This window comes from Manis javanica, chromosome 11 (genome assembly GCF_040802235.1).
Source record: "Manis javanica isolate MJ-LG chromosome 11, MJ_LKY, whole genome shotgun sequence".
NCBI lineage: Eukaryota > Metazoa > Chordata > Mammalia > Pholidota > Manidae > Manis > Manis javanica.
In genome coordinates, this window is record NC_133166.1 from 26,041,668 (window position 1) to 26,185,846 (window position 144,179).

General features: G+C 36.8%; 11 protein-coding genes across 11 annotated transcripts; all 11 read left to right on the forward strand.

Moving 5' to 3' along the window:
- Positions 1-2,133: 2,133 nt before the first annotated feature.
- On the forward strand, positions 2,134-10,042 carry LOC140844221 (olfactory receptor 56B2-like). Its single transcript, XM_073215698.1, has 2 exons — positions 2,134-2,412; positions 7,783-10,042. The coding sequence occupies exon 2, from the start codon at positions 7,789-7,791 to the stop codon at positions 8,746-8,748; it is 960 nt and encodes a 319-aa protein (XP_073071799.1). The 5' UTR covers positions 2,134-2,412; positions 7,783-7,788; the 3' UTR covers positions 8,749-10,042.
- A 1,746-nt stretch (positions 10,043-11,788) lies between these two features.
- LOC140844222 (olfactory receptor 56B2-like) lies at positions 11,789-19,719 on the forward strand. The gene is made up of 2 exons (XM_073215699.1): positions 11,789-12,090; positions 17,460-19,719. The coding sequence occupies exon 2, from the start codon at positions 17,466-17,468 to the stop codon at positions 18,423-18,425; it is 960 nt and encodes a 319-aa protein (XP_073071800.1). The 5' UTR covers positions 11,789-12,090; positions 17,460-17,465; the 3' UTR covers positions 18,426-19,719.
- A 1,746-nt stretch (positions 19,720-21,465) lies between these two features.
- Positions 21,466-29,396, forward strand: LOC140844223 (olfactory receptor 56B2-like). Its single transcript, XM_073215701.1, has 2 exons — positions 21,466-21,767; positions 27,137-29,396. The coding sequence occupies exon 2, from the start codon at positions 27,143-27,145 to the stop codon at positions 28,100-28,102; it is 960 nt and encodes a 319-aa protein (XP_073071802.1). The 5' UTR covers positions 21,466-21,767; positions 27,137-27,142; the 3' UTR covers positions 28,103-29,396.
- A 1,746-nt stretch (positions 29,397-31,142) lies between these two features.
- On the forward strand, positions 31,143-39,073 carry LOC140844224 (olfactory receptor 56B2-like). The gene is made up of 2 exons (XM_073215702.1): positions 31,143-31,444; positions 36,814-39,073. The coding sequence occupies exon 2, from the start codon at positions 36,820-36,822 to the stop codon at positions 37,777-37,779; it is 960 nt and encodes a 319-aa protein (XP_073071803.1). The 5' UTR covers positions 31,143-31,444; positions 36,814-36,819; the 3' UTR covers positions 37,780-39,073.
- Positions 39,074-40,819: 1,746 nt separating this feature from the next.
- On the forward strand, positions 40,820-48,750 carry LOC140844225 (olfactory receptor 56B2-like). Its single transcript, XM_073215703.1, has 2 exons — positions 40,820-41,121; positions 46,491-48,750. The coding sequence occupies exon 2, from the start codon at positions 46,497-46,499 to the stop codon at positions 47,454-47,456; it is 960 nt and encodes a 319-aa protein (XP_073071804.1). The 5' UTR covers positions 40,820-41,121; positions 46,491-46,496; the 3' UTR covers positions 47,457-48,750.
- A 1,746-nt stretch (positions 48,751-50,496) lies between these two features.
- On the forward strand, positions 50,497-58,429 carry LOC140844226 (olfactory receptor 56B2-like). The gene is made up of 2 exons (XM_073215704.1): positions 50,497-50,798; positions 56,170-58,429. The coding sequence occupies exon 2, from the start codon at positions 56,176-56,178 to the stop codon at positions 57,133-57,135; it is 960 nt and encodes a 319-aa protein (XP_073071805.1). The 5' UTR covers positions 50,497-50,798; positions 56,170-56,175; the 3' UTR covers positions 57,136-58,429.
- Positions 58,430-60,175: 1,746 nt separating this feature from the next.
- On the forward strand, positions 60,176-68,108 carry LOC140844227 (olfactory receptor 56B2-like). The gene is made up of 2 exons (XM_073215705.1): positions 60,176-60,477; positions 65,849-68,108. Exon 2 carries the CDS (start codon positions 65,855-65,857, stop codon positions 66,812-66,814), a length of 960 nt encoding a protein of 319 aa, XP_073071806.1. The 5' UTR covers positions 60,176-60,477; positions 65,849-65,854; the 3' UTR covers positions 66,815-68,108.
- Positions 68,109-69,854: 1,746 nt separating this feature from the next.
- Positions 69,855-77,787, forward strand: LOC118968832 (olfactory receptor 56B2-like). The gene is made up of 2 exons (XM_073215706.1): positions 69,855-70,156; positions 75,528-77,787. Exon 2 carries the CDS (start codon positions 75,534-75,536, stop codon positions 76,491-76,493), a length of 960 nt encoding a protein of 319 aa, XP_073071807.1. The 5' UTR covers positions 69,855-70,156; positions 75,528-75,533; the 3' UTR covers positions 76,494-77,787.
- Positions 77,788-79,533: 1,746 nt separating this feature from the next.
- On the forward strand, positions 79,534-86,170 carry LOC140844228 (olfactory receptor 56B2-like). Its single transcript, XM_073215708.1, has 2 exons — positions 79,534-79,835; positions 85,205-86,170. Exon 2 carries the CDS (start codon positions 85,211-85,213, stop codon positions 86,168-86,170), a length of 960 nt encoding a protein of 319 aa, XP_073071809.1. The 5' UTR covers positions 79,534-79,835; positions 85,205-85,210.
- Positions 86,171-100,062: 13,892 nt separating this feature from the next.
- Positions 100,063-101,024, forward strand: LOC108407095 (olfactory receptor 56B2-like). The gene is given in 3 exon segments (XM_037000963.2): positions 100,063-100,395; positions 100,397-100,774; positions 100,776-101,024. Coding segments are annotated over 3 exon segments (960 nt in total).
- Positions 101,025-141,444: 40,420 nt separating this feature from the next.
- On the forward strand, positions 141,445-142,407 carry LOC108386244 (olfactory receptor 56B2-like). Its single transcript, XM_017644018.3, has one exon. It carries the CDS (start codon positions 141,445-141,447, stop codon positions 142,405-142,407), a length of 963 nt encoding a protein of 320 aa, XP_017499507.2.
- The last annotated feature ends 1,772 nt before the right edge of the window (positions 142,408-144,179 follow it).

The following is a 144,179-nucleotide window of genomic DNA, read 5'->3' on the forward strand; positions in this document are numbered from 1 at the left end:
ATTAATAAAAACATTATAAAATAAAAAAGTGCATCAAATATTCTCTACATATGTATTTGTTGCATCATATCCTGTAATATAAAAACACATATACTTTCAAAAACAGGACAATTCCTTTAAAAGTTATGATATTAAGGATAGTAAACTACATAATAATCCTTTTAGTGAATATTATATAATGTCACCTAAAAATGGGAATATTTATGTTCTAATGTATTTTCCAAACTGTTTCCTAAGTGTCCTTCAAATGTTTATTAAGAAATGTATCAGAAGTAACCTCTAACAATGGAAATTAAGGGTTCTGTTTATCTACTTTCAAACTCATTTTTATTGTCATAACAATTTAAAATATACAGGCATGACTCTTAATATTTTATTTAAGTAATTTGTAATTAGAATCACTGTGCTTTTTTATTATTGCAATCACTACCATCATCATATTATGTCAAAATTTGAGTGTCTGAATATTCTTAATGTGTGCATAATAAGACTACACTTTTCATGAATTTCTATAATTTCAGAATATTGATAATCAGTCTTACTTGGAAGAAAAAAAATAAACCGATTGAAGAACATATGAATGTGTGAGAGTGACTGAAATTCCATGAGACATTTTGAGGGCTCTCAACTTGTCGCAAGGCTCTTGTAGAGAAACAAAACTCTTCAATAAACATTAAAATAGCTAACATTAGTTAAAATTAGCTTGTGTGATTCCAACCCTCCCCATATGTACTTTTCCACACACAAATACACACAAATGTCAATATATGCTCATGAAATGCTATTATTTATTTATCATCTGACAAGGGGGTAACACTGTAAAGCTAGGAGGCATCAGAATCATGGCAGCCTGAGTAATTCATTCTTTTCTCTTTCCTTTGATTTAAAACTAATTGAATATCTATAACCAAACCTAGATGCTTCAGCATTATACACATTCATACCCACCTGTGCATCAGAGTACAGGCAGATAGGACATTGGTGGGGGCTATAGATTCAAGGGATTCAGGGAGCCTGACATACCCACTCACTATGCTGGGAAAAAAGGAACTTGGAAGTACAAACTGGGTGGGTACAGATAGGAGAAAGAAAATTTGTGGTGACTCAGACTGATACTAGAATCCAGCCTGCCACTGGAGTCACACAAGGAGGAATTTGGAGGCAGAAGAGAGGAAGCAATTCGCCAAGGTGACAACAGTGTAATTTGCTACATTTTGGCAGATTCAGAGGACTCCCTGACCCAGTGCAACTGTCCAACAGCTCCTGGGTTTCTGAGGGAGGATCTCCATGACTAGAGGAGGGGAGAGAAAGGGACGGAGACAGATGAGAACGTCATTCCTGCTGTTCCCTTTGGGATTTCAGCAGGATGCCTGATCATGGATCTTGATTTGAGAAACCCACTTAAGGTTGCCTCTACCAGTCCATGGGAGCTGAGCCCACGCCTCCCCCACTCTGTTGTCAGTTCCTTATACACACACAAGCGCATCCAAGAGAGCCGATTCCAGCAGGAGAATCTTTACTGCCACAAATGTCATCTATAGTGCCTCCTCTGGAATACAAAAGAAAGCTCTCTTACTGCCAGACTTAAAATTGTATCACCAAAATAAACACAAATCCTTAACAAGGGGGGTGTCTGTTACTTCAAATGCAAAAGGAGATGTGTATATGCTGGAAATTTGGAATCACAAAAAGAAAATGATTATCCTTCAGCAACTGATCTTAAAGGTACAGGATATTGTTATCTAACAATGAGTTTAAAATAGCAGTTAATGAAGAAATAAAATGGATACAAGAAAACGTAGAGAGGCAATTCAATGGACAGAGGAACAAATTTAATGAACATCAAGTTTTTCACCAAAGAAAATGGAGTTATGAAAAGGACGCAAATAGAAATTCTGAACATAGAGAATATAAACGATAATAATAAGAATGCAATAAAGAGCATCAGTAAATAAGCAGACCTGAAGAAGTGAGAGTAAGTAACTGGAGGATACAAGTGTACAGATGACTCAGAAAAGAGGGAGAAATAAATTTTGAAAAAGTGAAGAAAACCTACCAGAGTTACTGGATTTGACTAGTAAAATAAATATAATAAAGTTGGTGTACCAGAAGGACATGTGAAGCATAAAAAGAGAAGAATGTTTATTTAAAGAAATATTAGTGAACTTTCCAAAGCTGTGGAAGGAATTAAATTTAGAAATCCATGAAGCTAACAAAACATTGCATTGTATCAATGTAAGAAGACCTCCAAGACACACTGTAATCAGACAGTTCCACTTCTGGTTATATGCAAAGGAAATGAAAACAGGATCTAAAAGAGATACAAACACCCCGATATTTACTGCAGCATTATTCACTATAGCCAATATATGGAAACAATCTAAGTGCCAATCAACAGATGAATGGAAAAAGGTATGATATATTTATATATATATGATATATACTTTTTCTGCCAGCAGCCATGAAGCAGAGTCATCCTGTTAGTTGCAGTAATATGACAAGAACTTGAGCACTATCTTACCTCAGATGAGTCAGAGAGAGAAAGACAATTACTGTGTGATACTAATTATCTGTGGAACCTAACAATGCCAGACTCAAGGAAAAAAAAAACAGAAATATCACGGTTACAGAATATGTGGGTTGGGGGAAGGCACAGACATGAAGATTACAAACTTGGCAACGAGTAGTACATGAGCTGTAGAGAGCTAACGCACAGTCTATGTATAGTCAACAATATTGGGTTATCAAGATGAAATTTGCTAAGAGACTATATCATGACTAGTTCATCCAGAAAAACAAAGGAAATTATTTAATATGATAGAGGTGCTTATTATTACTTCAGTGACCATTTACAATATATGAATGCATCAAATTATTATACTGTATACCTTAATTTAGACAATGTTACATGTCAAGATTTTTCAATGAAAATATAAAGATTTTATTTTATTTAAAAAAATGTAAAGCTTGAACTCCTTTCCTCCTAGGAATTGGGTTAGCTGATTCCCATACTAGCACCTGTTTCTTTAATGTTGAGTAATATACCCTTGAGATATACAACACACTGTTTTCTTTAAAGATTCAGTTCAATAGTACAGATATCAAGGGATTTTGAGATTTAAGGTTGTGTGTGTACATATATGGGAGAATCACAATGTTTTTGACCAAAACCCTGAGTACCTGGACCAGATTGGACTCAGCTCCCTGTTTTGCTATCCAGAAACTAAGGTAGTAAAAGACAAACAAACGGGGGACTGTCTCAGGATTGTTAGTGCTGTCAGCACTAACATAAACTGGAGAGAGACTCTGTATAGGAATTGATTATGATATTCTCAGAGACACAGATTTGATTCCATCCACCCAGTAAAAGGCATAAGTGTGATAAAAGATTGGCTTTTATTGAAAATGTTTATTTCCCCAATTCTCAGATTACAATTCAGTGCCACCTGCCATCATGAAATCTATGTTGTTTACCTATCAGAGAGGAACCTTTGGTTCTGCTGTAGCGGAGCCGGGCTATGACTCACCCTCAGGACCAGAAGTGGAGTAGCTAGAGGACAGTTCTCATTCCTGGTTCAGACACTCCTGCTTCCTACCTTCCCTCCCAGTGACCTCACGTATGAGCCCAATGCAATGGCTTCATTTAGAGAGATCTATTTGTGACTGTGTTCCTTCCATTTTAGATAGCAAAGTCTACTTGGAGGATCCCTGAGTCATACTAAGAGAAGTCCACCATGGGATGTAAACTTCAGGCTCGTCTAGAGAGGAAACACACTTATCTTTGGGCTCTGGGAGTGAGAATAGACATCAAAGCATATGTATTTTGTACTTACTAAGTGGTGATATACATGCTTCAATGTTCCTATTTCAACATACATGCCGCACCAACAGCATAATACAAGTGCATTTCCCTTGTATAAATTAAGTTCTGATGAACCAAAATTATTTTAAATTTCTTTTAGAAACAGTCTAATATAATACGTGGTTCATACTATATTATGTGGTATAAGCATGGCTCTTTAACTGAGAGTTTGGCAAATGTATTGAAGATGGACCTAAACTTCACTTGTAACAATAAAACCAGCTTTAGTATTAACATTACAAGTACCACATAGAAATTCGAGGGATAAAGTAAGATAGATATCTCATAGGAAAAATATTCTTAAAAATAGAGCACAAGGAATCTCAGAGATATATTTCCTATTCTCTATGTATGAGAATCTATGATTTCTGTAATTTTTCTACCTTCTTCTGTTGCATGGACACATAGAGTGAACAGCTGACGGCTCCAAAGCACTGAGAAGCAATGGGGAATGATTCTTTTTCAATATCTTTGACAATCTGTGTACACTAGTCAAATATATTTCGAAAATACTTTCCAATGTTTATCTTATGTTCAGGGTAATCCATTATGTTTCAGTAAATCTGTATCTCTCTCTCTAGATTACATGTGAGTTATTACATATTTTTCTTAATGATTATTTTCAAAAGAAATGGGAAAATATAACATATACAAACATCAAAGATAAACTTACTCACAAACAGAAAGAAACTTGAATACAATTATTTTATGTACGGAAACAGATTCTAGTATTGTACGCTCTTAGTACCCATGTGTCTATAGTGCCCATTGAAACGCTTTAGGTACTCCTGCAATTACTGATGCAAATTTACACCAGTATTGCTAAACAGGAAACTGAGGATTAGCTAAAGAGTTTTGATTAATTTAAATGATTTCCTCCTTTTTTGCCATGGACAGAATTTAAATGATAATTTTAGGGCTTTTCTTACATTGCTTATGGAAAATCGTATCAAACCTGGACAAACAATTTGGTACAATCAGCATTTATTGCCCTGTGTCAAGAATGTCATCTGTTGTTTCTCAGTAGAGCTCCTGATCCAACATCTGGGTTAGCTTTTATTTTGTCAGACATTAATACTGTCTAAACAGTTTTGGTGTACGTGTTTGGTTTGTTAGTATGGTTTGGCCAATCTAAAAATTTTTTGTGCATACCTGTGTATAGTTTGCTTTGCATTTATTCCAGTATTCAAAATACATGTTTTACTAATATACATATATATTTTATAGCATAATATTCATATAAATCTATGTGAAATATAATCCTATGTAGTATATTTTAAATACTTGAACTTCATTGTACATTCTACAATACTTGATTTGTTTGCTGCCTTGTATTCTATTTTCTTGGGATTTCTTTTGTTTCATTTATTTTATTAAGGGAAAATATTTTTTAGAGATTTAGGTTCTTTGTTGATTTATGATATGCACATTGTGGTTCTATTTAATTTGGTATCCCCTTTATGTTTTCCAAGAGATAATAATTAGATTACAGAATAATAACTCTTAAAGACTATTGTGAAATTTGATTCATTTATACATTAATCTGCTTAATCACTCAAAAACATCTATTGACATCTGTAATGTTCATGAGGCCTTTGTAGACATGCAACTACAAATATAAACACAAAATATCCAAATATAAGGGTGTGGTAAAATTGTGATAGATACAAGAATATTAACAGGATTTTATACTACCATGGTGTTAAAGTTTTAAAAAAGAGACTCATACATCAACGAATATATTCCTTTCTTAAAAGCCTGCCTCCTTCCCAACGACATCATATTAAGATTTGAAGGGTGGCTCTCTATGCTCTCAGAGGGAGTTGAGTCTTCTAGAAGAAGGTGATGATTGAAGCCGAATTTGGCAGTGGGGGGACACAAAATAGAACAGTGATTGCTGAATCACAAGGCAAAAAATACCAGTGTGGTGTGAGTGGGACTCAGCAAACCATAACAGGAGAGAACGCTGATCTGGCAGAATCCCAATCATGCCACATGTCTGAAAGCATTTGTCTCTTCCCCTTTTAAGAGTTTCTGTATTTCCTTCAAAATTTTGCTTAGTTGCCATTTCTATCTGTTCCTCTAAGAGACTTAATAGTTTCTGATGACGCCAGAGGGGTCTTTGAAGAGTGCTCTTATTAACTAGTTTGCCTTGTGTTGCTTTACAATTTCAAGTGTCTAATCTCTTATTCTTCATTACAAGTAAAGATACAACAGGGCTGTAGGTAGAAAAATGGAATAAGGAGCAACATGATCTCTGATTCATCCAGTTTCCTAAACATTAACTACCCTCTTATGATGACTGGAAGTTTGTTCTTGGAAGACACATTCATATGTAGTATAGATGCAAACGTGTCAAGCATGATGAAGAACAATGAGGAATCATAAAAAATGAGAAACTTGAAAGCAATATTCACATTTGAGTGTGAGAGGCACAGAGCCCTACTACTCAACTCCAAGAACACTGGCACCCATCACGTATTCCTCCAGGATGTGGATTGGTGGATTCTTTCTGGAAAGATTGGCATCCCAGTAAGGATGCAAACAATGAAGGCAGTAGGTCCCTACACATCACTCAGAGTGAATGCTTCTGATTGGTGAGACTCACTCACCGCTGGAATTTCAAATCAGCTTTTAAAGACTTTCTCTTAAGAAAGAAATAAAAGTCAAAGGTAGCAAGACATTTGAGAAATGGATTAAAATTAAGGAAAATGAGAAAGAAAGCTATAAAAATAAATAACTGAAGTTAACATGTTATGCAAACAATACACGGAACAGCATAGTTTGTATAAATATATATTATTTTGATTCTACCTTCCTTCATTGTGTTATAAGTATAATGGAAAAACATTACTTGGGTTAGGATGAGTGTATCTATAAATTGTACATTCACACAAGTGTTCTCTAGATACTATAATTTCGGGCCAAAACATTTTTTAATATTACGTATCTTTACATTAAGTCTTTAATATTTCAAGTACTGAAAGGAAACAAATAATAAATAGCACACATTTGGTAGAAACAAAACATGAAAATTTGTTTCAGTTTTCACATTCAAAAATGAATAAATAATTGAACCATGAAATCTGTTTAGACAGTCATTTGATTTTAGTACGTTAATTTGAAAACATTTATCTCAAATTCATTTCTTTAAAGTCCACTTTATTATACTCGCATTATGCAATGTGAGTATCCACATGGCTCCAAGAAGAAAAGGTACATCCGAATAGGGGAAAGTTACTCAAACCAGAACCAATTGGATTTAAGGAATACTGAGATTCCCAAAACATACTTCTCTTTCTTATAGAGTTACTTGGCTTCCTATATCTTATTCATAATTCTGAATACTGGTTTCTTCACTAAAAACTGGCTGCACTAACTTACCACATACATTTTAATTAAAATTAAATAATGTTTATGATTATTTAAAAATTCTCATGTGTTTAACAGAAATAGGTTTCTTTTGTTTTTCTATAATCTAATCTGTTATATATATTTCTCCACAAATAAAATCTCTAGTCTCATTTTACGCAGTAACTCTACAATTAATTAGAAAAAGAGAGGCCACTCAGGGATATCAGATTGTTTACTCTTGTCCATATTCCATGACTCATGTAGGAAGATAAAGACCAAAGTCCTGATAACTCTAATCCTATATTCATCAAGTGTGAGAGGATGGAAATAATGTGATATGCTTTATGAAGTTTTTCTAATGATTAACTGAGACAAAGCATAGAAAGTGCTTCCACAGGTCGTGTTTCACTAGAAATGTGCAATAACTGTCGGTGGCAGACTGAGAAAAAAGATGAAGAATATCCTACATGAGGACATGAACCTTGCTGACTCCTTTTCAACTTTTACAATAGGGTAATTTCAGAGAGATTATTATTAAAAATAACCATAAATGATTTTTTTCTTAGTGAAAGATGTTCCACGATCCCAGACATTCCAACGGATCTAACGTCCAGGTCTCCGAGTTCCTCCTGATGGGGTTCCCAGGCATTCATGAGTGGCAGCACTGGCTCTCCCTGCCCCTGGCTCTGCTCTACCTCTTAGCTCTTGCTGCCAACATCCTAGTCCTCCACACCATCAAACAAGAGGCAGCACTGCACCAGCCTATGTACTATTTCCTGGGGGTCCTGGCTGTGGTAGACATGGGCCTGGCCACCAACATCACACCCAAGATTCTGGCCATCCTATGGTTCAATGCTAAAGTCATCAGCCTCCCAGAGTGCTTTGCTCAGATGTATGTCATACATTGTTTTATGTGCATGGAGTCAGGCATCTTCGTCTGCATGGCTATAGACAGATATGTAGCCATTTGTCAACCACTACGCTATCCGTCAGTAATTACTGAATCTTTTGTGGTCAAAGCAACTGTGTTCATGGCACTCAGAAATACCCTAACTACCATCCCAGTGCCCGTGTTGGCTGCTCAGAGACACTACTGCTCACAGAACCAAATTGAGCACTGTCTGTGCTCTACTTTTGCAGTCACTAGCCTATCCTGTGATGACAGGACAATCAACAAGCTCTACCAGGTAATTCTGGTCTGGACCCTCCTGGGAAGTGACCTGGGTGGGATTATTTTATCCTATGTTTCGATACTCCAGTCTGTGCTGAAGCTGAACTCAGCAGAAGCTGCATCCAAGGCCCTAAGTACCTGCACTTCCCACCTCATCCTAATCCTATTGTTCTACACAGTCGTTGTTGTTATTTCCATCACCCATTTTGTACCAAAAACTGTTCTTCTTATCACAGTTCTACTCAATGTATTAGAAAACATCATCCCTCCTGCCCTCAACCCCATGGTGTATGCACTCAAAAACAAGGAGCTCAGACAGAGCTTACATAAGGTTCTCAAGCTAAACAGCAAAGGCAACTAACACGGACAAGGGGCTCACTTTTGTAACTTTCAACATATTTATTCATCATATTTCCAATCATGACTACTGTCAGAAGAACTAAAGAAAATGACACTGTGGCAGCTTTTCAGTTAGTAAATAAAGAATCTGTTATGAAAACGAAAATCCAAGAGAAAGTGGTGAAATTAAAAGTTGTTATCTTGCTTGTCAAGAAAGATCCTCATAAAAAAACAACACACAATGGTGTGTGTTGTCTCAAGATACCCAAAGACAGGCCGAATGTGGAAAACACTCTGACAGTTAACACAAAAACCTGAACACAGTAACCATATAACCCAGCAATTCAATGTCTAATCACAGCCCCTGATAATTAAAAATAGATGTTACAACTAAACCTTGTATATGAATGTTTGTAGTAGTATTCTTAGTCAAAAAAATGGGAAAAAAACCTCTCAAATGTCCATCAGCTGCTGAATATGTAAACAGATTGAGGCATATGCACAAAAGGGATTATTATGCATCCATTAAAAGGGATTAGATACTGATCTATGCTGTGACATGTATAAACTTGCAAAAAAATCTACTGAGTGTAAAAAGCCAGAATAAAAGCTTACCTGTTCTCTGATTTCACTCAAATGTAATATCCAGAATAAGTAAGTCTACTGGATCAGAAAGCAAATTAGTTGTTGTCAGGAGCAAGAAAGGACAGGTGTTTTTGGAGTAACTAATTAATGTTTATGGAGTTTCTTTGAGGAACGGAGTTTTCTGGAATTACCTAATGCTGTTGGTTGCACAGCATTTAAATGTACTACAAGTCACTCAACTGTATATTTTTAAATGACTTAAATGGGTAATTATATGGTATGAATTTCATGTTAATAAAAACACTATAAAATAAAAAGGTGCATGAATGTTCTCTACGTATGTATTTGTTGCATCATATCTTATAATATAAAAACACATATATATTCAAAAACAGGACAATTCCTAAAAAAGTTGTGTAATTGCGTATTGTATACTTTGAATCATAATATTAAGGATAGTAAACTACATAATAATCCTTTTTGTGAACATTATATAATATCGCCTGAAAACGGAAAAATTCACGTTCTAATCTATTTTCCTAACTTTGTTTCCAAAGGGTCCTGCGAATGTTTATTAAGAAATGTATCAGAAGTAACATTTAATAATGGAAATTAAGAGTTCTCTTTTACTTACAAACTCATTTTTATTGTTTTAGTAATTAAAAACATACAGGCATGACTCCTAAACTTTAATTAAAGTAATTTATTATTAGAATCAGTTGTGCTTTCTTATTATTGCAATCACTACCATCATCATATTATGTCAAAATTTGGGTATCTGAATATTCTGAATGTATGCACAATAAGACCACACTTTTCATGAATTTCCATAATTTCAAAATATTTAAAATCAATCTTACTTAGAAGAAAAAATAAATAAACCAACTGAAGAACATATGAATGTGTGAGAGTGACTGAATCTCCATGAGACATTGTGAGCGCTTTCAACTTGTGTCTCAAGAGAAACAAAACTCTTCAATAAATATTAAAATAGCTAACATTAGTTAAAATTAGCTTGTGTCATTCCAACCCTCCCCATATGTACTTTTCCACACACAAATACACACAAATGTCAATATATGCTCATGAAATTCTATTATTTATTTATCATCTGACAGGGGGGTAACACTGTAAAGCTAGGTGGCATCAGAATCAAGGCAGCCTGAGTAATTACTTTTTTCTCTTTCCTTTGATTTACAACTAATTGAATATCTATAACCAAACTTGGATGCTTCAGCATTATACACCTTCACACCTGGGAGGTTTCTACCTGCCCATGTATCAGAGTACAGGCAGATAGGACATTGGCGGGGGCTATAGATTCAAGGGATTCAGGGAGCCTGACATACGCACTCACTATGCTGGGAAAAAAGGAACTTGGAAGTACAAACTGGGTGGATACCCAGGGGAGAAAGAAAAATTGTGGTGATTCAGACTAATACTAGAATCCAGCCTGCCACTGGAGGTGGACAAAGAGGTATTTGGAGGCAGAGGAGAGGAAGCAATTCGCCAAGGTGAGCTTCATCCCCAGGGCAGCACTGTAAATTGCTAGATTTTGGCAGATTCAGAGGCCTCCCCGACGCTCCCGACGCTCCCAACGCAATGTAACTGCCCAACAGCTCCTGGGTTTCTGAGGGAGGATCTCCATGACTAGAGGAGGGGAGAGAAAGGGAAGGAGGCAGAAGAGAACGTCATTCCTGCTGTTCCCCCGTTAGGATTTCAGCAGGATGCCTGATCATGGACCTTGATTTGAGAAACCCACTTAAGGTTGCCTCTACCAGGCCATGGGTGCTGAGCCCACGCCTCCCCCACTCTGTTGTCAGTTCCTTGTGCACACACCCAACTGCATCCAGGAGAGCCAGTTCCAGCACGAGAACCTTTACTGCCACAAACTCCATCTACAGTGCCACCTTCTGGAATACAAAAGAAAGCTCTCTTACTGCCAGACTTAAAAATGTATCACCAAAATAAACACAAATCCTTAACTAAGGAGGGTGTTTGCTACTTCAAATGCAAAAGGAGATGTGTATATATTGGAAATTTGGTATCACAAAAAGAAAATGATTATCCTCCAGCAACTGATCTCAAAGGTACAGGATATTGTTATCTAACAATGAGTTTAAAATAGCTGTTAATGAAGAAATAAAAAGGAGGTACAAGAAAACTTAGAGAGGCAATTCAATGGACACGGGAACAAATTTAATGAACATCAGGTTTTTCACCAAAGAAAATGGAGTTATGAAAAGGACGCAAATAGAAATTCTGAACATAGAGAATATAAACGATAATAATAATAATGCAATAAAGAGCATCAGTAAATAAGCAGACCTGAAGAAGTGAGAGTAAGTAACTGGAGGATACAAGTGTACAGATGACTCAGAAAAGAGGGAGAAATAAATTTTGAAAAAGTGAAGAAAACCTACCAGAGTTACTGGATTTGATTAGTAAAATAAATATAATAAAGTTGGTGTACCAGAAGGACATGTGAAGCATAAAAAGAGAAGAATGTTTATTTAAAGAAATATTAGTGAACTTTCCAAAGCTGTGGAAGGAATTAAATTTAGAAATCCATGAAGCTAACAAAACATTGCATTGTATCAATGTAAGAAGACCTCCAAGACACACTGTAATCAGACAGTTCCACTTCTGGTTATATGCAAAGGAAATGAAAACAGGATCTAAAAGAGATACAAACACCCCGATATTTACTGCAGCATTATTCACTATAGCCAATATATGGAAACAATCTAAGTGCCAATCAACAGATGAATGGAAAAAGGTATGATATATTTATATATATATGATATATACTTTTTCTGCCAGCAGCCATGAAGCAGAGTCATCCTGTTAGTTGCAGTAATATGACAAGAACTTGAGCACTATCTTACCTCAGATGAGTCAGAGAGAGAAAGACAATTACTGTGTGATACTAATTATCTGTGGAACCTAACAATGCCAGACTCAAGGAAAAAAAAACAGAAATATCACGGTTACAGAATATGTGGGTTGGGGGAAGGCACAGACATGAAGATTACAAACTTGGCAACGAGTAGTACATGAGCTGTAGAGAGCTAACGCACAGTCTATGTATAGTCAACAATATTGGGTTATCAAGATGAAATTTGCTAAGAGACTATATCATGACTAGTTCATCCAGAAAAACAAAGGAAATTATTTAATATGATAGAGGTGCTTATTATTACTTCAGTGACCATTTACAATATATGAATGCATCAAATTATTATACTGTATACCTTAATTTAGACAATGTTACATGTCAAGATTTTTCAATGAAAATATAAAGATTTTATTTTATTTAAAAAAATGTAAAGCTTGAACTCCTTTCCTCCTAGGAATTGGGTTAGCTGATTCCCATACTAGCACCTGTTTCTTTAATGTTGAGTAATATACCCTTGAGATATACAACACACTGTTTTCTTTAAAGATTCAGTTCAATAGTACAGATATCAAGGGATTTTGAGATTTAAGGTTGTGTGTGTACATATATGGGAGAATCACAATGTTTTTGACCAAAACCCTGAGTACCTGGACCAGATTGGACTCAGCTCCCTGTTTTGCTATCCAGAAACTAAGGTAGTAAAAGACAAACAAACGGGGGACTGTCTCAGGATTGTTAGTGCTGTCAGCACTAACATAAACTGGAGAGAGACTCTGTATAGGAATTGATTATGATATTCTCAGAGACACAGATTTGATTCCACCCACCCAGTAAAAGGCATAAGTGTGATAAAAGATTGGCTTTTATTGAAAATGTTTATTTCCCCAATTCTCAGATTACAATTCAGTGCCACCTGCCATCATGAAATCTATGTTGTTTACCTATCAGAGAGGAACCTTTGGTTCTGCTGTAGCGGAGCCGGGCTATGACTCACCCTCAGGACCAGAAGTGGAGTAGCTAGAGGACAGTTCTCATTCCTGGTTCAGACACTCCTGCTTCCTACCTTCCCTCCCAGTGACCTCACGTATGAGCCCAATGCAATGGCTTCATTTAGAGAGATCTATTTGTGACTGTGTTCCTTCCATTTTAGATAGCAAAGTCTACTTGGAGGATCCCTGAGTCATACTAAGAGAAGTCCACCATGGGATGTAAACTTCAGGCTCGTCTAGAGAGGAAACACACTTATCTTTGGGCTCTGGGAGTGAGAATAGACATCAAAGCATATGTATTTTGTACTTACTAAGTGGTGATATACATGCTTCAATGTTCCTATTTCAACATACATGCCGCACCAACAGCATAATACAAGTGCATTTCCCTTGTATAAATTAAGTTCTGATGAACCAAAATTATTTTAAATTTCTTTTAGAAACAGTCTAATATAATACGTGGTTCATACTATATTATGTGGTATAAGCATGGCTCTTTAACTGAGAGTTTGGCAAATGTATTGAAGATGGACCTAAACTTCACTTGTAACAATAAAACCAGCTTTAGTATTAACATTACAAGTACCACATAGAAATTCGAGGGATAAAGTAAGATAGATATCTCATAGGAAAAATATTCTTAAAAATAGAGCACAAGGAATCTCAGAGATATATTTCCTATTCTCTATGTATGAGAATCTATGATTTCTGTAATTTTTCTACCTTCTTCTGTTGCATGGACACATAGAGTGAACAGCTGACGGCTCCAAAGCACTGAGAAGCAATGGGGAATGATTCTTTTTCAATATCTTTGACAATCTGTGTACACTAGTCAAATATATTTCGAAAATACTTTCCAATGTTTATCTTATGTTCAGGGTAATCCATTATGTTTCAGTAAATCTGTATCTCTCTCTCTAGATTACATGTGAGTTATTACATATTTTTCTTAATGATTATTTTCAAAAGAAATGGGAAAATATAACATATACAAACATCAAAGATAAACTTACTCACAAACAGAAAGAAACTTGAATACAATTATTTTATGTACGGAAACAGATTCTAGTATTGTACGCTCTTAGTACCCATGTGTCTATAGTGCCCATTGAAACGCTTTAGGTACTCCTGCAATTACTGATGCAAATTTACACCAGTATTGCTAAACAGGAAACTGAGGATTAGCTAAAGAGTTTTGATTAATTTAAATGATTTCCTCCTTTTTTGCCATGGACAGAATTTAAATGATAATTTTAGGGCTTTTCTTACATTGCTTATGGAAAATCGTATCAAACCTGGACAAACAATTTGGTACAATCAGCATTTATTGCCCTGTGTCAAGAATGTCATCTGTTGTTTCTCAGTAGAGCTCCTGATCCAACATCTGGGTTAGCTTTTATTTTGTCAGACATTAATACTGTCTAAACAGTTTTGGTGTACGTGTTTGGTTTGTTAGTATGGTTTGGCCAATCTAAAAATTTTTTGTGCATACCTGTGTATAGTTTGCTTTGCATTTATTCCAGTATTCAAAATACATGTTTTACTAATATACATATATATTTTATAGCATAATATTCATATAAATCTATGTGAAATATAATCCTATGTAGTATATTTTAAATACTTGAACTTCATTGTACATTCTACAATACTTGATTTGTTTGCTGCCTTGTATTCTATTTTCTTGGGATTTCTTTTGTTTCATTTATTTTATTAAGGGAAAATATTTTTTAGAGATTTAGGTTCTTTGTTGATTTATGATATGCACATTGTGGTTCTATTTAATTTGGTATCCCCTTTATGTTTTCCAAGAGATAATAATTAGATTACAGAATAATAACTCTTAAAGACTATTGTGAAATTTGATTCATTTATACATTAATCTGCTTAATCACTCAAAAACATCTATTGACATCTGTAATGTTCATGAGGCCTTTGTAGACATGCAACTACAAATATAAACACAAAATATCCAAATATAAGGGTGTGGTAAAATTGTGATAGATACAAGAATATTAACAGGATTTTATACTACCATGGTGTTAAAGTTTTAAAAAAGAGACTCATACATCAACGAATATATTCCTTTCTTAAAAGCCTGCCTCCTTCCCAACGACATCATATTAAGATTTGAAGGGTGGCTCTCTATGCTCTCAGAGGGAGTTGAGTCTTCTAGAAGAAGGTGATGATTGAAGCCGAATTTGGCAGTGGGGGGACACAAAATAGAACAGTGATTGCTGAATCACAAGGCAAAAAATACCAGTGTGGTGTGAGTGGGACTCAGCAAACCATAACAGGAGAGAACGCTGATCTGGCAGAATCCCAATCATGCCACATGTCTGAAAGCATTTGTCTCTTCCCCTTTTAAGAGTTTCTGTATTTCCTTCAAAATTTTGCTTAGTTGCCATTTCTATCTGTTCCTCTAAGAGACTTAATAGTTTCTGATGACGCCAGAGGGGTCTTTGAAGAGTGCTCTTATTAACTAGTTTGCCTTGTGTTGCTTTACAATTTCAAGTGTCTAATCTCTTATTCTTCATTACAAGTAAAGATACAACAGGGCTGTAGGTAGAAAAATGGAATAAGGAGCAACATGATCTCTGATTCATCCAGTTTCCTAAACATTAACTACCCTCTTATGATGACTGGAAGTTTGTTCTTGGAAGACACATTCATATGTAGTATAGATGCAAACGTGTCAAGCATGATGAAGAACAATGAGGAATCATAAAAAATGAGAAACTTGAAAGCAATATTCACATTTGAGTGTGAGAGGCACAGAGCCCTACTACTCAACTCCAAGAACACTGGCACCCATCACGTATTCCTCCAGGATGTGGATTGGTGGATTCTTTCTGGAAAGATTGGCATCCCAGTAAGGATGCAAACAATGAAGGCAGTAGGTCCCTACACATCACTCAGAGTGAATGCTTCTGATTGGTGAGACTCACTCACCGCTGGAATTTCAAATCAGCTTTTAAAGACTTTCTCTTAAGAAAGAAATAAAAGTCAAAGGTAGCAAGACATTTGAGAAATGGATTAAAATTAAGGAAAATGAGAAAGAAAGCTATAAAAATAAATAACTGAAGTTAACATGTTATGCAAACAATACACGGAACAGCATAGTTTGTATAAATATATATTATTTTGATTCTACCTTCCTTCATTGTGTTATAAGTATAATGGAAAAACATTACTTGGGTTAGGATGAGTGTATCTATAAATTGTACATTCACACAAGTGTTCTCTAGATACTATAATTTCGGGCCAAAACATTTTTTAATATTACGTATCTTTACATTAAGTCTTTAATATTTCAAGTACTGAAAGGAAACAAATAATAAATAGCACACATTTGGTAGAAACAAAACATGAAAATTTGTTTCAGTTTTCACATTCAAAAATGAATAAATAATTGAACCATGAAATCTGTTTAGACAGTCATTTGATTTTAGTACGTTAATTTGAAAACATTTATCTCAAATTCATTTCTTTAAAGTCCACTTTATTATACTCGCATTATGCAATGTGAGTATCCACATGGCTCCAAGAAGAAAAGGTACATCCGAATAGGGGAAAGTTACTCAAACCAGAACCAATTGGATTTAAGGAATACTGAGATTCCCAAAACATACTTCTCTTTCTTATAGAGTTACTTGGCTTCCTGTATCTTATTCATAATTCTGAATACTGGTTTCTTCACTAAAAACTGGCTGCACTAACTTACCACATACATTTTAATTAAAGTTAAATAATGTTTATGATTATTTAAAAATTCTCATGTGTTTAACAGAAATAGGTTTCTTTTGTTTTTCTATAATCTAATCTGTTATATATATTTCTCCACAAATAAAATCTCTAGTCTCATTTTACGCAGTAACTCTACAATTAATTAGAAAAAGAGAGGCCACTCAGGGATATCAGATTGTTTACTCTTGTCCATATTCCATGACTCATGTAGGAAGATAAAGACCAAAGTCCTGATAACTCTAATCCTATATTCATCAAGTGTGAGAGGATGGAAATAATGTGATATGCTTTATGAAGTTTTTCTAATGATTAACTGAGACAAAGCATAGAAAGTGCTTCCACAGGTCGTGTTTCACTAGAAATGTGCAATAACTGTCGGTGGCAGACTGAGAAAAAAGATGAAGAATATCCTACATGAGGACATGAACCTTGCTGACTCCTTTTCAACTTTTACAATAGGGTAATTTCAGAGAGATTATTATTAAAAATAACCATAAATGATTTTTTTCTTAGTGAAAGATGTTCCACGATCCCAGACATTCCAACGGATCTAACGTCCAGGTCTCCGAGTTCCTCCTGATGGGGTTCCCAGGCATTCATGAGTGGCAGCACTGGCTCTCCCTGCCCCTGGCTCTGCTCTACCTCTTAGCTCTTGCTGCCAACATCCTAGTCCTCCACACCATCAAACAAGAGGCAGCACTGCACCAGCCTATGTACTATTTCCTGGGGGTCCTGGCTGTGGTAGACATGGGCCTGGCCACCAACATCACACCCAAGATTCTGGCCATCCTATGGTTCAATGCTAAAGTCATCAGCCTCCCAGAGTGCTTTGCTCAGATGTATGTCATACATTGTTTTATGTGCATGGAGTCAGGCATCTTCGTCTGCATGGCTATAGACAGATATGTAGCCATTTGTCAACCACTACGCTATCCGTCAGTAATTACTGAATCTTTTGTGGTCAAAGCAACTGTGTTCATGGCACTCAGAAATACCCTAACTACCATCCCAGTGCCCGTGTTGGCTGCTCAGAGACACTACTGCTCACAGAACCAAATTGAGCACTGTCTGTGCTCTACTTTTGCAGTCACTAGCCTATCCTGTGATGACAGGACAATCAACAAGCTCTACCAGGTAATTCTGGTCTGGACCCTCCTGGGAAGTGACCTGGGTGGGATTATTTTATCCTATGTTTCGATACTCCAGTCTGTGCTGAAGCTGAACTCAGCAGAAGCTGCATCCAAGGCCCTAAGTACCTGCACTTCCCACCTCATCCTAATCCTATTGTTCTACACAGTCGTTGTTGTTATTTCCATCACCCATTTTGTACCAAAAACTGTTCTTCTTATCACAGTTCTACTCAATGTATTAGAAAACATCATCCCTCCTGCCCTCAACCCCATGGTGTATGCACTCAAAAACAAGGAGCTCAGACAGAGCTTACATAAGGTTCTCAAGCTAAACAGCAAAGGCAACTAACACGGACAAGGGGCTCACTTTTGTAACTTTCAACATATTTATTCATCATATTTCCAATCATGACTACTGTCAGAAGAACTAAAGAAAATGACACTGTGGCAGCTTTTCAGTTAGTAAATAAAGAATCTGTTATGAAAACGAAAATCCAAGAGAAAGTGGTGAAATTAAAAGTTGTTATCTTGCTTGTCAAGAAAGATCCTCATAAAAAAACAACACACAATGGTGTGTGTTGTCTCAAGATACCCAAAGACAGGCCGAATGTGGAAAACACTCTGACAGTTAACACAAAAACCTGAACACAGTAACCATATAACCCAGCAATTCAATGTCTAATCACAGCCCCTGATAATTAAAAATAGATGTTACAACTAAACCTTGTATATGAATGTTTGTAGTAGTATTCTTAGTCAAAAAAATGGGAAAAAAACCTCTCAAATGTCCATCAGCTGCTGAATATGTAAACAGATTGAGGCATATGCACAAAAGGGATTATTATGCATCCATTAAAAGGGATTAGATACTGATCTATGCTGTGACATGTATAAACTTGCAAAAAAATCTACTGAGTGTAAAAAGCCAGAATAAAAGCTTACCTGTTCTCTGATTTCACTCAAATGTAATATCCAGAATAAGTAAGTCTACTGGATCAGAAAGCAAATTAGTTGTTGTCAGGAGCAAGAAAGGACAGGTGTTTTTGGAGTAACTAATTAATGTTTATGGAGTTTCTTTGAGGAACGGAGTTTTCTGGAATTACCTAATGCTGTTGGTTGCACAGCATTTAAATGTACTACAAGTCACTCAACTGTATATTTTTAAATGACTTAAATGGGTAATTATATGGTATGAATTTCATGTTAATAAAAACACTATAAAATAAAAAGGTGCATGAATGTTCTCTACGTATGTATTTGTTGCATCATATCTTATAATATAAAAACACATATATATTCAAAAACAGGACAATTCCTAAAAAAGTTGTGTAATTGCGTATTGTATACTTTGAATCATAATATTAAGGATAGTAAACTACATAATAATCCTTTTTGTGAACATTATATAATATCGCCTGAAAACGGAAAAATTCACGTTCTAATCTATTTTCCTAACTTTGTTTCCAAAGGGTCCTGCGAATGTTTATTAAGAAATGTATCAGAAGTAACATTTAATAATGGAAATTAAGAGTTCTCTTTTACTTACAAACTCATTTTTATTGTTTTAGTAATTAAAAACATACAGGCATGACTCCTAAACTTTAATTAAAGTAATTTATTATTAGAATCAGTTGTGCTTTCTTATTATTGCAATCACTACCATCATCATATTATGTCAAAATTTGGGTATCTGAATATTCTGAATGTATGCACAATAAGACCACACTTTTCATGAATTTCCATAATTTCAAAATATTTAAAATCAATCTTACTTAGAAGAAAAAATAAATAAACCAACTGAAGAACATATGAATGTGTGAGAGTGACTGAATCTCCATGAGACATTGTGAGCGCTTTCAACTTGTGTCTCAAGAGAAACAAAACTCTTCAATAAATATTAAAATAGCTAACATTAGTTAAAATTAGCTTGTGTCATTCCAACCCTCCCCATATGTACTTTTCCACACACAAATACACACAAATGTCAATATATGCTCATGAAATTCTATTATTTATTTATCATCTGACAGGGGGGTAACACTGTAAAGCTAGGTGGCATCAGAATCAAGGCAGCCTGAGTAATTACTTTTTTCTCTTTCCTTTGATTTACAACTAATTGAATATCTATAACCAAACTTGGATGCTTCAGCATTATACACCTTCACACCTGGGAGGTTTCTACCTGCCCATGTATCAGAGTACAGGCAGATAGGACATTGGCGGGGGCTATAGATTCAAGGGATTCAGGGAGCCTGACATACGCACTCACTATGCTGGGAAAAAAGGAACTTGGAAGTACAAACTGGGTGGATACCCAGGGGAGAAAGAAAAATTGTGGTGATTCAGACTAATACTAGAATCCAGCCTGCCACTGGAGGTGGACAAAGAGGTATTTGGAGGCAGAGGAGAGGAAGCAATTCGCCAAGGTGAGCTTCATCCCCAGGGCAGCACTGTAAATTGCTAGATTTTGGCAGATTCAGAGGCCTCCCCGACGCTCCCGACGCTCCCAACGCAATGTAACTGCCCAACAGCTCCTGGGTTTCTGAGGGAGGATCTCCATGACTAGAGGAGGGGAGAGAAAGGGAAGGAGGCAGAAGAGAACGTCATTCCTGCTGTTCCCCCGTTAGGATTTCAGCAGGATGCCTGATCATGGACCTTGATTTGAGAAACCCACTTAAGGTTGCCTCTACCAGGCCATGGGTGCTGAGCCCACGCCTCCCCCACTCTGTTGTCAGTTCCTTGTGCACACACCCAACTGCATCCAGGAGAGCCAGTTCCAGCACGAGAACCTTTACTGCCACAAACTCCATCTACAGTGCCACCTTCTGGAATACAAAAGAAAGCTCTCTTACTGCCAGACTTAAAAATGTATCACCAAAATAAACACAAATCCTTAACTAAGGAGGGTGTTTGCTACTTCAAATGCAAAAGGAGATGTGTATATATTGGAAATTTGGTATCACAAAAAGAAAATGATTATCCTCCAGCAACTGATCTCAAAGGTACAGGATATTGTTATCTAACAATGAGTTTAAAATAGCTGTTAATGAAGAAATAAAAAGGAGGTACAAGAAAACTTAGAGAGGCAATTCAATGGACACGGGAACAAATTTAATGAACATCAGGTTTTTCACCAAAGAAAATGGAGTTATGAAAAGGACGCAAATAGAAATTCTGAACATAGAGAATATAAACGATAATAATAATAATGCAATAAAGAGCATCAGTAAATAAGCAGACCTGAAGAAGTGAGAGTAAGTAACTGGAGGATACAAGTGTACAGATGACTCAGAAAAGAGGGAGAAATAAATTTTGAAAAAGTGAAGAAAACCTACCAGAGTTACTGGATTTGATTAGTAAAATAAATATAATAAAGTTGGTGTACCAGAAGGACATGTGAAGCATAAAAAGAGAAGAATGTTTATTTAAAGAAATATTAGTGAACTTTCCAAAGCTGTGGAAGGAATTAAATTTAGAAATCCATGAAGCTAACAAAACATTGCATTGTATCAATGTAAGAAGACCTCCAAGACACACTGTAATCAGACAGTTCCACTTCTGGTTATATGCAAAGGAAATGAAAACAGGATCTAAAAGAGATACAAACACCCCGATATTTACTGCAGCATTATTCACTATAGCCAATATATGGAAACAATCTAAGTGCCAATCAACAGATGAATGGAAAAAGGTATGATATATTTATATATATATGATATATACTTTTTCTGCCAGCAGCCATGAAGCAGAGTCATCCTGTTAGTTGCAGTAATATGACAAGAACTTGAGCACTATCTTACCTCAGATGAGTCAGAGAGAGAAAGACAATTACTGTGTGATACTAATTATCTGTGGAACCTAACAATGCCAGACTCAAGGAAAAAAAAACAGAAATATCACGGTTACAGAATATGTGGGTTGGGGGAAGGCACAGACATGAAGATTACAAACTTGGCAACGAGTAGTACATGAGCTGTAGAGAGCTAACGCACAGTCTATGTATAGTCAACAATATTGGGTTATCAAGATGAAATTTGCTAAGAGACTATATCATGACTAGTTCATCCAGAAAAACAAAGGAAATTATTTAATATGATAGAGGTGCTTATTATTACTTCAGTGACCATTTACAATATATGAATGCATCAAATTATTATACTGTATACCTTAATTTAGACAATGTTACATGTCAAGATTTTTCAATGAAAATATAAAGATTTTATTTTATTTAAAAAAATGTAAAGCTTGAACTCCTTTCCTCCTAGGAATTGGGTTAGCTGATTCCCATACTAGCACCTGTTTCTTTAATGTTGAGTAATATACCCTTGAGATATACAACACACTGTTTTCTTTAAAGATTCAGTTCAATAGTACAGATATCAAGGGATTTTGAGATTTAAGGTTGTGTGTGTACATATATGGGAGAATCACAATGTTTTTGACCAAAACCCTGAGTACCTGGACCAGATTGGACTCAGCTCCCTGTTTTGCTATCCAGAAACTAAGGTAGTAAAAGACAAACAAACGGGGGACTGTCTCAGGATTGTTAGTGCTGTCAGCACTAACATAAACTGGAGAGAGACTCTGTATAGGAATTGATTATGATATTCTCAGAGACACAGATTTGATTCCACCCACCCAGTAAAAGGCATAAGTGTGATAAAAGATTGGCTTTTATTGAAAATGTTTATTTCCCCAATTCTCAGATTACAATTCAGTGCCACCTGCCATCATGAAATCTATGTTGTTTACCTATCAGAGAGGAACCTTTGGTTCTGCTGTAGCGGAGCCGGGCTATGACTCACCCTCAGGACCAGAAGTGGAGTAGCTAGAGGACAGTTCTCATTCCTGGTTCAGACACTCCTGCTTCCTACCTTCCCTCCCAGTGACCTCACGTATGAGCCCAATGCAATGGCTTCATTTAGAGAGATCTATTTGTGACTGTGTTCCTTCCATTTTAGATAGCAAAGTCTACTTGGAGGATCCCTGAGTCATACTAAGAGAAGTCCACCATGGGATGTAAACTTCAGGCTCGTCTAGAGAGGAAACACACTTATCTTTGGGCTCTGGGAGTGAGAATAGACATCAAAGCATATGTATTTTGTACTTACTAAGTGGTGATATACATGCTTCAATGTTCCTATTTCAACATACATGCCGCACCAACAGCATAATACAAGTGCATTTCCCTTGTATAAATTAAGTTCTGATGAACCAAAATTATTTTAAATTTCTTTTAGAAACAGTCTAATATAATACGTGGTTCATACTATATTATGTGGTATAAGCATGGCTCTTTAACTGAGAGTTTGGCAAATGTATTGAAGATGGACCTAAACTTCACTTGTAACAATAAAACCAGCTTTAGTATTAACATTACAAGTACCACATAGAAATTCGAGGGATAAAGTAAGATAGATATCTCATAGGAAAAATATTCTTAAAAATAGAGCACAAGGAATCTCAGAGATATATTTCCTATTCTCTATGTATGAGAATCTATGATTTCTGTAATTTTTCTACCTTCTTCTGTTGCATGGACACATAGAGTGAACAGCTGACGGCTCCAAAGCACTGAGAAGCAATGGGGAATGATTCTTTTTCAATATCTTTGACAATCTGTGTACACTAGTCAAATATATTTCGAAAATACTTTCCAATGTTTATCTTATGTTCAGGGTAATCCATTATGTTTCAGTAAATCTGTATCTCTCTCTCTAGATTACATGTGAGTTATTACATATTTTTCTTAATGATTATTTTCAAAAGAAATGGGAAAATATAACATATACAAACATCAAAGATAAACTTACTCACAAACAGAAAGAAACTTGAATACAATTATTTTATGTACGGAAACAGATTCTAGTATTGTACGCTCTTAGTACCCATGTGTCTATAGTGCCCATTGAAACGCTTTAGGTACTCCTGCAATTACTGATGCAAATTTACACCAGTATTGCTAAACAGGAAACTGAGGATTAGCTAAAGAGTTTTGATTAATTTAAATGATTTCCTCCTTTTTTGCCATGGACAGAATTTAAATGATAATTTTAGGGCTTTTCTTACATTGCTTATGGAAAATCGTATCAAACCTGGACAAACAATTTGGTACAATCAGCATTTATTGCCCTGTGTCAAGAATGTCATCTGTTGTTTCTCAGTAGAGCTCCTGATCCAACATCTGGGTTAGCTTTTATTTTGTCAGACATTAATACTGTCTAAACAGTTTTGGTGTACGTGTTTGGTTTGTTAGTATGGTTTGGCCAATCTAAAAATTTTTTGTGCATACCTGTGTATAGTTTGCTTTGCATTTATTCCAGTATTCAAAATACATGTTTTACTAATATACATATATATTTTATAGCATAATATTCATATAAATCTATGTGAAATATAATCCTATGTAGTATATTTTAAATACTTGAACTTCATTGTACATTCTACAATACTTGATTTGTTTGCTGCCTTGTATTCTATTTTCTTGGGATTTCTTTTGTTTCATTTATTTTATTAAGGGAAAATATTTTTTAGAGATTTAGGTTCTTTGTTGATTTATGATATGCACATTGTGGTTCTATTTAATTTGGTATCCCCTTTATGTTTTCCAAGAGATAATAATTAGATTACAGAATAATAACTCTTAAAGACTATTGTGAAATTTGATTCATTTATACATTAATCTGCTTAATCACTCAAAAACATCTATTGACATCTGTAATGTTCATGAGGCCTTTGTAGACATGCAACTACAAATATAAACACAAAATATCCAAATATAAGGGTGTGGTAAAATTGTGATAGATACAAGAATATTAACAGGATTTTATACTACCATGGTGTTAAAGTTTTAAAAAAGAGACTCATACATCAACGAATATATTCCTTTCTTAAAAGCCTGCCTCCTTCCCAACGACATCATATTAAGATTTGAAGGGTGGCTCTCTATGCTCTCAGAGGGAGTTGAGTCTTCTAGAAGAAGGTGATGATTGAAGCCGAATTTGGCAGTGGGGGGACACAAAATAGAACAGTGATTGCTGAATCACAAGGCAAAAAATACCAGTGTGGTGTGAGTGGGACTCAGCAAACCATAACAGGAGAGAACGCTGATCTGGCAGAATCCCAATCATGCCACATGTCTGAAAGCATTTGTCTCTTCCCCTTTTAAGAGTTTCTGTATTTCCTTCAAAATTTTGCTTAGTTGCCATTTCTATCTGTTCCTCTAAGAGACTTAATAGTTTCTGATGACGCCAGAGGGGTCTTTGAAGAGTGCTCTTATTAACTAGTTTGCCTTGTGTTGCTTTACAATTTCAAGTGTCTAATCTCTTATTCTTCATTACAAGTAAAGATACAACAGGGCTGTAGGTAGAAAAATGGAATAAGGAGCAACATGATCTCTGATTCATCCAGTTTCCTAAACATTAACTACCCTCTTATGATGACTGGAAGTTTGTTCTTGGAAGACACATTCATATGTAGTATAGATGCAAACGTGTCAAGCATGATGAAGAACAATGAGGAATCATAAAAAATGAGAAACTTGAAAGCAATATTCACATTTGAGTGTGAGAGGCACAGAGCCCTACTACTCAACTCCAAGAACACTGGCACCCATCACGTATTCCTCCAGGATGTGGATTGGTGGATTCTTTCTGGAAAGATTGGCATCCCAGTAAGGATGCAAACAATGAAGGCAGTAGGTCCCTACACATCACTCAGAGTGAATGCTTCTGATTGGTGAGACTCACTCACCGCTGGAATTTCAAATCAGCTTTTAAAGACTTTCTCTTAAGAAAGAAATAAAAGTCAAAGGTAGCAAGACATTTGAGAAATGGATTAAAATTAAGGAAAATGAGAAAGAAAGCTATAAAAATAAATAACTGAAGTTAACATGTTATGCAAACAATACACGGAACAGCATAGTTTGTATAAATATATATTATTTTGATTCTACCTTCCTTCATTGTGTTATAAGTATAATGGAAAAACATTACTTGGGTTAGGATGAGTGTATCTATAAATTGTACATTCACACAAGTGTTCTCTAGATACTATAATTTCGGGCCAAAACATTTTTTAATATTACGTATCTTTACATTAAGTCTTTAATATTTCAAGTACTGAAAGGAAACAAATAATAAATAGCACACATTTGGTAGAAACAAAACATGAAAATTTGTTTCAGTTTTCACATTCAAAAATGAATAAATAATTGAACCATGAAATCTGTTTAGACAGTCATTTGATTTTAGTACGTTAATTTGAAAACATTTATCTCAAATTCATTTCTTTAAAGTCCACTTTATTATACTCGCATTATGCAATGTGAGTATCCACATGGCTCCAAGAAGAAAAGGTACATCCGAATAGGGGAAAGTTACTCAAACCAGAACCAATTGGATTTAAGGAATACTGAGATTCCCAAAACATACTTCTCTTTCTTATAGAGTTACTTGGCTTCCTGTATCTTATTCATAATTCTGAATACTGGTTTCTTCACTAAAAACTGGCTGCACTAACTTACCACATACATTTTAATTAAAGTTAAATAATGTTTATGATTATTTAAAAATTCTCATGTGTTTAACAGAAATAGGTTTCTTTTGTTTTTCTATAATCTAATCTGTTATATATATTTCTCCACAAATAAAATCTCTAGTCTCATTTTACGCAGTAACTCTACAATTAATTAGAAAAAGAGAGGCCACTCAGGGATATCAGATTGTTTACTCTTGTCCATATTCCATGACTCATGTAGGAAGATAAAGACCAAAGTCCTGATAACTCTAATCCTATATTCATCAAGTGTGAGAGGATGGAAATAATGTGATATGCTTTATGAAGTTTTTCTAATGATTAACTGAGACAAAGCATAGAAAGTGCTTCCACAGGTCGTGTTTCACTAGAAATGTGCAATAACTGTCGGTGGCAGACTGAGAAAAAAGATGAAGAATATCCTACATGAGGACATGAACCTTGCTGACTCCTTTTCAACTTTTACAATAGGGTAATTTCAGAGAGATTATTATTAAAAATAACCATAAATGATTTTTTTCTTAGTGAAAGATGTTCCACGATCCCAGACATTCCAACGGATCTAACGTCCAGGTCTCCGAGTTCCTCCTGATGGGGTTCCCAGGCATTCATGAGTGGCAGCACTGGCTCTCCCTGCCCCTGGCTCTGCTCTACCTCTTAGCTCTTGCTGCCAACATCCTAGTCCTCCACACCATCAAACAAGAGGCAGCACTGCACCAGCCTATGTACTATTTCCTGGGGGTCCTGGCTGTGGTAGACATGGGCCTGGCCACCAACATCACACCCAAGATTCTGGCCATCCTATGGTTCAATGCTAAAGTCATCAGCCTCCCAGAGTGCTTTGCTCAGATGTATGTCATACATTGTTTTATGTGCATGGAGTCAGGCATCTTCGTCTGCATGGCTATAGACAGATATGTAGCCATTTGTCAACCACTACGCTATCCGTCAGTAATTACTGAATCTTTTGTGGTCAAAGCAACTGTGTTCATGGCACTCAGAAATACCCTAACTACCATCCCAGTGCCCGTGTTGGCTGCTCAGAGACACTACTGCTCACAGAACCAAATTGAGCACTGTCTGTGCTCTACTTTTGCAGTCACTAGCCTATCCTGTGATGACAGGACAATCAACAAGCTCTACCAGGTAATTCTGGTCTGGACCCTCCTGGGAAGTGACCTGGGTGGGATTATTTTATCCTATGTTTCGATACTCCAGTCTGTGCTGAAGCTGAACTCAGCAGAAGCTGCATCCAAGGCCCTAAGTACCTGCACTTCCCACCTCATCCTAATCCTATTGTTCTACACAGTCGTTGTTGTTATTTCCATCACCCATTTTGTACCAAAAACTGTTCTTCTTATCACAGTTCTACTCAATGTATTAGAAAACATCATCCCTCCTGCCCTCAACCCCATGGTGTATGCACTCAAAAACAAGGAGCTCAGACAGAGCTTACATAAGGTTCTCAAGCTAAACAGCAAAGGCAACTAACACGGACAAGGGGCTCACTTTTGTAACTTTCAACATATTTATTCATCATATTTCCAATCATGACTACTGTCAGAAGAACTAAAGAAAATGACACTGTGGCAGCTTTTCAGTTAGTAAATAAAGAATCTGTTATGAAAACGAAAATCCAAGAGAAAGTGGTGAAATTAAAAGTTGTTATCTTGCTTGTCAAGAAAGATCCTCATAAAAAAACAACACACAATGGTGTGTGTTGTCTCAAGATACCCAAAGACAGGCCGAATGTGGAAAACACTCTGACAGTTAACACAAAAACCTGAACACAGTAACCATATAACCCAGCAATTCAATGTCTAATCACAGCCCCTGATAATTAAAAATAGATGTTACAACTAAACCTTGTATATGAATGTTTGTAGTAGTATTCTTAGTCAAAAAAATGGGAAAAAAACCTCTCAAATGTCCATCAGCTGCTGAATATGTAAACAGATTGAGGCATATGCACAAAAGGGATTATTATGCATCCATTAAAAGGGATTAGATACTGATCTATGCTGTGACATGTATAAACTTGCAAAAAAATCTACTGAGTGTAAAAAGCCAGAATAAAAGCTTACCTGTTCTCTGATTTCACTCAAATGTAATATCCAGAATAAGTAAGTCTACTGGATCAGAAAGCAAATTAGTTGTTGTCAGGAGCAAGAAAGGACAGGTGTTTTTGGAGTAACTAATTAATGTTTATGGAGTTTCTTTGAGGAACGGAGTTTTCTGGAATTACCTAATGCTGTTGGTTGCACAGCATTTAAATGTACTACAAGTCACTCAACTGTATATTTTTAAATGACTTAAATGGGTAATTATATGGTATGAATTTCATGTTAATAAAAACACTATAAAATAAAAAGGTGCATGAATGTTCTCTACGTATGTATTTGTTGCATCATATCTTATAATATAAAAACACATATATATTCAAAAACAGGACAATTCCTAAAAAAGTTGTGTAATTGCGTATTGTATACTTTGAATCATAATATTAAGGATAGTAAACTACATAATAATCCTTTTTGTGAACATTATATAATATCGCCTGAAAACGGAAAAATTCACGTTCTAATCTATTTTCCTAACTTTGTTTCCAAAGGGTCCTGCGAATGTTTATTAAGAAATGTATCAGAAGTAACATTTAATAATGGAAATTAAGAGTTCTCTTTTACTTACAAACTCATTTTTATTGTTTTAGTAATTAAAAACATACAGGCATGACTCCTAAACTTTAATTAAAGTAATTTATTATTAGAATCAGTTGTGCTTTCTTATTATTGCAATCACTACCATCATCATATTATGTCAAAATTTGGGTATCTGAATATTCTGAATGTATGCACAATAAGACCACACTTTTCATGAATTTCCATAATTTCAAAATATTTAAAATCAATCTTACTTAGAAGAAAAAATAAATAAACCAACTGAAGAACATATGAATGTGTGAGAGTGACTGAATCTCCATGAGACATTGTGAGCGCTTTCAACTTGTGTCTCAAGAGAAACAAAACTCTTCAATAAATATTAAAATAGCTAACATTAGTTAAAATTAGCTTGTGTCATTCCAACCCTCCCCATATGTACTTTTCCACACACAAATACACACAAATGTCAATATATGCTCATGAAATTCTATTATTTATTTATCATCTGACAGGGGGGTAACACTGTAAAGCTAGGTGGCATCAGAATCAAGGCAGCCTGAGTAATTACTTTTTTCTCTTTCCTTTGATTTACAACTAATTGAATATCTATAACCAAACTTGGATGCTTCAGCATTATACACCTTCACACCTGGGAGGTTTCTACCTGCCCATGTATCAGAGTACAGGCAGATAGGACATTGGCGGGGGCTATAGATTCAAGGGATTCAGGGAGCCTGACATACGCACTCACTATGCTGGGAAAAAAGGAACTTGGAAGTACAAACTGGGTGGATACCCAGGGGAGAAAGAAAAATTGTGGTGATTCAGACTAATACTAGAATCCAGCCTGCCACTGGAGGTGGACAAAGAGGTATTTGGAGGCAGAGGAGAGGAAGCAATTCGCCAAGGTGAGCTTCATCCCCAGGGCAGCACTGTAAATTGCTAGATTTTGGCAGATTCAGAGGCCTCCCCGACGCTCCCGACGCTCCCAACGCAATGTAACTGCCCAACAGCTCCTGGGTTTCTGAGGGAGGATCTCCATGACTAGAGGAGGGGAGAGAAAGGGAAGGAGGCAGAAGAGAACGTCATTCCTGCTGTTCCCCCGTTAGGATTTCAGCAGGATGCCTGATCATGGACCTTGATTTGAGAAACCCACTTAAGGTTGCCTCTACCAGGCCATGGGTGCTGAGCCCACGCCTCCCCCACTCTGTTGTCAGTTCCTTGTGCACACACCCAACTGCATCCAGGAGAGCCAGTTCCAGCACGAGAACCTTTACTGCCACAAACTCCATCTACAGTGCCACCTTCTGGAATACAAAAGAAAGCTCTCTTACTGCCAGACTTAAAAATGTATCACCAAAATAAACACAAATCCTTAACTAAGGAGGGTGTTTGCTACTTCAAATGCAAAAGGAGATGTGTATATATTGGAAATTTGGTATCACAAAAAGAAAATGATTATCCTCCAGCAACTGATCTCAAAGGTACAGGATATTGTTATCTAACAATGAGTTTAAAATAGCTGTTAATGAAGAAATAAAAAGGAGGTACAAGAAAACTTAGAGAGGCAATTCAATGGACACGGGAACAAATTTAATGAACATCAGGTTTTTCACCAAAGAAAATGGAGTTATGAAAAGGACGCAAATAGAAATTCTGAACATAGAGAATATAAACGATAATAATAATAATGCAATAAAGAGCATCAGTAAATAAGCAGACCTGAAGAAGTGAGAGTAAGTAACTGGAGGATACAAGTGTACAGATGACTCAGAAAAGAGGGAGAAATAAATTTTGAAAAAGTGAAGAAAACCTACCAGAGTTACTGGATTTGATTAGTAAAATAAATATAATAAAGTTGGTGTACCAGAAGGACATGTGAAGCATAAAAAGAGAAGAATGTTTATTTAAAGAAATATTAGTGAACTTTCCAAAGCTGTGGAAGGAATTAAATTTAGAAATCCATGAAGCTAACAAAACATTGCATTGTATCAATGTAAGAAGACCTCCAAGACACACTGTAATCAGACAGTTCCACTTCTGGTTATATGCAAAGGAAATGAAAACAGGATCTAAAAGAGATACAAACACCCCGATATTTACTGCAGCATTATTCACTATAGCCAATATATGGAAACAATCTAAGTGCCAATCAACAGATGAATGGAAAAAGGTATGATATATTTATATATATATGATATATACTTTTTCTGCCAGCAGCCATGAAGCAGAGTCATCCTGTTAGTTGCAGTAATATGACAAGAACTTGAGCACTATCTTACCTCAGATGAGTCAGAGAGAGAAAGACAATTACTGTGTGATACTAATTATCTGTGGAACCTAACAATGCCAGACTCAAGGAAAAAAAAACAGAAATATCACGGTTACAGAATATGTGGGTTGGGGGAAGGCACAGACATGAAGATTACAAACTTGGCAACGAGTAGTACATGAGCTGTAGAGAGCTAACGCACAGTCTATGTATAGTCAACAATATTGGGTTATCAAGATGAAATTTGCTAAGAGACTATATCATGACTAGTTCATCCAGAAAAACAAAGGAAATTATTTAATATGATAGAGGTGCTTATTATTACTTCAGTGACCATTTACAATATATGAATGCATCAAATTATTATACTGTATACCTTAATTTAGACAATGTTACATGTCAAGATTTTTCAATGAAAATATAAAGATTTTATTTTATTTAAAAAAATGTAAAGCTTGAACTCCTTTCCTCCTAGGAATTGGGTTAGCTGATTCCCATACTAGCACCTGTTTCTTTAATGTTGAGTAATATACCCTTGAGATATACAACACACTGTTTTCTTTAAAGATTCAGTTCAATAGTACAGATATCAAGGGATTTTGAGATTTAAGGTTGTGTGTGTACATATATGGGAGAATCACAATGTTTTTGACCAAAACCCTGAGTACCTGGACCAGATTGGACTCAGCTCCCTGTTTTGCTATCCAGAAACTAAGGTAGTAAAAGACAAACAAACGGGGGACTGTCTCAGGATTGTTAGTGCTGTCAGCACTAACATAAACTGGAGAGAGACTCTGTATAGGAATTGATTATGATATTCTCAGAGACACAGATTTGATTCCACCCACCCAGTAAAAGGCATAAGTGTGATAAAAGATTGGCTTTTATTGAAAATGTTTATTTCCCCAATTCTCAGATTACAATTCAGTGCCACCTGCCATCATGAAATCTATGTTGTTTACCTATCAGAGAGGAACCTTTGGTTCTGCTGTAGCGGAGCCGGGCTATGACTCACCCTCAGGACCAGAAGTGGAGTAGCTAGAGGACAGTTCTCATTCCTGGTTCAGACACTCCTGCTTCCTACCTTCCCTCCCAGTGACCTCACGTATGAGCCCAATGCAATGGCTTCATTTAGAGAGATCTATTTGTGACTGTGTTCCTTCCATTTTAGATAGCAAAGTCTACTTGGAGGATCCCTGAGTCATACTAAGAGAAGTCCACCATGGGATGTAAACTTCAGGCTCGTCTAGAGAGGAAACACACTTATCTTTGGGCTCTGGGAGTGAGAATAGACATCAAAGCATATGTATTTTGTACTTACTAAGTGGTGATATACATGCTTCAATGTTCCTATTTCAACATACATGCCGCACCAACAGCATAATACAAGTGCATTTCCCTTGTATAAATTAAGTTCTGATGAACCAAAATTATTTTAAATTTCTTTTAGAAACAGTCTAATATAATACGTGGTTCATACTATATTATGTGGTATAAGCATGGCTCTTTAACTGAGAGTTTGGCAAATGTATTGAAGATGGACCTAAACTTCACTTGTAACAATAAAACCAGCTTTAGTATTAACATTACAAGTACCACATAGAAATTCGAGGGATAAAGTAAGATAGATATCTCATAGGAAAAATATTCTTAAAAATAGAGCACAAGGAATCTCAGAGATATATTTCCTATTCTCTATGTATGAGAATCTATGATTTCTGTAATTTTTCTACCTTCTTCTGTTGCATGGACACATAGAGTGAACAGCTGACGGCTCCAAAGCACTGAGAAGCAATGGGGAATGATTCTTTTTCAATATCTTTGACAATCTGTGTACACTAGTCAAATATATTTCGAAAATACTTTCCAATGTTTATCTTATGTTCAGGGTAATCCATTATGTTTCAGTAAATCTGTATCTCTCTCTCTAGATTACATGTGAGTTATTACATATTTTTCTTAATGATTATTTTCAAAAGAAATGGGAAAATATAACATATACAAACATCAAAGATAAACTTACTCACAAACAGAAAGAAACTTGAATACAATTATTTTATGTACGGAAACAGATTCTAGTATTGTACGCTCTTAGTACCCATGTGTCTATAGTGCCCATTGAAACGCTTTAGGTACTCCTGCAATTACTGATGCAAATTTACACCAGTATTGCTAAACAGGAAACTGAGGATTAGCTAAAGAGTTTTGATTAATTTAAATGATTTCCTCCTTTTTTGCCATGGACAGAATTTAAATGATAATTTTAGGGCTTTTCTTACATTGCTTATGGAAAATCGTATCAAACCTGGACAAACAATTTGGTACAATCAGCATTTATTGCCCTGTGTCAAGAATGTCATCTGTTGTTTCTCAGTAGAGCTCCTGATCCAACATCTGGGTTAGCTTTTATTTTGTCAGACATTAATACTGTCTAAACAGTTTTGGTGTACGTGTTTGGTTTGTTAGTATGGTTTGGCCAATCTAAAAATTTTTTGTGCATACCTGTGTATAGTTTGCTTTGCATTTATTCCAGTATTCAAAATACATGTTTTACTAATATACATATATATTTTATAGCATAATATTCATATAAATCTATGTGAAATATAATCCTATGTAGTATATTTTAAATACTTGAACTTCATTGTACATTCTACAATACTTGATTTGTTTGCTGCCTTGTATTCTATTTTCTTGGGATTTCTTTTGTTTCATTTATTTTATTAAGGGAAAATATTTTTTAGAGATTTAGGTTCTTTGTTGATTTATGATATGCACATTGTGGTTCTATTTAATTTGGTATCCCCTTTATGTTTTCCAAGAGATAATAATTAGATTACAGAATAATAACTCTTAAAGACTATTGTGAAATTTGATTCATTTATACATTAATCTGCTTAATCACTCAAAAACATCTATTGACATCTGTAATGTTCATGAGGCCTTTGTAGACATGCAACTACAAATATAAACACAAAATATCCAAATATAAGGGTGTGGTAAAATTGTGATAGATACAAGAATATTAACAGGATTTTATACTACCATGGTGTTAAAGTTTTAAAAAAGAGACTCATACATCAACGAATATATTCCTTTCTTAAAAGCCTGCCTCCTTCCCAACGACATCATATTAAGATTTGAAGGGTGGCTCTCTATGCTCTCAGAGGGAGTTGAGTCTTCTAGAAGAAGGTGATGATTGAAGCCGAATTTGGCAGTGGGGGGACACAAAATAGAACAGTGATTGCTGAATCACAAGGCAAAAAATACCAGTGTGGTGTGAGTGGGACTCAGCAAACCATAACAGGAGAGAACGCTGATCTGGCAGAATCCCAATCATGCCACATGTCTGAAAGCATTTGTCTCTTCCCCTTTTAAGAGTTTCTGTATTTCCTTCAAAATTTTGCTTAGTTGCCATTTCTATCTGTTCCTCTAAGAGACTTAATAGTTTCTGATGACGCCAGAGGGGTCTTTGAAGAGTGCTCTTATTAACTAGTTTGCCTTGTGTTGCTTTACAATTTCAAGTGTCTAATCTCTTATTCTTCATTACAAGTAAAGATACAACAGGGCTGTAGGTAGAAAAATGGAATAAGGAGCAACATGATCTCTGATTCATCCAGTTTCCTAAACATTAACTACCCTCTTATGATGACTGGAAGTTTGTTCTTGGAAGACACATTCATATGTAGTATAGATGCAAACGTGTCAAGCATGATGAAGAACAATGAGGAATCATAAAAAATGAGAAACTTGAAAGCAATATTCACATTTGAGTGTGAGAGGCACAGAGCCCTACTACTCAACTCCAAGAACACTGGCACCCATCACGTATTCCTCCAGGATGTGGATTGGTGGATTCTTTCTGGAAAGATTGGCATCCCAGTAAGGATGCAAACAATGAAGGCAGTAGGTCCCTACACATCACTCAGAGTGAATGCTTCTGATTGGTGAGACTCACTCACCGCTGGAATTTCAAATCAGCTTTTAAAGACTTTCTCTTAAGAAAGAAATAAAAGTCAAAGGTAGCAAGACATTTGAGAAATGGATTAAAATTAAGGAAAATGAGAAAGAAAGCTATAAAAATAAATAACTGAAGTTAACATGTTATGCAAACAATACACGGAACAGCATAGCTTGTATAAATATATATTATTTTGATTCTACCTTCCTTCATTGTGTTATAAGTATAATGGAAAAACATTACTTGGGTTAGGATGAGTGTATCTATAAATTGTACATTCACACAAGTGTTCTCTAGATACTATAATTTCGGGCCAAAACATTTTTTAATATTACGTATCTTTACATTAAGTCTTTAATATTTCAAGTACTGAAAGGAAACAAATAATAAATAGCACACATTTGGTAGAAACAAAACATGAAAATTTGTTTCAGTTTTCACATTCAAAAATGAATAAATAATTGAACCATGAAATCTGTTTAGACAGTCATTTGATTTTAGTACGTTAATTTGAAAACATTTATCTCAAATTCATTTCTTTAAAGTCCACTTTATTATACTCGCATTATGCAATGTGAGTATCCACATGGCTCCAAGAAGAAAAGGTACATCCGAATAGGGGAAAGTTACTCAAACCAGAACCAATTGGATTTAAGGAATACTGAGATTCCCAAAACATACTTCTCTTTCTTATAGAGTTACTTGGCTTCCTGTATCTTATTCATAATTCTGAATACTGGTTTCTTCACTAAAAACTGGCTGCACTAACTTACCACATACATTTTAATTAAAGTTAAATAATGTTTATGATTATTTAAAAATTCTCATGTGTTTAACAGAAATAGGTTTCTTTTGTTTTTCTATAATCTAATCTGTTATATATATTTCTCCACAAATAAAATCTCTAGTCTCATTTTACGCAGTAACTCTACAATTAATTAGAAAAAGAGAGGCCACTCAGGGATATCAGATTGTTTACTCTTGTCCATATTCCATGACTCATGTAGGAAGATAAAGACCAAAGTCCTGATAACTCTAATCCTATATTCATCAAGTGTGAGAGGATGGAAATAATGTGATATGCTTTATGAAGTTTTTCTAATGATTAACTGAGACAAAGCATAGAAAGTGCTTCCACAGGTCGTGTTTCACTAGAAATGTGCAATAACTGTCGGTGGCAGACTGAGAAAAAAGATGAAGAATATCCTACATGAGGACATGAACCTTGCTGACTCCTTTTCAACTTTTACAATAGGGTAATTTCAGAGAGATTATTATTAAAAATAACCATAAATGATTTTTTTCTTAGTGAAAGATGTTCCACGATCCCAGACATTCCAACGGATCTAACGTCCAGGTCTCCGAGTTCCTCCTGATGGGGTTCCCAGGCATTCATGAGTGGCAGCACTGGCTCTCCCTGCCCCTGGCTCTGCTCTACCTCTTAGCTCTTGCTGCCAACATCCTAGTCCTCCACACCATCAAACAAGAGGCAGCACTGCACCAGCCTATGTACTATTTCCTGGGGGTCCTGGCTGTGGTAGACATGGGCCTGGCCACCAACATCACACCCAAGATTCTGGCCATCCTATGGTTCAATGCTAAAGTCATCAGCCTCCCAGAGTGCTTTGCTCAGATGTATGTCATACATTGTTTTATGTGCATGGAGTCAGGCATCTTCGTCTGCATGGCTATAGACAGATATGTAGCCATTTGTCAACCACTACGCTATCCGTCAGTAATTACTGAATCTTTTGTGGTCAAAGCAACTGTGTTCATGGCACTCAGAAATACCCTAACTACCATCCCAGTGCCCGTGTTGGCTGCTCAGAGACACTACTGCTCACAGAACCAAATTGAGCACTGTCTGTGCTCTACTTTTGCAGTCACTAGCCTATCCTGTGATGACAGGACAATCAACAAGCTCTACCAGGTAATTCTGGTCTGGACCCTCCTGGGAAGTGACCTGGGTGGGATTATTTTATCCTATGTTTCGATACTCCAGTCTGTGCTGAAGCTGAACTCAGCAGAAGCTGCATCCAAGGCCCTAAGTACCTGCACTTCCCACCTCATCCTAATCCTATTGTTCTACACAGTCGTTGTTGTTATTTCCATCACCCATTTTGTACCAAAAACTGTTCTTCTTATCACAGTTCTACTCAATGTATTAGAAAACATCATCCCTCCTGCCCTCAACCCCATGGTGTATGCACTCAAAAACAAGGAGCTCAGACAGAGCTTACATAAGGTTCTCAAGCTAAACAGCAAAGGCAACTAACACGGACAAGGGGCTCACTTTTGTAACTTTCAACATATTTATTCATCATATTTCCAATCATGACTACTGTCAGAAGAACTAAAGAAAATGACACTGTGGCAGCTTTTCAGTTAGTAAATAAAGAATCTGTTATGAAAACGAAAATCCAAGAGAAAGTGGTGAAATTAAAAGTTGTTATCTTGCTTGTCAAGAAAGATCCTCATAAAAAAACAACACACAATGGTGTGTGTTGTCTCAAGATACCCAAAGACAGGCCGAATGTGGAAAACACTCTGACAGTTAACACAAAAACCTGAACACAGTAACCATATAACCCAGCAATTCAATGTCTAATCACAGCCCCTGATAATTAAAAATAGATGTTACAACTAAACCTTGTATATGAATGTTTGTAGTAGTATTCTTAGTCAAAAAAATGGGAAAAAAACCTCTCAAATGTCCATCAGCTGCTGAATATGTAAACAGATTGAGGCATATGCACAAAAGGGATTATTATGCATCCATTAAAAGGGATTAGATACTGATCTATGCTGTGACATGTATAAACTTGCAAAAAAATCTACTGAGTGTAAAAAGCCAGAATAAAAGCTTACCTGTTCTCTGATTTCACTCAAATGTAATATCCAGAATAAGTAAGTCTACTGGATCAGAAAGCAAATTAGTTGTTGTCAGGAGCAAGAAAGGACAGGTGTTTTTGGAGTAACTAATTAATGTTTATGGAGTTTCTTTGAGGAACGGAGTTTTCTGGAATTACCTAATGCTGTTGGTTGCACAGCATTTAAATGTACTACAAGTCACTCAACTGTATATTTTTAAATGACTTAAATGGGTAATTATATGGTATGAATTTCATGTTAATAAAAACACTATAAAATAAAAAGGTGCATGAATGTTCTCTACGTATGTATTTGTTGCATCATATCTTATAATATAAAAACACATATATATTCAAAAACAGGACAATTCCTAAAAAAGTTGTGTAATTGCGTATTGTATACTTTGAATCATAATATTAAGGATAGTAAACTACATAATAATCCTTTTTGTGAACATTATATAATATCGCCTGAAAACGGAAAAATTCACGTTCTAATCTATTTTCCTAACTTTGTTTCCAAAGGGTCCTGCGAATGTTTATTAAGAAATGTATCAGAAGTAACATTTAATAATGGAAATTAAGAGTTCTCTTTTACTTACAAACTCATTTTTATTGTTTTAGTAATTAAAAACATACAGGCATGACTCCTAAACTTTAATTAAAGTAATTTATTATTAGAATCAGTTGTGCTTTCTTATTATTGCAATCACTACCATCATCATATTATGTCAAAATTTGGGTATCTGAATATTCTGAATGTATGCACAATAAGACCACACTTTTCATGAATTTCCATAATTTCAAAATATTTAAAATCAATCTTACTTAGAAGAAAAAATAAATAAACCAACTGAAGAACATATGAATGTGTGAGAGTGACTGAATCTCCATGAGACATTGTGAGCGCTTTCAACTTGTGTCTCAAGAGAAACAAAACTCTTCAATAAATATTAAAATAGCTAACATTAGTTAAAATTAGCTTGTGTCATTCCAACCCTCCCCATATGTACTTTTCCACACACAAATACACACAAATGTCAATATATGCTCATGAAATTCTATTATTTATTTATCATCTGACAGGGGGGTAACACTGTAAAGCTAGGTGGCATCAGAATCAAGGCAGCCTGAGTAATTACTTTTTTCTCTTTCCTTTGATTTACAACTAATTGAATATCTATAACCAAACTTGGATGCTTCAGCATTATACACCTTCACACCTGGGAGGTTTCTACCTGCCCATGTATCAGAGTACAGGCAGATAGGACATTGGCGGGGGCTATAGATTCAAGGGATTCAGGGAGCCTGACATACGCACTCACTATGCTGGGAAAAAAGGAACTTGGAAGTACAAACTGGGTGGATACCCAGGGGAGAAAGAAAAATTGTGGTGATTCAGACTAATACTAGAATCCAGCCTGCCACTGGAGGTGGACAAAGAGGTATTTGGAGGCAGAGGAGAGGAAGCAATTCGCCAAGGTGAGCTTCATCCCCAGGGCAGCACTGTAAATTGCTAGATTTTGGCAGATTCAGAGGCCTCCCCGACGCTCCCGACGCTCCCAACGCAATGTAACTGCCCAACAGCTCCTGGGTTTCTGAGGGAGGATCTCCATGACTAGAGGAGGGGAGAGAAAGGGAAGGAGGCAGAAGAGAACGTCATTCCTGCTGTTCCCCCGTTAGGATTTCAGCAGGATGCCTGATCATGGACCTTGATTTGAGAAACCCACTTAAGGTTGCCTCTACCAGGCCATGGGTGCTGAGCCCACGCCTCCCCCACTCTGTTGTCAGTTCCTTGTGCACACACCCAACTGCATCCAGGAGAGCCAGTTCCAGCACGAGAACCTTTACTGCCACAAACTCCATCTACAGTGCCACCTTCTGGAATACAAAAGAAAGCTCTCTTACTGCCAGACTTAAAAATGTATCACCAAAATAAACACAAATCCTTAACTAAGGAGGGTGTTTGCTACTTCAAATGCAAAAGGAGATGTGTATATATTGGAAATTTGGTATCACAAAAAGAAAATGATTATCCTCCAGCAACTGATCTCAAAGGTACAGGATATTGTTATCTAACAATGAGTTTAAAATAGCTGTTAATGAAGAAATAAAAAGGAGGTACAAGAAAACTTAGAGAGGCAATTCAATGGACACGGGAACAAATTTAATGAACATCAGGTTTTTCACCAAAGAAAATGGAGTTATGAAAAGGACGCAAATAGAAATTCTGAACATAGAGAATATAAACGATAATAATAATAATGCAATAAAGAGCATCAGTAAATAAGCAGACCTGAAGAAGTGAGAGTAAGTAACTGGAGGATACAAGTGTACAGATGACTCAGAAAAGAGGGAGAAATAAATTTTGAAAAAGTGAAGAAAACCTACCAGAGTTACTGGATTTGATTAGTAAAATAAATATAATAAAGTTGGTGTACCAGAAGGACATGTGAAGCATAAAAAGAGAAGAATGTTTATTTAAAGAAATATTAGTGAACTTTCCAAAGCTGTGGAAGGAATTAAATTTAGAAATCCATGAAGCTAACAAAACATTGCATTGTATCAATGTAAGAAGACCTCCAAGACACACTGTAATCAGACAGTTCCACTTCTGGTTATATGCAAAGGAAATGAAAACAGGATCTAAAAGAGATACAAACACCCCGATATTTACTGCAGCATTATTCACTATAGCCAATATATGGAAACAATCTAAGTGCCAATCAACAGATGAATGGAAAAAGGTATGATATATTTATATATATATGATATATACTTTTTCTGCCAGCAGCCATGAAGCAGAGTCATCCTGTTAGTTGCAGTAATATGACAAGAACTTGAGCACTATCTTACCTCAGATGAGTCAGAGAGAGAAAGACAATTACTGTGTGATACTAATTATCTGTGGAACCTAACAATGCCAGACTCAAGGAAAAAAAAACAGAAATATCACGGTTACAGAATATGTGGGTTGGGGGAAGGCACAGACATGAAGATTACAAACTTGGCAACGAGTAGTACATGAGCTGTAGAGAGCTAACGCACAGTCTATGTATAGTCAACAATATTGGGTTATCAAGATGAAATTTGCTAAGAGACTATATCATGACTAGTTCATCCAGAAAAACAAAGGAAATTATTTAATATGATAGAGGTGCTTATTATTACTTCAGTGACCATTTACAATATATGAATGCATCAAATTATTATACTGTATACCTTAATTTAGACAATGTTACATGTCAAGATTTTTCAATGAAAATATAAAGATTTTATTTTATTTAAAAAAATGTAAAGCTTGAACTCCTTTCCTCCTAGGAATTGGGTTAGCTGATTCCCATACTAGCACCTGTTTCTTTAATGTTGAGTAATATACCCTTGAGATATACAACACACTGTTTTCTTTAAAGATTCAGTTCAATAGTACAGATATCAAGGGATTTTGAGATTTAAGGTTGTGTGTGTACATATATGGGAGAATCACAATGTTTTTGACCAAAACCCTGAGTACCTGGACCAGATTGGACTCAGCTCCCTGTTTTGCTATCCAGAAACTAAGGTAGTAAAAGACAAACAAACGGGGGACTGTCTCAGGATTGTTAGTGCTGTCAGCACTAACATAAACTGGAGAGAGACTCTGTATAGGAATTGATTATGATATTCTCAGAGACACAGATTTGATTCCACCCACCCAGTAAAAGGCATAAGTGTGATAAAAGATTGGCTTTTATTGAAAATGTTTATTTCCCCAATTCTCAGATTACAATTCAGTGCCACCTGCCATCATGAAATCTATGTTGTTTACCTATCAGAGAGGAACCTTTGGTTCTGCTGTAGCGGAGCCGGGCTATGACTCACCCTCAGGACCAGAAGTGGAGTAGCTAGAGGACAGTTCTCATTCCTGGTTCAGACACTCCTGCTTCCTACCTTCCCTCCCAGTGACCTCACGTATGAGCCCAATGCAATGGCTTCATTTAGAGAGATCTATTTGTGACTGTGTTCCTTCCATTTTAGATAGCAAAGTCTACTTGGAGGATCCCTGAGTCATACTAAGAGAAGTCCACCATGGGATGTAAACTTCAGGCTCGTCTAGAGAGGAAACACACTTATCTTTGGGCTCTGGGAGTGAGAATAGACATCAAAGCATATGTATTTTGTACTTACTAAGTGGTGATATACATGCTTCAATGTTCCTATTTCAACATACATGCCGCACCAACAGCATAATACAAGTGCATTTCCCTTGTATAAATTAAGTTCTGATGAACCAAAATTATTTTAAATTTCTTTTAGAAACAGTCTAATATAATACGTGGTTCATACTATATTATGTGGTATAAGCATGGCTCTTTAACTGAGAGTTTGGCAAATGTATTGAAGATGGACCTAAACTTCACTTGTAACAATAAAACCAGCTTTAGTATTAACATTACAAGTACCACATAGAAATTCGAGGGATAAAGTAAGATAGATATCTCATAGGAAAAATATTCTTAAAAATAGAGCACAAGGAATCTCAGAGATATATTTCCTATTCTCTATGTATGAGAATCTATGATTTCTGTAATTTTTCTACCTTCTTCTGTTGCATGGACACATAGAGTGAACAGCTGACGGCTCCAAAGCACTGAGAAGCAATGGGGAATGATTCTTTTTCAATATCTTTGACAATCTGTGTACACTAGTCAAATATATTTCGAAAATACTTTCCAATGTTTATCTTATGTTCAGGGTAATCCATTATGTTTCAGTAAATCTGTATCTCTCTCTCTAGATTACATGTGAGTTATTACATATTTTTCTTAATGATTATTTTCAAAAGAAATGGGAAAATATAACATATACAAACATCAAAGATAAACTTACTCACAAACAGAAAGAAACTTGAATACAATTATTTTATGTACGGAAACAGATTCTAGTATTGTACGCTCTTAGTACCCATGTGTCTATAGTGCCCATTGAAACGCTTTAGGTACTCCTGCAATTACTGATGCAAATTTACACCAGTATTGCTAAACAGGAAACTGAGGATTAGCTAAAGAGTTTTGATTAATTTAAATGATTTCCTCCTTTTTTGCCATGGACAGAATTTAAATGATAATTTTAGGGCTTTTCTTACATTGCTTATGGAAAATCGTATCAAACCTGGACAAACAATTTGGTACAATCAGCATTTATTGCCCTGTGTCAAGAATGTCATCTGTTGTTTCTCAGTAGAGCTCCTGATCCAACATCTGGGTTAGCTTTTATTTTGTCAGACATTAATACTGTCTAAACAGTTTTGGTGTACGTGTTTGGTTTGTTAGTATGGTTTGGCCAATCTAAAAATTTTTTGTGCATACCTGTGTATAGTTTGCTTTGCATTTATTCCAGTATTCAAAATACATGTTTTACTAATATACATATATATTTTATAGCATAATATTCATATAAATCTATGTGAAATATAATCCTATGTAGTATATTTTAAATACTTGAACTTCATTGTACATTCTACAATACTTGATTTGTTTGCTGCCTTGTATTCTATTTTCTTGGGATTTCTTTTGTTTCATTTATTTTATTAAGGGAAAATATTTTTTAGAGATTTAGGTTCTTTGTTGATTTATGATATGCACATTGTGGTTCTATTTAATTTGGTATCCCCTTTATGTTTTCCAAGAGATAATAATTAGATTACAGAATAATAACTCTTAAAGACTATTGTGAAATTTGATTCATTTATACATTAATCTGCTTAATCACTCAAAAACATCTATTGACATCTGTAATGTTCATGAGGCCTTTGTAGACATGCAACTACAAATATAAACACAAAATATCCAAATATAAGGGTGTGGTAAAATTGTGATAGATACAAGAATATTAACAGGATTTTATACTACCATGGTGTTAAAGTTTTAAAAAAGAGACTCATACATCAACGAATATATTCCTTTCTTAAAAGCCTGCCTCCTTCCCAACGACATCATATTAAGATTTGAAGGGTGGCTCTCTATGCTCTCAGAGGGAGTTGAGTCTTCTAGAAGAAGGTGATGATTGAAGCCGAATTTGGCAGTGGGGGGACACAAAATAGAACAGTGATTGCTGAATCACAAGGCAAAAAATACCAGTGTGGTGTGAGTGGGACTCAGCAAACCATAACAGGAGAGAACGCTGATCTGGCAGAATCCCAATCATGCCACATGTCTGAAAGCATTTGTCTCTTCCCCTTTTAAGAGTTTCTGTATTTCCTTCAAAATTTTGCTTAGTTGCCATTTCTATCTGTTCCTCTAAGAGACTTAATAGTTTCTGATGACGCCAGAGGGGTCTTTGAAGAGTGCTCTTATTAACTAGTTTGCCTTGTGTTGCTTTACAATTTCAAGTGTCTAATCTCTTATTCTTCATTACAAGTAAAGATACAACAGGGCTGTAGGTAGAAAAATGGAATAAGGAGCAACATGATCTCTGATTCATCCAGTTTCCTAAACATTAACTACCCTCTTATGATGACTGGAAGTTTGTTCTTGGAAGACACATTCATATGTAGTATAGATGCAAACGTGTCAAGCATGATGAAGAACAATGAGGAATCATAAAAAATGAGAAACTTGAAAGCAATATTCACATTTGAGTGTGAGAGGCACAGAGCCCTACTACTCAACTCCAAGAACACTGGCACCCATCACGTATTCCTCCAGGATGTGGATTGGTGGATTCTTTCTGGAAAGATTGGCATCCCAGTAAGGATGCAAACAATGAAGGCAGTAGGTCCCTACACATCACTCAGAGTGAATGCTTCTGATTGGTGAGACTCACTCACCGCTGGAATTTCAAATCAGCTTTTAAAGACTTTCTCTTAAGAAAGAAATAAAAGTCAAAGGTAGCAAGACATTTGAGAAATGGATTAAAATTAAGGAAAATGAGAAAGAAAGCTATAAAAATAAATAACTGAAGTTAACATGTTATGCAAACAATACACGGAACAGCATAGCTTGTATAAATATATATTATTTTGATTCTACCTTCCTTCATTGTGTTATAAGTATAATGGAAAAACATTACTTGGGTTAGGATGAGTGTATCTATAAATTGTACATTCACACAAGTGTTCTCTAGATACTATAATTTCGGGCCAAAACATTTTTTAATATTACGTATCTTTACATTAAGTCTTTAATATTTCAAGTACTGAAAGGAAACAAATAATAAATAGCACACATTTGGTAGAAACAAAACATGAAAATTTGTTTCAGTTTTCACATTCAAAAATGAATAAATAATTGAACCATGAAATCTGTTTAGACAGTCATTTGATTTTAGTACGTTAATTTGAAAACATTTATCTCAAATTCATTTCTTTAAAGTCCACTTTATTATACTCGCATTATGCAATGTGAGTATCCACATGGCTCCAAGAAGAAAAGGTACATCCGAATAGGGGAAAGTTACTCAAACCAGAACCAATTGGATTTAAGGAATACTGAGATTCCCAAAACATACTTCTCTTTCTTATAGAGTTACTTGGCTTCCTGTATCTTATTCATAATTCTGAATACTGGTTTCTTCACTAAAAACTGGCTGCACTAACTTACCACATACATTTTAATTAAAGTTAAATAATGTTTATGATTATTTAAAAATTCTCATGTGTTTAACAGAAATAGGTTTCTTTTGTTTTTCTATAATCTAATCTGTTATATATATTTCTCCACAAATAAAATCTCTAGTCTCATTTTACGCAGTAACTCTACAATTAATTAGAAAAAGAGAGGCCACTCAGGGATATCAGATTGTTTACTCTTGTCCATATTCCATGACTCATGTAGGAAGATAAAGACCAAAGTCCTGATAACTCTAATCCTATATTCATCAAGTGTGAGAGGATGGAAATAATGTGATATGCTTTATGAAGTTTTTCTAATGATTAACTGAGACAAAGCATAGAAAGTGCTTCCACAGGTCGTGTTTCACTAGAAATGTGCAATAACTGTCGGTGGCAGACTGAGAAAAAAGATGAAGAATATCCTACATGAGGACATGAACCTTGCTGACTCCTTTTCAACTTTTACAATAGGGTAATTTCAGAGAGATTATTATTAAAAATAACCATAAATGATTTTTTTCTTAGTGAAAGATGTTCCACGATCCCAGACATTCCAACGGATCTAACGTCCAGGTCTCCGAGTTCCTCCTGATGGGGTTCCCAGGCATTCATGAGTGGCAGCACTGGCTCTCCCTGCCCCTGGCTCTGCTCTACCTCTTAGCTCTTGCTGCCAACATCCTAGTCCTCCACACCATCAAACAAGAGGCAGCACTGCACCAGCCTATGTACTATTTCCTGGGGGTCCTGGCTGTGGTAGACATGGGCCTGGCCACCAACATCACACCCAAGATTCTGGCCATCCTATGGTTCAATGCTAAAGTCATCAGCCTCCCAGAGTGCTTTGCTCAGATGTATGTCATACATTGTTTTATGTGCATGGAGTCAGGCATCTTCGTCTGCATGGCTATAGACAGATATGTAGCCATTTGTCAACCACTACGCTATCCGTCAGTAATTACTGAATCTTTTGTGGTCAAAGCAACTGTGTTCATGGCACTCAGAAATACCCTAACTACCATCCCAGTGCCCGTGTTGGCTGCTCAGAGACACTACTGCTCACAGAACCAAATTGAGCACTGTCTGTGCTCTACTTTTGCAGTCACTAGCCTATCCTGTGATGACAGGACAATCAACAAGCTCTACCAGGTAATTCTGGTCTGGACCCTCCTGGGAAGTGACCTGGGTGGGATTATTTTATCCTATGTTTCGATACTCCAGTCTGTGCTGAAGCTGAACTCAGCAGAAGCTGCATCCAAGGCCCTAAGTACCTGCACTTCCCACCTCATCCTAATCCTATTGTTCTACACAGTCGTTGTTGTTATTTCCATCACCCATTTTGTACCAAAAACTGTTCTTCTTATCACAGTTCTACTCAATGTATTAGAAAACATCATCCCTCCTGCCCTCAACCCCATGGTGTATGCACTCAAAAACAAGGAGCTCAGACAGAGCTTACATAAGGTTCTCAAGCTAAACAGCAAAGGCAACTAACACGGACAAGGGGCTCACTTTTGTAACTTTCAACATATTTATTCATCATATTTCCAATCATGACTACTGTCAGAAGAACTAAAGAAAATGACACTGTGGCAGCTTTTCAGTTAGTAAATAAAGAATCTGTTATGAAAACGAAAATCCAAGAGAAAGTGGTGAAATTAAAAGTTGTTATCTTGCTTGTCAAGAAAGATCCTCATAAAAAAACAACACACAATGGTGTGTGTTGTCTCAAGATACCCAAAGACAGGCCGAATGTGGAAAACACTCTGACAGTTAACACAAAAACCTGAACACAGTAACCATATAACCCAGCAATTCAATGTCTAATCACAGCCCCTGATAATTAAAAATAGATGTTACAACTAAACCTTGTATATGAATGTTTGTAGTAGTATTCTTAGTCAAAAAAATGGGAAAAAAACCTCTCAAATGTCCATCAGCTGCTGAATATGTAAACAGATTGAGGCATATGCACAAAAGGGATTATTATGCATCCATTAAAAGGGATTAGATACTGATCTATGCTGTGACATGTATAAACTTGCAAAAAAATCTACTGAGTGTAAAAAGCCAGAATAAAAGCTTACCTGTTCTCTGATTTCACTCAAATGTAATATCCAGAATAAGTAAGTCTACTGGATCAGAAAGCAAATTAGTTGTTGTCAGGAGCAAGAAAGGACAGGTGTTTTTGGAGTAACTAATTAATGTTTATGGAGTTTCTTTGAGGAACGGAGTTTTCTGGAATTACCTAATGCTGTTGGTTGCACAGCATTTAAATGTACTACAAGTCACTCAACTGTATATTTTTAAATGACTTAAATGGGTAATTATATGGTATGAATTTCATGTTAATAAAAACACTATAAAATAAAAAGGTGCATGAATGTTCTCTACGTATGTATTTGTTGCATCATATCTTATAATATAAAAACACATATATATTCAAAAACAGGACAATTCCTAAAAAAGTTGTGTAATTGCGTATTGTATACTTTGAATCATAATATTAAGGATAGTAAACTACATAATAATCCTTTTTGTGAACATTATATAATATCGCCTGAAAACGGAAAAATTCACGTTCTAATCTATTTTCCTAACTTTGTTTCCAAAGGGTCCTGCGAATGTTTATTAAGAAATGTATCAGAAGTAACATTTAATAATGGAAATTAAGAGTTCTCTTTTACTTACAAACTCATTTTTATTGTTTTAGTAATTAAAAACATACAGGCATGACTCCTAAACTTTAATTAAAGTAATTTATTATTAGAATCAGTTGTGCTTTCTTATTATTGCAATCACTACCATCATCATATTATGTCAAAATTTGGGTATCTGAATATTCTGAATGTATGCACAATAAGACCACACTTTTCATGAATTTCCATAATTTCAAAATATTTAAAATCAATCTTACTTAGAAGAAAAAATAAATAAACCAACTGAAGAACATATGAATGTGTGAGAGTGACTGAATCTCCATGAGACATTGTGAGCGCTTTCAACTTGTGTCTCAAGAGAAACAAAACTCTTCAATAAATATTAAAATAGCTAACATTAGTTAAAATTAGCTTGTGTCATTCCAACCCTCCCCATATGTACTTTTCCACACACAAATACACACAAATGTCAATATATGCTCATGAAATTCTATTATTTATTTATCATCTGACAGGGGGGTAACACTGTAAAGCTAGGTGGCATCAGAATCAAGGCAGCCTGAGTAATTACTTTTTTCTCTTTCCTTTGATTTACAACTAATTGAATATCTATAACCAAACTTGGATGCTTCAGCATTATACACCTTCACACCTGGGAGGTTTCTACCTGCCCATGTATCAGAGTACAGGCAGATAGGACATTGGCGGGGGCTATAGATTCAAGGGATTCAGGGAGCCTGACATACGCACTCACTATGCTGGGAAAAAAGGAACTTGGAAGTACAAACTGGGTGGATACCCAGGGGAGAAAGAAAAATTGTGGTGATTCAGACTAATACTAGAATCCAGCCTGCCACTGGAGGTGGACAAAGAGGTATTTGGAGGCAGAGGAGAGGAAGCAATTCGCCAAGGTGAGCTTCATCCCCAGGGCAGCACTGTAAATTGCTAGATTTTGGCAGATTCAGAGGCCTCCCCGACGCTCCCGACGCTCCCAACGCAATGTAACTGCCCAACAGCTCCTGGGTTTCTGAGGGAGGATCTCCATGACTAGAGGAGGGGAGAGAAAGGGAAGGAGGCAGAAGAGAACGTCATTCCTGCTGTTCCCCCGTTAGGATTTCAGCAGGATGCCTGATCATGGACCTTGATTTGAGAAACCCACTTAAGGTTGCCTCTACCAGGCCATGGGTGCTGAGCCCACGCCTCCCCCACTCTGTTGTCAGTTCCTTGTGCACACACCCAACTGCATCCAGGAGAGCCAGTTCCAGCACGAGAACCTTTACTGCCACAAACTCCATCTACAGTGCCACCTTCTGGAATACAAAAGAAAGCTCTCTTACTGCCAGACTTAAAAATGTATCACCAAAATAAACACAAATCCTTAACTAAGGAGGGTGTTTGCTACTTCAAATGCAAAAGGAGATGTGTATATATTGGAAATTTGGTATCACAAAAAGAAAATGATTATCCTCCAGCAACTGATCTCAAAGGTACAGGATATTGTTATCTAACAATGAGTTTAAAATAGCTGTTAATGAAGAAATAAAAAGGAGGTACAAGAAAACTTAGAGAGGCAATTCAATGGACACGGGAACAAATTTAATGAACATCAGGTTTTTCACCAAAGAAAATGGAGTTATGAAAAGGACGCAAATAGAAATTCTGAACATAGAGAATATAAACGATAATAATAATAATGCAATAAAGAGCATCAGTAAATAAGCAGACCTGAAGAAGTGAGAGTAAGTAACTGGAGGATACAAGTGTACAGATGACTCAGAAAAGAGGGAGAAATAAATTTTGAAAAAGTGAAGAAAACCTACCAGAGTTACTGGATTTGATTAGTAAAATAAATATAATAAAGTTGGTGTACCAGAAGGACATGTGAAGCATAAAAAGAGAAGAATGTTTATTTAAAGAAATATTAGTGAACTTTCCAAAGCTGTGGAAGGAATTAAATTTAGAAATCCATGAAGCTAACAAAACATTGCATTGTATCAATGTAAGAAGACCTCCAAGACACACTGTAATCAGACAGTTCCACTTCTGGTTATATGCAAAGGAAATGAAAACAGGATCTAAAAGAGATACAAACACCCCGATATTTACTGCAGCATTATTCACTATAGCCAATATATGGAAACAATCTAAGTGCCAATCAACAGATGAATGGAAAAAGGTATGATATATTTATATATATATATGATATATACTTTTTCTGCCAGCAGCCATGAAGCAGAGTCATCCTGTTAGTTGCAGTAATATGACAAGAACTTGAGCACTATCTTACCTCAGATGAGTCAGAGAGAGAAAGACAATTACTGTGTGATACTAATTATCTGTGGAACCTAACAATGCCAGACTCAAGGAAAAAAAAACAGAAATATCACGGTTACAGAATATGTGGGTTGGGGGAAGGCACAGACATGAAGATTACAAACTTGGCAACGAGTAGTACATGAGCTGTAGAGAGCTAACGCACAGTCTATGTATAGTCAACAATATTGGGTTATCAAGATGAAATTTGCTAAGAGACTATATCATGACTAGTTCATCCAGAAAAACAAAGGAAATTATTTAATATGATAGAGGTGCTTATTATTACTTCAGTGACCATTTACAATATATGAATGCATCAAATTATTATACTGTATACCTTAATTTAGACAATGTTACATGTCAAGATTTTTCAATGAAAATATAAAGATTTTATTTTATTTAAAAAAATGTAAAGCTTGAACTCCTTTCCTCCTAGGAATTGGGTTAGCTGATTCCCATACTAGCACCTGTTTCTTTAATGTTGAGTAATATACCCTTGAGATATACAACACACTGTTTTCTTTAAAGATTCAGTTCAATAGTACAGATATCAAGGGATTTTGAGATTTAAGGTTGTGTGTGTACATATATGGGAGAATCACAATGTTTTTGACCAAAACCCTGAGTACCTGGACCAGATTGGACTCAGCTCCCTGTTTTGCTATCCAGAAACTAAGGTAGTAAAAGACAAACAAACGGGGGACTGTCTCAGGATTGTTAGTGCTGTCAGCACTAACATAAACTGGAGAGAGACTCTGTATAGGAATTGATTATGATATTCTCAGAGACACAGATTTGATTCCACCCACCCAGTAAAAGGCATAAGTGTGATAAAAGATTGGCTTTTATTGAAAATGTTTATTTCCCCAATTCTCAGATTACAATTCAGTGCCACCTGCCATCATGAAATCTATGTTGTTTACCTATCAGAGAGGAACCTTTGGTTCTGCTGTAGCGGAGCCGGGCTATGACTCACCCTCAGGACCAGAAGTGGAGTAGCTAGAGGACAGTTCTCATTCCTGGTTCAGACACTCCTGCTTCCTACCTTCCCTCCCAGTGACCTCACGTATGAGCCCAATGCAATGGCTTCATTTAGAGAGATCTATTTGTGACTGTGTTCCTTCCATTTTAGATAGCAAAGTCTACTTGGAGGATCCCTGAGTCATACTAAGAGAAGTCCACCATGGGATGTAAACTTCAGGCTCGTCTAGAGAGGAAACACACTTATCTTTGGGCTCTGGGAGTGAGAATAGACATCAAAGCATATGTATTTTGTACTTACTAAGTGGTGATATACATGCTTCAATGTTCCTATTTCAACATACATGCCGCACCAACAGCATAATACAAGTGCATTTCCCTTGTATAAATTAAGTTCTGATGAACCAAAATTATTTTAAATTTCTTTTAGAAACAGTCTAATATAATACGTGGTTCATACTATATTATGTGGTATAAGCATGGCTCTTTAACTGAGAGTTTGGCAAATGTATTGAAGATGGACCTAAACTTCACTTGTAACAATAAAACCAGCTTTAGTATTAACATTACAAGTACCACATAGAAATTCGAGGGATAAAGTAAGATAGATATCTCATAGGAAAAATATTCTTAAAAATAGAGCACAAGGAATCTCAGAGATATATTTCCTATTCTCTATGTATGAGAATCTATGATTTCTGTAATTTTTCTACCTTCTTCTGTTGCATGGACACATAGAGTGAACAGCTGACGGCTCCAAAGCACTGAGAAGCAATGGGGAATGATTCTTTTTCAATATCTTTGACAATCTGTGTACACTAGTCAAATATATTTCGAAAATACTTTCCAATGTTTATCTTATGTTCAGGGTAATCCATTATGTTTCAGTAAATCTGTATCTCTCTCTCTAGATTACATGTGAGTTATTACATATTTTTCTTAATGATTATTTTCAAAAGAAATGGGAAAATATAACATATACAAACATCAAAGATAAACTTACTCACAAACAGAAAGAAACTTGAATACAATTATTTTATGTACGGAAACAGATTCTAGTATTGTACGCTCTTAGTACCCATGTGTCTATAGTGCCCATTGAAACGCTTTAGGTACTCCTGCAATTACTGATGCAAATTTACACCAGTATTGCTAAACAGGAAACTGAGGATTAGCTAAAGAGTTTTGATTAATTTAAATGATTTCCTCCTTTTTTGCCATGGACAGAATTTAAATGATAATTTTAGGGCTTTTCTTACATTGCTTATGGAAAATCGTATCAAACCTGGACAAACAATTTGGTACAATCAGCATTTATTGCCCTGTGTCAAGAATGTCATCTGTTGTTTCTCAGTAGAGCTCCTGATCCAACATCTGGGTTAGCTTTTATTTTGTCAGACATTAATACTGTCTAAACAGTTTTGGTGTACGTGTTTGGTTTGTTAGTATGGTTTGGCCAATCTAAAAATTTTTTGTGCATACCTGTGTATAGTTTGCTTTGCATTTATTCCAGTATTCAAAATACATGTTTTACTAATATACATATATATTTTATAGCATAATATTCATATAAATCTATGTGAAATATAATCCTATGTAGTATATTTTAAATACTTGAACTTCATTGTACATTCTACAATACTTGATTTGTTTGCTGCCTTGTATTCTATTTTCTTGGGATTTCTTTTGTTTCATTTATTTTATTAAGGGAAAATATTTTTTAGAGATTTAGGTTCTTTGTTGATTTATGATATGCACATTGTGGTTCTATTTAATTTGGTATCCCCTTTATGTTTTCCAAGAGATAATAATTAGATTACAGAATAATAACTCTTAAAGACTATTGTGAAATTTGATTCATTTATACATTAATCTGCTTAATCACTCAAAAACATCTATTGACATCTGTAATGTTCATGAGGCCTTTGTAGACATGCAACTACAAATATAAACACAAAATATCCAAATATAAGGGTGTGGTAAAATTGTGATAGATACAAGAATATTAACAGGATTTTATACTACCATGGTGTTAAAGTTTTAAAAAAGAGACTCATACATCAACGAATATATTCCTTTCTTAAAAGCCTGCCTCCTTCCCAACGACATCATATTAAGATTTGAAGGGTGGCTCTCTATGCTCTCAGAGGGAGTTGAGTCTTCTAGAAGAAGGTGATGATTGAAGCCGAATTTGGCAGTGGGGGGACACAAAATAGAACAGTGATTGCTGAATCACAAGGCAAAAAATACCAGTGTGGTGTGAGTGGGACTCAGCAAACCATAACAGGAGAGAACGCTGATCTGGCAGAATCCCAATCATGCCACATGTCTGAAAGCATTTGTCTCTTCCCCTTTTAAGAGTTTCTGTATTTCCTTCAAAATTTTGCTTAGTTGCCATTTCTATCTGTTCCTCTAAGAGACTTAATAGTTTCTGATGACGCCAGAGGGGTCTTTGAAGAGTGCTCTTATTAACTAGTTTGCCTTGTGTTGCTTTACAATTTCAAGTGTCTAATCTCTTATTCTTCATTACAAGTAAAGATACAACAGGGCTGTAGGTAGAAAAATGGAATAAGGAGCAACATGATCTCTGATTCATCCAGTTTCCTAAACATTAACTACCCTCTTATGATGACTGGAAGTTTGTTCTTGGAAGACACATTCATATGTAGTATAGATGCAAACGTGTCAAGCATGATGAAGAACAATGAGGAATCATAAAAAATGAGAAACTTGAAAGCAATATTCACATTTGAGTGTGAGAGGCACAGAGCCCTACTACTCAACTCCAAGAACACTGGCACCCATCACGTATTCCTCCAGGATGTGGATTGGTGGATTCTTTCTGGAAAGATTGGCATCCCAGTAAGGATGCAAACAATGAAGGCAGTAGGTCCCTACACATCACTCAGAGTGAATGCTTCTGATTGGTGAGACTCACTCACCGCTGGAATTTCAAATCAGCTTTTAAAGACTTTCTCTTAAGAAAGAAATAAAAGTCAAAGGTAGCAAGACATTTGAGAAATGGATTAAAATTAAGGAAAATGAGAAAGAAAGCTATAAAAATAAATAACTGAAGTTAACATGTTATGCAAACAATACACGGAACAGCATAGCTTGTATAAATATATATTATTTTGATTCTACCTTCCTTCATTGTGTTATAAGTATAATGGAAAAACATTACTTGGGTTAGGATGAGTGTATCTATAAATTGTACATTCACACAAGTGTTCTCTAGATACTATAATTTCGGGCCAAAACATTTTTTAATATTACGTATCTTTACATTAAGTCTTTAATATTTCAAGTACTGAAAGGAAACAAATAATAAATAGCACACATTTGGTAGAAACAAAACATGAAAATTTGTTTCAGTTTTCACATTCAAAAATGAATAAATAATTGAACCATGAAATCTGTTTAGACAGTCATTTGATTTTAGTACGTTAATTTGAAAACATTTATCTCAAATTCATTTCTTTAAAGTCCACTTTATTATACTCGCATTATGCAATGTGAGTATCCACATGGCTCCAAGAAGAAAAGGTACATCCGAATAGGGGAAAGTTACTCAAACCAGAACCAATTGGATTTAAGGAATACTGAGATTCCCAAAACATACTTCTCTTTCTTATAGAGTTACTTGGCTTCCTGTATCTTATTCATAATTCTGAATACTGGTTTCTTCACTAAAAACTGGCTGCACTAACTTACCACATACATTTTAATTAAAGTTAAATAATGTTTATGATTATTTAAAAATTCTCATGTGTTTAACAGAAATAGGTTTCTTTTGTTTTTCTATAATCTAATCTGTTATATATATTTCTCCACAAATAAAATCTCTAGTCTCATTTTACGCAGTAACTCTACAATTAATTAGAAAAAGAGAGGCCACTCAGGGATATCAGATTGTTTACTCTTGTCCATATTCCATGACTCATGTAGGAAGATAAAGACCAAAGTCCTGATAACTCTAATCCTATATTCATCAAGTGTGAGAGGATGGAAATAATGTGATATGCTTTATGAAGTTTTTCTAATGATTAACTGAGACAAAGCATAGAAAGTGCTTCCACAGGTCGTGTTTCACTAGAAATGTGCAATAACTGTCGGTGGCAGACTGAGAAAAAAGATGAAGAATATCCTACATGAGGACATGAACCTTGCTGACTCCTTTTCAACTTTTACAATAGGGTAATTTCAGAGAGATTATTATTAAAAATAACCATAAATGATTTTTTTCTTAGTGAAAGATGTTCCACGATCCCAGACATTCCAACGGATCTAACGTCCAGGTCTCCGAGTTCCTCCTGATGGGGTTCCCAGGCATTCATGAGTGGCAGCACTGGCTCTCCCTGCCCCTGGCTCTGCTCTACCTCTTAGCTCTTGCTGCCAACATCCTAGTCCTCCACACCATCAAACAAGAGGCAGCACTGCACCAGCCTATGTACTATTTCCTGGGGGTCCTGGCTGTGGTAGACATGGGCCTGGCCACCAACATCACACCCAAGATTCTGGCCATCCTATGGTTCAATGCTAAAGTCATCAGCCTCCCAGAGTGCTTTGCTCAGATGTATGTCATACATTGTTTTATGTGCATGGAGTCAGGCATCTTCGTCTGCATGGCTATAGACAGATATGTAGCCATTTGTCAACCACTACGCTATCCGTCAGTAATTACTGAATCTTTTGTGGTCAAAGCAACTGTGTTCATGGCACTCAGAAATACCCTAACTACCATCCCAGTGCCCGTGTTGGCTGCTCAGAGACACTACTGCTCACAGAACCAAATTGAGCACTGTCTGTGCTCTACTTTTGCAGTCACTAGCCTATCCTGTGATGACAGGACAATCAACAAGCTCTACCAGGTAATTCTGGTCTGGACCCTCCTGGGAAGTGACCTGGGTGGGATTATTTTATCCTATGTTTCGATACTCCAGTCTGTGCTGAAGCTGAACTCAGCAGAAGCTGCATCCAAGGCCCTAAGTACCTGCACTTCCCACCTCATCCTAATCCTATTGTTCTACACAGTCGTTGTTGTTATTTCCATCACCCATTTTGTACCAAAAACTGTTCTTCTTATCACAGTTCTACTCAATGTATTAGAAAACATCATCCCTCCTGCCCTCAACCCCATGGTGTATGCACTCAAAAACAAGGAGCTCAGACAGAGCTTACATAAGGTTCTCAAGCTAAACAGCAAAGGCAACTAACACGGACAAGGGGCTCACTTTTGTAACTTTCAACATATTTATTCATCATATTTCCAATCATGACTACTGTCAGAAGAACTAAAGAAAATGACACTGTGGCAGCTTTTCAGTTAGTAAATAAAGAATCTGTTATGAAAACGAAAATCCAAGAGAAAGTGGTGAAATTAAAAGTTGTTATCTTGCTTGTCAAGAAAGATCCTCATAAAAAAACAACACACAATGGTGTGTGTTGTCTCAAGATACCCAAAGACAGGCCGAATGTGGAAAACACTCTGACAGTTAACACAAAAACCTGAACACAGTAACCATATAACCCAGCAATTCAATGTCTAATCACAGCCCCTGATAATTAAAAATAGATGTTACAACTAAACCTTGTATATGAATGTTTGTAGTAGTATTCTTAGTCAAAAAAATGGGAAAAAAACCTCTCAAATGTCCATCAGCTGCTGAATATGTAAACAGATTGAGGCATATGCACAAAAGGGATTATTATGCATCCATTAAAAGGGATTAGATACTGATCTATGCTGTGACATGTATAAACTTGCAAAAAAATCTACTGAGTGTAAAAAGCCAGAATAAAAGCTTACCTGTTCTCTGATTTCACTCAAATGTAATATCCAGAATAAGTAAGTCTACTGGATCAGAAAGCAAATTAGTTGTTGTCAGGAGCAAGAAAGGACAGGTGTTTTTGGAGTAACTAATTAATGTTTATGGAGTTTCTTTGAGGAACGGAGTTTTCTGGAATTACCTAATGCTGTTGGTTGCACAGCATTTAAATGTACTACAAGTCACTCAACTGTATATTTTTAAATGACTTAAATGGGTAATTATATGGTATGAATTTCATGTTAATAAAAACACTATAAAATAAAAAGGTGCATGAATGTTCTCTACGTATGTATTTGTTGCATCATATCTTATAATATAAAAACACATATATATTCAAAAACAGGACAATTCCTAAAAAAGTTGTGTAATTGCGTATTGTATACTTTGAATCATAATATTAAGGATAGTAAACTACATAATAATCCTTTTTGTGAACATTATATAATATCGCCTGAAAACGGAAAAATTCACGTTCTAATCTATTTTCCTAACTTTGTTTCCAAAGGGTCCTGCGAATGTTTATTAAGAAATGTATCAGAAGTAACATTTAATAATGGAAATTAAGAGTTCTCTTTTACTTACAAACTCATTTTTATTGTTTTAGTAATTAAAAACATACAGGCATGACTCCTAAACTTTAATTAAAGTAATTTATTATTAGAATCAGTTGTGCTTTCTTATTATTGCAATCACTACCATCATCATATTATGTCAAAATTTGGGTATCTGAATATTCTGAATGTATGCACAATAAGACCACACTTTTCATGAATTTCCATAATTTCAAAATATTTAAAATCAATCTTACTTAGAAGAAAAAATAAATAAACCAACTGAAGAACATATGAATGTGTGAGAGTGACTGAATCTCCATGAGACATTGTGAGCGCTTTCAACTTGTGTCTCAAGAGAAACAAAACTCTTCAATAAATATTAAAATAGCTAACATTAGTTAAAATTAGCTTGTGTCATTCCAACCCTCCCCATATGTACTTTTCCACACACAAATACACACAAATGTCAATATATGCTCATGAAATTCTATTATTTATTTATCATCTGACAGGGGGGTAACACTGTAAAGCTAGGTGGCATCAGAATCAAGGCAGCCTGAGTAATTACTTTTTTCTCTTTCCTTTGATTTACAACTAATTGAATATCTATAACCAAACTTGGATGCTTCAGCATTATACACCTTCACACCTGGGAGGTTTCTACCTGCCCATGTATCAGAGTACAGGCAGATAGGACATTGGCGGGGGCTATAGATTCAAGGGATTCAGGGAGCCTGACATACGCACTCACTATGCTGGGAAAAAAGGAACTTGGAAGTACAAACTGGGTGGATACCCAGGGGAGAAAGAAAAATTGTGGTGATTCAGACTAATACTAGAATCCAGCCTGCCACTGGAGGTGGACAAAGAGGTATTTGGAGGCAGAGGAGAGGAAGCAATTCGCCAAGGTGAGCTTCATCCCCAGGGCAGCACTGTAAATTGCTAGATTTTGGCAGATTCAGAGGCCTCCCCGACGCTCCCGACGCTCCCAACGCAATGTAACTGCCCAACAGCTCCTGGGTTTCTGAGGGAGGATCTCCATGACTAGAGGAGGGGAGAGAAAGGGAAGGAGGCAGAAGAGAACGTCATTCCTGCTGTTCCCCCGTTAGGATTTCAGCAGGATGCCTGATCATGGACCTTGATTTGAGAAACCCACTTAAGGTTGCCTCTACCAGGCCATGGGTGCTGAGCCCACGCCTCCCCCACTCTGTTGTCAGTTCCTTGTGCACACACCCAACTGCATCCAGGAGAGCCAGTTCCAGCACGAGAACCTTTACTGCCACAAACTCCATCTACAGTGCCACCTTCTGGAATACAAAAGAAAGCTCTCTTACTGCCAGACTTAAAAATGTATCACCAAAATAAACACAAATCCTTAACTAAGGAGGGTGTTTGCTACTTCAAATGCAAAAGGAGATGTGTATATATTGGAAATTTGGTATCACAAAAAGAAAATGATTATCCTCCAGCAACTGATCTCAAAGGTACAGGATATTGTTATCTAACAATGAGTTTAAAATAGCTGTTAATGAAGAAATAAAAAGGAGGTACAAGAAAACTTAGAGAGGCAATTCAATGGACACGGGAACAAATTTAATGAACATCAGGTTTTTCACCAAAGAAAATGGAGTTATGAAAAGGACGCAAATAGAAATTCTGAACATAGAGAATATAAACGATAATAATAATAATGCAATAAAGAGCATCAGTAAATAAGCAGACCTGAAGAAGTGAGAGTAAGTAACTGGAGGATACAAGTGTACAGATGACTCAGAAAAGAGGGAGAAATAAATTTTGAAAAAGTGAAGAAAACCTACCAGAGTTACTGGATTTGATTAGTAAAATAAATATAATAAAGTTGGTGTACCAGAAGGACATGTGAAGCATAAAAAGAGAAGAATGTTTATTTAAAGAAATATTAGTGAACTTTCCAAAGCTGTGGAAGGAATTAAATTTAGAAATCCATGAAGCTAACAAAACATTGCATTGTATCAATGTAAGAAGACCTCCAAGACACACTGTAATCAGACAGTTCCACTTCTGGTTATATGCAAAGGAAATGAAAACAGGATCTAAAAGAGATACAAACACCCCGATATTTACTGCAGCATTATTCACTATAGCCAATATATGGAAACAATCTAAGTGCCAATCAACAGATGAATGGAAAAAGGTATGATATATTTATATATATATATGATATATACTTTTTCTGCCAGCAGCCATGAAGCAGAGTCATCCTGTTAGTTGCAGTAATATGACAAGAACTTGAGCACTATCTTACCTCAGATGAGTCAGAGAGAGAAAGACAATTACTGTGTGATACTAATTATCTGTGGAACCTAACAATGCCAGACTCAAGGAAAAAAAAACAGAAATATCACGGTTACAGAATATGTGGGTTGGGGGAAGGCACAGACATGAAGATTACAAACTTGGCAACGAGTAGTACATGAGCTGTAGAGAGCTAACGCACAGTCTATGTATAGTCAACAATATTGGGTTATCAAGATGAAATTTGCTAAGAGACTATATCATGACTAGTTCATCCAGAAAAACAAAGGAAATTATTTAATATGATAGAGGTGCTTATTATTACTTCAGTGACCATTTACAATATATGAATGCATCAAATTATTATACTGTATACCTTAATTTAGACAATGTTACATGTCAAGATTTTTCAATGAAAATATAAAGATTTTATTTTATTTAAAAAAATGTAAAGCTTGAACTCCTTTCCTCCTAGGAATTGGGTTAGCTGATTCCCATACTAGCACCTGTTTCTTTAATGTTGAGTAATATACCCTTGAGATATACAACACACTGTTTTCTTTAAAGATTCAGTTCAATAGTACAGATATCAAGGGATTTTGAGATTTAAGGTTGTGTGTGTACATATATGGGAGAATCACAATGTTTTTGACCAAAACCCTGAGTACCTGGACCAGATTGGACTCAGCTCCCTGTTTTGCTATCCAGAAACTAAGGTAGTAAAAGACAAACAAACGGGGGACTGTCTCAGGATTGTTAGTGCTGTCAGCACTAACATAAACTGGAGAGAGACTCTGTATAGGAATTGATTATGATATTCTCAGAGACACAGATTTGATTCCACCCACCCAGTAAAAGGCATAAGTGTGATAAAAGATTGGCTTTTATTGAAAATGTTTATTTCCCCAATTCTCAGATTACAATTCAGTGCCACCTGCCATCATGAAATCTATGTTGTTTACCTATCAGAGAGGAACCTTTGGTTCTGCTGTAGCGGAGCCGGGCTATGACTCACCCTCAGGACCAGAAGTGGAGTAGCTAGAGGACAGTTCTCATTCCTGGTTCAGACACTCCTGCTTCCTACCTTCCCTCCCAGTGACCTCACGTATGAGCCCAATGCAATGGCTTCATTTAGAGAGATCTATTTGTGACTGTGTTCCTTCCATTTTAGATAGCAAAGTCTACTTGGAGGATCCCTGAGTCATACTAAGAGAAGTCCACCATGGGATGTAAACTTCAGGCTCGTCTAGAGAGGAAACACACTTATCTTTGGGCTCTGGGAGTGAGAATAGACATCAAAGCATATGTATTTTGTACTTACTAAGTGGTGATATACATGCTTCAATGTTCCTATTTCAACATACATGCCGCACCAACAGCATAATACAAGTGCATTTCCCTTGTATAAATTAAGTTCTGATGAACCAAAATTATTTTAAATTTCTTTTAGAAACAGTCTAATATAATACGTGGTTCATACTATATTATGTGGTATAAGCATGGCTCTTTAACTGAGAGTTTGGCAAATGTATTGAAGATGGACCTAAACTTCACTTGTAACAATAAAACCAGCTTTAGTATTAACATTACAAGTACCACATAGAAATTCGAGGGATAAAGTAAGATAGATATCTCATAGGAAAAATATTCTTAAAAATAGAGCACAAGGAATCTCAGAGATATATTTCCTATTCTCTATGTATGAGAATCTATGATTTCTGTAATTTTTCTACCTTCTTCTGTTGCATGGACACATAGAGTGAACAGCTGACGGCTCCAAAGCACTGAGAAGCAATGGGGAATGATTCTTTTTCAATATCTTTGACAATCTGTGTACACTAGTCAAATATATTTCGAAAATACTTTCCAATGTTTATCTTATGTTCAGGGTAATCCATTATGTTTCAGTAAATCTGTATCTCTCTCTCTAGATTACATGTGAGTTATTACATATTTTTCTTAATGATTATTTTCAAAAGAAATGGGAAAATATAACATATACAAACATCAAAGATAAACTTACTCACAAACAGAAAGAAACTTGAATACAATTATTTTATGTACGGAAACAGATTCTAGTATTGTACGCTCTTAGTACCCATGTGTCTATAGTGCCCATTGAAACGCTTTAGGTACTCCTGCAATTACTGATGCAAATTTACACCAGTATTGCTAAACAGGAAACTGAGGATTAGCTAAAGAGTTTTGATTAATTTAAATGATTTCCTCCTTTTTTGCCATGGACAGAATTTAAATGATAATTTTAGGGCTTTTCTTACATTGCTTATGGAAAATCGTATCAAACCTGGACAAACAATTTGGTACAATCAGCATTTATTGCCCTGTGTCAAGAATGTCATCTGTTGTTTCTCAGTAGAGCTCCTGATCCAACATCTGGGTTAGCTTTTATTTTGTCAGACATTAATACTGTCTAAACAGTTTTGGTGTACGTGTTTGGTTTGTTAGTATGGTTTGGCCAATCTAAAAATTTTTTGTGCATACCTGTGTATAGTTTGCTTTGCATTTATTCCAGTATTCAAAATACATGTTTTACTAATATACATATATATTTTATAGCATAATATTCATATAAATCTATGTGAAATATAATCCTATGTAGTATATTTTAAATACTTGAACTTCATTGTACATTCTACAATACTTGATTTGTTTGCTGCCTTGTATTCTATTTTCTTGGGATTTCTTTTGTTTCATTTATTTTATTAAGGGAAAATATTTTTTAGAGATTTAGGTTCTTTGTTGATTTATGATATGCACATTGTGGTTCTATTTAATTTGGTATCCCCTTTATGTTTTCCAAGAGATAATAATTAGATTACAGAATAATAACTCTTAAAGACTATTGTGAAATTTGATTCATTTATACATTAATCTGCTTAATCACTCAAAAACATCTATTGACATCTGTAATGTTCATGAGGCCTTTGTAGACATGCAACTACAAATATAAACACAAAATATCCAAATATAAGGGTGTGGTAAAATTGTGATAGATACAAGAATATTAACAGGATTTTATACTACCATGGTGTTAAAGTTTTAAAAAAGAGACTCATACATCAACGAATATATTCCTTTCTTAAAAGCCTGCCTCCTTCCCAACGACATCATATTAAGATTTGAAGGGTGGCTCTCTATGCTCTCAGAGGGAGTTGAGTCTTCTAGAAGAAGGTGATGATTGAAGCCGAATTTGGCAGTGGGGGGACACAAAATAGAACAGTGATTGCTGAATCACAAGGCAAAAAATACCAGTGTGGTGTGAGTGGGACTCAGCAAACCATAACAGGAGAGAACGCTGATCTGGCAGAATCCCAATCATGCCACATGTCTGAAAGCATTTGTCTCTTCCCCTTTTAAGAGTTTCTGTATTTCCTTCAAAATTTTGCTTAGTTGCCATTTCTATCTGTTCCTCTAAGAGACTTAATAGTTTCTGATGACGCCAGAGGGGTCTTTGAAGAGTGCTCTTATTAACTAGTTTGCCTTGTGTTGCTTTACAATTTCAAGTGTCTAATCTCTTATTCTTCATTACAAGTAAAGATACAACAGGGCTGTAGGTAGAAAAATGGAATAAGGAGCAACATGATCTCTGATTCATCCAGTTTCCTAAACATTAACTACCCTCTTATGATGACTGGAAGTTTGTTCTTGGAAGACACATTCATATGTAGTATAGATGCAAACGTGTCAAGCATGATGAAGAACAATGAGGAATCATAAAAAATGAGAAACTTGAAAGCAATATTCACATTTGAGTGTGAGAGGCACAGAGCCCTACTACTCAACTCCAAGAACACTGGCACCCATCACGTATTCCTCCAGGATGTGGATTGGTGGATTCTTTCTGGAAAGATTGGCATCCCAGTAAGGATGCAAACAATGAAGGCAGTAGGTCCCTACACATCACTCAGAGTGAATGCTTCTGATTGGTGAGACTCACTCACCGCTGGAATTTCAAATCAGCTTTTAAAGACTTTCTCTTAAGAAAGAAATAAAAGTCAAAGGTAGCAAGACATTTGAGAAATGGATTAAAATTAAGGAAAATGAGAAAGAAAGCTATAAAAATAAATAACTGAAGTTAACATGTTATGCAAACAATACACGGAACAGCATAGCTTGTATAAATATATATTATTTTGATTCTACCTTCCTTCATTGTGTTATAAGTATAATGGAAAAACATTACTTGGGTTAGGATGAGTGTATCTATAAATTGTACATTCACACAAGTGTTCTCTAGATACTATAATTTCGGGCCAAAACATTTTTTAATATTACGTATCTTTACATTAAGTCTTTAATATTTCAAGTACTGAAAGGAAACAAATAATAAATAGCACACATTTGGTAGAAACAAAACATGAAAATTTGTTTCAGTTTTCACATTCAAAAATGAATAAATAATTGAACCATGAAATCTGTTTAGACAGTCATTTGATTTTAGTACGTTAATTTGAAAACATTTATCTCAAATTCATTTCTTTAAAGTCCACTTTATTATACTCGCATTATGCAATGTGAGTATCCACATGGCTCCAAGAAGAAAAGGTACATCCGAATAGGGGAAAGTTACTCAAACCAGAACCAATTGGATTTAAGGAATACTGAGATTCCCAAAACATACTTCTCTTTCTTATAGAGTTACTTGGCTTCCTGTATCTTATTCATAATTCTGAATACTGGTTTCTTCACTAAAAACTGGCTGCACTAACTTACCACATACATTTTAATTAAAGTTAAATAATGTTTATGATTATTTAAAAATTCTCATGTGTTTAACAGAAATAGGTTTCTTTTGTTTTTCTATAATCTAATCTGTTATATATATTTCTCCACAAATAAAATCTCTAGTCTCATTTTACGCAGTAACTCTACAATTAATTAGAAAAAGAGAGGCCACTCAGGGATATCAGATTGTTTACTCTTGTCCATATTCCATGACTCATGTAGGAAGATAAAGACCAAAGTCCTGATAACTCTAATCCTATATTCATCAAGTGTGAGAGGATGGAAATAATGTGATATGCTTTATGAAGTTTTTCTAATGATTAACTGAGACAAAGCATAGAAAGTGCTTCCACAGGTCGTGTTTCACTAGAAATGTGCAATAACTGTCGGTGGCAGACTGAGAAAAAAGATGAAGAATATCCTACATGAGGACATGAACCTTGCTGACTCCTTTTCAACTTTTACAATAGGGTAATTTCAGAGAGATTATTATTAAAAATAACCATAAATGATTTTTTTCTTAGTGAAAGATGTTCCACGATCCCAGACATTCCAACGGATCTAACGTCCAGGTCTCCGAGTTCCTCCTGATGGGGTTCCCAGGCATTCATGAGTGGCAGCACTGGCTCTCCCTGCCCCTGGCTCTGCTCTACCTCTTAGCTCTTGCTGCCAACATCCTAGTCCTCCACACCATCAAACAAGAGGCAGCACTGCACCAGCCTATGTACTATTTCCTGGGGGTCCTGGCTGTGGTAGACATGGGCCTGGCCACCAACATCACACCCAAGATTCTGGCCATCCTATGGTTCAATGCTAAAGTCATCAGCCTCCCAGAGTGCTTTGCTCAGATGTATGTCATACATTGTTTTATGTGCATGGAGTCAGGCATCTTCGTCTGCATGGCTATAGACAGATATGTAGCCATTTGTCAACCACTACGCTATCCGTCAGTAATTACTGAATCTTTTGTGGTCAAAGCAACTGTGTTCATGGCACTCAGAAATACCCTAACTACCATCCCAGTGCCCGTGTTGGCTGCTCAGAGACACTACTGCTCACAGAACCAAATTGAGCACTGTCTGTGCTCTACTTTTGCAGTCACTAGCCTATCCTGTGATGACAGGACAATCAACAAGCTCTACCAGGTAATTCTGGTCTGGACCCTCCTGGGAAGTGACCTGGGTGGGATTATTTTATCCTATGTTTCGATACTCCAGTCTGTGCTGAAGCTGAACTCAGCAGAAGCTGCATCCAAGGCCCTAAGTACCTGCACTTCCCACCTCATCCTAATCCTATTGTTCTACACAGTCGTTGTTGTTATTTCCATCACCCATTTTGTACCAAAAACTGTTCTTCTTATCACAGTTCTACTCAATGTATTAGAAAACATCATCCCTCCTGCCCTCAACCCCATGGTGTATGCACTCAAAAACAAGGAGCTCAGACAGAGCTTACATAAGGTTCTCAAGCTAAACAGCAAAGGCAACTAACACGGACAAGGGGCTCACTTTTGTAACTTTCAACATATTTATTCATCATATTTCCAATCATGACTACTGTCAGAAGAACTAAAGAAAATGACACTGTGGCAGCTTTTCAGTTAGTAAATAAAGAATCTGTTATGAAAACGAAAATCCAAGAGAAAGTGGTGAAATTAAAAGTTGTTATCTTGCTTGTCAAGAAAGATCCTCATAAAAAAACAACACACAATGGTGTGTGTTGTCTCAAGATACCCAAAGACAGGCCGAATGTGGAAAACACTCTGACAGTTAACACAAAAACCTGAACACAGTAACCATATAACCCAGCAATTCAATGTCTAATCACAGCCCCTGATAATTAAAAATAGATGTTACAACTAAACCTTGTATATGAATGTTTGTAGTAGTATTCTTAGTCAAAAAAATGGGAAAAAAACCTCTCAAATGTCCATCAGCTGCTGAATATGTAAACAGATTGAGGCATATGCACAAAAGGGATTATTATGCATCCATTAAAAGGGATTAGATACTGATCTATGCTGTGACATGTATAAACTTGCAAAAAAATCTACTGAGTGTAAAAAGCCAGAATAAAAGCTTACCTGTTCTCTGATTTCACTCAAATGTAATATCCAGAATAAGTAAGTCTACTGGATCAGAAAGCAAATTAGTTGTTGTCAGGAGCAAGAAAGGACAGGTGTTTTTGGAGTAACTAATTAATGTTTATGGAGTTTCTTTGAGGAACGGAGTTTTCTGGAATTACCTAATGCTGTTGGTTGCACAGCATTTAAATGTACTACAAGTCACTCAACTGTATATTTTTAAATGACTTAAATGGGTAATTATATGGTATGAATTTCATGTTAATAAAAACACTATAAAATAAAAAGGTGCATGAATGTTCTCTACGTATGTATTTGTTGCATCATATCTTATAATATAAAAACACATATATATTCAAAAACAGGACAATTCCTAAAAAAGTTGTGTAATTGCGTATTGTATACTTTGAATCATAATATTAAGGATAGTAAACTACATAATAATCCTTTTTGTGAACATTATATAATATCGCCTGAAAACGGAAAAATTCACGTTCTAATCTATTTTCCTAACTTTGTTTCCAAAGGGTCCTGCGAATGTTTATTAAGAAATGTATCAGAAGTAACATTTAATAATGGAAATTAAGAGTTCTCTTTTACTTACAAACTCATTTTTATTGTTTTAGTAATTAAAAACATACAGGCATGACTCCTAAACTTTAATTAAAGTAATTTATTATTAGAATCAGTTGTGCTTTCTTATTATTGCAATCACTACCATCATCATATTATGTCAAAATTTGGGTATCTGAATATTCTGAATGTATGCACAATAAGACCACACTTTTCATGAATTTCCATAATTTCAAAATATTTAAAATCAATCTTACTTAGAAGAAAAAATAAATAAACCAACTGAAGAACATATGAATGTGTGAGAGTGACTGAATCTCCATGAGACATTGTGAGCGCTTTCAACTTGTGTCTCAAGAGAAACAAAACTCTTCAATAAATATTAAAATAGCTAACATTAGTTAAAATTAGCTTGTGTCATTCCAACCCTCCCCATATGTACTTTTCCACACACAAATACACACAAATGTCAATATATGCTCATGAAATTCTATTATTTATTTATCATCTGACAGGGGGGTAACACTGTAAAGCTAGGTGGCATCAGAATCAAGGCAGCCTGAGTAATTACTTTTTTCTCTTTCCTTTGATTTACAACTAATTGAATATCTATAACCAAACTTGGATGCTTCAGCATTATACACCTTCACACCTGGGAGGTTTCTACCTGCCCATGTATCAGAGTACAGGCAGATAGGACATTGGCGGGGGCTATAGATTCAAGGGATTCAGGGAGCCTGACATACGCACTCACTATGCTGGGAAAAAAGGAACTTGGAAGTACAAACTGGGTGGATACCCAGGGGAGAAAGAAAAATTGTGGTGATTCAGACTAATACTAGAATCCAGCCTGCCACTGGAGGTGGACAAAGAGGTATTTGGAGGCAGAGGAGAGGAAGCAATTCGCCAAGGTGAGCTTCATCCCCAGGGCAGCACTGTAAATTGCTAGATTTTGGCAGATTCAGAGGCCTCCCCGACGCTCCCGACGCTCCCAACGCAATGTAACTGCCCAACAGCTCCTGGGTTTCTGAGGGAGGATCTCCATGACTAGAGGAGGGGAGAGAAAGGGAAGGAGGCAGAAGAGAACGTCATTCCTGCTGTTCCCCCGTTAGGATTTCAGCAGGATGCCTGATCATGGACCTTGATTTGAGAAACCCACTTAAGGTTGCCTCTACCAGGCCATGGGTGCTGAGCCCACGCCTCCCCCACTCTGTTGTCAGTTCCTTGTGCACACACCCAACTGCATCCAGGAGAGCCAGTTCCAGCACGAGAACCTTTACTGCCACAAACTCCATCTACAGTGCCACCTTCTGGAATACAAAAGAAAGCTCTCTTACTGCCAGACTTAAAAATGTATCACCAAAATAAACACAAATCCTTAACTAAGGAGGGTGTTTGCTACTTCAAATGCAAAAGGAGATGTGTATATATTGGAAATTTGGTATCACAAAAAGAAAATGATTATCCTCCAGCAACTGATCTCAAAGGTACAGGATATTGTTATCTAACAATGAGTTTAAAATAGCTGTTAATGAAGAAATAAAAAGGAGGTACAAGAAAACTTAGAGAGGCAATTCAATGGACACGGGAACAAATTTAATGAACATCAGGTTTTTCACCAAAGAAAATGGAGTTATGAAAAGGACGCAAATAGAAATTCTGAACATAGAGAATATAAACGATAATAATAATAATGCAATAAAGAGCATCAGTAAATAAGCAGACCTGAAGAAGTGAGAGTAAGTAACTGGAGGATACAAGTGTACAGATGACTCAGAAAAGAGGGAGAAATAAATTTTGAAAAAGTGAAGAAAACCTACCAGAGTTACTGGATTTGATTAGTAAAATAAATATAATAAAGTTGGTGTACCAGAAGGACATGTGAAGCATAAAAAGAGAAGAATGTTTATTTAAAGAAATATTAGTGAACTTTCCAAAGCTGTGGAAGGAATTAAATTTAGAAATCCATGAAGCTAACAAAACATTGCATTGTATCAATGTAAGAAGACCTCCAAGACACACTGTAATCAGACAGTTCCACTTCTGGTTATATGCAAAGGAAATGAAAACAGGATCTAAAAGAGATACAAACACCCCGATATTTACTGCAGCATTATTCACTATAGCCAATATATGGAAACAATCTAAGTGCCAATCAACAGATGAATGGAAAAAGGTATGATATATTTATATATATATATGATATATACTTTTTCTGCCAGCAGCCATGAAGCAGAGTCATCCTGTTAGTTGCAGTAATATGACAAGAACTTGAGCACTATCTTACCTCAGATGAGTCAGAGAGAGAAAGACAATTACTGTGTGATACTAATTATCTGTGGAACCTAACAATGCCAGACTCAAGGAAAAAAAAACAGAAATATCACGGTTACAGAATATGTGGGTTGGGGGAAGGCACAGACATGAAGATTACAAACTTGGCAACGAGTAGTACATGAGCTGTAGAGAGCTAACGCACAGTCTATGTATAGTCAACAATATTGGGTTATCAAGATGAAATTTGCTAAGAGACTATATCATGACTAGTTCATCCAGAAAAACAAAGGAAATTATTTAATATGATAGAGGTGCTTATTATTACTTCAGTGACCATTTACAATATATGAATGCATCAAATTATTATACTGTATACCTTAATTTAGACAATGTTACATGTCAAGATTTTTCAATGAAAATATAAAGATTTTATTTTATTTAAAAAAATGTAAAGCTTGAACTCCTTTCCTCCTAGGAATTGGGTTAGCTGATTCCCATACTAGCACCTGTTTCTTTAATGTTGAGTAATATACCCTTGAGATATACAACACACTGTTTTCTTTAAAGATTCAGTTCAATAGTACAGATATCAAGGGATTTTGAGATTTAAGGTTGTGTGTGTACATATATGGGAGAATCACAATGTTTTTGACCAAAACCCTGAGTACCTGGACCAGATTGGACTCAGCTCCCTGTTTTGCTATCCAGAAACTAAGGTAGTAAAAGACAAACAAACGGGGGACTGTCTCAGGATTGTTAGTGCTGTCAGCACTAACATAAACTGGAGAGAGACTCTGTATAGGAATTGATTATGATATTCTCAGAGACACAGATTTGATTCCACCCACCCAGTAAAAGGCATAAGTGTGATAAAAGATTGGCTTTTATTGAAAATGTTTATTTCCCCAATTCTCAGATTACAATTCAGTGCCACCTGCCATCATGAAATCTATGTTGTTTACCTATCAGAGAGGAACCTTTGGTTCTGCTGTAGCGGAGCCGGGCTATGACTCACCCTCAGGACCAGAAGTGGAGTAGCTAGAGGACAGTTCTCATTCCTGGTTCAGACACTCCTGCTTCCTACCTTCCCTCCCAGTGACCTCACGTATGAGCCCAATGCAATGGCTTCATTTAGAGAGATCTATTTGTGACTGTGTTCCTTCCATTTTAGATAGCAAAGTCTACTTGGAGGATCCCTGAGTCATACTAAGAGAAGTCCACCATGGGATGTAAACTTCAGGCTCGTCTAGAGAGGAAACACACTTATCTTTGGGCTCTGGGAGTGAGAATAGACATCAAAGCATATGTATTTTGTACTTACTAAGTGGTGATATACATGCTTCAATGTTCCTATTTCAACATACATGCCGCACCAACAGCATAATACAAGTGCATTTCCCTTGTATAAATTAAGTTCTGATGAACCAAAATTATTTTAAATTTCTTTTAGAAACAGTCTAATATAATACGTGGTTCATACTATATTATGTGGTATAAGCATGGCTCTTTAACTGAGAGTTTGGCAAATGTATTGAAGATGGACCTAAACTTCACTTGTAACAATAAAACCAGCTTTAGTATTAACATTACAAGTACCACATAGAAATTCGAGGGATAAAGTAAGATAGATATCTCATAGGAAAAATATTCTTAAAAATAGAGCACAAGGAATCTCAGAGATATATTTCCTATTCTCTATGTATGAGAATCTATGATTTCTGTAATTTTTCTACCTTCTTCTGTTGCATGGACACATAGAGTGAACAGCTGACGGCTCCAAAGCACTGAGAAGCAATGGGGAATGATTCTTTTTCAATATCTTTGACAATCTGTGTACACTAGTCAAATATATTTCGAAAATACTTTCCAATGTTTATCTTATGTTCAGGGTAATCCATTATGTTTCAGTAAATCTGTATCTCTCTCTCTAGATTACATGTGAGTTATTACATATTTTTCTTAATGATTATTTTCAAAAGAAATGGGAAAATATAACATATACAAACATCAAAGATAAACTTACTCACAAACAGAAAGAAACTTGAATACAATTATTTTATGTACGGAAACAGATTCTAGTATTGTACGCTCTTAGTACCCATGTGTCTATAGTGCCCATTGAAACGCTTTAGGTACTCCTGCAATTACTGATGCAAATTTACACCAGTATTGCTAAACAGGAAACTGAGGATTAGCTAAAGAGTTTTGATTAATTTAAATGATTTCCTCCTTTTTTGCCATGGACAGAATTTAAATGATAATTTTAGGGCTTTTCTTACATTGCTTATGGAAAATCGTATCAAACCTGGACAAACAATTTGGTACAATCAGCATTTATTGCCCTGTGTCAAGAATGTCATCTGTTGTTTCTCAGTAGAGCTCCTGATCCAACATCTGGGTTAGCTTTTATTTTGTCAGACATTAATACTGTCTAAACAGTTTTGGTGTACGTGTTTGGTTTGTTAGTATGGTTTGGCCAATCTAAAAATTTTTTGTGCATACCTGTGTATAGTTTGCTTTGCATTTATTCCAGTATTCAAAATACATGTTTTACTAATATACATATATATTTTATAGCATAATATTCATATAAATCTATGTGAAATATAATCCTATGTAGTATATTTTAAATACTTGAACTTCATTGTACATTCTACAATACTTGATTTGTTTGCTGCCTTGTATTCTATTTTCTTGGGATTTCTTTTGTTTCATTTATTTTATTAAGGGAAAATATTTTTTAGAGATTTAGGTTCTTTGTTGATTTATGATATGCACATTGTGGTTCTATTTAATTTGGTATCCCCTTTATGTTTTCCAAGAGATAATAATTAGATTACAGAATAATAACTCTTAAAGACTATTGTGAAATTTGATTCATTTATACATTAATCTGCTTAATCACTCAAAAACATCTATTGACATCTGTAATGTTCATGAGGCCTTTGTAGACATGCAACTACAAATATAAACACAAAATATCCAAATATAAGGGTGTGGTAAAATTGTGATAGATACAAGAATATTAACAGGATTTTATACTACCATGGTGTTAAAGTTTTAAAAAAGAGACTCATACATCAACGAATATATTCCTTTCTTAAAAGCCTGCCTCCTTCCCAACGACATCATATTAAGATTTGAAGGGTGGCTCTCTATGCTCTCAGAGGGAGTTGAGTCTTCTAGAAGAAGGTGATGATTGAAGCCGAATTTGGCAGTGGGGGGACACAAAATAGAACAGTGATTGCTGAATCACAAGGCAAAAAATACCAGTGTGGTGTGAGTGGGACTCAGCAAACCATAACAGGAGAGAACGCTGATCTGGCAGAATCCCAATCATGCCACATGTCTGAAAGCATTTGTCTCTTCCCCTTTTAAGAGTTTCTGTATTTCCTTCAAAATTTTGCTTAGTTGCCATTTCTATCTGTTCCTCTAAGAGACTTAATAGTTTCTGATGACGCCAGAGGGGTCTTTGAAGAGTGCTCTTATTAACTAGTTTGCCTTGTGTTGCTTTACAATTTCAAGTGTCTAATCTCTTATTCTTCATTACAAGTAAAGATACAACAGGGCTGTAGGTAGAAAAATGGAATAAGGAGCAACATGATCTCTGATTCATCCAGTTTCCTAAACATTAACTACCCTCTTATGATGACTGGAAGTTTGTTCTTGGAAGACACATTCATATGTAGTATAGATGCAAACGTGTCAAGCATGATGAAGAACAATGAGGAATCATAAAAAATGAGAAACTTGAAAGCAATATTCACATTTGAGTGTGAGAGGCACAGAGCCCTACTACTCAACTCCAAGAACACTGGCACCCATCACGTATTCCTCCAGGATGTGGATTGGTGGATTCTTTCTGGAAAGATTGGCATCCCAGTAAGGATGCAAACAATGAAGGCAGTAGGTCCCTACACATCACTCAGAGTGAATGCTTCTGATTGGTGAGACTCACTCACCGCTGGAATTTCAAATCAGCTTTTAAAGACTTTCTCTTAAGAAAGAAATAAAAGTCAAAGGTAGCAAGACATTTGAGAAATGGATTAAAATTAAGGAAAATGAGAAAGAAAGCTATAAAAATAAATAACTGAAGTTAACATGTTATGCAAACAATACACGGAACAGCATAGTTTGTATAAATATATATTATTTTGATTCTACCTTCCTTCATTGTGTTATAAGTATAATGGAAAAACATTACTTGGGTTAGGATGAGTGTATCTATAAATTGTACATTCACACAAGTGTTCTCTAGATACTATAATTTCGGGCCAAAACATTTTTTAATATTACGTATCTTTACATTAAGTCTTTAATATTTCAAGTACTGAAAGGAAACAAATAATAAATAGCACACATTTGGTAGAAACAAAACATGAAAATTTGTTTCAGTTTTCACATTCAAAAATGAATAAATAATTGAACCATGAAATCTGTTTAGACAGTCATTTGATTTTAGTACGTTAATTTGAAAACATTTATCTCAAATTCATTTCTTTAAAGTCCACTTTATTATACTCGCATTATGCAATGTGAGTATCCACATGGCTCCAAGAAGAAAAGGTACATCCGAATAGGGGAAAGTTACTCAAACCAGAACCAATTGGATTTAAGGAATACTGAGATTCCCAAAACATACTTCTCTTTCTTATAGAGTTACTTGGCTTCCTGTATCTTATTCATAATTCTGAATACTGGTTTCTTCACTAAAAACTGGCTGCACTAACTTACCACATACATTTTAATTAAAGTTAAATAATGTTTATGATTATTTAAAAATTCTCATGTGTTTAACAGAAATAGGTTTCTTTTGTTTTTCTATAATCTAATCTGTTATATATATTTCTCCACAAATAAAATCTCTAGTCTCATTTTACGCAGTAACTCTACAATTAATTAGAAAAAGAGAGGCCACTCAGGGATATCAGATTGTTTACTCTTGTCCATATTCCATGACTCATGTAGGAAGATAAAGACCAAAGTCCTGATAACTCTAATCCTATATTCATCAAGTGTGAGAGGATGGAAATAATGTGATATGCTTTATGAAGTTTTTCTAATGATTAACTGAGACAAAGCATAGAAAGTGCTTCCACAGGTCGTGTTTCACTAGAAATGTGCAATAACTGTCGGTGGCAGACTGAGAAAAAAGATGAAGAATATCCTACATGAGGACATGAACCTTGCTGACTCCTTTTCAACTTTTACAATAGGGTAATTTCAGAGAGATTATTATTAAAAATAACCATAAATGATTTTTTTCTTAGTGAAAGATGTTCCACGATCCCAGACATTCCAACGGATCTAACGTCCAGGTCTCCGAGTTCCTCCTGATGGGGTTCCCAGGCATTCATGAGTGGCAGCACTGGCTCTCCCTGCCCCTGGCTCTGCTCTACCTCTTAGCTCTTGCTGCCAACATCCTAGTCCTCCACACCATCAAACAAGAGGCAGCACTGCACCAGCCTATGTACTATTTCCTGGGGGTCCTGGCTGTGGTAGACATGGGCCTGGCCACCAACATCACACCCAAGATTCTGGCCATCCTATGGTTCAATGCTAAAGTCATCAGCCTCCCAGAGTGCTTTGCTCAGATGTATGTCATACATTGTTTTATGTGCATGGAGTCAGGCATCTTCGTCTGCATGGCTATAGACAGATATGTAGCCATTTGTCAACCACTACGCTATCCGTCAGTAATTACTGAATCTTTTGTGGTCAAAGCAACTGTGTTCATGGCACTCAGAAATACCCTAACTACCATCCCAGTGCCCGTGTTGGCTGCTCAGAGACACTACTGCTCACAGAACCAAATTGAGCACTGTCTGTGCTCTACTTTTGCAGTCACTAGCCTATCCTGTGATGACAGGACAATCAACAAGCTCTACCAGGTAATTCTGGTCTGGACCCTCCTGGGAAGTGACCTGGGTGGGATTATTTTATCCTATGTTTCGATACTCCAGTCTGTGCTGAAGCTGAACTCAGCAGAAGCTGCATCCAAGGCCCTAAGTACCTGCACTTCCCACCTCATCCTAATCCTATTGTTCTACACAGTCGTTGTTGTTATTTCCATCACCCATTTTGTACCAAAAACTGTTCTTCTTATCACAGTTCTACTCAATGTATTAGAAAACATCATCCCTCCTGCCCTCAACCCCATGGTGTATGCACTCAAAAACAAGGAGCTCAGACAGAGCTTACATAAGGTTCTCAAGCTAAACAGCAAAGGCAACTAACACGGACAAGGGGCTCACTTTTGTAACTTTCAACATATTTATTCATCATATTTCCAATCATGACTACTGTCAGAAGAACTAAAGAAAATGACACTGTGGCAGCTTTTCAGTTAGTAAATAAAGAATCTGTTATGAAAACGAAAATCCAAGAGAAAGTGGTGAAATTAAAAGTTGTTATCTTGCTTGTCAAGAAAGATCCTCATAAAAAAACAACACACAATGGTGTGTGTTGTCTCAAGATACCCAAAGACAGGCCGAATGTGGAAAACACTCTGACAGTTAACACAAAAACCTGAACACAGTAACCATATAACCCAGCAATTCAATGTCTAATCACAGCCCCTGATAATTAAAAATAGATGTTACAACTAAACCTTGTATATGAATGTTTGTAGTAGTATTCTTAGTCAAAAAAATGGGAAAAAAACCTCTCAAATGTCCATCAGCTGCTGAATATGTAAACAGATTGAGGCATATGCACAAAAGGGATTATTATGCATCCATTAAAAGGGATTAGATACTGATCTATGCTGTGACATGTATAAACTTGCAAAAAAATCTACTGAGTGTAAAAAGCCAGAATAAAAGCTTACCTGTTCTCTGATTTCACTCAAATGTAATATCCAGAATAAGTAAGTCTACTGGATCAGAAAGCAAATTAGTTGTTGTCAGGAGCAAGAAAGGACAGGTGTTTTTGGAGTAACTAATTAATGTTTATGGAGTTTCTTTGAGGAACGGAGTTTTCTGGAATTACCTAATGCTGTTGGTTGCACAGCATTTAAATGTACTACAAGTCACTCAACTGTATATTTTTAAATGACTTAAATGGGTAATTATATGGTATGAATTTCATGTTAATAAAAACACTATAAAATAAAAAGGTGCATGAATGTTCTCTACGTATGTATTTGTTGCATCATATCTTATAATATAAAAACACATATATATTCAAAAACAGGACAATTCCTAAAAAAGTTGTGTAATTGCGTATTGTATACTTTGAATCATAATATTAAGGATAGTAAACTACATAATAATCCTTTTTGTGAACATTATATAATATCGCCTGAAAACGGAAAAATTCACGTTCTAATCTATTTTCCTAACTTTGTTTCCAAAGGGTCCTGCGAATGTTTATTAAGAAATGTATCAGAAGTAACATTTAATAATGGAAATTAAGAGTTCTCTTTTACTTACAAACTCATTTTTATTGTTTTAGTAATTAAAAACATACAGGCATGACTCCTAAACTTTAATTAAAGTAATTTATTATTAGAATCAGTTGTGCTTTCTTATTATTGCAATCACTACCATCATCATATTATGTCAAAATTTGGGTATCTGAATATTCTGAATGTATGCACAATAAGACCACACTTTTCATGAATTTCCATAATTTCAAAATATTTAAAATCAATCTTACTTAGAAGAAAAAATAAATAAACCAACTGAAGAACATATGAATGTGTGAGAGTGACTGAATCTCCATGAGACATTGTGAGCGCTTTCAACTTGTGTCTCAAGAGAAACAAAACTCTTCAATAAATATTAAAATAGCTAACATTAGTTAAAATTAGCTTGTGTCATTCCAACCCTCCCCATATGTACTTTTCCACACACAAATACACACAAATGTCAATATATGCTCATGAAATTCTATTATTTATTTATCATCTGACAGGGGGGTAACACTGTAAAGCTAGGTGGCATCAGAATCAAGGCAGCCTGAGTAATTACTTTTTTCTCTTTCCTTTGATTTACAACTAATTGAATATCTATAACCAAACTTGGATGCTTCAGCATTATACACCTTCACACCTGGGAGGTTTCTACCTGCCCATGTATCAGAGTACAGGCAGATAGGACATTGGCGGGGGCTATAGATTCAAGGGATTCAGGGAGCCTGACATACGCACTCACTATGCTGGGAAAAAAGGAACTTGGAAGTACAAACTGGGTGGATACCCAGGGGAGAAAGAAAAATTGTGGTGATTCAGACTAATACTAGAATCCAGCCTGCCACTGGAGGTGGACAAAGAGGTATTTGGAGGCAGAGGAGAGGAAGCAATTCGCCAAGGTGAGCTTCATCCCCAGGGCAGCACTGTAAATTGCTAGATTTTGGCAGATTCAGAGGCCTCCCCGACGCTCCCGACGCTCCCAACGCAATGTAACTGCCCAACAGCTCCTGGGTTTCTGAGGGAGGATCTCCATGACTAGAGGAGGGGAGAGAAAGGGAAGGAGGCAGAAGAGAACGTCATTCCTGCTGTTCCCCCGTTAGGATTTCAGCAGGATGCCTGATCATGGACCTTGATTTGAGAAACCCACTTAAGGTTGCCTCTACCAGGCCATGGGTGCTGAGCCCACGCCTCCCCCACTCTGTTGTCAGTTCCTTGTGCACACACCCAACTGCATCCAGGAGAGCCAGTTCCAGCACGAGAACCTTTACTGCCACAAACTCCATCTACAGTGCCACCTTCTGGAATACAAAAGAAAGCTCTCTTACTGCCAGACTTAAAAATGTATCACCAAAATAAACACAAATCCTTAACTAAGGAGGGTGTTTGCTACTTCAAATGCAAAAGGAGATGTGTATATATTGGAAATTTGGTATCACAAAAAGAAAATGATTATCCTCCAGCAACTGATCTCAAAGGTACAGGATATTGTTATCTAACAATGAGTTTAAAATAGCTGTTAATGAAGAAATAAAAAGGAGGTACAAGAAAACTTAGAGAGGCAATTCAATGGACACGGGAACAAATTTAATGAACATCAGGTTTTTCACCAAAGAAAATGGAGTTATGAAAAGGACGCAAATAGAAATTCTGAACATAGAGAATATAAACGATAATAATAATAATGCAATAAAGAGCATCAGTAAATAAGCAGACCTGAAGAAGTGAGAGTAAGTAACTGGAGGATACAAGTGTACAGATGACTCAGAAAAGAGGGAGAAATAAATTTTGAAAAAGTGAAGAAAACCTACCAGAGTTACTGGATTTGATTAGTAAAATAAATATAATAAAGTTGGTGTACCAGAAGGACATGTGAAGCATAAAAAGAGAAGAATGTTTATTTAAAGAAATATTAGTGAACTTTCCAAAGCTGTGGAAGGAATTAAATTTAGAAATCCATGAAGCTAACAAAACATTGCATTGTATCAATGTAAGAAGACCTCCAAGACACACTGTAATCAGACAGTTCCACTTCTGGTTATATGCAAAGGAAATGAAAACAGGATCTAAAAGAGATACAAACACCCCGATATTTACTGCAGCATTATTCACTATAGCCAATATATGGAAACAATCTAAGTGCCAATCAACAGATGAATGGAAAAAGGTATGATATATTTATATATATATGATATATACTTTTTCTGCCAGCAGCCATGAAGCAGAGTCATCCTGTTAGTTGCAGTAATATGACAAGAACTTGAGCACTATCTTACCTCAGATGAGTCAGAGAGAGAAAGACAATTACTGTGTGATACTAATTATCTGTGGAACCTAACAATGCCAGACTCAAGGAAAAAAAAACAGAAATATCACGGTTACAGAATATGTGGGTTGGGGGAAGGCACAGACATGAAGATTACAAACTTGGCAACGAGTAGTACATGAGCTGTAGAGAGCTAACGCACAGTCTATGTATAGTCAACAATATTGGGTTATCAAGATGAAATTTGCTAAGAGACTATATCATGACTAGTTCATCCAGAAAAACAAAGGAAATTATTTAATATGATAGAGGTGCTTATTATTACTTCAGTGACCATTTACAATATATGAATGCATCAAATTATTATACTGTATACCTTAATTTAGACAATGTTACATGTCAAGATTTTTCAATGAAAATATAAAGATTTTATTTTATTTAAAAAAATGTAAAGCTTGAACTCCTTTCCTCCTAGGAATTGGGTTAGCTGATTCCCATACTAGCACCTGTTTCTTTAATGTTGAGTAATATACCCTTGAGATATACAACACACTGTTTTCTTTAAAGATTCAGTTCAATAGTACAGATATCAAGGGATTTTGAGATTTAAGGTTGTGTGTGTACATATATGGGAGAATCACAATGTTTTTGACCAAAACCCGGAGTACCTGGACCAGATTGGACTCAGCTCCCTGTTTTGCTATCCAGAAACTAAGGTAGTAAAAGACAAACAAACGGGGGACTGTCTCAGGATTGTTAGTGCTGTCAGCACTAACATAAACTGGAGAGAGACTCTGTATAGGAATTGATTATGATATTCTCAGAGACACAGATTTGATTCCATCCACCCAGTAAAAGGCATAAGTGTGATAAAAGATTGGCTTTTATTGAAAATGTTTATTTCCCCAATTCTCAGATTACAATTCAGTGCCACCTGCCATCATGAAATCTATGTTGTTTACCTATCAGAGAGGAACCTTTGGTTCTGCTGTAGCGGAGCCGGGCTATGACTCACCCTCAGGACCAGAAGTGGAGTAGCTAGAGGACAGTTCTCATTCCTGGTTCAGACACTCCTGCTTCCTACCTTCCCTCCCAGTGACCTCACGTATGAGCCCAATGCAATGGCTTCATTTAGAGAGATCTATTTGTGACTGTGTTCCTTCCATTTTAGATAGCAAAGTCTACTTGGAGGATCCCTGAGTCATACTAAGAGAAGTCCACCATGGGATGTAAACTTCAGGCTCGTCTAGAGAGGAAACACACTTATCTTTGGGCTCTGGGAGTGAGAATAGACATCAAAGCATATGTATTTTGTACTTACTAAGTGGTGATATACATGCTTCAATGTTCCTATTTCAACATACATGCCGCACCAACAGCATAATACAAGTGCATTTCCCTTGTATAAATTAAGTTCTGATGAACCAAAATTATTTTAAATTTCTTTTAGAAACAGTCTAATATAATACGTGGTTCATACTATATTATGTGGTATAAGCTTGGCTCTTTAACTGAGAGTTTGGCAAATGTATTGAAGATGGACCTAAACTTCACTTGTAACAATAAAACCAGCTTTAGTATTAACATTACAAGTACCACATAGAAATTCGAGGGATAAAGTAAGATAGATATCTCATAGGAAAAATATTCTTAAAAATAGAGCACAAGGAATCTCAGAGATATATTTCCTATTCTCTATGTATGAGAATCTATGATTTCTGTAATTTTTCTACCTTCTTCTGTTGCATGGACACATAGAGTGAACAGCTGACGGCTCCAAAGCACTGAGAAGCAATGGGGAATGATTCTTTTTCAATATCTTTGACAATCTGTGTACACTAGTCAAATATATTTCGAAAATACTTTCCAATGTTTATCTTATGTTCAGGGTAATCCATTATGTTTCAGTAAATCTGTATCTCTCTCTCTAGATTACATGTGAGTTATTACATATTTTTCTTAATGATTATTTTCAAAAGAAATGGGAAAATATAACATATACAAACATCAAAGATAAACTTACTCACAAACAGAAAGAAACTTGAATACAATTATTTTATGTACGGAAACAGATTCTAGTATTGTACGCTCTTAGTACCCATGTGTCTATAGTGCCCATTGAAACGCTTTAGGTACTCCTGCAATTACTGATGCAAATTTACACCAGTATTGCTAAACAGGAAACTGAGGATTAGCTAAAGAGTTTTGATTAATTTAAATGATTTCCTCCTTTTTTGCCATGGACAGAATTTAAATGATAATTTTAGGGCTTTTCTTACATTGCTTATGGAAAATCGTATCAAACCTGGACAAACAATTTGGTACAATCAGCATTTATTGCCCTGTGTCAAGAATGTCATCTGTTGTTTCTCAGTAGAGCTCCTGATCCAACATCTGGGTTAGCTTTTATTTTGTCAGACATTAATACTGTCTAAACAGTTTTGGTGTACGTGTTTGGTTTGTTAGTATGGTTTGGCCAATCTAAAAATTTTTTGTGCATACCTGTGTATAGTTTGCTTTGCATTTATTCCAGTATTCAAAATACATGTTTTACTAATATACATATATATTTTATAGCATAATATTCATATAAATCTATGTGAAATATAATCCTATGTAGTATATTTTAAATACTTGAACTTCATTGTACATTCTACAATACTTGATTTGTTTGCTGCCTTGTATTCTATTTTCTTGGGATTTCTTTTGTTTCATTTATTTTATTAAGGGAAAATATTTTTTAGAGATTTAGGTTCTTTGTTGATTTATGATATGCACATTGTGGTTCTATTTAATTTGGTATCCCCTTTATGTTTTCCAAGAGATAATAATTAGATTACAGAATAATAACTCTTAAAGACTATTGTGAAATTTGATTCATTTATACATTAATCTGCTTAATCACTCAAAAACATCTATTGACATCTGTAATGTTCATGAGGCCTTTGTAGACATGCAACTACAAATATAAACACAAAATATCCAAATATAAGGGTGTGGTAAAATTGTGATAGATACAAGAATATTAACAGGATTTTATACTACCATGGTGTTAAAGTTTTAAAAAAGAGACTCATACATCAACGAATATATTCCTTTCTTAAAAGCCTGCCTCCTTCCCAACGACATCATATTAAGATTTGAAGGGTGGCTCTCTATGCTCTCAGAGGGAGTTGAGTCTTCTAGAAGAAGGTGATGATTGAAGCCGAATTTGGCAGTGGGGGGACACAAAATAGAACAGTGATTGCTGAATCACAAGGCAAAAAATACCAGTGTGGTGTGAGTGGGACTCAGCAAACCATAACAGGAGAGAACGCTGATCTGGCAGAATCCCAATCATGCCACATGTCTGAAAGCATTTGTCTCTTCCCCTTTTAAGAGTTTCTGTATTTCCTTCAAAATTTTGCTTAGTTGCCATTTCTATCTGTTCCTCTAAGAGACTTAATAGTTTCTGATGACGCCAGAGGGGTCTTTGAAGAGTGCTCTTATTAACTAGTTTGCCTTGTGTTGCTTTACAATTTCAAGTGTCTAATCTCTTATTCTTCATTACAAGTAAAGATACAACAGGGCTGTAGGTAGAAAAATGGAATAAGGAGCAACATGATCTCTGATTCATCCAGTTTCCTAAACATTAACTACCCTCTTATGATGACTGGAAGTTTGTTCTTGGAAGACACATTCATATGTAGTATAGATGCAAACGTGTCAAGCATGATGAAGAACAATGAGGAATCATAAAAAATGAGAAACTTGAAAGCAATATTCACATTTGAGTGTGAGAGGCACAGAGCCCTACTACTCAACTCCAAGAACACTGGCACCCATCACGTATTCCTCCAGGATGTGGATTGGTGGATTCTTTCTGGAAAGATTGGCATCCCAGTAAGGATGCAAACAATGAAGGCAGTAGGTCCCTACACATCACTCAGAGTGAATGCTTCTGATTGGTGAGACTCACTCACCGCTGGAATTTCAAATCAGCTTTTAAAGACTTTCTCTTAAGAAAGAAATAAAAGTCAAAGGTAGCAAGACATTTGAGAAATGGATTAAAATTAAGGAAAATGAGAAAGAAAGCTATAAAAATAAATAACTGAAGTTAACATGTTATGCAAACAATACACGGAACAGCATAGTTTGTATAAATATATATTATTTTGATTCTACCTTCCTTCATTGTGTTATAAGTATAATGGAAAAACATTACTTGGGTTAGGATGAGTGTATCTATAAATTGTACATTCACACAAGTGTTCTCTAGATACTATAATTTCGGGCCAAAACATTTTTTAATATTACGTATCTTTACATTAAGTCTTTAATATTTCAAGTACTGGAAGGAAACAAATAATAAATAGCACACATTTGGTAGAAACAAAACATGAAAATTTGTTTCAGTTTTCACATTCAAAAATGAATAAATAATTGAACCATGAAATCTGTTTAGACAGTCATTTGATTTTAGTACGTTAATTTGAAAACATTTATCTCAAATTCATTTCTTTAAAGTCCACTTTATTATACTCGCATTATGCAATGTGAGTATCCACATGGCTCCAAGAAGAAAAGGTACATCCGAATAGGGGAAAGTTACTCAAACCAGAACCAATTGGATTTAAGGAATACTGAGATTCCCAAAACATACTTCTCTTTCTTATAGAGTTACTTGGCTTCCTATATCTTATTCATAATTCTGAATACTGGTTTCTTCACTAAAAACTGGCTGCACTAACTTACCACATACATTTTAATTAAAGTTAAATAATGTTTATGATTATTTAAAAATTCTCATGTGTTTAACAGAAATAGGTTTCTTTTGTTTTTCTATAATCTAATCTGTTATATATATTTCTCCACAAATAAAATCTCTAGTCTCATTTTACGCAGTAACTCTACAATTAATTAGAAAAAGAGAGGCCACTCAGGGATATCAGATTGTTTACTCTTGTCCATATTCCATGACTCATGTAGGAAGATAAAGACCAAAGTCCTGATAACTCTAATCCTATATTCATCAAGTGTGAGAGGATGGAAATAATGTGATATGCTTTATGAAGTTTTTCTAATGATTAACTGAGACAAAGCATAGAAAGTGCTTCCACAGGTCGTGTTTCACTAGAAATGTGCAATAACTGTCGGTGGCAGACTGAGAAAAAAGATGAAGAATATCCTACATGAGGACATGAACCTTGCTGACTCCTTTTCAACTTTTACAATAGGGTAATTTCAGAGAGATTATTATTAAAAATAACCATAAATGATTTTTTTCTTAGTGAAAGATGTTCCACGATCCCAGACATTCCAACGGATCTAACGTCCAGGTCTCCGAGTTCCTCCTGATGGGGTTCCCAGGCATTCATGAGTGGCAGCACTGGCTCTCCCTGCCCCTGGCTCTGCTCTACCTCTTAGCTCTTGCTGCCAACATCCTAGTCCTCCACACCATCAAACAAGAGGCAGCACTGCACCAGCCTATGTACTATTTCCTGGGGGTCCTGGCTGTGGTAGACATGGGCCTGGCCACCAACATCACACCCAAGATTCTGGCCATCCTATGGTTCAATGCTAAAGTCATCAGCCTCCCAGAGTGCTTTGCTCAGATGTATGTCATACATTGTTTTATGTGCATGGAGTCAGGCATCTTCGTCTGCATGGCTATAGACAGATATGTAGCCATTTGTCAACCACTACGCTATCCGTCAGTAATTACTGAATCTTTTGTGGTCAAAGCAACTGTGTTCATGGCACTCAGAAATACCCTAACTACCATCCCAGTGCCCGTGTTGGCTGCTCAGAGACACTACTGCTCACAGAACCAAATTGAGCACTGTCTGTGCTCTACTTTTGCAGTCACTAGCCTATCCTGTGATGACAGGACAATCAACAAGCTCTACCAGGTAATTCTGGTCTGGACCCTCCTGGGAAGTGACCTGGGTGGGATTATTTTATCCTATGTTTCAATACTCCAATCTGTGCTGAAGCTGAACTCAGCAGAAGCTGCATCCAAGGCCCTAAGTACCTGCACTTCCCACCTCATCCTAATCCTATTGTTCTACACAGTCGTCGTTGTTATTTCCATCACTCATTTTGTACCAAAGACAGTTCTTCTTATCACAGTTCTACTCAATGTATTAGAAATCATCATCCCTCCTGCCCTCAACCCCATGGTGTATGCACTCAAAAACAAGGAGCTCAGACAGAGCTTATACAAGTTTCTCAGGCGAAACAGCAAAGGCAAATAATATGGAAAAGGAGTTCACATTTGTAATTTCTGATATTTATAGATTATATTTCCAATCATGACTAATGTCAGAAGTAAAGAAAATGGACATGGAGGCAGCTTTTCACCTACTATAAGGAAGCTGTCATGTAAAATTAAAAAATCAACAAAAAGTAATAAAATTAGTATTTGTTATCTTGCTTGTCCAGAAGTATGTTCACTAAAAGAGTAACCCAGTAATGCACATTGTCTCAAGGAATATGAGAAAAGAACAAATGGAACATGTATTTCATTTTCTTACCTAGTTGTCCTGGATAGAATATCCAGACTAAGTTGAAGGAGGAGTTTAGATCAGACAGCTGTCATTCTTTCCTATTTAAGTGAAGAGTTCAATCCATGTTCATTGAAGCAGTTACCAATAACATAGGACTTACTCCTCTCATTTTTATGTTTGCTTTCTCATGTACCTCATATCTTTTTTAATGGAAAAAGGACTTGAATAGACATTTCTCTCAAGAAGACGTGCAATGGCTGACAAATAAAGGAAAAGTTGCTCATCATGATAGCCATTAGAGAATTGAAATCAAAACCATAATAAGATTCCCTATATCCCCCAAATAGCTATAGTATTCTTCTAAGTAAAATAAGCAAGGGTTGGAGTTCATGCCTACATTGGAGTTCTTGTATATTGCTGGAAGGAATGGAAATTTATACAAGAAATATGGAAGACAGTTTGATAATTACTCAGAGTTGAACATAGTTACCATATGACTCAACAATTAAACTACTAATTATATATCCGAAATACCTTAAAAAGATAAAATAAGAAAAGCTTTTACACAGTTTTTCAAAGTACTGTTCTTAGTCAAAATGGACAAAACCCAAATGTCCATGAGTTGCTAAATGTATGAACACACTGAGGCATCTCCATAAAAGGGACTATTATTCCTGCATTAAAAAGGATGAAGTACTGCCACATGCTGTTACATGGAAGAACATTGTAAACATTCTGCCAAGTTAAAAAAGGACACATGCAAAGAGATATATGCTGTATGATTACATGAAATGTCCAGAAAATGAAGTCCAATGAACCAGAAAGCAAATGAGTTGTCAGAAGCTAGCTATATGGAATGACAGATTAATGTTTATACAGTTTAATTATGAGGAATGGTGATTAACTGGAATTCTATAATGCTGATGCTTGCACAGAATTTAAAGGTACTACGAAAAAGTCAATTGAAAAATTTTAAATGATTTAAACAGGTAATTATATAGTATGTGAATTTCATGTCAATAAAAATGTTACAAAGTAGAAAAACGTGCAAAAAGTGTTCTCTACATATGTATTTGTTGCATCACATCCTTTAATAAAAAGACACATATATATTCAGAGTACAAAAAGTATTCAAATTGTGTAAGTGCATATTATATACTTCTTTAAATCATAATATTATGGAATATTACTATTTGTGAATATTATATAATGTCAACTGAAAATGGAAAAATTTATGTTTCTATGTGGTATTATCTACATTCTTTAAAAAAGCATATATGGCAAGGAGGAGCTTGGGAAAAGATTGTGGAGTAGGAAGCCAAGGCAGAAACTTTGTACCACTTACACACCAGGGAAGCAATGACAGTGAAAGAGCTAACCCTGAAAATGACGAGAAGACTGCAGAAAAGACCATCTACACCTGGTGAAGAAGAGATGAGCACACAGAGAAGGGTAAAATAACAGAACTGTGATTGATCAGGACTCAAGCCTTTCCCCCATCCCAGCCCAAAAGTGGAAAGAGGAGGAACATAAGGAGAAGGGGCTAAGCACACCTGGACCTGGAGAGCTTCTCTGGTTACATGAGTCCACATTGCATTGGGTGTTGGTGATGAGCGGGTCTGGATACCAGGGAGATTTATAGCACTCTGTGAACTACAACTCTTTGTGCTTGTAGAGGAGAGGCATGCTCCACTGTTCCTGCTGAGACCTGACACAGAGGTGGCAGTTGAAATATTTACCAGCAGCAGGAAGGGTACCAGAGAAGAAGGGGTTGGAGGGAGCACTCTCTGGAGGAGAAAGGGCAGGGGGATGACATATCCTTCAGCCCAACTGATTGCACACAAGTAGGAGCCAGCCCCAAATGCTCCATCTCCCTCACTGGTGGCACAGTCATAGGCCACTTCCTTGCACACCCTCCTGCCCATCAGGCAAGCAACTTGGCCCAGCAACAGTAAGATTTTGCTGCCTGGCAGGTAGGGAAGATTCTCCAAGTTTTCCCAACCCTCTCTCATCCCAACTACAGGGGCCAGCTCCAAATGCTCCTTCTCCCTGGCTGGCAGTACTGGGTGTTGCTGCATCAACATTTCTGGCCTAAGAGCAGAGCCATTGCTGCCCAGCAGGCAGAGGGCAACCCTGTCCACAATTATCCCCACAGAAGCACTGCTGCTGGGCTCACAAAGGGAATGGAGGGAGCTGTCAGCCACTGATGACAGAGATCAGCTACTGCCCACAGGCAGGCAGAAAGTCAGTCTGCCCACAGCACACCAACAGCCACCATGGCACCACCTCAAGGAGAACCAGGTACTGGTGAGCAGAGAACCTTGAGCTTCTGGGCACCATGTGATGCCTTCTTCATAAATCCATTGCTCTTTAGACCAGGAGGCATAGCTGATCTATCTAATACAAAGGAAGAAAAACAGAAACCCAGACAAAAATGAGTAGAAAGGAATATATTCCAAACAAAAGAACAAGATAAGTCACCAGAAATAGGGTAAATGGAGATAGAGATCATGATTCTTCTTGATAAAGATTTCAAAGTAACAGTCATAAATATGATCACTGACCAGGGAAAAAGAATCGACAATCTCAGGGAGGACTTCAATTGAGAGATAGGAGATTTGAAAAAGAGCCACTCAGAACTGAAGAATGCAATAACTGGAGTGAAAAATACACCAGAGGGAATGAATAATAGATTACTGCAAGTAAAGGAGACAATCAATGAGATGGAAATTAGAGAACAGGAAAACAATGAAGCTGAGGAACAGAGAGAAAAAAGAATCTCTAAAAATGAGAGGATACTAAGAGCTATGTGACAATTCCAAATGAAACAATCTGTATAATAGGGATAGAATTCACATAATAGAGATATCAGGAGAAGAGAGAGACGAAGAAGTAGAAAGTCTCTTTGAAGAAATAATCATTGGAAACTTCCCCAATATGGGGAAAGAAATAGACATATAGGTCCTAGAAGTGCAGACAACCCCTAACAAAAGGAACCCTGGGAAGACCACACCAGGACATAGAGTAATTGAAATGGTAAAGATAAAAGAGAAAGTGAGAGTATTAAAAGCAGCAAGAGAGAGTCAGTAACTTATAAGGGAAACTCCATAGAGAAGCTCCACAAGATAACCAGCAGATTTCTCAGCAGAAATTTACAGGCCAGAAGGGAGTGGCATGAAATGTTTAATGTACTGAAACAGGAAACTTCAACCAAGAATCTTCTACCAAGGAAGGTTATCATTAAAAATTGAATGAGATTAAAAGTTTCCCAGAATAACAAAAGTTAAAAGAATTCACCACCACTAAACCATTCTTGAAGGATGTGTTAAAGGAACTCCATAGATGAAAACGTTCTTAACCCTAAATATTTTTCATTAGTGAAAATAAACCCACAGTAAAGGTAGTAGACAAATTATTTACAAAGCAAGTATGAAGTTAAAAATAAAAATCAACTATACACAAAATTGGTCAAGGGATACACAAAAAAAATGCAGATTCTAACATCTAATACATAAAGTATAAAGCAGAAGAATAAAAAGTACTTTAAGATTGTGTTCGCAATAAAGTGAACACAAACCTAATATAGACTGTTCTATATTTAGGAAACTGTCTATGAACCTATGGACACAAACCTAAGCCTAATAGATAATCACACACACACACACACAGAAATCAAATCACAACATTAAAGGAAACCTTCAAATCACAAGAGAAGAATATAAGAGAGCAAAAATGGAACAGAGAGGAACTGCAAAAACAATTTAAAATGGCAATAAGTACATACTTATCAATAACTACATTAAATGTAAATAGACTGAATGCACCTATCTAAAGACATAGGGTGGCAGAATGGATAAAGAAACAAGACCCATCTGTATGCTGCCTACAAGAGACTCATTTAAAATCTAAATACATACAGAGACTGAAAGTGAAGGGATTGAAATGAAGATATTTCATACAAATAATAGAGAGAAAAAAGCAGAAATAACAATACTTGTATCAGACAAAACAGACTTCAAAACAAAGAAAGTAACAAGAGACAAAGAAGGACATTCCATAATGATAAAGGAATCAGATCAACAAGAGGATATAGCCATTATAAATTTCTATGCACCTAACATAGGAACACCTAAATAAGTAAAACATATACTAACAGAACTAAAGGAAGAAATAGACCACAACTCAATCATATTAGGGACTTTAACATGCTACCTACATCAATGGACAGATCATCCAGACAGAAAATAAATACGGAAAGAGAGGCACTGAACAACACACAAGATTAGATGACTTAACAGATATATATAGAGCATTCCACCCAAAATGAAAGAAAATATGCCATTTGTGACAACATGGATGGATGGACCTACAGTATATTATGCTCAGTGAAATAAGCAAGGTGGAGAAAGACAAATACCATATGATTTCTTATATGTGGAATATAAAAACAAAACATGACAAATGAACAAAATAGCATTAGACTCACAGACACTGAGAAGTGACTGGTGTTTACTAAGGGGGAGGGGTTGAGTGAAGACAGGGAGGGGCATGAAATGGCACAAAAATATCAATCATAATATAAATTGGTCGCAGGGATGGAAGTACAGCATGGAGAATATAATCAGTGGTTCTGTAACATATTTCTATGTTGACAGATAGTAAGTGCACTATTTGGGGTGAGGATTTAATACTAGTGTAACTGTTGAACCATTGTGTTATATTCTTGAATCCAGTGTAATACTTTTTATCAACTGTACTTAGAAAACAACATACACTGGAAATATTTATTATGTAATGTATCATAAGTTTCATCTACATTATGGAATTTATGGGGTCTGTTTACCTACTCATTTTTATTTTCCTCATAAATAAATATATATAGACATGACTTGTATATCTAAAGTCATTTATTATTAGAATCAGTTGTGTATTATTATTATTATCATTACAGTCATCATGATTATGTCAATATTTACGCACCTAAGTATTCTTAACTTAATATGTAACTTAAAACTTCCACAGTACCATTATATTTGTCATCCACCTACTTGGAAGAAAAAATAAACCAATTGGCTAACATAGGAATATGTATGAGAGCTATGCAAACTTTCTGAAACACTGTAGGTGCTTCCAGCTTGCGTCTTCAAGAACTTTACAGGGGAAGAAATGAAACTCTTCAGTAAATATTAAAATAGCTAATATTCATTAACATTAGCTCATGTTCATTCCCACCCTCCACACACATACTTCATCATACCCAAGTATACAGGTACAGATACGTTCATAATAATTATTCACTTCTTTGTGCATAATATTATAAGTGGTAAGAATGTAAAGTTTGGGTGAAGTCAGAATCATGGCAACCTGAGTCATTACTTGTTCTTTTCCCTTTGATTTAAAACTAAATAACACTCACAACCAAACCTAAAAGCCACTGAACATTCCATCTAGACACCGGGAGGTTTCAACCATTGTAAAGTGTGAAGATAAGAAGTTGACAGGGGCTGTAGATTCAAAAGAATCAGTGAGACCACTCATCCCCACTCACTGTGACAGAAAAAAGGAACTTGGAAGCACAGACTGGGTGGATACCCAGGGGTTAAGGAACATCTGTGGTGATCCTGACTGATACTAGAATCCAGCCTGCCATTGGAGGGGGATAAGGATGAATTTGGAGGCAGAGGAGAGGAAGCAATTCACCAAGGTGAGTGCTGTCTCCAGGGCCACATTGCAAGTTGCTGGGCTTTTGGTGGGTTCAGAGTGTCCTTTTTGGTCAGGATGTGGGAAGAGAAAGTGGTGAGTGACTGACTGCCCAGCTGCCCTAGTTATTCAGGCTGCAGCCACCCATGTCTCTCCAATAGCTCCTGGGTTTCTGAGGGAGGATCTCCATGACTAGAGGAAGGGACAGAAAAGGAGGGAGGCAGATGAGAATGTCATTCTGCTGCCCACTTTAGGATTTCATCAGGATGCCTGATCATGAACCTTGTTTTGAGAAACCCACTTAAGGTTGCCTCTACCAGGCCATGGGTGCTGAGCCCACGCCTCCCCCACTCTGTTGTCAGCTCCTTGTGCACACGGCCAAGTGCATTCAAGAGAGCCAGTTCCAGCAGGAGAATCTTTACTGCCACAAACTCCATCTACAGTGCCACCTTCTGGAATACAAAAGAAAGCTCTCTTACTGCCAGACTTAAAATTGTAACACCAAAGTAAACATAAATTCTTAACAAGGAGGGTGTCTGTTACTTCAAATGCAAAAGCAGATGTGTATATTATGGAAATTTGAAAGTGATTATCCTCCAGTAACTGATCTCAAAGGTATAGGATATTGTGATTTAAAAATGAGTTTAAAATAGCTGTTAATGAAGAAATAAAATGGATACACGAAAACGCAGAGAGGCAATTCAATGAACTAGAGAATAAATTTAATGAACATCAGGTTTTTCACCAAAGAAAATGGAGTTATGAAAAGTACACAAATAGAAATTCTGACCGTAAAGAATATAAACAATAAGAAGAAGAATGCAATAAAGAGCATCAGTAAATAAGCAGACCTGAGGAAGTGAGAGTAACTGGAAGATACAAGCATAGAGAGGACCTAGTAAGGAAAGAGGGAGAAATAAATTTCGAAAAAGTGAAGAAAACCTACCAGAGTTACTAGATTTGATTAGTAAAATAAACATAATAAAATTGGTGTACCAGAAGGACATGTGAAGGATGAAAAAGAATGTTTATTTAAAGGAATATTATAAGAACTTCCCAAAACTGAAAGAAATGAGCACATAAGTCCATGAAGCTAACAGAACATCCCATTGTCTCAATGCAAGAAGACATCAAAGTCACATTATAGTGAAACTGTCAAAAATGAATGAAAAAGACTCTTAAAGGCAGGCAGGGTTAAAAAATATATACAATCTACAAAAGTACCCCCATAAGATAATAAGCAGATTTCTCAGCATGAAATCCATAAGCCAGGAGAAAGTGGAATGATATATCAAAATGTTGAAAGATAAAAACTGTCTGCCAAGATTATTGTATCGGGCAAAGTTATCCTGCAGATTTGAAGGAGAATTACAGGCTTTCCAAGACAAACCCAAGCTGAGGGAGTCCACCGCTTCTAGACTTGCCTTGCAAGAAATGCTGAAAGTTCGTCAAGCTGAAATGAAAATGTGCTGATCAGAGACACAAAATATATGAAAATATACAACACATGGTCATGATGAAAAAAATGTCAGAAGTAGAAACTGTAACTCTATACAAGAATTGTGAGTTAACCACTTAATTATAGTACAAAAGTTAAAGGAAAAGAGCTTTGAAAGTAACTATAATTTCTATGATTTGTTAATGAATTCACAGCATAAAAAAGAGGTAATTGTGACATCAACAATATAAAAAGTGAGGCACAGAAGGGTCAAACCTCTATAGGCAATCAATAAGTTGCTACAAGCATAAAAGGAACTGTTTTATCTATGAGATGCTTTATGTAATGGTTAACAGCAAATTAGAAATCTAGAGTATATTAATGAAACATAAAAAGGGTGAGGACGAGCATATCATGAGGAAATCCATCCATTTACAAAGTTGTACTGAAAAGAGGGAAAAAGAAACAAAGGGCATACAGGACAACCAGAGGCGAATGAAGCATGGAAGTAGTAAGTTCTTTCAAAGAGATAATCACTCTAAATGTTAATGGGTAACATTAAGTTTAAAAGCTTCCTCACAGCAAAAGAAACAATCACTAAATGTAAAAGGCAACCTGCAGAATGCAATAAAATTTTTGCAAACCACCTATCAACTCAGAGGTTTATATCCAAAATATATAAAGAACACATACAATTCTGTAACAAAAAACACACAATCCAATTAAAAAATGGACAGAGGAACTAAAGATTCATTTTTCTAAAGAAGACATCCATATGGCCAACAGGAACATGAAAAGATGCTCAACCTCACTAATCACCAGGTAAATGCAAATCAAAACTACAAGGAGATAACTCCTCTCACCTGTTAGAGAAGCTATCATCAAGAATAAAGGGGTAATAGCATATGTGTCATATGGAAAAAAGAGAGCCTTTAAACACTGTTGGTAGGAATGTAAATTGGTTTAGCCACCACACCATGGAAAACACTTCTTTTTGAGGGACCTCACAAAAATTAAAAATAGGCCTACCTTATAATCCAGCAATTCCACTTCTGGTTATATACAAGAAGGAAATTAAAACAGAATATCAAAGGATATATGCACTTTACCATGTTTATTGCAGCATTATTCCCAGTAGCCAACCTATGGAAATGATCTAAGTGCCAATCAACAGATGAAAGGAAAAAAAATGGTATATTTATATTTATAATATATATTTTTCAGTCATCAGCCGTCAAATAAAAAGACATCCAGTCAGGTGCAACAATAGGAAGAGAACCTGAGCATTATATTAAGTTAAGTGAGTCAGAGAAAGATAATTTCTGTGTGATATTACTTAGAAGTGGAGTCTAAAAATGCCAAACTCAGAAAAAGAGAAAAATCAGGGTTACAGGAGATGTGGGTTGGGGGATGGCACAGATTGTTAAACTGTACAGACTTGCAATAAGTAGTAAATAAGCTCTGGAGATCTAATGCATGGCGTAATTATAGCCAACAATACTGGGTTATTATCATCAAACTTCCTAAGAGACTTTACTTTAACCACTAAAGCAAAGGAAATTATGTAATATAATGGAGGTTATTATTATAATTACTTATTATTACTACAGTTACCACCATATTACAATACATAAGTGCACCAAATTATCATGTTGTACACCTTAATTTACACAATATGTCAAATTTATTTCAACTAAAATTAAAGATTAATTTTATTTAAAAATAATATAATGCTTCTACTCTTTCCTCTTAGGATATGGGGTTAGCTTGACTGCCATACCAGCCTTTTTGTCTCTAATGTTAAGTAGTATCCACATGGGACATACAAAACACATGTTCCTTAAGGATTCACTTAAAATAATTCAGATATCAAGGGATTTACAGATTTAGGGCTGTGCATGTATACATACATGGTAAAATGAAGTTTTTTGAACAAAACTCTGAACACCTGGACCCGACTGGACTCAGCTCCCTGTTTTGCTATCCAGAAACTAAGGTATTAAAGCACACAGAAAGGGGGACTGTCACAGGATTGTTAGTGTTATCAGTTCTAAGACAAACTGGAGAGAGATTCTGTATATAAATAGATTATTATATTCTCAGAGACACAGATCTGATTCCATTCACCCAGTCGAAGGCATACATGTGATAAAAGATTGGCTTTTATTGAAAATGTTTATTTCCCCAATTCTCAGATTACAATTCAGTGCCACCTGCCACCATGAAATCTATGTTGTTTACCTATCAGAGAGGAACCTTTGGTTCTGCTGCAGCGGAGCCGGGCTATGACTCACCCTCACGACCAGAAGTGGAGTAGCTAGAGGACAGTTCTCATTCCTGGTTCAGACACTCCTGCTTCCTACCTTCCCTCCCAGTGACCTCACGTATGAGCCCAATGCACTGGCTTCATTTAGAGAGATCTATTTGTGACTGTGTTCCTTCCATTTTAGATGTAAAGCCTACTTGGGGAACCCTGAGTCTTACTGAGAGAAGATCATAGGTCATAAAATTGAGGACAATCCAGTGAGGAAACCACTTATCTGTGGGCTCTGGGAATGCAAATAGAGAGCAGAGGATATAAAATTTATACTCTATAAGGGGAGATACACATGCATTAATGTTAGTACTTCAATATACACGCCCACCACAGCATTATACAAGTCTATTTTCCTTTCATAAATTAAGTTTTGATGAACCAAAATCATTTTAAGTTTGTTTTGGAAACAGTCTAATATTATATGTTGTTAATATTATATTATGTGGTATAAGCTTGGCTCTTTGGCTGAGAGTTTGGCAAATGTATTGAAGATGGACCTAAACTTTATATGCAACAGTAAAACCAGTTTTAGTATTCATTAACATTACAAGTGCCACATAGAAACTCGAGGGATAAAGTAAGATAGATCTCTCATAGGAAAATCCTCATAAGAATAGAACATAAGTAATCTCAGAGATACATTTTCTATTCTCAATATATGAGAATCTACGATTTCTGTAATTTTTCTACCTTCTTCTGTTCCATGGACACATAAAGCAATTGACTGTTCCACAACGAGAAGGAATGAGAAATGATTCCTTTTTCAACATGTTTGATAATTTGTGTACACTAGTCAAATATAAATCAGTAAAACTTTACAATTTCTGTCTTATTTTTAGGATAATCAATTATGTTTCAGTATATATACACGGTTACATATGAGTTATTACCCGTTTATTTCTAAATGATAATGTCACATGATGTGAAGAATTTAACACATATGAACATTAAATATAAATTTACAAGCCAAAAGAAACTTGATTATGATTTTGCTATGTAAGAAAACAGATTCTATCATTGCCTTCTTCTAGTATTCTCCTGCCTACAATGCCAACTGCAAGACTTTTGTTACTCTTGTAATTATTTACGCTAATTTGCACCAGTATTACTAGACAGGAAATTGAGGATTAGCTGATGAGTTTTGATTGATTAATACGATTTCCCCATTTAAAATTTTCTACCACAGACTAAGTGAAAAAGGTAATTGTAGAACTTTCTCTTACATTGCTTATGGAAAACCATATCCAATGTGGACATGAACAATTTGGCACAATCAGCATTAATTCACTTTGTCAAGAATGTCGTGTATTGTACCTCAGTAGTGATCCATATCCAACATTTGCTGGTTTAGTTTTTACTTTGTCTGACATTAATACTGTCTAACTAGTTTTGGTGTATATGTTTACTGTGTTAGTGTGGTTTTGACTAACCAAAAAATCTTTGTGCATACTTTGTATATGGTTTGCTTTGCATATATTTTAATATTCTAAGTACATATTTAATTTATACATACATATATATATTTACAGCATAATTTTTATTTAAATCACCATAAAATATCATCCTATGTAGTATATTTTAATTACTTGAACTTGATTGCCCAATCTACAATACTTGTTTTGTCTGCTGCCCTCTTTTCTGTTTTCTTGGGGATTCTTTTCTTTCATTTCTTTTATTAGGTGAAGATATTTTTTAGAGATTTTGGCTCTTTGTTGATTTATGATATGCACATTGTGGGTCTATTTCATCTAATAATCCCTTTATCTTTTCCAAAAAATAATAATTAGACTATAGTGTAATAATTCTTAAAGTCAATTATGAAATTTGATTCATTTATACATTAATCTGCATATTCACTTCAAAACATCTATTGACACCTGATATGTGCACGAGTTCTTCGTAAACATGCAACTACAAATATAAACACAGAATGTCCAAATACAAGTGTATGGTTAAATTGTGGTTGATACAAGAATATTAACAGGATTTTATACTACCATGGCATTAAAATTTTTAAAAAGAGACTCATCCATCAACAAATGTGTTCCTTACCTAAAAGACTGCCACTTTCCCAATTACATCATATTAAGATTTGAAGGGTGGCTCTCTATGCTCTCAGAGGGAGTTGAGTCTTCCAGAAGAAGGTGATGATTGAAGCTGGATTTGGCAGTGGGAGGGCACAAAATAGATCAGCGATTGCTGAATCACTAGGCAAAAAATACCAGTGTAGTGTGAGTGGGACTCAGCAAACCACAACAGGAGAGAAAGCTGATCTGGCAGAATCCCAATCATGCCACATGTCTGAAAGCATTTGTCTCTTCCTCTTTTAAGAGTTTCTGTATTTCCTTCAAAATTTTGCTTAGTTGCCATTTCTATCTGTTCCTCTAAGAGACTTAATAGTTTCTGATGATGCCAGAGGGGTCTTTGAAGAGTGCTCTTATTAACTAGTTTGCCTTGTGTTGCTTTACAATTTCAAGTGTCTAATCTCTTATTCTTCATTACAAGTAAAGATACAACAGGGCTGTAGGTAGAAAAATGGAATAAGGAGCAACATGATCTCTGATGCATCCAGTTTCCTAAACATTAACTACCCTCTTATGATGACTGGAAGTTTGTTCTTGGAAGACACATTCATATGTAGTATAGATGCAAACGTGTCAAGCATGATGAAGAACAACAATGAGGAATCATAAAAAATGAGAAACTTGAAAGCAATATTCACATTTAAGTATGAGAGGCACAGAGCCCTACTACTCAGCTCCAAGAACACCAGCACTCATCACGTATTCCTCCAGGATGTGGATTGGTGGATTCTTTCTGGAAAGATTGGCCACCGTGAGAAAAACCTATGAACACTGATAAGTAAGGATGCAAACAATGAAGGCAATAGGCCCCTACACATCACTCAGAGTGAATGCTACTGAGTGGTGGAACTCACCGCTGGAATTTCAAATCAGCTTTTAAAGACTTTTTCTTAAGTAAGAAATTATAGTCAAAGGCAGCAAGACATTTGAGAAATAGATTCAAATTAAAGAAAATGAGAAAAAATGTTATAAAAATAAATGAGTGAAATTTATATGTTATGACACAGAGTATATAAAGTGGAATACATATATTTATACATATCTTCTTTAATTTACCTTCCTTCATTATGTCACAAGGAAATGGAATAATGTATCAGGTTTTATGATCATATCTATGAAGACTTAAGTCTATGCTGCTCCTCTATAGATATAATAATTTTGAACCACAATATTTTTCAACTAATCTATCTTTATATTAAGTCCTTCCTGTTTCAAATATTGAAGGAAATATAATAAATAGCATACATCTGGTAAAAATAGATCATGAAAGCAAGTTTCAGTTTTTATATTAAAGATCACTAAATGATTAAAATAAAGAATTTACTTGAATATAGAATAGTGTAATTTCAAAAGTATAATCTCAAATTATTATTATTATTTTTTAATTCTCTGCTTTATTTAGTATATCCACGTAGAGGAAATTATTCAAAACCATAGTCAATTGGGTTTAAAGAATACTGAGATTCCTAAAACATATTTCTCTCTCATATAGTTACTTGGCTTTGGACACCTTATTGCCAATTTTAGACATCAGTTTCCTCACAAAAAATTGTCTACAGTAGCTTGCCTCATACATTTTAATTAAAATTAAATAAGAACACTTCAAAAATTCTCTTGAACTTGAATAAGAAGTTGTTTTTAATTTCCTATAATATAATCTGTTATCTGAGTGTCTCCACACAGAAAGACCTGCTCTCATTTTATATACTAAGGCTTTACAGAAACTGAGCCTTTAGCAAAACCAAACTTAAGAGGCCAGACTTGATAACAGATCTCTTTTCTTTTGTCAGTGGACATGACTTACAAAATGTAAGATAATGACTAGGATTCTAAAATTTTACTTTTATATTCCTCAATTATAAGACAGTAAAATAATGTGACCTGCCTAATGGTGTTTCTGTGATGATTAACTGAAGTAACACATGAAATATGTTAGTACAGTTTCCATTTAGTTAAAAATGTCCAACAGTGATAGTGGATAAATGAGAATAGGAAGATGAAGAAACTCCAATTTCAAAACGTGAACTTGGATGATTTCTCTAATAAACTAAAGGAGATCATTAAGAACAGTGAACTTGAGTATTTTTCCTCTTAGAGGAAGATGTTCCAGGATCTCAGATATTCCAACGGATTGAAAGTCCAGGTCTCCGAGTTCCTCCTGATGGGGTTCCCCAGCATTCACGAGTGGCAGCACTGGCTCTCCCTGCCCCTGGCTCTGCTCTACCTCCTAGCTCTTGCTGCCAACATCATTATACTGATGACCATCAATCAAGAAGCAGCACTGCACCAGCCTATGTACTATTTCCTGGGGGTCCTGGCTGTGGTAGACATGGGCCTGGCCACCACCATTATGCCCAAGATTCTGGCCATCTTATGGTTCAATGCTAAGGCCATCTCTCTCCCAGAGTGCTTTGCTCAGATGTATGTCATACACTTTTTTTGTGTGCATGGAGTCAAGTATCTTTGTCTGCATGGCTATAGATAGATATGCAGCCATTTGTCGACCACTACGCTATCCGTCAATAATTACCGAATCTTTTGTGGTCAAAGCAACTGTGTTCATGGCACTCAGAAATACCCTAGCTACCATCCCAGTGCCTATGTTGGCTGCTCAAAGACACTACTGCTCACAGAACCAAATTGAACACTGTCTGTGCTCTAATCTTGGAGTAACCAGTCTATCCTGTGATGACAGGACAATCAATAGCCTCTACCAGCTAATTCTAGCCTGGACCCTCTTGGAAAGTGACCTGGGTGTGATTATTTTATCCTATGCTTTGATACTTAAATCTGTTCTGAAGCTGAACTCAGTAGGAAGCTGCATCCAAGGCCCTAAGTACCTGCACTTCCCACCTCATCCTAATCCTATTCTTTTACACAACCATTGTCGTTATTTCGATCACCCATAGTTCAGCAAAGACAGTTCCCCTCATCCCAGTTCTGTTCAATGTACTGCACAATGTCATTCCTCCTGCCCTCAACCCCATGGTGTACGCTCTCAAGAACAAGGAGCTCAGGCAGGGCTTATATAAGGTTCTTAAACTCAACATGAAGGGCAACTAACTTGGACAAAGTTTTCACCTTTGTAATTTCCTCATATATTTCTCCATTTATTATCCAATCATTGTAAATGGCGGAGAACTAAGGAACATTGATGCCATTGCAGCTGTTCTGTTAGTATATCCTTCAAAAAAAATAAAAACTCGAGAGAAATAAGTGATAAAACTTTTATCTTGCTTGTTGCAATATAATGAGTCATAAGAAATACACTGGACAGCTACATATAAGAGAATGAAATTGGATCATTGGCTAACCTCATACACAAAAGTAAATTCGAAATGAATCAAAGGTCTGAATGTAAGCCATGAAACCATAAAACTCTTAGAAAAAAAACATAGGCAAAAATCTCTTGGACATAAACATGGGTGACTTCTTCATGAACATATCTTCCCGGGCAACGGAAAGAAAAGCGAAAATGAACAAGTGGGACTACATCAAACTGAAAAGCTTCTGTACAGCAAAGGACACCACCAATAGAACAAAAACACATCTTAGAGTATGGGAGAATATATTCATAAATGAAAGATCTGATAAAGGGCTGACATCCAAAATATATAAAGAGCTCATACACCTCAACAAACAAAAAGCAAAGACAGTTCCCCTCATCCCAGTTCTGTTCAATGTACTTCACAATGTCATTCCTCCTGCCCTCAACCCCATGGTGTACGCTCTCAAGAACAAGGAGCTCAGGCAGGGCTTATATAAGGTTCTTATATAATCCAATCAAAAAATGGTCAGAGGAACTGAACACACAGTTCTCCAAAGAAGAAATTCAGATGGCCAACAGGCACATGAAAAGATGCTCCACTTTGCCAATCATCAGATAAATGCAAATTAAAACCACAATGAGATATCACCTCACACCAGTAAGGATCACCACCATCCAAAAGACAAACAACAACAAATGGTGGTGAGGATGTGGAGAAAAAGGAACGCTTCTATATTGCTGGTGGGAATGTAAATTAGTTCGACCATTGTGGAAAGCAGTAGGAAGGTTCTTCAAAAAACTCAAAATAGAAATATCATTTGACCCAGGAATTCCACTTCTAGGAGTTTACCCTAAGAATTCAGGAGCCCAGCTTGAAAAAGACATATGCATCCCTATGTTTATTGCAGTACTATTTACAATAGCCAAGAAATGGAAGCAACCCAAGTGTCCTTCAGTAGATGAGTGGACAAAGAAGATGTGGTACATATACACAATGGAATATTATTCAGTCACAAGAAGAAAACAAATCCTACCATTTGCAACAACATGGATAGAGCTAGAGGGTATTATGCTCAGTGAAATAAGCCAGGAGGAGAAAGACAAGTATCAAATGATTTCACTCATCTGTGGAGTATAAGAACAAAACAAACACTGAAGGAGCAAAACAGCAGCAGAATCACTAGAACCCAAGAATGGACTAACAGTCACCAAAGGTAAAGGGACTGGGGAGGATGGGTGGGAAGGAATGGATAAGAGGGGGGATAAATAAAGGGGGCATCATGATTAACATGCATAATGGGGGGGCACAGGGAGGGCTGTACAGCACGGAGAGGACAGGTAGTGATTCTACAGCATCTTACTATGCTGATGGACAGTGACTGCAATGGGGTATGTGGGGGGAACTTGGTGAAGGGGGGAGTCTAGTAAACATAATGTTCCTCATGTAATTACAGATTAATGATACCAAAATAAAAATAAATTAATTAATAAATAAAAAGAAATACATATTTGGTCACATATGACCAAGTATATATTTCTCCAGTATATTTTGTCTTCATCCACGTTTCCTGAAAACACTGCAGAGTTTTAAAGGTGAAATGGGTGTTTTTTCATGTTAATGAGAGACTTTTGGACCCCTAACCAAGGGCAGGGGCTGGAGGTTGGATCAGCCAGTGGCCAATAATTTCATCAATCATGACTATGCAGTGGAGCCCTCAAAACCCTCTGACAAGAGCTTATCACTCTCTGCTCTTTTGGATCCTGCTTCTCAGTTGGGGAGAGCTTCTGTGCTCAGGGAACCAGACGCCTCCACGTGCCAATGATCCAGGCCCCAAGCTCCAGGAGGATAGAACCTCCTTTATTTGGGTCTTGCTCCATGTATCTCTTTATCTGGCTGTTAACTTGTAGCCTTTGCTGTGTCCTTTATTAAACTGGTAAACATTTAAGTGTTTTCCTGAGTTCTTTGAGCCACTCTAGCAAGCTAACTGAACTCAAGGGGGAGGTCGTTGGAATCTCCAATCTGTAGCTAGTAGGTCAGAAGCACAGTTCAACTGCCTGGGGCTTGTGACCAGCATGGGGGGTAGTGGGGGCATGGAGGGCAGTCTTATAGGATGGAGCCCTTAACTGGGGAATCTGGTGCTGTCTCCAGGCAGATAGTATCAGAATTTATTTGAGTTCTTGGACACCCTACTGGTGTTTGAGTATTTCTTGGTGTTATGTGTGGGAAGACTCCCTTCCACATACTTACACACACTGGAACTGGGTCCAGGAATCCAAACGGAGTTATATTACTATTTACCACTGTGTAGAACACTATTATTGTTGTTGTATATATATATGTAGGAAAACACGTTATTGTACTTGCCAAGAAAGATCATCAAAAAGAATAACATGATGCATATTATGTCAAGGAATCAAAGCAATGGACAAGAGGAATGTGCATTACATTTCCTTACCTAGGTGCCCTGGCTAGAACTTTCATACTATATTGAAAGAGGTGATTAAGGCATATATCTGCCAATTTCTTCTATCAAACACTATGAAAAAATCTTGGAAATCTGGTATCACAAAAAGAAAATGACATCCCTCCAGCAAAGTTTTCAATATAGCTGTTATGAAAAAATAAAATGGATACAAGAAAACTCAAAAAGCATCCAATGAATTTAGGAATATATTTAATGAACAGAACAGAATAAATTTTTCTCTTTATCAAAGAGATAGAAAATTTTTTTTTAATCCTAAGAGAAATTCTGGTGCTAAAGAATTTAATAAATGAAGTGAATAATGCAGTAGAATATTGGCAAAAGGGAAGATAAGATCACATGGAAGAAAGAATAACTGACTTGGAGCATAGAAGTATAGAAACAATTTAAATAGAACAGGAGAGAGATTGAAGATCTTTAAAAAGGGAAACAAACCTGCAAAATTCAGAATTAATCAGTAAGACAAATATTAGAATAACTGGCATATCTGGTGAAGAAGAAGGGACTAGGAAAGAAAACCGTTAATTAAAAAAAATAACAGTAATGAACATCCAAAACCTGGTGAAGGAACTGGAAATATAAGAACATGAAGCTAATAGAATATCCTGTCGGCTCAATGCAAAAAGACCTTTCAAGACATATGAAACTGTCAAAAAGCAATGTTAAAAGAATATTAAAGACAACCAGGGAAAATACAAAGGTAAACTATAAAGGAATCCTCATTAGATAATAAGCAGATTTTGCAGTAGAAACATTATAGCCAGCAGAGAGTAAAATGACATATTCAAAGTGCTGAGAGATAAAAATTGTCAGCCAAGATGACTATATCTGGCAAAGTTATCGTTCAGTATGAGGGAAAATTAACGGCTTTCCCAGACAAACCAAAGCTGAGGGAGTTCACTGCTACTCAATTTCCTTGCAAGAAATACTGAAAGAGGTTCTTCAAACTGAAATGGAAATGTGCTAATCAGAGACACAAAATATATGAAAATATACAATACACTGGCAAAGGTAAAATATAGAATTAGGAAACTGTAACTTTGTATGAGAATAGTATGTTAACTACTTAATTATAGTATAGAGGTTAAAGGAAAAGAGCAATAAAAATAACTGAAGATATCGCAAATTGTTAATGAATTTAGAGCAGAAACAAGATAAATTGTGATATTAAAAATATGAAAGGAAAGGAGTAAAAGGGTGTGACCTTTATAGGCAAACAAAGATTAGTTGCTATCAACATAAAACGGAATGTTTTGTCTCTGAGATGTTTTCTGTAAATCTCACAGAACACAAAGAAAAAATTTTGGTGTTTTTATGAAACACTAAAAAAGGTGAGACTGAGCATATCACTATGGAAAACAACTGATTTACAAAACTAGACCAAAAAAAAGAGAAAAAAGTGAAGATAAAAAGCAACCAGAAGGCAAGCAATAACACGGCAGTATTAAGTACATACATATCAATCACTATAAATGAAAGCGGGTTGAATTTTCCAATCAAAGTCACAGAGGGCTGGATGAATTAAAAAAAACAAGACCTCACAATATGCTGCTTAAAGGAGACACATTTTATCTTTGAAGACACATATAGGCTCAAAGTGAAAGGATGAAACAAAATATTTCATGCAAGTGAAAACAAAAACAAAGCAGAAGTAGCCAAATTTAGAGTTCAAGCCAAAAATGGCCAAGGCCATTACGCATTGGTAAAGGGTCACTTCATTAAGAAGATATAATAATTATGAATATATGCACCCAACATCAAAGCACCTAAATTTATTAAGGAAATGTTAATAAATCTGGAGGAAAAATAGACAATACAATAATAGTAGGGATCTTAAATACCCTACTGTCAGCAATGGACAGATCATAAGACAGGAAAACAACAGAAACACTGTAATTGAACTGTACTTTAAACCAATTGTACTTTAGACATATATAGAACATTCCATGCAAGAGCAGCATAATGCACATTCTTCTCAAGGGCACATAGGACATTATGTGATAGATCATATAATAGGACACAAACCAAATTCTAACAAATTTAAGATCAAAATCATACCAACAATGGTATGAAACAACCAAGAATGAGAAGAAAGCTTGGAAATCAACGAATAAATATGTGGAAAGTAAACAATACACTTCTGAAAATGGGTCAAAGAAGACATCAAATGTGAAATAAAGATATCACAAAACAAAAATGGAAATATAACATGCCAAATCTTATGGAATGAAACAAAAGCAGTTTTGAGAGTAAAGTTTATAGTGAAAATGCATATATTAAGAAATGAGAAAGATCTCAACATAAACTTGCATGCAAACATCTAGAAAAAGAATGAATTAAGCCAAAAGTTAGCAGAAGGAAGGAAATAGTAAAGTTCAGAAGAGAAATAAATGATATAGAGACCAGAAAAACAATACAAAGGATCAACAAAACCAAGAGTTGTTTTTTTGAAAAGGTAAACAAAACTGCAAACCTTTAACTAGACTATGAAAAAAGAGATAAGACTTAAATAAATGAAATTAGAAATGAAAAGATGTCACAACTGGTACTACAGAAATATATAAGATTATAAGAGACTATGGTGAAAATTTATGTTAACAAATTAGATAACCTAGAAGATATGGATACATTTCTAGAAATACACAACCTACCAAATCTACTTTGGGGGAAGTAGAAAATCTGAACAGACCAATTACAACTAAAAAGACTGTATCATAATCGAAAACTCTCAATGCAGAAAACCCCAGGACCAAACAGTTTGACTGGAAAATTCTATCAAACATTTAAGGAATTAATGCCAATCTTTCTCAAATTCTTCCATAAAACTGAAGAGAAGGTAATACTTCCAAACTCACTCTATAAGGGCAGCATTACTCAGATACCAAAGCCAGATAAGGATAATTCAAGAAAAGAAAACTACAGATCAGTATTCCTGCTTACAGGAGACACAGAATAACACATGCAAAAAATGGTCAACAAAATATTAGCAAACTGGTTTCATAATAAAAGGATTATATGCCATGACCACGTGGGACCTATCCCTGGAATACAAGGATGGTCCAATATGTGAAATCAATAAATGTAATGTATCACATTAATAGAGTGAAAGACAAAAATAATATTATCATCTGAAAAGATGCAGAAAAAAGCATTTGACAAATAAAACATTCTTTCATGATAAAGCCATCAACAGATTATCAGATTAAAGATGGCTAAATAGGAAGGCAAGATTGCTATTCTCAAAAACATATAAAAGGAAAATACAGCAAATGCAACTAGACCTGAAAATGACTGAAGACTGAAGAACAAACCCCCTACACAGGTTTTTCTCCTGTGAAGAAAAACCACACAGGAAAGGGTGATGTGGCAAAGTTGAGATTCAGCAGGACCCTAGCCCTTCTCCTACACCAGCCTACAAACAGGAGAAAGAAGAATGCAGCAGGGAGGGGATAGGAGCCAAGGAGTGCTGCACACCTGGCCCTGGAGATCTGCTCTTGGAGCACAAGCCCACATTACATCGGGCTCTGATGATTATCAGGGCTGGATACCAAGGGCAGGTGGAAGCAGGAGACTCCAACTTTTGTGGAGGACAGGCACGCTCCACCAGTCCTGAGACCCAAAGAAGAGGCAGCAGTTTGAAAGACTTGCCAGCAGTAGAAGGGGTACCAGAGGGAATGAGGGCTGTATGGAACTCTCTTCTCAGGAGAAAGGGCAGGTGGAGGATACATCCCCTTCCTTGGCCCAAAAGATTGGGAACTCTTGGGACCTCCAGATGTTCCATCTCCCTTGCTGGCAATGCAGCCCCAAGGCACTTCCTTCCAAGCACTGCTGAGAGACAACCTACTTGGCCCAGTGGCAGCATCAGACTTTGCTTCCTGTCAGACAGAGGGAGACTCTCCCAGCTTACTTGGCTCCATTTCAGACCAACCAGAGAGGTGCCTGGATGAGCCAGTCCAAAGTGGATCCTTCCAGTGGGTGTCCAAACCCAGTGCTGTGCATCCAGCTGGGGCACATCAGTCCTGAAAGGAAAGGAGTGACACACAGCAGCAATTCACCGGAGAAATCCGCTTTATTAGGGAAAGGTGCTGGGTTATATAGGAAGGGGCATGGGGTGATAGTGGTGTCACTTCTACGGGGCTGTTGGTTGTTGGCTAGGTGTTGGGATTGGGAGTGGGGAGAGAGGTGACTGGGCTTCAGGTGGCGCCGGCGGAAACCAAGGACCCTGAAGAGAAGCCGGAAGTTTGCCATCTTACTGGTGGGGGCCCTTCATTCCCCCCTTTCTCCTCTATGGGGTTGTGGACGTTGCTTTCTCTCTGACTGCTTCCTGCTGAACAGGGGCGGAGAAGGGAGTGAGGGCTTGAGGATTGGGAGGAAAGGGGTGATAGGACTCTCCAAAGTAATGATGAGTATATGTGGACTTCTTCAGGTTGGAAATCAATGAAGGTTCCCTGTAACCATAGGTCGAGGAACTGTTGATTCCAATGGTGCCAAGAGGATATGGGTGTCAGGAGCCAGGCATCTGTGGCCATTGTTTCCAGGAACAGTTTCCAGTGGAGAGAGGGGTCCATCTCAGCGTGTGGTGAGGAGGTCACGTGAGGGTGAGGGATCTTCTGTGTCCAGAAGCTGGTAGTTCCTGGGTAAAAGCTGGTTGAAGGCTTGATTAGAGATTTTTCCGTCTTGGGATTTGATGAACTTTATTATACAGGGTAAGAAGAGACAGGCGAGAAGAATGATTATTATGGGGCCTGCAATGGACCAGACCCAGGTAAAGAGGGGGTTTGTTAGTATTGAAGAGAATGGGTTGGAATTGGAAGCAGAGTGGAGACTGGAGGCAAGGTCGGTGAGTTTGGTGATGTCAGTTTCTACAATGCCGGATTCATTGATGTAATAGCAGCACTCTTCCCGGAGGAAGACGCAGGTGCCACCCTTCTCAGCTGTAAGCAGATCTAAGGCCCGCTGGTTTTGAAGGGTGACCTTAGCTAGCGAAGTGACCTGTCTTTGGAGAGAGGCTAGGGAATCAGCAGTGGATGTCAGGGCTCCCTCAAGTTTGGCATTGAGATCTCTAACTGCCCATAGAGAGTGACCCAAGTCTCCTCCTGAAAACCCTGCCCCAATGGCTGAGGTGGCCAAAGAGATACCAACCATGATGGGAAGGAAAGCAGCCCTTTTTGTGCACAAGGGCAAGGGAGGTTGGAGCTCAAGAAATTCTGCCATGCTGTAAAGTGTAAGCTGTGGGATTAGGGTGACGATAATGCAGGGTGTATCAGAGTTGGGAGGCAGTGAGTTGAAAAGACTGCCATTACACCAAAAGAAGTGTCTCAGTTGCGTAAAAGTCTTAGAGCTGGAGGTAGGGGTGTAGATAGAGAAGCAGTGAAGTGCGCTGGAGGGGGGTGGAGTTGGGCCTACACAGTGGTGGATGGTGAGATTATCTGCGTATTCTGGTTCCCATAGGGGTATGTCTGCCAGGGGGCGGAGGGGTTGTCCTTCTGCATGGAAGGAGTAGTTGGAAATGTTAAGGGGCACGGTGGCCAGCAGTGGGCGCTGTAGTGATGTGCACAAGAAACAATTGGCAGTGTTGAGGGTGTGGTTGAGAAAGATGGTGGTGTCTTGAATGAGCTGTAACCAAGAGTAGGAGGAATAAGAAGATGAAGAGGTGCCGTCAAGAGTTTGGATAATGACTTTTTCAGAATGTCTGATATCTGATGCAACTTGAGATATCTGGGAGTGAGAGGGAACATACTCTCGACAGATATGAAGGGTACCGTGGGGGGTCGAGGACCCCCCGTAGTACACTGAGGCTGTGACTCTGGCGGCCCATCAAGAGTCCCAGGGATCTGGGATTGATAAGGAGAATGAGCCGTTGGGATATTTCATGAAACGGTTGGAGGAGTAATACTGTGGGTACCGGGAGTTACCCATGTAGTGAATGGTGCAAAACTAGTAGGGACATCCCCCGTAGGTGTCTTGCCATCGCCTGCAATAGGCTTGTCTTTGGTCATAGAGGAAGCAGAGGTAGGGAGAATAAAGGTAGCTGCTAGTGAACACTTCAGTGGAGGGAGGAAAGTGGAGGTATAAAGGCTCAGAGCAGCCTTTCAGAGGGCAGTCTGATGTGGCAATGAGGGCAGTAACTTTTGTTTGATGCTGTGTGTAAGTCTGTCTGACTTTGAATCGCCATACAAAGGAGGCTGGGGTGGCGAGGAAGACAATAGGAATGAGGAAAAAAAGCGAGAGAGCAGTAAAGGAGGAAAAAGTCATGATTCGGGTATGGATGGCAAAGGGGGTGAACAGGAGATGCAGAATTTCAAGGGATCAGAGTGGACTCTGGATTGTGACTGATGGGTCTTGGGTGTCCAGAGAAGGTGGGTCCTGTGTATTTGGTTTCAACCTGGAGATATGAATCCAAGGGGTGACAGAGTTATCAGGCAGTGAGAGCTTGGCGGCCGAGGGGGTGCAGAGAATAACTGGGTGTGGACCTTCCCATTTCGGGGTGAGAGAGGGCTGATCCTCTGGTGGCTTATAAAACACTAGTTGGCTGGGCTGTAAGACAGGAGGATTTTGGGAGGCGGATGGATCAGGAAGGAGCCAATCCTGATATTTCCACAATTCAGTGCGGAGGAGAGAGAGTAGTGGAAGGGCCATATTGGGAGGAATTGGTCCTTTGTGGGAAGGGAGCCCAGGGGGTAGAATTGGGCGGCTGTACATGATCTCAAAGGGTGACAAGAAGGAAGGTTTCTTTGGGAGGGCCCGAATGTGGAGTAGAGCTAAGGGAAGTAAGCAAACCCAGTCAAGGTGTGGTTCTAGAGATAGTTTGGTCAGAATGTCCTTTAGAGTACTATTGCATTGGCTCTTTCTACTTCTCCCGAAGCTTGTGGTCGATAAGGACAATGTAAATGCCAGGGGAGCGAGAGCGACTTGGAGAGGTTCTGGATAATTTGGGCAGTGAACTCAGGGCCATTATCTGATTGGAGGGAAGTGGGCATCCCAAACCTAGGAAAGATCTGGGTGAGGAGGATAGAGGCAGCCGCGGACGCTCATTTGTTAGTGGTGGGGAAAGCCTCGACCCATCCTGAAAATGTATCTACTAACACGAGTAGGTATCTGGTACGCTGTACAGGGGGCATTTTAGTGAAGTCTATTTGCCAATCTGCGGCGGGGACATTACCCCTTGCTTGATGAGCTGGAAAGGGTTGGGCCTTGAGGGGGGTATTAGGGTTAGTGCGTTGGCAGATGGTGCACCTTCAGGTGATTTGGTTAAGTAGGGTTTTGTCTTCAGGAGAGAGAGAAAAAAAAGATTGTAAAAAATGGATCAAGGATTGAGGGCTGGGATGGAACAGATCATGTAAGAGGCGGAAGAGAGACTCTTTGTCCTGGGAACAGAGGGTGTCTTGTGATAAGGCTAAAACCGCAAGGGCAGACGGATTGCTGTCTGGTGTGTTTTCTGATAGGGCAACTGACCGGGCTACTCTGTCGGCTTTGTTGTTACCTCTTGCAATGGAGGAGTCATCCTTTTGCTGTGATTTGCAGTGGACTATGCCTAGTTGGTGTGGGAGTTGTGAAGCCTCTAGAAGTTTAGTAATTAAGGCTGAATTAGTTATGGAATTTCCTTTTGTGGTGAGGAGGCCTCGTTCTTTCCATACTGCCATGTGAGACAAGAGAATGTGGAATACGCACTTGGAGTCAGTGTACAATGTGAGAGACATGTCCTGGGCCAGAGTGCAAGCTCTGGTGGCTGCAATGAGTTTGGCCTGTTGATTGGTTGTACCAGGGGGTAGGGCTCATGCCTCAATGACATCTTTGAGGGAGACTACTGCGTATCCTGCATAGTGGGTGCCCTCATGTTTAAAGGAGGACCCATCAGTAAACCAGATGAGGTCTGAGTGTGAGAGGGCTCCTTCGGAGATCGTGGAGTGGCATGGAAGGAAGTTGTGAAGGGCTTCCAGGCAATCATGCGAGGGAGTATGAGGAGAGTAGGGTAGAGGAAGAAGAGTGGCCGGATTCAGGGGCTTGCAGGGGAGGAAAGAAATGTCTGGATTTTGGAGGAAAGAGGACAGTAAGGTCAGGAGACTGGAGGGAGGGAGAGTCTGTAAACTTTTGTAGGTTAAGAGATCTTTTAGGTGATGTGGGGACAGAATGGTAAGGGATGCCCCGAATGTTAGTTTATGAGCTTCTTTCTGCAAGAGCTGCCCAGCGGCTGATCCCCGTAGGCAGGGGGCCCATCCCCAAACTGTGGTCTCTAATTTCTTGGAGAGATAAGCTACTGGGGCAAAGGATGGGCCATAATATTGGCCTAGGACTCCTAGAGCTTGACTGGACCTCTCATGAATGTATAATAAGAAGGGTTTCAACAAATCAGGGAGATGGAGAGCTGGAGCTTCCACAAGGGCTTGACAGAGCTTAATGAAGGAGTGTCGGGGTGAGGATGATAATGGTTCTTCAGGGGGGCCCTTGCTGAGGTCGTATAGGGGTCTTGCCAACAGGAAGAAGTTAGGGATCCACGCTCTAAAATACCCAGCCAGGCCTAGAAAGGAAAGGATTTCTGTCTTGGTTTTGGGAACGGGCATGTCAGAGAGGAGTCATTTTCTGTCTAAGGTAATGGACTTTGTTTGTTGAGACAGAAGGAATCCAAGGTAAGTGAAAGAAGGGGAAGAGATTTGAGCTTTGACGGGGATACCCGGTAATCTCTGGAAGCTAGAAGGTTAAGTAGAGATGCAGTGTCAAGTTGAGACTGTTCCCACGAGGGACTGCAGAGTAGAAGATCGTCTAATATATTGTAGTAAAGTGGACTCAGAGTGATCATGATGAAACTGTTTGAGGTCCTGAGCTAGGACCTGTCTAAAAATATGGGGACTATCTCGGAAGCCTTGTGGCAAAACTGTCCAAGTAAGTTGTTCAGAATATCTCGTGCATGGGTCCGTCCAGGTGAAGGCAAAAAAATCTTAGGAGGAGGGGTCCAGAGGGATAGAAAAAAATGAGTCCTTGAGATCTAGGACTGAGAAGTGGGATGCTGAGGCAGGGATCTGCGATAAAAGGGTGTATGGATTTGGAACTAAGGGATGGATAGGGACAACGGCCATGTTGATGAGGCGAAGGTCTTGGACAAGGCGGAAAGATACGTTGGTTTTTTTTTAACAGCTAATATGGGGGTATTAAATGGGGAGTGAGTGGGTCTGAGGTAATTTTTGTTCAAGAGATCTTGAATGATGGGTTGGAGGCCTATGAGGGCTCAAGTGGTTAGGGGGTATTGAGCCTGACAGGTATACTGAGAGGGGTCACGTAATTTGATAGAGGCAGGGGGACATAGGGCCACAGAGGGGCTTGTAATGTCCCAAACTTTGGGATTTACAGGGTGTATGAGGGCAGAACCGGAGCTTTCATTGGGTAGAGGGAGTCGTCTGCTATGAAAGGGAGTACTGGGGGTTGTGGGAGTGGATATAGTTATGGAAACATGGAGGAAAGAAAGGATGTCCCGTCCTAGTAAAGGGATAGGACACTGGAGCATAACCAGGAAGGAGTGGGAGAAAGGTATGGGATTGTCTTGGATTGTACGTAAATGGGGGGGGGGGGGGAGTTTAATGGGAAAATCTGTTTACCTCCTACCCCGACTATAGGAGTAATGGTAGGGCCATGGTATTCTCGCAAGACTGAGAAGGTGGCTCCTGTATCTTGGAGGAAGGAGATGGGGCAACCGTCTACTGTTAAAGTAACCCTGGGCTCCTGTTTGGTGATGGAAATGGTCGGGCGAGAAGCCTCTGGGCCCCATCAATCTTCTTCTACCAGCCCCACTATGGTGGGCTTAGGATGGGGGTTGTTCGTCCAGCTCCCCCGTTCAGGTGGTTGGGCAATCAGACCCCCAGTGGCCCTTTTTGTGGCATCTGGGGCATGGGGTGGTAGGAGATCTGGGGGAGGGGCATGCCCTTGCCCAATGTCCGTCTTTTCCGCACTTGAGACAAGCTACTGGGGGGGGGGGCTTGTTTGTAGAGGGGCACCCAGGTTGTGGTTTTATCAGCTGGGCCAACATTTGGAAACTGGCCTGATCAGCCTTTTGTTTACGGCGTTCTTTCTCCTCCTCCCGCTTATGGAAGACTTTAAAGGCCACTGTTAGGATCTCAGTCTGTGGGGTAGCAGGGCCCTGTTCTAACTTTTTGAGTTTAGCTTTAATGTCGAGGTAGCTTTGAGCTAGGAAGTATGTCATAAGGACATGTCTTCCTTCAGGTGTTTCTGGGTCCAGGCTGGTATACTGTAATAGGGTTTGAGTGAGTCTGTCTAAGAACTCAGAGGGGGTTTCATCTCTCTTTTGAATTATGTCTTGGAGCTTTTGAAAATTGACTACTTTACGAGCTGCCTTTTTCAGACCTGCTATTAAACAGGAGGCAAAAATATCTCGAGAGTGGAGACCCACAGCGGTGTTATAATCCCAGTGTGGTTCTTGTTCAGGGACAGCAGTGGGGCCAGGGGGATAGGTGGGGGCAGTCCTGTGGGTTTTGGTAGCGTGTGTTTGGGCGAAGTCCCAAACTCATCTACGCTCTTCAGGGAGGAGAGTATTGGTCAGGAGCATGAAAATGTCATGATGTGTGAGGCTGTAAGACTGGAGGGTCCATTGAAACTCCCTGATATATGTCGTGGGATCAGTGGAAAAGGAACCTAGGCATTTCTCTAGTTGGGCTAAATCTCCTAAGGAGAAAGGGACATGAATGCGCATGATGCCTTCGGATCCTGCTACCTTCTGGAGGGGGGCGATAATTTTGAGAGGCCCTCGGGACTGAGTCTGAGGGAGACTGAAGGGTTTTGGCTCAGTCTGTGGGGGCGGGGACAGGTGATGGGGGCAAAGACGCGATAATTTTGGGAGGCCCTCGGGACCGAGTCTGAGGGGGCAAAGATGGAGGAGGCTCCTGGAACTTAGTTAGAGTGGGACTGAAAGGCTCAGGCTCGATCTGTGGGAGCGGGAGAGGTGAGGGGGATGGAGAAGGAGGGGGTGGGGTGGGGGGGGAGATGGGGGTGGAAGGTGGGGAGGAGGGGGAAGGGAGAGGACGGGAGGCTTCTGGGGGGGTGGAGGTAGCAGCGGTGGTGGCGGTGGTAGAGGAAGGGGGAGGGGTTGTTGTAGGAGAAGAGGGGGAAGGGTGAGGACGGGAGGCTTCTGCGCGGATGGAGGCAGCGGCGGTGGTGGAGGGTGGAGGGGTTGTAGGAGGGTGAGGGGTCGAAGGGGCAAGCCTGTATGGCGGAGGCTCATCAGCTGGGTCAAAGGTAATTGAAGAGGGACTGTGAATGTGGGGAGGGGAGGAAGAGGGCTTGCAGGCTAGGAGAACTTGGGGGGGAGCAGGTGCTGTAGAGGCTGGAATTTTGAGCTAGGAGGCGAAAAGCTTTGATATAGGGAATCTCCTTCCATTTTTTCAGGCGCTGGCAGTAGTTAAAAAGATTGTGAGTGATGTTAGGATCAAGAGTTCCCCCTGCAGGCCATTGGTTGTTATTGTCTAGGGGGTATGTCGGTCAATCTTGGGAGCAATACTTACGGAGAAATTTTGGTTTTATATCAGGCGGCAGGGAGAGGGTAGCCAGATGCTTAAGCAGGCATTCAAGAGGTGAACTTTCAGGGAGGGATGAGGAGGCTCCCATGTCTGAAGGACAGAGAAGGAGACAAACAGGGGAAGATGAACGGAAATCCTTGGACTGGAGGCAGACCGCAAGGAGACAAAGGGTGTCCCCGATGATCCTTGGTGGTCTGCAGAAACTTGCATATGAGTCGGAATTTCTTAGGAAGTGTGGGTCATCACCCAGACTTCTCTAAGAAGGCAGAGTGCCAGAGTCACGAGGTACCTAGTACTAGGAATTTTCGGCAGACAGAACAGATTTTGGTGGACAGGACAGAAGGGGGGGGGAAAGGGAGTGTTCTCATCTGCAAAGGAGTCACCTCGTTTATGGCTGTTGGAGGAGGGCCTGAGGGTCTGCCGCAGCTGTGAAGGCATGAGGCAGGGAGGGTTCAGGCCCGAGAATCAGGGCCTTGCCAGATGATTACGGTCAATGGCACTGCAATAGCTCGGGGGAGAGTGGCCCACGCCGGGGAAATTTTGCTTAAAAAGTTTCCGCACTGATGGAAGGGATGGTGAGTGCGTTTATGACTGTCGGAGGAGAGGCCTGAGGGTCTGCTGCAGCCGTGAAGGCCTGAGGCGGGGATTTATGGCTGTTGGAGGAGGGGCCTGAGGGTCCGCCGCAGCAGTGAAGGCCTGAGGCAGGGAGAGTTCCCTCCTCATCCCCGAGCGTCAGGGCCTTGCCGGATGATCACGGTCAATGGCACTGCGATAGCTCGGGGAAGAGTGGCCCACTCTGGGGGGAAAACTTACCTAAAGGCCAGAGAGGAGTGGTGAGTGTGATGAGCTAACACTGGAAAAAGAGGACGAGGGCAAGCTGCTGCTGGTGTCAGGGGGAAGATGGGGCCCAGCTGGGTGTCCCGTCTCCTGGGTTTCGGCACCAATGAAAGGAAAGGAGCAACACACAGCAGCAATTCATTGGAGAAATCTGCTTTATTAGGGAAAGGTGCTGGGTTATATAGGAAGGGGCATGGGGTGATTGCGATGTTACTTCTACGGGGCTGGTGGCTATTGGCTAGGTGCTGGGATTGGGAGGGGGGTGAGAGGTGATTGGGCTTCAGGTGGCGCCGGCGGGAACTGAGGACCCCGAAGAGAAGCCGTAAGTTTGCCATCTTACTGGTGGGGGCCCTTCAGGTCCACCCACCGCATTAACCCTGCAGCCCCTTCATTCCCCCAGGCCAGGCAGAGGTGGCCCCACTCACAGAGAGCTCAACAGAAACTCATGAGCTGATCACAAAGGCAGCAGCTCAAGCAAACAGTCCACCCAGACTTAGACCACTTACAGAAGCCAGAGAGAAAGGCACCCCACCAGTGGCATGCAAATAACTGGGGTCCCAGAAAAATAGAACCAGGCACTAAAGAGTAAAGAATCTTGAGCTTCTGGGCACCGTTGCACACCTTCTTCATAAAGCTATTACTCTTTAGACCAGAAAGCACAGCAGAGACATCTAATACAAAGGAAGAAACACAGAATCCCTGACAAAATGAGCAGGCAGCAGAATTTGATCCAATCAAAACTGCAAGACAGAACCCTGGAAAGAGGGCTAAATGAAACAGAGATCACTAATCTTCTGGATAAATATTTCAAAATAAAAGTCATAAACATGCTCATGGACTTACAGAAAAGTGTTCAAGATATTTGGGAGGGCTTCAACAAATAGACAGAAAACCTGAAAAAGAGCTACTCAGAGCTGAAGAATACAGTATCTCAAATGAAACATACAATGGAGGATTTAAAAGTAGGTAAGATCATGTAGAGGAGATGATAAATGAAATCAAAATTAGAGAACAGGAAAACAAAGAAGCTGAAGCACAGATAGAGGAAAGAACCTCTAAGAATGAATGAATGAATGATAGAGAGTGATGTAACCAATCCAAATGAAACAATATTCACATAGTAGGGGTACCAGAAAGATAAGAGAAAGACAAAGGGATAGATAGACTCTTTAAGGAAATAATTGCTGAAAACTTCTCCAATCTCGGAAAGGAAATAGACACTTAGGTAATGGAAGCAAAGAGATCCCCTAACAAAAGTAACCCCAGGAAGACAACACCAAGACATATAATAATTAAAATGACAAAGATCAAGCATAAAGAGAGAGTGTTGAAAGTAGCCAGAGAGAGATAAGGGATTACTTATAAAGGAAATCCCATGAGGGTATCAGCAGACTTCTCAACAGAAACTCTTCAGGACAGATGGGATTGGCAGATTATATTTAATGTGCTGAAACAGAAGGACCTCCAACTGAGACTCTTCTACCCCACAAGATTATCATTTAAATTTAAAGCAGGTATTAATCAATTTCCAGATAAATAAAAGTTGAAGGAATTCACCACCACTAAGTCAGTCTTACATGATATGTTAAAAGGATTGCTACAGATGGAAATGACCCTGAGGCTAAATAGCTTTCACAATGAAAACAAACCAACAGTAAAGGTAACAGACCAATTAATAAACAAGCAAGTATGAAATTAAAACAAAAGAAGCAAAACAAACTATACACAACATGAGTCAAAGTGCAGATTATAACATCTAATATGAAAAATATGGAGCAGGAAGAAGGGGAAAATAAGTATCTTTAGATTGTGTTTGAATTAGAGTAATTTAAGATAGAGTATTATATAATAAAGAAGCTATCTTTGAACATTTGGTAACCACAAAACTAAATCTTACAATAAATACACACACCCAAAAATAATTTTTTAAAGAGAAATCCACTTACAACACTAAAGAAAAACATCAATAGCAAGAGGAGAATATAAGAGAGGAAGAAAGGAACCGAGAGGAGATTTAAAAAACATCAGAAAACAATTAATAAAATGGCAATAAGTACATATCTATCAAAACCACCTTAAATGTAAATGTACTGAATGCACCAGTCAAAAGAAACAGAGTGGCAGAATGGGTATGGAAACAAGACCCATCTATGTGCTGCCTGCAGGAGACTCATTCTGACCAAAAGACATACACAGACTAACAGAGAAGGGATGGGAAAAGTTATTTCATGCAAATAATAGGGAGAAAAAAGCCTGTATTAGCTATACTTAAATTAGACAATATTGATTTCCAAACAAAAAAAGTAACAAGAGACAAAGAAGGACATTCCATTATGATAAAGGGATCAGACCAACAGAGGATATAACCGTTATAAATTTCTATATACCCAATATAGGAGCACCTGAATATGTAAAACAAATATTTCTGGAATTAAAGGAGGAAATAGATGGCAACACATTCATTTTAGGAGATTTTAACACACCACTCATGCTAACAGACAGATCAACCAGACAGAAAATAAATAAGGATAGAGAGGCACTAAACAAGACATTACATCAAATGGACTTAACAGGCATCTACAGAACTGTCCACACAAAAGCAGTAGGATACACATTTTTCTCAAGTGTACAAAGAACATTCTTCAGAATACATCACATACTAGGCCACAAGAAGTACCTCAGTAAATTAAAAAAGATTGAAATTGTGCTGACCAGCTTCTCAGAAACTAGAATTACACAAAGAAAACAAAAAGACTTACAAACACATGGAGGCTAAACAATATGCTTCTAACTAATCAGTGGATCAATGAACAAATTAAAACAGAAATCAAGCAATACATGGAGACAAATGGAAACAAAAAAAAAAAAAACAGCTCAATATCTGTCGGTCCTGGCAAAGGCAGTTATAAGACGAAAGTACATAGCAATACAGGCTTACCATAAGAAACAAGAACCATACCAAACACACAGTCTAAAACCACAATTAAAGAAACTAGAAAAAGAAGAACAAATGAAACCCCAAGTCTGTAGGAAGGCTGTATTAAAGATCACAGCAAAAATAAATGAAATAGAGAAGACTATAACAATAGAAAAAAATCAATGAAACCAGGAACTGGTTCTTAGAGAAAATAAAATAGATAAACCCCTAGCCAGACTTATCAAGGAAAAAAGAGTGTACACTCATAAAAAAAATCAGAAATGAAGATGGAATAATCACAATAAGTGCCACAGAAATAAGAACAATTATTAGAGAATTCTATTGAAAAATTATATATCAACAAATTACACAAGATAGAAGAAATGGACAACTTCATAGAAAATTACAACCTTCCAAGACTGACACAGGAAGAGAGAGAAAATCTGAACAGACTAATTACCAGCAATGAAATTGAAGTGATAATCAAAAACTACCTAGGAACAAAATCCCTGGACAAGATGGCTTCAACACTGAATTTTATCAAACACTTAGAGAAGACCTAATGCCTGTCCTCCTTAAAGTATTCCAAAAAAGTAAAAGAAAGGAATACTTCCAAACTCATTCTAAGAGGCCAGCATCACTCTAATACCAAAACCAAACAAAGACACCAAAAGAAAAAGAACATTACAGACCAATATCCATGATGAACATAGATGAAAAAATGCTGAACAAAATATTAGCATACTGAAACCAAAAATACATCAAAAAGATCATCCATTACTACCAAGCAGGATTTATTCCAGGGATGCAAGAAGGGTACAATACTTGTAAATCAATCAATATAATACACCACATTAACAAAAAGAAGGGAAAACACCACATAATCATCTCAATAGATGCTGAAAGAGAATTTGACAAAATTCAACATCCATTCATGATAAAAACTCAACAAAATGAGTATACAGGGTACATACCTCAACATAATAAAGGCCATATATGACAAACCCACAGCCAGCAACATATTTAATAGCAAAAAGCTGAGAGCTTTTCCTCTAACACCAGGAACAAGACAAGAATGCCTACTTTCACCAGTTTTATTCAACATAGTGCTAGAGGTCCTAGCCATGGAAAACAGAGAACACTAATAGAGAAAAGGCATACAAATTAGTAAGGAAGAAGGTAAATTCTCACTATTTGTAGATTACATGATATTATACATAGAAAACCCTAAAGAATACACCAAAAAATTATTAGAACTAATTACTGAATTCAGCAAAGTTGTAGGATACAAAATTAATACACAGGAATCCATTGCATTTTTATATACTAACAACAAAGTAGCAGTAAGAGAAATCAGGAAAATAACTCCATTTACAAGTATATCGAAAAGAATAAAATATCTAGGAATAAACCTAACCAAGGAGGTGAAAGACCTATGCCCTGAAAACTACAAGACATTCATGAGAGAAATTAAAGAAGACACCAATAGATGGAAATACATCCCGTGCTCATGGATGGGAAGAATTAATATTGTCAAAATGGCCATCCTGTCTAAAGCAATCTACAGATTCAATGCAATCCCTATCAAAATGCCAACATTCTTCAATGAACTAGAACAAATACTTCTAAAATTCATATGGAACCACAAAAGACCCTGAACAGACAAAGCAATACTGAGAAGGAAAAATAAAGCTGTGGGGATTATGCTCCCCAACTTCAAGCTCTAATACAACACCACAGTAATCAAAACAATTTGGTACTGGCACAAGAACAGACCCACAGATCAGTTGAACAGACTAGAGAGCTCAGATATAAACCTACACATATATGGTCAGTTAATATATGATAAAGGAGCTTTGAATATACAATGGGGAAATGACAGTCTCTTCAACAACTGGTGTTGGCAAAACTGGACAGCTACATGTAAGAGAATGAAACTGGATTATTGCTTCACTCCATACACTAAAGTAAACATGAAATGGATCAAAGATCTGAATGTAAGTCATAAAACCATAAAACTCTTAGAAGAAAACAGACAAAAATATTTTGGATTATAAATAGGAGCAATTTTTCCTGAACAAGGGTAACTCTTTCCTCCTTGGTCAAAGGAAACAAATGAAAAAAATGAACAAATGAGACTGAGTCAAACTAAAAAGCTTCTGTACAGCAATGGGCACCATCAGTAGAACAAAAAGGCACCCTGTGTTATCGGAGAATATGGTTGTAAATGACTCATCTGATAAAGGGTTTGCATCCAAAATATATAAAGAACTAATATGCCTCAACACCCAAAAAACCAATAACCAGATCAAAAAGTGCCAAAGGGCCTGAGTAGACATGTCTCCAAAGAAAAAATACAAATGGCCAACAGACACATGAAAAGATGCTCCACATTGCTGATCATCAGAGAAATGTAAATTAAAACCATAATGATATCACCTCACACCATTTAGAGTGGCCACTATCCAAAAGACAAGAAATAACAAATACTGGTGAGGGTGCAGAGAAATGGGAACCCTCCTGCACTGTTGGTGCACTGCAGATTGGTGCAACTCCTGTGGAAAGCAGTATGGAGGGTCCTCAAGAAACTAAAAATAGAAATACCTTTTGACCCAGTTATTCCATTGCTAGGAATTAACCAAAGAAAACAAAATCCCTGATTCAAAAAGACATGTGTACCCTTATGTTTATTGCTGCACTGTTTGCAATAGCCAAGATATGAAAGCAACCTAAGTGCCCATCAATAGATGAATGGATAAAGAAGATGTGGTACATATACACAATGGAATAGTATTCAGCCATAAAAAAGAAATCCTGCCATTTGCAACAACATGGATGGATCTAGTGGGTATTATGCTCAGTGAAATAAGCCTGGTGGAGAAAGACAAATACTATATGATTTCACTTATTTGTGGAATATAAAAACAAAGCAAAACAGAAGGAACAAAACAGCATTAGACTCATAGACACTGAGAAGTCACTAGTGATTTTCAAGGGACAGGGGGGAGGTGGAGGGAGAATGCTGAAGCATTGTGATGTACCTTTGATTTAAAAAACCCTTAACAGATTGGATATACAAGGAACATACCTCAAAATAATAAAGGATATATATGAAAAATTCACACATAGCATTATAATCAATGAAGAAAACTGAAAGCTTTTCCTCTAAGATCAGGAAGAAGAGAAAGATGGCCACTCCCTGAATTCTTATTAAATATGGTACTGGAAGTTCTACCTAGAGGAACTAGGCCAGAAAAAAAAACAGAAAGCATTCAAATTGTAAAGCAAGAAGTATAATCGTCACTATTTGCAGATGATAAGATATTGGACATAGAAAATCGCAGAGGCTAAACTCAATAAAACTGTTGGAATTGATCCATAATATCAATAAAGTTGCAGGATACAAAATGAACATAAGAAATAAGTTTTATACCTATATTCAGATAATGGCATGTCTGAAAAATAATTAAAGAAAACTACCCCAATCACAACAGTAGCAAAAACAATAAAATCCCCAGGAATAAATTTAAGCAAGGGAGTGAAAGATCTGTGCAATAAAAATGACAAGACTTTTTTGAAAGAAATTGAGTAAGTCAAGAAATGGAAAGACACCCCACGTTCATGGTCAGAGAATTAATACTGTTAAAATGTTCATACAACCTAAAGCCATCTGTAGCTTCAATGCAATCCCCATCCTAACGCCAATGGCACACTTCAGGGAAACAGAAAAAACAATTTTAAAATTAACATGGAATAATAAAAGACCCTGAATAGCCAAAACAATCCTGATGAAAAAGAACATGCAGGATTGACCACAATTTTTATTTTAAACTATACTACAAAGCTATAGAAATAAAAACAATACTGCCATGATACTTAAAAAAAAACCCCACATAGACTAATGGAACATATTAGAAAGCCAAAACTTAAACAACTGCATACATTACAACTAATATTCCACAAAAGATTCAAGACCAACCCATGGGGAATAGGATACTCTCTTCAACAAATGATGTTAGGAAACTGGATAAACACAAGCAGGACAACAAAATTTAACCCTTACTTTACACCACTCACAAATTTACTCAAAATGTATCAAAGACTTAAACATAAGACCTGATACCATAAAACTGCCCAAAGAAAATATAGGGAAAAATTCCTCAGCATTGGTCTTGGCAATGGATTTTGGGTATGACACCAAAAGAACAAACAAAGCACACATTAATAAATGGGACTATAACAAACTTAAAAGCTTCTTCACATACAAAGAAACAATTAACAAAGTGAGAACACAGACTACAGAATGGCAGTAAATTTTTATAAACTACATGCCAAATTAGGAGTTAATCCAAGATATATAAATAACTTATACAACTCAATAACAAAAAAACCCACACCCCAGTTAAAAACTGGCAGTTGAACTAAAGAATTATTTTCCCAAAGAAGACATCCATTTATCCAAAAGATACATGAGAAAACGTTCAACTTCACTAATCATCAGGCAAATGCAAATCAAAACCGCACTGTACAGGGTGAGGATTTAATAATATGGGTAACTGTTGAACCACTGTGTTGGATGTTTGAAACCAGTATAAGATTGTATATCCACAATACTTCAATAAAACAAACAAACAAAATCCTGCCCAAACAAGATATCACCTTATACCTGTTAGAAGAGGTATCATCAAGAGGACAAGAGATAACAGTGTTTTGTGTTATGTGGAGCAAAGGGAACCTTTGTTCACTGTTGGTTGGAATGTAAATTGGTTCAAACATTATGGACAACACTCTTACGGTTCCTAAAAAATAAAAATAAATCTACCCTATAATTGAGCAATTCCATTTCTGGGTATATGTCCAAAGGTAATGAAAACAGGGTATCAAAGAGATATAAGCTTATTGCAGCATTAATCACAATGGACAGTATAAGTGTACATCAAAAGATGAATGGATAAAGATGATATGGTATATTATAATTCCATGATATATATAATATTTCACTGTATATAATTAAGCCATGAAATAGAATGATATCCTGCTCATTGGTTATTTGGATGGAATTTAAGCATATTATACCATTAGATTAGTCAGACAAAGACAAATACTGCATGACATCACTTACATATGGAATCTACAAAGAACAAATAAAAAAAGAATTCATGGTTACTAGGAAATGGGGGTCGGAGGGATGGCATAGATGTTCTTTAAGTGTCAAAAATTGTAATGAGTAGTAAATAACACTTAGAGATCTAGAGCACAGTATAGTAAATATAGACAAAAATATTGTATTGTAATTATCAAAATTGCTAATTAATCAAAACACTAAAAGAAATGGATAATTACATCACATGATAGAGATACTTATTGTTGCTACTGTGACTATCATATTACAATACATAAATGTACCAAATTATCATATATACCTTAATTCACACAAACTTATATGTCAGGATTTTTCAATAAAACTTTAAAGAAAATTTTATTTTATTAAAAAAAAATGTAAAGCTTGCTCTCTTTTTCTCTTAGGATTTGGGTTATTTGATTCCCATACCAGAATCTGTTTCCCTAAAGTTGCACAATATACCATTGGGATATACAACACACATTTTTTTTTCTTTAAGGATTCAATTAAATAGTACACATATCAAGGGATTTACAGCTTTAGAGCTATGCATGTACATATATGAGAGAATCATATTTTTTGACCAAGACCCTGAACATCTGTACAAGACTGGATTTACCCCACAGTTTTGCTATCCAGAGACTAAGGTATTAAAGGACACACAAAAGGGGGACTGTCACAGGATTGTTATTGTTGTCAGCACTAAGAGAAACTGGAGACTCTCTCTATTTAAAGTGATTATTATATTCTGAGAAACACAGGTCTGATGCCATCCACCCAGTTGAAGGCATAAGTGTGGTAAAAGATTGGGTTTTCTTGAAAATGTTTATTTCCCCAATTCTTAGCTTACAGTTCAGTGCCACTTTCCATCATGATCATGAATGCCTATGTGTTTTCCCTACCAAAAGAGAACATTTTGCTCCGTTGTAGTGGAGGCTGGCTATGAATCACCCTCATGACAAGAAGTGGACCAACGAGAGGCCAGTTCTTGGTCATGGTCGCAGCACTCTGACTTCTTACCTGCCCTCCCAGGGTTGTCAGACCTGAGTCTAATGTACTTGCTTTGTTCCTGGAGAGACCTCTTTATGACTGTGTTTCTTCCATTTTAGATAGCAAAGCCTACTTGGGGAACCCACTGCCATATTGAGAGAAGACCATGGGTTGTAAAATTGAGGTCCATTTAGTGAGGAAGTAAATTATTTTCTGTAGGGTCTCATATAGTTTAATGAAAATTAAATCATTTTCATGAGTACTTTAAATTCTAAAGTAATTGAATAAAAAAATGAGGCTTCACTATATTCTATCTATACTCTGTTACCTAAATGTTTCTGTGCATAAAAACCTCTACTGTAAGACTGTATTTGTCTCTAAAGAAACCAGTGTTTTACAGAACCAATCTCAAAAGGTCAGGCTGTGATACACATTGCTTTCATCTCGTCCAGCTTCCATCCTCATTGGTTCTAATGTTTTATTTCTTATTTACAGACTATGGAAATAATGTGAATTGCCTTATGGAGATTTTTAGATGATTAATTTAAAAAATAGAATGTGCTACCAAAGTTCCTATTATATTTGAAATGTCCAATAACGTTAGTGGTGAAGTGAGAATAAGGAAGTAAAGACTACCCAATACTTAAAAATCATGAATGGGGTAGCTCTTGTGCAAATACTGTCAGAGACATTAAAAATATTAATTAGCCTGATGTTTTTCCTTTTAATGATAGATGTTCCAGGATCTCAGACATTCCAACAGTGCTAAGGTCCAGTTGTCTGAGTTCCTCCTCCTGGGGCTCCCAGGCATTCACGAGTGGCAGCACTGGCTCTCCCTGCCCCTGGCTCTGCTCTACCTCTGTTCTTGGTGCCAACATCCTTACACTGGTGATCATCAATCAAGAAGTAGCACTGCATCAGCCTATGTACTATTTCCTGGGGATCTGGCTGTGGTAGATATGGGCCTGACCACCACCATCATGCCCAAGATTCTGGCCATCTTATTTACTTCGTGCTAAAGCCTTTGGTGTCCCTGAACGCTTTTCTCAGATGTACATCATACATTGTTTTGTGGGTATGGAGTAAGGTATCTTCATCTATATGGTAGAGATAGCTATGTAGTCATTTCTTGACCACTACACTCTCCATGAGTAATTATTGAATCTTTTCTGGTCAAAGCAACTGTGTTCATGGCACTCACAAACAACGTATCTCCCACCCAAGTGCCTGTGTGCACTGCTCAGAGACACTACTGCTCGCAGACCAAATTAAGAACTGTCTGCACACTGCTCTTGGAGTCACCAGTTAATCCTATGATGACAGGGAAATCAACAGCACCTACCAGCTAATTTTGGTCTGGAACCTCATGGGAAGTGACCTGGGTATAATTATTATATCATTGGTACTTCACTCTGTGCTGAAGCTGAACTCAACAAAAGCTGCATCCAAGGCCCTAAGCACCTTCACTTCCCATCTCATCCTCAGCCTATTCTACACAATCCTCTCTGTCATGGCATCACCCACAGTATAGCAATGACAGTTCCCCTCAGCCCAGTTCTACTCAGTGTGCCACACAGTGTCATTCCCCCTGCCCTCAACCCCATGGTGTGGGCTCTCAAGTACAAGGAGCTCAGGCAGGGCTTATGTAAGGTTCTTAAGCTGGACACTGAGGGCAACTAATGTGTAGATGGGGCTCACCTTTGTAATTCCTCCATCTATTTATCCATTATATTATCCAGCCATGGCAGAAGAACAAAGGAACATGGGTAGTATTGAAGATTTTGAGTTAGTATAAGGAATCTTTCACAAAAAAATTGAAGAAAAACAATTGCTGAAACTAATATTTGTTATTTTGCTTGTCAAAAAAAATCATCAAGGAGAATAATGTAATGATGCCAATTGCCTCAAGTAATCAAAGGGAAGGACAAGTGGAATGTGCATTTCATTTTCTTATCTAGGTGCCCTTAGTAACTTTCAGACAATGTTGAATAGAAGTGGTTGAAGAAGATACCTGACAATTTCTCCTTTTGAATTGGAGTGGTTAATCCATGTACATTGTAGTAATTATTGACAAAATAGGATTTATTCCTTCTCTTTGTCTATTTGCTTTCTAATGTGGTTTATATATTTTTAAATGGACAGAGGACTTGAAAAGACATTTCTCTAAAAATGTGCAATGGCCAAAAAGTACATGAAAAGATATCTGACCTCATTAGTCATTAGACAAATTCAAATCAAACCACAATAGTAAATTAGTCCATCCCCTAAATGGCTGTAATTTTTTCATAAACAGAAATTAAGAAATGTTGGTGATTTTGTGAATACATTGGAGTCCTTGTATATTACTAGTGGGAATGTAAAATCAATACAGGAGCTATAGAAAACAGTTCTGCAATTAGGCAAAAAGTTGATTACAATTACCATATGATTTATGATTTATGATTTCAATTCCTAAGTATATATTCAAAATAACTGAAAACTGGTGTTACAAATAAAAACATCTACATGAATATTCATAGTAACATTACTTGCCAAACAAATAGAAAGAACCCAAATATCCATTAGCTGTTGAATGGAATAACAAAATCAAATGTATTCTTACAAGGAATTATTAGTCATCTACATAAAGGATGAAGTACTGAAATATGCTGCTTAAAGATGAAATTTGAAAACATTATGCTAAGTGAAAAAAGCCAGGCATAAAGCTGTATGTTGCATGATTCTGTTTATATGGAATAGCCAGAACAGGTGAGTCTGTTGGATCAGAAGGCAAATTAGTTGTAGCCAGGGGAAAGAGAGACAGTGCAGTAAGGAACAACTGATGTATGTTTATAAAGTTTGCTTTTGAGGAAATAAAAATATTCAGTAATTACATAGTGCTGATTGTTGCACAGTCACTCAATTTATATTTCAAATGGTAAAATGGTTAATTTTGTGGTATGTGAATTTTATCTCAATAAAATAAACATAAACTGAAAAGATACTGCTAAATGCACTCTATACCTATACCACTAACTGTATAATTTCCTGCAGTATTAACAATGCATAATATATCTAAGAATAGGAAAATGGATAAGGAAATTGGATAAATATATACAATGCAATTTTATTTAATGATAATATTACTGAATATAATTAAAAAATTGGCACAGGATATGAGCAGACACTTCTCCAAAGAAGAAATACAGATGGCCAACAGACACATGAAAAGATGCTACACATTGCTAATCATCAGAGAAATGCAAATTAAAACCACAATGAGATATGACCTCACACCAGTAAGGATTGCCACCATCAAAAAGACAAACAACAACAAATGTTGGTGAGGTTGTGGAGAAAGGGGAACCCTTCTACACTGTTGGTGGGAATGTAAATTAGTTCAACCATTGTGGAAAAAGTATGGAGGTTCCTCAAAAAACTCAAAATAGAAATACCATTTGACCCAGGAATTCCACTCTTAGGAATTTACCCTAAGAATGCAGGAGCCCAGTTTGAAAAAGATGTATCCACCCCTATGATTATCACAGCACTATTTACAATAGTCAAGAAATAGAAGCAACCTAAGTGTCCCTCAGTAGATGAATGGATAAAGAGGATGTGGAACATATACACAATTTAATATTATTCAGCCATAAGAAGAAAACAAATTCTACCATTTGCAACAACATGGATGGAGCTAGAGGGTATTATGCTCAGTGAAATAAGCCAGGAGGAGAAAGACAAGTATCAAATGATTTCACTCATCTGTGGAATATAAGAACAAAGAAAAACTGAAGGAACAAAATAGCAGCAGACTCACAGAGCCCAAGAATAGATTAACAGTTATGAAAGAGAAAGGGATTGGGGAGGATGGGTGGGAAGGGAGGGATAAGGGAGAAAAAAAAGGGGGCATTACACATAATGTAGGGGGGTGCGGCACTGGGAGGGCTGTACAACACAGAGAAGACAAGTAGTGATTCTATAGCATCTTACTATGCTGATGGACAATGACTGTAATGGGGTATGTGGGGGGGCCTGGTGATTGTGGCAGTCTAGAAAACATAATGTTCCTCATGTAATTGTACATAAATGATAAAAAAACATATTACTGAATAATTCTGTTTTGAATTTGCTTGTTACATCATATCAATTAAAAATTTTACATGTGCTTTATTTCTATTTATTTATTTATTTATTTTATTAAAGTATGATTGATATACACTCTTACAAAGGTTTCACATGAAAAAACAATGTGTACTACATTTACTCATATTATCAAGTCCCCACCCATACCCCAATGCAGTCACTGTCCATCAGTGCAGCAAGTTGCCAGAGATCCATTATGTGCCTTCTCTGTGCTACACTGTTCTCCCAGTGATCCCCCACACCATGTGTACTAAACATAATACCCCTCAGTCCCCTTCTCCATCCCTCCCCACCCACCCTCCCACACCCCTCCCCTTTAGTAACCACTAGTCCCTTCTTGGAGTCTGTGAGTCTGCTGCCATTTTGTTCCTTCAGTTTGCTTGATTGTTATACTCCACAAATGAGGGAAATCATTTGACAGTTATCTTTCTCCACCTGACTTATTTCACTGAGCATAATGTCCTCCAGCTCCATCCACATTGTTGCAAGTAGTAGGATTTGTTTCTTTTTTATGGCCGAATAGTATTCCATTGTATATATGTACCACTTCTTCTTTATCCATTCATCTACAGATGGACACTTAGGTTGCTTCCACATCTGGGCTATTGTAAAAAGTGCTGTGATAAAAATAGGGGTGCATATGTCTTTTTGAATCTGAGAAGTTGTATTCTTTGGGTAAATTCCAAGGAGTGGGATTCCGTGGTCAAATGGTATTTCTATTTTTAGTTTTTTGAGGAACCTCCATATTGATTTCCACAATGGTTGAACTAACTTACATTCCCACCAGCAGTGTAGGAGGGTTCCCCTTTCTTTGCATCCTTGCCAGCATTTGTTGTTCTTAGTCTTTTCTATACTGGCCATCCTAACTGGTGTGAGGTGATATCTCATTGTGGTTTTAATTTGGATTTCCCTGATGATTAGTGATGTGGAGCATCTTCTCATGTGTCTGTTCACCATCTGAATTTCTTCTCTGGAGAACTGTCTCTTTATATCCTCTGCCCATTTGTTAATCGGGTTATTTGTGTTTTGGGTGTTGAGGTGTGTAAGTTCTTTATATATTTTGGACTTTAACCCCTTGTCAGATATGTCATTTACAAATATATTCTCCCATACTGTAGGATACCTTTTGGTTTGTTGATGACATCCTTCCCTGTACAAAAATTTTTTAGTTTGATGCAGTCCCATTAGTTCATTTTTGCTTTTGTTTCCCTTTCTCAAGGAGGTGGGTTCGGGAAGAAGTTGCTCATGCTTATATTCAGAAGATTTTTGTCTCTGTTATCTTCTAAGAGTTTTATGGTTTCATGACTTACATTCAAGTCTTTAATCTATTTTGAGTTTACTTTTATGTATGGAGTCAGGAAGTAATCCAGTTTCATTCTCTTGCATGTAGCTGTCTAGTTTTGCCAACACCAGCTGTTGAAGAGGTTGTCATTTCCCCATTGTATGTCCATGGCTCCTTTCTGGTATATTAATTGACCATATATATTTGGGTTAATATCTGGACTCTCTAGTCTGTTCCACTGGTCTGTGGGTCTGTTCTTGTGCCAGTACCAAATTGTCTTGATTACTGTGGTTTTGTAGTAGAGCTTGAAGTCAGGAAGCATAATTCCCCCTGCTTTATTCTTCCTTCTCAGGATTGCTTTGGCTATTCGGGGTCTTTTGTGGTTCTATAAGAATTTTAGGATGATTTTCTCTAGTTTGTTGAAGAATGCTGTTGGTATTTTGATAGGAATTGCTTTGAATCTTCAGATTGCTTTAGGCAGGATGGCCATTTTGACAATATTAATTCTTCCTATCCATGAGCATGGGATGTATTTCCATTTATTGGTACCTTCTTTAATTTCTCTCATTAGTGTCTTGTAGTTTTCAGAGTATAGGTCCTTCACTTCCTTGGTTAGGTTTATTCCTAAGTATTTTATTCTTTTTGATGCAATTTTGAATGAAATTGTTTTCCTGATTTCTCTCTCTGCTAGTTCATTGTTTGCATATAGGAATACCACACATTTCTGTGTAGTAATTTTGTATCCTGTAACTTTGCTGAATTCAGATATTAGATCTAGTAGTTTTGGAGTGGAGTCTTTAGGAATTTTTATGTACAATATAATGTCATCTGCAAACAGGGACAATTTAACTTCTTCCTTGCCAATTTGGATGCCTTTTATTTCTTTGTGTTGTCTGATTGCTATGGCTAGGACCACTAATACATTGTTGAATACAAGTGGGGAGAGTGGGCATCCTTGTCTTGTTCCTAATCTTAAGGGAAGAGTTTTCAGCTTCTAGCTGTTAAATATAATGTTTTCTGTGGGTTGGTCATATATGCCCTTTATGATGTTGAGGTACTTGTACTCTATACCCATTTTATTGAGAGTTTTTATCATGAATGGATGTTGAATTTTGTCAAATGCTTTTTCAGCATCAATGGTGATGATTATGTGGTTTTTGTCCTTCTTATTGTTGATGTGGTGGATGATGTTGATGGATTTTCTAATGTTGTACCATCCTTGCATCCCTGGAATAAATCCTACTTGAGCATAATGGATGATCTTTTTGATGTATTTTTGAATTCAGTTTGCTAATATTTTGTTGAGTATTTTTGCTTCTATGTTCATCAGGGATATTGGTCTGTGATTTTCTTTGTTTGTGGTGTCTTTGCCTGGTTATGGTATTAGAGTAATGCTAGCCTCATAGAATGAGTTTTGAAGTATTCCCTCCACTTCTATTTTTTGGAAAATTTTAAGGGAATGGGTATTAGTTATTCACTAAATGTTAAATAAAATTCAACAGTGAAGCCATCTGGTCCAGGGGTTTTGTTCTTAGATAGGTTTTTGATTACCAGTTCAATTTCATTGGTGGTAATTGGTCTGTTCAGATTTTTTGTTTCTTCCTTGGTCAGCCTTGGAAGGTTGTATTTTTCTAGGAAGTTGTCCATTTCTTCTAGGCTATCCAGTTTGTTAGCATATAATTTTTCATAGTATTCTCTAATAATTCTTTGTATTACTATGGTGTCCATAGTGATTTTTCCTTTCTCATTTCTGATTCTGTTTATGTGTGTAGACACTCTTTTTTTCTTGATATGTCTGGCTAGGGGTTTATCTATTTTGTTTATTTTCTAGAAGAACTATCTCTTTCTTTCATTGATTCTTTCTACTGATTTATTTTTATCAATTTTATTTACTTCTGCTCTAATCTTTATTATGTCCCTCTGTTTACTGACTTTGGGCCTCATTTGTTGTTCTTTTTCTAGTTTTATTAATTGTGAGTTTAGACTGTTTATATGGGATTGTTCTTCTTTCTTGATGTATTGCAATATACTTTCCTCTTATCACAGCCTTCACTGCATCCCACAGATTTTTGTGGTGTTGAATTATTGTTGTCATTTGTCTCCATATATTGCTTGATTTCTGTTTTTATTTGATCATTGATCCATTGGTTATTTAGGAGCATGCTGTGAATCCTCAATGTTTGTGGGATTTTTCATTTTCTTTGTGTAATTTATTTCTAGTTTCATAGCTTTGTGATCTCAGAAACTGGTTGGTACAATTTCAATCTTCATGAATTTACTGAGGCTCTTTTTGTGGCCTAGTATATGATCTATTCTTAAAAGTGTTACATGTGCACTTGAGAAGAATGTGCATTCTGTTACTTTTGGTGTAGAGTTCTGTACATGTCTGTTAGGTCCATCTGTTCTAGTGTGTTGTTCAATACCTCTGTGTCCTTATTTATTTTCTGTCTGGTTGATCTGTCCTTCAGAGTGAGTGGAGTGTTGAAGTCTCCTAGAATGAATGCATTGCATTCTATTTCCCCTTTTAATTCTGTTAGTGTTTGTTTCACATATGTGGGTGCTCCTATGTTGGGAGCATAGATATTTATAATGGTTATATCTTCTTGTTGGATTGACCCCTTTATCATTATGTAATGTCTTTCTTTGTCTCCTGTTACTTTCTTTGTTTTGAAATCTATTTTGTCTGATACAAGTACTGCAACTCCTGCTTTTTTCTCTCTGATAGTTGCATGAAATATCTTTCTCCATCCCTCCACTTTTAGTCTGTGTATGTGTTTGGGTTTAAAGTGAGTCTCCTGTAGGCCGCATATAGATGGGTCTTGTTTTTTTATCCATTCAGTGACTCTATGTCTTTTGATTGGTGCATTCAGTCCATTTACATTTAGGGTGATTATTGAAAGGTATGCAGTTATTGCCATTGCAGGCTTTAGATTCGTGGTTACCAAAGGTTTAAGGTTAATATCCTTACTATTTAAGAGTCTAACTTAACTCACTTAATATCCTATTACAAACACAATCTAAAGGTTCTTTTCTTTTTCTCTTCTTTTTTCTTCCTCCTCCATTCTGTATTCTTCCTCCATTCTGTATCATATTCTGTATTCTTTGTCTATTCTTTGATTGACTTTGGGGATAGTTAATTTAATTTTGCATTTGCTTAGTAATTAGCTGTTCTCCTTTCTTTACTGTGGTTTTATTTCCTCTGATGACGGCTATTAAACCTTAGAAACACTTTCACCTATAGCAGTCCCTCCAAAATAGACTGTAGAGATGGTTTGTGGAAGGTAAATTCCTTCGCTTTTGCTTATCTGGAAATTGTTTAACTCTTCCTTCAAATTTAAATGATAATTTTGCCAGATAAAGTAATCTTGGTTCCAGGCCCTTCTGCATCATGGCATTAAATACATCATGCCACTCCCTTCTGGCCTATAAGGTTTCTCCTGAGAAGTCTGATGTTAGCCTGATGGGCTTTCCTTTGTATGTGATCTTATTTCTCTCTCTTGCTGCTTTTAATTGTCTGTCCTTATCCTTGATCTTTGCTAATTTTATTATTATATGTCTTGGTGTTGTCTTCCTTGGGTCCCTTGTGTTGGGAGATCTGTGGATCTTCATGGCCTGAGAGACTATCTCTTTCCCCAGATTAGGGAAGTTTTCAACAATAACCTCCTCAAAGACACTTTCTATCCCTTTCTCTTTCTCTTCTTCTTCTGTTATCCATATAATGCAAACATTGTTCCATTTGGATTGGTCACACAGTTCTCTCAATATTATTTCATTTTTAGAGATCCTTTTTTCTCTCTGTGCCTCAGCTTCTTTGTATTCCTCTTCTCTAATTTCTATTTCATTCATCATCTCCTCCACTATATCCAGCCTGCTTTTAATACCCTCCATCGTGCTCTTCAATGATTGGATCTCTGATCTGAATTCATTCCTGAGTTCTTGGATGTCTTTTCGTACCTCCATTATAATGTTGATCATTTTTATTTTGAACTCCCTTTCAGGAAGAGTCACGAGGTCCATATCATTTAAATCTTTCTCAGGAGTTGTATTAATAATTTTACTCTGGACCAGGTTTCTTTGGCATTTCATATTTGTATATGGCACCCTCTCATGTCCAGAAGCTCTACTCTCTTGAGCTGCTCAGCCCCTGAAGCAATGTCTGGGGTCACAGGGGAGCAGTATTGGTGCCTGGGGGGAGGAAAGAGCTGTTTTCTGCTTCCCAGCTGCTATGCCTGTCTCCACTGCCTGAACCAGTGGGCTGAGCACAAAGGTATAAACTTTTGTCCCAGAGCAGCTGGGTATGGATCCCTGGTTTCCACAAGTGGCTGGAATCTCAGTCTCTCCAGGAATTCTGCCTGTACTAGCTTTCCAACCCTGTAATCACATGAATATCATGAAAGCACCATGAAATGTAGGTTTGTGCTTGCAGAGCAGATCTCCGGAGCTAGGTATTCAGCAGTCCCAGGCTTTCCACTCCATCCCTGTTCCATTTCTCTTCCTCCCACCAGTGAGCTGGGGTGGGGGAAGGGCTTGGGTCCTGCCAGGCCATGGCTCTGGTACATTACCCTTTTCCATGAGGTCTGCTCTTTTTTTCAGGTGTTTGCAGTCTGGTGCAGTCCTCTTTCCTGTTGCTTTCTCAGGATTAGTTGCACCAACTATATTTTCTAATTGTATATGGTTTTAGGAGGGAGTCTCTGTCTCTCCTCTTATGCCACAATCTTTAATCTACTATATATATTTTAATATATTCAAACTTTTTCAAAAACGTACATAGCATATGTATATTAAAAAGTGTATCAGAAGTCATCTGCAATTCTTATTTAAGTGTTCACATTATCTCTTTAAAACTCATTTTTATTTTTCCAATAAAAAACAGGCACAGCTTTTATTATCTAATTAAAAGAATATAAAACTGAAATAATGTATTGTGTTTTGTTATTACTACTATTATCACTATCATCATTATTAGCTCAAAGTTTGCACACCTAAAGATTAATCTGTCAGCTTAAGTAATGGGAACTTTTAATGGAGTTGTGAAATGCTGTAAAATTCATCATCAACTCATTTGAAAGAAAAAATACTCAAATAAATAAGCATATGAATGAACGTGTGTGAGTGAATGCAATATTCTGAAACATTGTTAAGTTTCAGTAACTTTCAATCCAGGTTAAGGGCCTGACACAGAAGGAAACAAAACTTTGCAATAAATACTAAAATTGCTAATATTCATTACACATTGCTATGTTCATTCTCATCCCCCCATATCTAATCCTCACACACAGGCAAACAGATATAGATAATATGGATATAAAATTTTTCTCTTATTTATGTTTCCATCTTAAAGGTTAAAATACAAACCTTCCACTAATTTTTCTCCAGGCTTAGCTTAATTCCCATAACAGTGTCTATCTCTCTAATGTTATACAAATATCCCTGAGGGATAGACAACACACAACTTTCTTTAAAGATTCAGTTCAATAGGTCCAATATCAAGGGATTTAGAGGCTCAGGGCTGTGCATATACATATATGATAGAATCATGATGTTTTTGAACACCCGGACCAGACTAGATTCAGCTCACTGTTTTGCTATTCAGAAACTAAGGTAATAAAGAACACACAAAAATGGGACTAGTCACAAGATTGTAGTCATCGTTTCAGCACTATGATAAACTGGACAGAGGCTTTGAGTATATATAAAGTAATGTATTATTATATATTAGTATTATAATACTGCTTTCTTAGAAACACACAAATGGGTTTCATTTCATCACTCACTTGGAAGCACAAGTGCTGTAAAATAATTGGGTTTTCTTGGAAATGTCGACTTCCCCAATTCTCAGATTACATTCAGTGAAACTTTCCATCATGATCATGAATATCTATGTTATTTGCCTACCAAAGAGGAACCTTTGTTTCTGTTATAGTGGATCCAGGCTATGAATCACCTTCATGACAAGAAATGGAACAGCTAGAGGAGAGTTCTTAGTCCTGGTCACAGTATTCTTGCTTTTTGCCTGCCCTCCCAGTGTTCTCAGATATGAGTCTGTAATTGCTTTGTTTCTAGAGAGACTTATTTGGGACTATTTCTTCCATTTTAGATAGCAAAGCCTACTTGGGGAACCCACTGCCATACTGAGAGATGACCATGGGTTGTAAAATTAGGGACCATCTAGAGAGGAAACATTTACCTGTGGAGTTTGGGTGTGAGAATAGAAACAGAAGATAGAAATTTGTACTCTCTAAGTAGTAGTGTTTGTGTGTTAATGTTACTATTTCAATATTCTTACCCACACACATAATGTGATTCCACTTTTCTTGCAAAAATTTGTTATAGTGTATCAAAATCATTTTAAATTAGTTTTGGAAATAGTCTAATTTAATTTGTGGTTAATATTGTACTACCTCTCATTTCTTCCTCTCAATACATTTAAACAGTCAACTCTTGGCTCTTTTACTAGGTGTTTTGAAAATGTATTGAAGATTTATCTAAGCTTCACATATTATATTAAAACCAGTTTTAGTAAAGCACTAAGACAATAAAGGGATACATGTGAGACATAAGTAGGATATTCATGTCATATAGGAAAAATATCCTTAAGAATATAGAGCACAAGTAATCTCAGAGATCTATTTCCTATTCTCAATATGGGCATCTTTGCTTTCCCTAATTTTTATACTTTGTTCTGTTGCATGAACAAATGCAGTTAAGAGTTGACTGTTCAAATGTATTGAGAGGAAGAAATTAGAAATAATCCGATTTTTCAACTTTAACAATTTGTGTACACTAAATATATATCAATGTTTTAAATGTCTCATTTTCACAGAAATCATTCATATTTATATGTAAATATGTACATGCATGTTTACATATATATGAATTCTTACAGTTTTGTGGCCTAATAATTTTCAAGACAAATGTCAAAAATATAATGTACTTACTATGTTCAAGAGATTTTTGCCTGTTTTCTTCTAACAACTTTATGGTTACATGTCTTACAATCAGGTTTTTGGTCCATTTCAAGTTTACTTTTGTGTATGAAGTTAGACAATAATCCAATTTCATTTAGTTGCAGACAGCTGTCCAGTTTTCCCAAAACAAGTTATTGAAGAGGCTGTCTTTTCCTCATTGTATATTCATGGCTCCTTTACCATATAGTAATTAACCATATGCACATAGGTTTATATCTGGGCTCTCTATTCTACTCTATTTGCTCAATGGGTCTCTTCTTGTGCCAGTACCAAATTGTTTTGATTACTGGAAGTTTATAGTAGAGCTTGAAGTCAAGGAACATAATAACCCCAGCTTCATTCTTCCTTCTTAGCTTTGCCTATTCAGGGTATTCTGTGGTTCCATATGAATTTTAGAACTATTAGTCATAGTTTGTTGAAAAATGCTGTTGGTATTTTGATAGGGACTGCATGGAATCTGTAGATTACTTTAGACAGGATGACCATTTTGAAAATACAATTCTTCCTATCCATGAGCACAGGATGTATTTCTATTTATTGGTGTCTTCTTTAATTTCTCTCATGAGTGTCTTGTAGTTTTCATGGCATAGGTTAGGTTCACCTACTTGGTTAGGTTTATTCCTAGATATTTTATTCTTTTTTTTCTATATTAGGTTCTTTTTGTTTATTTGTTTGTTTGTTTGTTTGTTTATATTAAGGTATGATTGATATATACTCTTATGAAGGTTTTACATGAAAAAACAATGTGGTTACTACATTTACCCATATCATCAAGTCCCCACTCATACTCCAATGCAGTCACTGTCCATAAGTGCAGCAAGTTGACAGAGATCCATTATGTGGCTTCTCTGTGCTACACTGTTCTCCCTGTCATCCCCCACACCATGTGTACTAAACATAATACCCCTCAGTCCCCTTCTCCATCCCTCACCCCTCCCCTTTGGTAACCACTAGTTCATTCTTGGAGTGTGTGAGTCTGCTGCCATTTTGTTCCTTCAGTTTGTTTCATTGTTATACTCTACAAATGAGGGAAGTCATTTGGCACTTGTCTTTCTCCACCTGGCTTATTTCACTGAGCGAAATGTCCTCTAGCTCCATCCATGTTGTTGCAAATGGTAGAATTTGTTTCTTTCTTATGGATGAATAGCATTTCATTGTATATATGTACCACATCTTCTTTATCCATTCATCTACTGATAGACACTTAGCTTGCTTCCATAGCTTGGCTATTGTAAAAAGTGCTGCAATAAATATACTGGTGCATATGTCTTTTTAAATCTGATATTTTATTCTTTTTGATGCAATTGCAAATGGAGTTGTTTTCCTGATTTATCTTTCTGCTACTTCATCCTTAGTATATAAAAATCTAACAGATTTCTGTGTATTAATTTTGTATCCTGCAACTTTCCTGAATCCAGTTATTAGTTCTAATAGTTTTATGGTGGAGTCTTTAGGGTTTTCTATGTATAATATCATGTCATCTGCAAATAGTGACAATTTAACTTCTTATTTTCCAATTTGGATGTCTTTTACCTTCTGTTTTGTTGATTTCCATGGCTAGGTCCACAAATATTATGTTGAATAAAACTGGTGAAAGTGGACTTTCTTGTCTATTCCTGATCTTAGAGGAAAACTTTCAGCTTTTTGCCACTAATTATGATGTCAGGCTGTGGGTTTTCTCATATGTGGCCTTAATTATGTTGAGGTATGTACCCTCTATACCCATTTTGTTGAGAGTTTTTATCATGACTGAATTATTTACAGTAGCCAAGGTGTGGAAGCAACCCAAGTGTCCATCAATAAATAAATGCATAACAAAGATGTGGTACATATGCACAATGGAATATTGTTCAGCTGTAAAGAAGAACTGCTGCAATTTGTAACAATGTGGATGGACCTAGAGGGTATCATGCTCAGTGAAATAAGCCAGGTAGAAAAAGACAAATACCATATGATTTCACTTATTTGTGGAATATAAAAACAAGGCAAAACCAACTAAAGGGCAGTAGACTCATAGACACTGAGAAGTCCCTGGTGGTCACCATGGCGGAAGGGTTGAGGTGGGTGGGTGGGGAGAGTGAGGGGCATAAAGGGGCACAAAAATTCTTAATCATAATATAAGTTGGTCACAGGTATAGTACTATAGCATACAGAACATAGTCAATGATTCTGTAACATATCTCTATGTTGACAGTAACTGTTTTAGTCGGGGTGAGGATTTAATATCATGGGTAACTGTTAAACAATTGTGTTGTATATTTGAAACCAACATAAGATTGTATACCAATGATAATACAATAAAAAAAAGAAAAATGTAATGTTGTATACGAACATTCAGGAGAAATTTATAAGATTGAGAGAAACTTGATAACAATCTTGGTATGTAAAGAAACAGATTCTTGTACTGTAAACGGATACTATTCTTTCACTAGTTTTGCAATTATCATCTTTAGTCCAACATCAGTGTTGCTAAACAGCAAACTGAGAATATCCTACTAACTGGCATTGAATTAAGTGATTTTGCCATTGTTAAATTTTCTACGGTGTTCAAGCAAAATGAAAATGATAATTTCAGTATTTTCTGTTACCTTCACTTGTGTAAAAGTATATTGAACCTGGTGAGGAAATTTGGTATAATCAGCTTTAATTGTACTGTACAAATATATCATCTATTGTTTTTCAGGTGATCTTTATCCAAACTTTACTTATTTGGTTTCTTTTTTGTCTGGCATGAATACATCCTACCTATAAGCATATATATAATTATATATGTATATATTCCATTACATATGTTTATATAAAAATCACTGTGAAACATGGCTAATTAATATTATAGTTTATTTAATTGACCTTTATTATCCAAGCCAAAATATTTGTTTTGCCAGCCACCTGATCTTCTCTGCTTTTCAGAGTTTTCTTTTTTTTCTCTGTTTTGTGATGTTCTTTCTTTTTTAATTTGAGTCTCCTGTTGACTTATGAAGTAGACATAACAATTCTGTTTCATCTGGTGCTTTCCTTTATGCTTTCCAAAAATGACATTTATACTACATTGTAACAATTTTTAACATCTATTATGAAATTTAATTCATTACACGTTAATCTACTTACTCACTCAAAAACATTTATTACAATCTAATATGTGCACAATGTCTTGATAGACAATGCAAATACAAATACACACACAGTATGCCCAAATATTAAGGGTTTGATTAAATTGTGGTTGATATAGGAATATGAATGCACGTATATATGATGAGATGAAACCCAAGGATGAGGCGTCATAAAACGTGTAAGGGTCAAATCCAATATTCACTTTAAAAGTGAGATCCTAGGGTCCTTCTACTAGTCAATGTCAGGATCACTGGCAGCCAGTCGTATATTTCTGCAGAAAGTAGGTTGGTGGATTCTTCACTGGAAAAACTGAAAGTCCCTGAAAAAAGACCTATAAACAGTGATAACAAAGGATGTTTATAATGAAGCAAAGGAGTCCCTACAAGACTCTCAAATTAAATGATACCAATTGACGCGATCACTCATCACCTGGAGTTTCAAATCAGCTTTCTAAAGGATCCTTATTAAGTAGGAATTGATAGTCAAAGATTGAATGACATTTGAGAAAGTTTCAAAGTTAAAGTTAAAACAAAGTAAGCTAACAAAAAATAAATGATTGAACTTAGGAGTTGTGAAACAACATATATGAGGCAAAATAGATATATTTATGTAAATATGTAACTTTTTTATCTTTCATCATTATGTGAATGTATGGAATTTCATAAAATAAGATTAATATATCTGCCATGTCTCCACCAACACTGCCCCTCTGTAAATATATTTTAGCCACAATAATTTTAAGCACTGTGTTATATTATGTCCTTAGTATTTGACATATTGAAAAGGAAAGAAGAAGCAGCATGCACTTGGTAAAACATATCATGAATATTAACAATGAATATTTTTTCTTTGTGAGAGATGTTCCAGGATCCCAGACATTCCAACGGATCTAAGGTCCAGGTCTCCGAGTTCCTCCTGATGGGGCTCCCTGGCATTCACGAGTGGCAGCACTGGCTCTCCCTGCCCCTGGCTCTGCTCTACCTCCTAGCTCTCACTGCCAACATCCTTATACTGATGACCATCAATCAAGAAGCAGCACTGCACCAGCCTATGTACTATTTCCTGGGGGTCCTGGCTGTGGTAGACATGGGCCTGGCCACCACCATCATGCCCAAGATTCTGGCCATCTTATGGTTCAATGCTAAAGCCATCTCTCTCCCAGAGTGCTTTGTTCAGATGTATGTCATACATTGTTTTGTGGGCATGGAGTCAGGTATCTTCGTCTGCATGGCTATAGATAGATATGTAGCCATTTGCCAACCACTACGCTATCCATCAGTAATTACTGAATCTTTTGTAGTCAAAGCATCTGTGTTCATGGCACTCAGAAATTCCCTCACTACCATCCCGGTGCCCGTGTTGGCTGCTCAGAGACACTACTGCTCACAGAACCAAATTGAGCACAGTATGTGCACTACTCTTGGAGTCACCAGCCTAGCCTGTGATCACACGACAATCAATAGCCTCTACCAGCTAGTTCTGGCCTGGACTCTCATGGGAAGTGATCTGAGTGTGGTTATTTTATCTTATGCTCTGATACTTCAATCTGTGCTGAAGCTGAAATCAGCAGAAGCTGCCTCCAAGGCCCTAAGTACCTGTACTTCCCACCTCATCCTAATCCTATTCTTTTACACAGTCATCATTGTCCTTTCCATCACCCATAGTTCACCAATGAAAGTTACCCTCATCCCAGTTCTACTCAATGTACTGCACAATGTCATTCCTCCTGCCCTCAACCCCATGGTGTACGCTCTCAAGAACAAGGAGCTCAGGCAGGGTTTATATAAGGTTCTTAAGCTGGACACCGTGGGTAACCAATGATTGCATCAATTTCTCACCTTTTTAATTTGTCCAGGTGTCTGCTAAATACTATGCAACAAGTACTTAATGACAGAAGAACTAAGGAAAAGTGGCAATGCAGCAGCTTTTCAGTTATTATATGAATCAGTGGCAACAACTGAACTAAGAAAAAACAGGTGACACATATTTGAAATCTTTGGGTTTCAAGGAAAAATCATAATAAAAAAGAGCAACATCATGAAAATTATTGTCTCAAGGGATCCAAGAGAAATCCAAGTGGACTGTGCTTCCTAACTTCCTCAGACCTCTCTTGCTGCTTCATACATCTCTTCCCTACACGCCTCTTCTGCACTTTCCCTGCTTCAAAATATCTTTCCTCATTTCTAAGTTCATAAAGAAGAAATACTTGTTTTGTGTGCCTGGAGTCAGGTATCTTCATCTGCATGGCTGTAGATAAATATGAAGCCATTCCTTCATCACTGTGTTATCCATCAATCATTACTGAATCTTTTGTGGTCAGAGGAACTGTGTTCATATTGCCAAATCTGATTATGTTCATTAGCCAAAACAGTTCAGTATCAGTTAGAATATTTTTTCTATCATGATTGCACAGTGAAGCATTCTCACTGCCCATGTTTGGTTTGGAAAATCTTTTCTGGAAGAATTAACTATTGCCCAAGAGCCGTATTCCTCATGCCACACTCAATAAAGAGAATAAATAAAGCCATTGGATACCAGAAATAAGAACTAAAAATCATGGGAATAGTACAGTTTTAATGGACTACTAAAATATTGACATGAAGATCTAGTAAAAATCTCCATGAACATCAATTTAAAAAGATATCTGTATAATTTGGTAAACTTTTAAAAATTATAGAATATTGAGCACCTTCATATTTTCATATTTTGAACTCAGGGCTCTTAGAATTATGAAGCTACTTTGAGACTTGTGTACTTGTAAGGTGGCTTCCACATGTTCCAGGTTGATAAATTGGGAAAGGATGGAAGGGAATTTCCCCAAAAAGGTAGGAATGCTACTGGGGACAGTCGGCACTAAGGAAGCAAAATGAACAAAACATACAATGCAATTTATATGAAGTGGGGATGCACTCTCACAATTTTATGGGTATAAAACATACAGCAAGCATTATGAATGAAAAAGTCTTAGGACTGTTTGTCATATGGCCAAAGTCAAGGTTACACTATCCTTAACAAAAATTTTCGGTGATTGGAACAAAAGACCTGGATCATGTTCAGGATTATTTTTTTTTGTCTTTTTTTAATGCTATTCTTCTTCTATCACAGACAGTTCATTTTTTTTTCAAGGGGCTTTATTTACTCAAAGCCATCTTCCTTATTCAGTCCAACCTTATTTGGGGCCCTCGGTCATTTCACAGCCAGCCCAAATCTGTTTTTTATTTACTGTTTATTATTTATTACTCTGCAAAACATTTAACTGTTGAATTGACATCAACTGCAAAAGTGCTGGTGATAAAATAGGGGGAAAAATAGACACTAGCAGAAATAAGCCCTAAGCAAAATATGAAACAGAAAATATAATTACAAAACTCAGAAAGAGAAAATCTTAACATGCTTCCTAAAAATTGCTACAATGAGGATTCAAATTTCCTACAACCATTTTGTCTATAAAAAGAAGGAATTCAAATTAAAAGTTGCATAGAGCTTAATGAAATCAAGTGGTTCTGGGCAGGCTCAACTGATATTCAGAGGGGAGAGGCATTCTTTTTCTCCTCAATATAATATATTGTTATAATTTATGCCATTCTTAATAG

What these genes read in the sequence shown, in the direction of transcription:
- LOC140844221 (XM_073215698.1), top strand. Translation starts at nt 7,789, where the DNA reads ATGTTCCACGATCCCAGACATTCCAACGGATCTAACGTCCAGGTCTCC.
- LOC140844222 (XM_073215699.1), top strand. Translation starts at nt 17,466, where the DNA reads ATGTTCCACGATCCCAGACATTCCAACGGATCTAACGTCCAGGTCTCC.
- LOC140844223 (XM_073215701.1), top strand. Translation starts at nt 27,143, where the DNA reads ATGTTCCACGATCCCAGACATTCCAACGGATCTAACGTCCAGGTCTCC.
- LOC140844224 (XM_073215702.1), top strand. Translation starts at nt 36,820, where the DNA reads ATGTTCCACGATCCCAGACATTCCAACGGATCTAACGTCCAGGTCTCC.
- LOC140844225 (XM_073215703.1), top strand. Translation starts at nt 46,497, where the DNA reads ATGTTCCACGATCCCAGACATTCCAACGGATCTAACGTCCAGGTCTCC.
- LOC140844226 (XM_073215704.1), top strand. Translation starts at nt 56,176, where the DNA reads ATGTTCCACGATCCCAGACATTCCAACGGATCTAACGTCCAGGTCTCC.
- LOC140844227 (XM_073215705.1), top strand. Translation starts at nt 65,855, where the DNA reads ATGTTCCACGATCCCAGACATTCCAACGGATCTAACGTCCAGGTCTCC.
- LOC118968832 (XM_073215706.1), top strand. Translation starts at nt 75,534, where the DNA reads ATGTTCCACGATCCCAGACATTCCAACGGATCTAACGTCCAGGTCTCC.
- LOC140844228 (XM_073215708.1), top strand. Translation starts at nt 85,211, where the DNA reads ATGTTCCACGATCCCAGACATTCCAACGGATCTAACGTCCAGGTCTCC.
- LOC108386244 (XM_017644018.3), top strand. Translation starts at nt 141,445, where the DNA reads ATGTTCCAGGATCCCAGACATTCCAACGGATCTAAGGTCCAGGTCTCC.